This window comes from Temnothorax longispinosus, chromosome 1, assembly GCF_030848805.1.
Source record: "Temnothorax longispinosus isolate EJ_2023e chromosome 1, Tlon_JGU_v1, whole genome shotgun sequence".
In the NCBI taxonomy this organism is placed as follows: domain Eukaryota; kingdom Metazoa; phylum Arthropoda; class Insecta; order Hymenoptera; family Formicidae; genus Temnothorax; species Temnothorax longispinosus.
In genome coordinates, this window is record NC_092358.1 from 16,884,949 (window position 1) to 17,029,127 (window position 144,179).

The following is a 144,179-nucleotide window of genomic DNA, read 5'->3' on the forward strand; positions in this document are numbered from 1 at the left end:
AAACGGTACAAGAGGCGATTATCCTTTTGGCTTCACGACGGCCGCGTAATATCCAGAATTGTTTTCGTAGCTTGTTCAACTGCACTCCCGCATGACAAAACCGAAGATGGATAGAACGTATTAAGCAGCTCACTATTGGATGACCTCCAGGCAACAGGATTGGAAAACGGAGGCCCACCGAATCGTCGCGATAAACCAGTTTAGTCTTGACTCGTACCAGTTTATCTTCCCCAAGTAATATCTCCAGACCATGAAAACTCGCTCCCACCGTTTCAAACGATTCGTGCTGAACTAACCACATTAATCTTAGCTCCGCTTTCTTGAGCTCCTCAGTTCGTCACTTAAGCGAAGCTTGGAGTTCTTTGGTGCTTTGCACCAAGCCGCAATCCGCAGGATATAAGCTAAGGCTCGGACATTCTTCTCAAAAGTACTCAACCTTACTCCGAACATAGGCTCTTTAGGAACGTTGATCATTGATGCAGACGTAGCTTTCTTTTTCTCCGAAGCCACCACTTCTTCATTAGGCTTCTTTTCTACGAACTGCCAATCCTGCGGTCCATTTCTCAACCAAGCTGGGCCCATCCACCATCTAGAAACCCTGAGTTGTTTCGCCGTACAGCCCCGTGACGGCAGATCCGCCGGGTTAAGATTTCCAGGAACATGGCGCCAGTTTTCAACATTAGAGCAGGACAGGATCTCCTTCACTCGATTGCCGACCAGCGTACCCCACTGGTCGTTACGACGAATCCACGCTAGGGCTGTTGCGGAATCAGTCCAGTAAAACGTCGGTACTTCTTCGAGTTCCAAAGATATCTTCACGTTTGTAGCCTGTCTGACCGCGATGACACACCCAAATAATTCCAAACGATGAATACAAACTTTTTTGATCGGAGCTACTCTAACTTTGGCTTGAATCAGCTGCACTGAAACACCATCAATCCCCTGGATTTGCAGATAAACGACCGCCAAATGGCCGTCGTTTAAGATGCATAAGCATCTTGACTAGCATCAGAAAATACATGTAACTGCCAGCTTTCACAATCAATATTGCCTCCGGTAACGTTCCGAGGGATGCGAATAGCTGAGAGGTAAGATAGCTCCTCGTACCAGGTCTTAAACTCGGAAATTAATTCCTCTTCCAAAGCTTCATCCCAAGATCTCTTTGCCAACCACGCTCGTTGCAGCATTTTCTTAGGCTTCAGAAGGACAGGACACAAAACCCCGATTGGATCGTAGACTCGACTGACCACCGACAAAATTGTACGCTTGGAGACAACCGCAAAAGATTCCTGATTCTTCCACTCCAACCACATCTCATCTTCTCTTCGATCCCACATCATGCCGAGCACTGGAGTCAGATGAGCTCTTTCTTTTTCATAAAACTCGCTGGACAGGTCCACGTCGTTTGTCCCTGTCACCAGAATTCCTTCACCGGTTAATTCCCCGGCAGACCAGGCCCATTGTCGTAGTTCCATCTTCGCCTCAGTCATTAAGCGGGTGGCGTCGTTTTTGAAGCGCCTCAACTCTTCCACTGAGTTGACAGCTGTCAAGGCGTTGTCTACATACATAGACTTTAATAACTTCTCTGCTACCTTTCGGTCTTCAGGACCCACCCTAGACAGATGAAATTGGATTACGGCTGCAAGCAAAAAAGGACTACAATTGACGCCAAATACAACCCGTGTGTGTCGCAGTATTATCAAATGGCCTTCACATCCTCCCTCCCACCATAGAAACCGAAGGGAGTCTCGGTCCTCAGTAGCCACCTCGATCATCAGAAACGCCTTTCGTATGTCAGCTGAGACACCAATATTACCACAACGAAATCGATTCAATACAGTCGGTAGGAGCTCAGTCAAATTGGGCCCTTTAGCTAAGCACTCGTTTAACGACGGTGCACGCCCATCTTTGCAAGAGGCGTCAAATACAGGACGGATTGGAGTTGTCAGACTTTCAGGCTTTACTACTGGTCGATGGGGCAGATAATGCCCGCGATTGTTTCGTTCTTCATCTGGCACCACTTCAACAATTCCTTCCAAAATCCAATCCTGGAATATCCTGTCATACTGCTCCACCATACTCATTGACTGTAACTTTCTCCAGGTACCATCAAGCCTCTTCTTTGCAACTTCAAAATTGTCCGGCACCTGCTTCGACTCATCAATCCAAGGCAGCCTAACACAGTATCTTCCATCTGGATTCCTATTGACGGTCCCCAAAAAATGTTGCCGTACTTCCGCATCTCTTTCTGTTTGTGGTTTGTGAAGATCTGGTTCTCGAATGCCTATAAGCTCCAAATCCCACAAATTAATTATGTCACTCTCCGCCATCATGGAAGTCACCATTAGCGACGCACTGTTGGACTCATACTCCTCTAACTTTCCTGTCAGTGTCCATCCATACGCCGTCTCGAGCGCAATCAGACCACATCTCAAGTTCACTTTTCTCCCTGTCAACAACGACGCGAAGTTGTCGGCTCCAATCAAGACTTCGATTTCGGGTGAACCTTCTCCAATGTCATTCACGAATATCTTCTTGTCCCTGAGGTCCTCAATCACTCTGTGCTTGTTAGCCCTTGGTAACAATCCGCAGATTTTTTCTTGGTCTAATAACGTCAACGTTGTCTGGACGGAACCATCCAGGCTTTCAATACTGACTCGGTACACTTGGTGTTGCCTGACCTCACGGGAACATCCAAATAGAATGTGACACATGTTCAAGGTTCCGACTGTTTTCAAGCCAAGTTTGATTGCAGTGCTCTTAAGCAAGTAAGATCTGTGACAACCGCCATCAAATACAAGTCGAACTCTCCGACGCATGCCATTGTTCTCCAAATTCACGTACACCGTCTGTAATATAACATCTCCGGAACACTGCAGATTAGACATCGCAGGCGTGGTTTGAGTAGGCGTCTGCTCCGGGGTAGATTCGGGTAGTGATCGAGTCTTTTCTACTTCTGGGCACAGCAACACACAATGCTTCCTTTGACAGAAGACACATTTTACAACAGCTCTGCAACTTCGTGACCCGTGGCCGGTCTTCAAACAAACATAGCACGCTTTCTTCTTTGTCACGACCTTTTTCCGGTTCTCCAGATTCATGGAAGCTGCCTTCGCACAAAGTTGGCTGTCATGAGGCTTGTCACAGAAGAGACATTTATTCGTCGAACCAGCAAACAGTCCGGAAGCTGTAGGGCCATCTTCCTTTTGAAACGCGACATCCTTGGTTAGCTTCTTTTGTGGTTTCTTGTGCGTTTGAAATCCCGTCCGTACTAGTTTACGTTGATCCTCACACTGGACCTCTAATTTTATAAAATCGATCAATAACTGTAAATCGGTTTGGGGGGGATTCATTGCCGATCCATCCTTGCCCCAGTTCGGACTCCTTTGCCATGCTGTCAACACTTCTTCCGGTAATGTTGACTCGACGATCGGATACAGAAACGTCGACATTTGGTCGCTATTGACTCCCAGTGTCTCGAGTGCTTGTAAATGTGCCGAGAGCTTATCAAACATACTGGAAAGATTCACACTTTGATTACTTCCATTAGCCATAACCATTTTTATTAGTTCACGGATATATACTTGCTTGAGTACTTTTTCGTTACCAAATCGCTCCTGAAGGGCCTTTGCTGCTTTATCGCAGTTCTCACCGGATTGAGGGAAGGTTGCCACGAGATCCGCCGCTTTCGTTTCCTCGACCATACATTGCACGAGGTACTGAAACTTGTCCGCATTATCTAAGTCTTCGTCTTCGTGGATTTTTTTAAACTGAGACCAGAAAGGAAACCATTCCTTCATATCTCCATTGAATTTGCGCGGTTCATACTTCGGGAGCTTGTATGTCTTCATTCTTCTCAACTCTAAATTCGCATTCGACCTGTTATCCATTACGGAATTTACGGACGTTTTCGAACTCTCTCCATCGTTGGTTATGTTACGCACACTCTTTCGAGTCTTGATATATCGTTTCTCGTAATTATCAATTCCAGTCTGCTCTGTATCCAATGCTGCCTCGTCAATCGGGACTGTTTCCAAGATATGCTGCTTAACAGTCAAATCATAACCACGAATTTCTTCCAACAACTGTTCCAGTCGGGTCAAAGAATCTTGTAATTCACCACAGTCCGGTTCCTCTGCCGACAACAGATCGTCAATATCATTTGCAGTCCTAGTAAATAACCGACGGGCAGACTTTCGAGCCGCTTTTGCTGCATCCATCTCGACTTCTCCGTCAATCGTCGTAACGAAACTTTTGAGACTTCACACGGCTTAACCTAACCGCTGAACAGTTAATCGCCACAGATCACGTCGGGGTCACCAAAAATGTAGAAACGCTCAACCAACTACCCGTCAGTATCTCTTTTCTACGGTATAAGGGCGGCGAATAATCAGCGTAAATAATTTCGACAGTAGCTACTGATAAAAGACGTTTATTATATTCGTAACAAAACGTGGCAGAGAGATCGACTCGACTAATCAAAGACCAGAGAGACGCGCGCGCTCACGCGAGAACCAGGCGCTGCACAATCATAGATCAGTAAAATAAAAGAACGGCCATCCGGCCTGATGGTTTTAGGAACACAGTAACTAAAATCCCCCAGGAATTAGATTCAATTCTCAACACTCACCGTCATCGATGTGTTGAGCAAGTACGCGTGGGCCGTGCCGCTCAAGGGTAAAGGTGGCCGCGAGACAGCTGACGCTATCGCTGAGATAATTCGAGATAGCGGGAGGTGCCCTAGTAATCTACAAACCGACATGGGGAAGGAATTTTACAACACCGACGTGCAACGTCTCGTGAAAAAACACGGCATCAATCATTACTCCACGTATTCGGTGATGAAGGCGTCGGTCGTCGAGCGATTCAATCGCACGTTAAAAAACAACATGTGGAAGATGTTTACGCTCAATGGAACTTACAAGTGGGTCGACGTGTTATCGCGACTCGTGTCGGATTACAACGCGCGCAAGCATCGAACGATCGGCATGCGACCCGTCGACGTTACCCCCGCGATCGCCGAAAGACTCTTGGCTACGGTGTGCAGCGCGATAAAGATCGCGGGTCCGGCAAAATTTAAAATGGGCGACGTCAGGTACGCGTCCTCGGTACGCGTATTGGCTGACCTCGGTACGCGTCAGCAAATACAAGACAATTTTTGAAAAGAGTTACACACCGAATTGGACCACCGAGGTGTTTAAGATCGTTAAAGTGCAGCATACCAATCCCGTAACCTACCTACTCGAGGACTATCGTGGAAAATCCGTCGCTGGAGCGTTCTACGAGTACGAGTTGCATCGCGCGACTTATCCGGACGTGTATCTCGTGGAGAAAGTACTGCGCAGGAGGGGCGACGAGGTTTACGTGAAATGGCTGGGATTCGATAGATCGCACAACTCATAGATACACAAGGACAATGTGATTTAATTTGTGCAAACTGTATTTTATTCTTAATATAAAAATGATACATGTAAAGTGTTTGAAATATGTAATACATATAAAGTATATAATAAAAAATATTAAATACTAAATACATGTGCGATATCTTTATTAATATCCTTTCTCATATATAATACGATATTTACTCGAGGACTATTGTGACTTTCGTGCTTCGTGGCGCCATATAGGGGGGGGGGGTGTCGTCACAGCACTCTGAGAGAGGGCCCCGGAAAACGCACTGTTCCCTCCGGGACCACGTTATACATACATATATACATTATATACATTATATACATTATATACATTATATACATTACGTTATATTCGGTAATGTCCCCACGGCAACGTATCGGTCGAATTTGGCACGATATATCAGTTATCGTCGTAGGGACTCTGAGCGATTTTCGTCTCGCTAATAGTGTACACTTCGTGCATTTTCGATCTTATGCACGACTGCGGTCGAGTCATTTCGATCTCATCGTTCAAACACCGCGTGTAGTCATCGAATGTGATGGTGCGCGCGATAAACTTTTGACACCTTTCGCTTTTTTAGTGTCTTTCTTACCATCGACTCGCAAAGCGTACATTTTCGCCCTAAGTCCAACGAATTCGGTCATAATGGCCCCGTTGTTTTCGTCCTTCATCAAGCCCGGCACTTTTTTATTGACGAGTGGTATATCATAAGCGTTATCTACCGCGTAATCACTTGTGTCGAACCGGGCTATATACCGCCGTATAGTTAGCAGACAAATTGAATATTTTGGAATTATTTTTTTTCATATAATTTGGGAATCATTGGGGAAAGTTTGGGAAAATTGTTTAAACATTTGGGAAAGAATAGATTTTTTGTTATTAACAAAATTTATCGAGCGTCAAGTTAGCAGATAGCGACTATGTTTAATGTTTATTATAAATGGAATCGATTGGAAATCATTTGGGGATGACATCTTTATTGTAATTTTTATTTGGGAAAAGTCGCTTTTTTTGTAATTTAAATAAATCTTTGTATTAAATGTTCTTTTTCGCTGCACTTCTGCACTAGTACAACAAATGAACTTACTGCACTAGTTCAGAAGTGTAGCGAAAAAGAACAGACTATTATCGGCAGTAGTGTAAAAATTACATATTTTTCGGAGGAGCTGAGAAGCAGCGAGTTGCTTACGTCGAGACCGTTGAGTAGACCTCGACATGACAATATACTCCGAAAAGAAAATTTGTAGATGTTATTTTCTTCAGATATACTTTATATATACTGTTGCGCCCGAGCCGAGACGCCCGGTAGAAACCCGGAAGGCAGGCGCAAAGCGCTGCCTGACGACGTGCTTGACGACGGGCCTGTCGTTGTTTTGTTGACAGATGTCGGCATTCAGATTCTCCGCCGGGTCTTTGAGCCGAACAGACGTGTTCACGAGCTGACTGTATATTATCTCATTTCCGCATTAAACGAGTTCCTTTCTTACTGAGAGTCTTTATTCCCGGCAACGGGATCGCGCGCCGCGTTCGCGAGTGTGTCTGTGTGTTGTGAGTGCAGCGAACGCGCGGTTGAGCGCAACAATACATTATTTATATCTTATAAACAGAGTAATTTCTTTATTTCCTTTTCCATAATCGTAGTACACGATTTTTCGCTACACTTCTGAACTAGTGCAATAAGTTCACTTGTTGTACTAGTGCAGAAGTGCAGCGAAAAAGAACATTTAATACAAAGATTTATTTAAATTACGAAAAAAGCGATTTTTCCCAAATAAAAACTACAATGAAGATGTCATCCCCAAATGATTTCCAATCGATTCTATTTATAATAAACATTAAACATAGTCGCTATCTGCTAACTCTACGCTCGATAAATTATGTTAATAACAAAAAATCTATTTTTTCCCAAATGTTTAAACAATTTTCCCAAACTTTCCCAAATGATTCCCAAATTATATGAAAAAGAATAATTCCAAAATATTCAATTTGTCTGCTAACTCTACGGCGGTGGGCTATATCATGTTTCATGTTCTCGTACGCGTCGTCGCACTTGATATGATAAATCAAACTATCCGTGTCGGTATGATTCTACACGAGTCGCGGTACAGGGGAGACATGTACTCGTGGTGAAATTCGTATAGGCACACCTTCGACAAGTCGAGGATGCACATGCTGACGTAGATCGGTTTGTCGAATTTCACCTCGAGTTTGCGCAGTTCGATGGCTACCAGATTTTCCGAAAACACGCTCCTGCTGTGGAAATTCGGTCGCGCGATCATTGCCTCCGCGCCGTATCTACCCTCCCACGTCGTCACTAATTTTACATCGACGTGGTTGCGTACATTCTCCATTGTTTTCCCAAAATCAGCGTTATTCATTAATTTATATAATGTTTTTTCGAACTCATTTTTGGCCTGTGTCCTGAATTTTGTATTGAGTTTGATGTAAGAGCGGAGCCACTCAGATTAAGCAAATTGCAATACGCGATGTGTTTTAGTGACGCGAATGCCATGGCACGTGCACTGTTGCAGATTGCGATAATGGATGACATAACGCTCCTTATCATGCAGCGTGGCGAGAAGTTTGTCCTGCCGTTTGCCGGGCAGTTTATCGCGCATCGGACAGAACGGTAGGTCAGCGTGCGCGTCGTGTTTATCCTGCGGATACTCGAGATCGACCTCGAGAATATAGCCTGTAGGCGAATCTAAAGCGATCGCGTTAAAGTCGAAATTTGACGCGTCTTCGACCCATCGAAGCTCCGCGTAGGGCAGTGGCTTACACATCGCCCAGCCGTACAAGTTGTTGACATCGAAGTACATTATAGGTACGACGACGGTTTCGATGAATCGTACGACTCCATATACTTGTTGTTGGCTTTCGCGTATCTGCCGGAACATTGACTCAGCCCGCCACGAATACCACGTTCGATAAACATGACCATGTCAATGTCGGTCAGCAGTTCAAAATTGAAACACGTATGTTTCAACATGGCGTCCCATGTAAAGCCTGGTAAAGTGTAGTAGTACGCGGGATCAAGTCCGTAACTCGCGACGCAGCTGTCACGGAAATTTTCAAACACGTCGGCCAACAGCAAGACATCGGTTTTCAGGTATAGATCGTTGTATTCGCCCAGGGTTCGAACGGAAAATCGCTGCCATACGTTCGCGGCGTGCGCGTAATCGCTCTCGGATACGGTGTCACCGGTCAAGGAACTGTAAAATGAATCGCGCGGTGGTAAACACGTATCCTCCAGCTTTTCGACGCTGTTCACGTATTCGTATGGAAAGACACCTTTTCGCGTCAATAATTTGAAATCGTCGTCGGATAACGCGGAAAATTTTGAACGTATAATTTTCAATTTATTATTATCTAGGAAGGATGCCAATTTTGCGACACTCGCGCTCAGAAATTTGTACGAGTCAATGAATTTTAATTTTATATCGCTTCGCGAATCAGATCTTTCCGCGGTGTCTTTCACGTGTTTATAAATGAGATGTACTTTTTCTTTGTTATAGGCAATACAACGATTGAGCCTTCGAACGCGGCAGCTATATCCTTGATAATAAAGTGCGCGTCATAGCCCGACAGATTGTGGAATATTACTGGGATGAAGTAAGAATCCTTATAATTCAGATTGCACGTCGAGTGTGCTGGATCTCTGTACCGCCCGGTCAGGTGGCAATGATCGCGTACACGATTATCATCAGGTGCGAACTGTTGTTCGCATATGTGACATTTCGTCGCGCTGTGAAATGTCTCCCACTCGTCTCGCGTTAGGTTTACCATGCATACAATGTCGGACAAGATGTTCTTTACGCGATGCGCCAATCCGTTGAGTTCCTCGATGAACCACTCGACGCAGTCGTTATCGCGATGAAATCGATACGTCGATAACGTTTCGTCGTACGAGCACTGTACGTAGTATGCTATACTACATACCCGATGATGTTGATAGGCGTATGACGCGTGTTCCGTCTCCGGTTGTGTCTTCTGCAGCACGCACTCCAGATCGGCGTACACTACGAAGGGAAGTCGTTCTTTCCTGCTGTGGTTCTTGAAGTTGAGCCACTTGTTGTTCTCGCTCGGTAGTCGGATTGCGCATTTGTTTACCTCTCGGCAGTCCACGGTGTGGGCTTCCAATTTCATGCTCGTGTAGAAATAGTGCAGACATCTACAAAAAAGAAACACAAATATTATAAATTTTTGTACAAAAAAAATATAAAATGATCTATATACAGGGTGACCGAAAAATCGCCTACTCCACTTCGGGAGGTGATTTGGGACCCAAAAACAAGCAAAAAAGTTCATACAAACATAGGTCCGGAAATGAGCCGTTTCCGAGTTATAGCCACTTTTATGTTCCAAAATCGTAAATTTTTATTTTCAATTTTTTTTAATTACAATTACCAAATTCTCTCAAGTTTTTGTCTACATTTCGAAAAGACGCTATTCCCGGTACATCTCGATTTGGAAAAGACTGGATGTATAATCTTCTTCTCGGCAGCATTACTTTGAGTAAGACCATACATAAGATGCATATCAGCTAATTCATTAAAACTTAAACGATCCATTGATGAATACGGAAAGATTAGATACAACCTAAAAGTAAGGTGTTGTTAAATAATAATTTGAAACTTATTGAAAAGCCGTGATTTACTTACTGATTTTGAATAGCCGTGAAAACAACTGATTTTGAATAGCCGTGAAAACAACTGATTTTAAGTAGCCGTGAAAACAACTGATTTCAAGTAGCCGTGAAAACAACTGATTTCTTTTAAAAATAATGTACTCGTATCTACAAATATTGAAAAATTAAAAAAAAATAAAAAAATTAAAATTAGAAAAATTAAAAATATTTAAAAACAAAAATTTTTAATTTAAGAAATAATTAAGAAAGAGGGATGCCAAGCAAATTCTAAATTACGATTTTTGAATATAAAAGTGGCTATAACTCGGAAACGGCTCATTTCCGGACCTATGTTTGTATGAACTTTTTTGCTTGTTTTTGGGTCCCGAATCACCTCCCGAAGTGGAGTAGGCAATTTTTCGGACACCCTGTATATATTATTAAGAGGAGTATAAGTACCCTATCGATAAGTATACACTTACCGATCAAAAATGTACTTTGTGTGTCCATGTTTATTAATTTGTAAGCTCACGAGGCAGGATAGATCCTTAATCCACGCGAAATGTCCAACATTGTCGTCTCATGGGTCCTGCACGTACAGCAGATTTACATGTTTTTTATCACTCGTGCGGTCGGTAAGCCGTATCGGGAGAACGTTTGAAGTCTTCTGTCTCTCGATGGTATAGACATTGACGGATATGTCGTTGAGTCGTTCGAACTGTTTAATTTGACTCAACGTCATTGGAAACTCAATGTCTTGTAAATTCAGTACCCTTAAATAATGCGGGTATGAAGATCGGACGGTTCTGGATGTCTTTCGGTTGGATGCAGAGCAGCCGTCACGGCCGGCCGGCCGTGGGCCGCGGCCCACGCAAAACACGCATTGTCCATAGACAGCACATTGATCACCGCTCTCTTCACTTTAATGTCTTTAGGCAATTCCAAGTGACACCCCGCGCGCAAAGGATTGTACTTTTTGACGCTCATCGTCAAATTGAGGATTCGAGTTAACGCTCACCCACTGTCGCGTTCCTGGAACTCCTTGAGTTTCGCTAATGTGGGCTCTATAACATGCAGCTTGTACCAATCACGCAAGTGCAATGTACCACAGAGTTCTATGTTATTTGTACATATACTCTTATTGGCACGTTTATCACCCGCCACAAACTCCCCGTTGAACGCGGTGTTCACTTTGACAAAATTATGTATATTTTTATAATGTCTCGCACTCACTTGCACACGACGCTGCAGGCGTCTTCCAAAAACTGTCGCGGTTCTATATAGTCTGTATTAATTACCGCACCGGTCATTATTCGCGTTTTGAACCCGGCGTCGATTTCTCGCCATACGAGTTCTGCCGCGCGCGTGTCGCCACTGGTACCGGCGTTCGCATAATCACCACCGCTATGGATAAATTGTCTTTCCAATCGCGACTTCACACCCTCGAGTCGCGCGATTCGGGCAACCAACGATTGTCTCTGCCCGATCGTTGGATTGTCGGAGAGCCGCTGACGTTTGGCACTACAGCGTGTCTCGAGCTGCTCGACGAATTCCGCGCATTGCAGCGTCCATGTGAAAAATTCACCCAAGGTAGCTACTTGGTCGTACAGCTCCAATAGATCGCGTTCGGTTTGCTCGAATTGATCCATGTTTGATCACTTTTGCACCATTTCTTTTATTATATCACTTCACAGCACTTGCATGTGATAACGTGTTAATCACACAATAAATCTCGATACTTTTTAACCGATGTATCGCTCTCAAATCTTACTACTGCGGCTTGATGCGCTTCATCCCTCGTTATATACCCTTTGCCCTCTCTCTCGCTCCAATTGAATCTTGAAAGATCATTTCTTCCTTTGTTTTACGTACTGCGTCGTAAAAAATAGCGTGAAATTGTTTAGTCTACGCGATAACACCCCCTTTTCCTAGAAAACATTTGCTTACGACGAACGTGTCCCGACAGATTCGATGCGTTATCGGGTCGATCATCGTCCCGATGACGTCATTTCTTCCTTTGTTTTTTACGTACTACGTAGATAGATCAGTTCTCCGATATCGCGTCCACCGTGACGGATCCCAGGGAAGCGTCGAATGTAATATATGCTAGCGATGCGTTCAATACGAATCAGCTCACCTAAACGTATGACGTATAACGCGATGTATAGAAAGTGCCTTAGAATCTCTAAATCCACTTAATTTTGAGAACGTCGAACGTGTCCCGACAGGTTCGATTGTTTAGTCTACGAGATAATCGATTGTTTAGTCTACGCGATAACACCCCCCTTTTCCTAGAAATATGTTGTTTACGACGAACATGTTCCGACAGGTTCGATGCGTTATCGGGTCGATCATCGTCCCAATGACGTCATTTTTTCCTTTGTCTTTTACGTACTGCGTAGATAGATTGTTTAGCGAATTTGTTTAGTCTACGCGATAACCGCCCCCTTTTTCCTAAAAAAATGTTGTTTACGACGAACGTGTCCCGACAGGTTCGATGAACACGCTCCTACGCAGTGCGCTATCGAGTTAGTCTTACCCATTGTGCGCCGCCTAGCGACGTTGTTGCGAACGAGGCTCCCGCGGCCCCCGCGGACCCACACGCGGACCCTCGCGGCGCGACTGCGACCGCGAACGCGGACTTCCCCTACCGCGGCGCGGGTGAGTCATCTCGGTGACTCATCCCAATGAGTCATCACGGTGAGTCATCATGGTGAGTCATCACGGTGGTATGCCAAGGTCAACCCTCTCCCCCCCTTGCGGCGTAACCCGATATCTTTGAAATCTGATATTCTTGAAAGCCGATATTCTTGTGTAACCCGATACCCCGCCCCTCCCCCCTCCCCCTCACCCCCGCGTTATCTCCTTGTAATCCGATACCCCTGTGTAACCCGATACCTTGCCCCTCCCCTTTCCCCCTCACCGCCCCGCGAAATCCGATACCCCCCCTCTCTCACTCCTTCTCGGAGCCCCCGGGATAGAATCGGCATAGCCTAACTACTCTTAAATCAACGGTTACGGCCTCTATAAATCAGCCTTTAGAGTTTTATATTAGTAGAGAGACGCAAACTTTACCCCCACTTTGCTGCCGTCGCCATCTTGTGCTCGTATACCCGTACGATATTAATCTACTATGACTAGAGTCCTATATTAGTAGAGAAACGTAAACTTTACCCCCACTTTGCCGCCGCCGCCATCTTATGATCGTACTCCCTGTTGTCTATTGGTCTACAACCGACCAATCAGAAAGAGGAACATGTTTGCGTCTCTCTACTAATATAGGACTCTAGCCACCATAAGCCGCATTTACAATATTAATGGCAAGTTCACACAACATACAGATTTCGAGATAATTGCAATGACGACTCCGCCCCGGTGACGACTTCGCCCCGGTCTTCCCTACATGTAATTTTATATAGAGTATCATTAAAGAAAGGTTGTTTTGAATTTTGCGAGAATCGATGAAGGAGTTACCGATTTTTGCTTAAAAAGTTACATATGTATAAGTTATACAAGTAATTTTATATAGAGTATTATTAAAAGAAGGTTGGTATTGAATTTGGCGATAATCGGTGAAAGGGTTCTTTCTTTATAAAATTTTGAATTTTTTGAGAAATGTTCGTGGTTGCTTTAACTTCCGCCAATTTTGAGTTATCGGGTTATTTATAATTCTATTATATTCTTCAGTCTTTTCTACCTCAATTTCATATATAATTCTTTAAGATTTGGTTGATTAGACCTAACTTTATATGCGATTAAAGGTCTATATGCGAAGTCCTTATATGGACCATGTAACCTGAACTCCCAAAGTCAACATCGATTTGACATTGCGTCAATTGTAAAACTTCACTTCTGCTACTAATTTGTGTGTATGTATGTAATGTATGTGCCAAATTTACCGAAATTTTTATAACTCAAGAACTGATTAACCTAATCTTAAAGAATTATACATGAAATAGGGATAGAAAAGACTGAAGAATATAATAGAATTAGAAAAATTGCCAATATTATAAAATTTCCACTTTTAAAGATTATACCTCAAGTCTCAACCGCTTGAGACTTTTAAAAATTGATGTTTTTGGACAATTTAGTATTAATCATTTTAATTCTGTTATATATTCTTCAGTATTTTTTACCCCTATTGCATATATAATTGTTTAAAATTTAGTTAATTAGACTCAACTTTATAAGGCTAATATTCATGTGACATATGTTACAAACATATTTGATAGCACAAAAAAGGGCACGCCAAGTGTTTATTGTTTAGAGGAGACCGGTGGCGAAGTCATCGGGGCAGAGTCATCACTACAATTATCTCGAAATTTTTATATGTTGTGTGAATTCGCCATTAATATTGTAAACGCTACTTATGATGCCCAATGGAGTTTAGTGAGATTATGTGCCATGTTGTGATTTTCATTAAGGCAAACGTGTTTTTGGTAGTCAAAAGTGAAATTTTTTGCGCGTCGAAAAAATTTTTTTTTTAATTTTATTTTTTCTCCGAATCTCGAAATAAGTGATTCTGAAGAGTATATAATGTATGCTGTGTGTGTGAACACGAATCCAGTAAAGTTTTTTTAATTTTCATTGATTTCTAATATTTCATGAGCGATCAAATTTAAAATCTGAGTCGTGAGACAGATTAGTTTTACCCTACTGATAACCAGTCATTGCGATAGTAATCCTGCTCAGTACGAGAGGAACCGCAGATTCGGACATTTGGTTCACGCACTCGGTCGAGCGGCCGGTGGTGCGAAGCTATCATCCGTGGGATTATGCCTGAACACCTCTAAGGCCGTATCCTCTCTAGTCAAAGGTGGCAATGATATCTCTAGAAGTCTCGTGAGTCGAAAGGCTCAAAACAATGTGACACACTACTAGGCGACCGGTCCTCGCGGGCCGGTCGTCGCACGAGCCCGGTTTGCCGTACGGGCGAAGTCGTTACCAAGCCACCGGGGCGGACTCGTTACTGTTACGACTTTATCCCTGTAGTTTCATTCTATTTTCCGTTGCAAATGCGTCATTGTATTTCTCAATTGCAAGAAAATGATACGCATGTACGTACCATCGCAAAACGACTCCCGTCGACAAGAAGCAACTCAGGAAGGCAGTTCTTGCGGTGAAAAAAAATAAAATTAAGACAAAAGTAGCCGCAAAATAATTAGGAGTCCGAAGAACTACGTTGAACGACTGGCTGAAGACAAATAATAAAAGAAGAATAAAATAGCACACTTGGATGACGTGGCCGTACGATATCATGGAGGCTTCGGGCAAAAATCAAAGTTAAGGAAGCAGCAATGGTCGGATTCCGACGAAAACTTGGATAAGCAGTAATAGTTTTGGAGACTGTAGTCGCATTATCTTACATATACGTATGATGCGTGAGTGTGTCATATATACGTACGTTTGTGCTTGTGCTATCGAGCACTTTTAATTGTATACAACATTTTTAAGTAATTATTATATTCTAAAACTTGCATATTAATGATAAGAACTTAATTATCTATATGTGCTGTAAATAGGTAGCTAGTGATTCAAGATCTATTTTTCGACCTATATAAGAGAGAGATTTGCAGAAGAAAAGAAATATACCAATAAAGCATTAAGGATCGAACATATTCTTGATGTACTCGGGCCGCGAGGCTGAGCAATATTCTAAGAAAAGTATTGTACAAGATACAAAGATTGGACAATATCTCCCCTTATCTTCCATTGATAATTTGAAGATATGCTAAAAACTGATCAAGAAGCTTTCATGCAAGTTGTAAGTAAAGCTGCTTATCACAATTATAATTAATTCTATAAACATTTACAAATAACATTTCCGGTTAGTAGTTACATAATCGTAGTAGATATAAATTTACACAATAAAAATAGACTGAAAATTTAAGAATTAAGAGAAAAGACTGTAAGAGATATCTCCTCTCCCTCCCTATCTCTCTCCCTCTTTCTCCCTTTCTCTCCAAGAGTACTAAATATAATATTTGCAATTTAGAGTCGACAAAGAGATCACCAGGACTTGTAATTTTTATCGATTTTTTGGTATTATTTTCAATGTAGTGCCTATAGCAAAGATAGTAATTGCGGATTATCTGTATCTACTATGTTTATAGTTATTTTGATTGTGGCGTAACATATGCATATATTTTTTGTTTATGACAATTTATTAGATGAAAAAATAGATGAAAAACTCTAAAAGTATCAGTAACATACAGACAAAATCATCCAAACGTTATATCAAATAAGTACTAACACATTCACACTACATTGTTCAAGTCTTTTATGCATATAGATCTTCTATATATAAATGTGTGTTGCTTTGTTTTATCATATTTAGCAGAAAGCTTAAGTATTTATATATAAAAATCTTTTTGCAAACTTTTCGTATATTTTTAAGCTTTTAAATTTAATGGAAATGGTACAGTAATATTTTTTTACAATTTCCTTTAACGGAGCAGACATACTGATAATATATAAAAGTTGTACAATTTTTGTAACAGATAAATATTTACACTGACAGCTCGAGATCTTTACTTTGAAATTTTTTAATCATTTTTGTGATATATTAAGCAAATGCTCTAATTAATTTACACCTATTTTTATTATTGTACAATATATAAAAGCATTTATAATTCTATATGCAACCAATACGATATATGTATGTAAACTTTCTAAAAGAAGGTAGAATTTTGTCGGTAAAGTTTTTAAATATGGTATGTCCTTCAAAAATCAAAATGTATTTGTATTAATCTCTATAATGTATTCAACTGTATGTTTTATGTATAAAACGATCAAATAGAATCTTGAGGAGGAGCACCCAATGCGTCCAAAATCAAAAATGGTTACTCTGACTTTTAATCTTACAAACTTATATCTATAATATATGTCCTTTAATATGTTCTATACTATCCTATAATATGTGTTATTATATTTTAAAAGTCTTCTGAATTATTTTCCTTGCAATTTATAATAATAAACTGCATTATATAGAATTACAAGTATAAATTTTTCAGGTGAACAAGGTTATGTTAATTGGAGGGAAACATGAAAAGGATTTTATTAGAAGAAGTTTGAGTGCTACATTTTCTGATGACTTAGCCTCCATGTGTTCATGGACTGGCCAAAAAAATAATTATAAAATTGGAGATACGCACACACACAATTCTGAGCATTAAAAGTAAGTAATTTTTTAAGAGATGTATATTACTTGCAGTATTAAATGCTATGTTTTATGTCTCAGAATGTATTAAAATTGTCTCCTATTTTTTTGTGGCAATCATCGTTAAAAAGCAGGACACACATACACGTTAAAAATTCTTACGAAATAAAAGAAAAATATTTATCTATAAACTAAACTTTATCTATAAACTAATACTTTTGATCGATTTAGTATATATGTAAACTATTTCGGAAACTTTTGTGTTATTTCAATAATTATCATAAGTTTTAATTGCTGTTAAATTAACATTATTTATTTCTTTCATCTAACAATGAATAAACTGTATTGAATTTTTCTTATTCCAGAAGCTTTTAGAGCAATATTCCCTCGGAATACAGAAAAAGATTTTCAACACTTTGTAATAGAGTGGTTCAGATTCGCAAACGTCCGTAAGGAAAGAAAAAAGCATTAAAAAGGTAATGTAATGTATTTCGGTATATACTCTCTATAAAATAAAATCATTATAGTTTGCCGCGTTATAATTTATAAGTAACTTTTTCACTAATTTAATTCTACTTTTATTTTTCAGGAAGTGATAAATATATTATCTTACTTGCGTGGCTCCGCGCGAATGATTATTATAGTAACAAAAGGGTCTTAGGTTTGATCTCGACTCAGTCTGCATCTACAGTCCCGCATATACAGTCCTCGTTTAACTTGTTTCCCTGTAAAGGGTTGATTAAGAGAAAGTAAATGGTTTAAGGATTCGTGGTTTATAAATCCAAAAGTTTAAGGATTAAAAAACCTGTATGTGGTTTAATAATCCGTTTTAGAAAGTTTGTAGAATGAAAAAAAAAATACATAGTTCTAGGCGATAGTAAAAAGAAAGTTTTTATACATTAGAAATAGTAATTTGTACTATATGATCTAAAAGGATAAGGTCGAAGGCACTAACACCCTCATTCGAGGGGACACATTTCAAATATGTTTGAAACGCACAAGTTCGCACAGGAACCTGAGCTCTAGAAATTATAGAATAGGGAACGATACTTTTCTCGTTGTTATGTCGGTAAAGAGATTGTGTATTTTCGTGGCAGTTAGATTATAATCAGCAAATTTATCGGAATAACTGTTTTACCAAGAACATATAGCATAAACACAAATCAGAGAATGTTGAATTATTCTTGCATAATCCTTTCTCATATGTAACGACAAGAATTTAATCTCTCATCAAGATTAAGTTTGAGAACACAAAAGTCTGTTATTTTTGCATCTAAATCAGAGAAAACAATCAAATGATTTCAATCTGTGTTTCTGTTTCAAGAAAGGATCCTGTAAGTCAAACATATGATTCAAAACGCATGTTACATAATTAGAGCAATATTATACAAAGCATATATAAATTGAAGTACTGTGTCAATTGAGAAGTCGTAGATCATAATTCGTATATATATATCTCACTTAAAATATAAGCAAATTAACATATGCAAAGTAAAGCATTCGAGAGAAGGTTTAGGCTCTTATAAATATTGAGTGAGATTCGGTAACTGCAATATATTGTTCTTTCTAGCTATCAATTGACACAGTAACTTATATGGTAATTCAGGTTATAAGTATTTCGAGTAATAATATATAGATATGTTAATAACTGAAGAACGAACTAAATTAAACGATAAGTAACTTTTCATAAGTAATATAGTGCTTCGTACACTTTAATAATTGGCAAATAGCCACAGGATAAATCGCAATATTCGGTAAGATAATAGCAATTATACGTGAAGATTCGATTCACATTTGCATCGAGAACGTAAGTTAAACAATTGCATATTGAAGATCAATGACTTTATCCGCGGGTTGCAACCATGTAGACTTGACTTTAATTCGACTGAGCTCAGACCGATAATTAGTTCCATAAGATTTAGCTACGTATCCTTTACGCGAGGATACAATCCATTGTCCCGTGTTTTATGCAAGGACGATATCCTTCGCTCCGTGCCAAATGCGAGGACGATATCCTTCGCTCCGTGCCAAATGCGAGGACGATATCCAACGCTCCGTGCCTTATGCGAGGACGATATCCAACGCTCCGTGCCTTTTATGAGAACCTTGCGTTCATCATAATCCGATTGATAGATGCCGATTAATCCCGCACGTGATCTTTAAGTTACACGAATTTTATATTTTACCTGATTGCTTCCGCCGGCGATAATTGTAATGATGGTCATCGACCAAAACCGTAAGTTACCTGATTGCATCCGCTTTCGTTATTTATGGATAAGATGCTCATTGACCAAAACCGTGAAGGCCTGTGCAAAGGGCAAAATGGCCGCTTCTTTCCGTTTTTCCGAGTCCTTGTCGCAATGGCTAAGTTCGTCCTTCCTTCAGTCGTATATATCGGGAGAGGTGCTTGTAATCGCCTCTGATCCGGATTGCAATGTCTCCTCTGATGTTACGGAGACGTCCTTGTAATAGTCCTGGTCAGTCTCAGACTCAATAGTCTGGCGGATTGCACTCGCGTAGCAATTGAATAAATATACGACGCCGGGTGAAGGAACGCAACTCTACGCCTCGCTAGCCGGAAGAAGAATACCTTCCCGGCGGGCTTCACGTTCATCTCGATACGTTTTACGCTTGCGCAGTATCGTCGATCCGAGTCGTTTTCCGGCGCTGGGGCGCAACGTCGCCGTCGCAGCGCGCGCGAAACTCTTAATGCTAAAGATAACTAGGGAACTGTAACGCCGATGCCATCTATGATCATTCTATCGAATCGACACTTATAAATCCACTATGCTCACAGATGTCTACACCTACACAATCTCTTCACGATTTTTATTGCCCGTTTCTAACAAAATAAAAAAGGAAGATTTTGATAAAATTATTTGGTTCGATATTTTTTTGTCAGTATCACGTTTAGTTTTTATTCAAGGATCAACGACGAAGATGTGAGACCACATCTGATCTTGCCTTAAAATGCATTTTTTCCTGGATTTAAGACAGAAATCTGATTTTTTTATTTGAAAGATGAGTTTTATCCCAAAACCTTCCGCTAGGATCAGTGATCTTCACCAAAGATATTATTGTAATAAACTGGAAACTGTAATATATGGTATATATTATTTTTATATAAATAAAACTTTTTTTATGATAATTAGTGAATTATTCCCCGATGCAGATTAGTATACATATAACAGGCCTGGGCAACTTGGAGCTCCGGAGCCACGACACTCCCCTACTTTCTGTGGATAAAAAAGAAATGTCGTGGTTCTGGAGCTCAAAGTTGTCTAAGCCTGGTAGTCCAGTCAAAATACGGAAAAAAGGGGGGGTACCTAGAAAAAATTGCAACACAAGGTTTTATTACGTCATTGTGTTCAGAAAAATATACTGAACAACATATTCAAATTCCGCCATTTTCCGCTATCCCTAAGTATGTTTTTTATTAACAATTTATAAACAAATTCGTTTTTCTCCACAAATACGATGAATTTTGAAATTTTTGTAGAGATCAAAGTTGTAGAGCAGACAAATATCTACAAAAAATGTTCTTATGAATTTTTTGAAATATTTTATATTATATGAGATATTTGCAACAAGAGCTACTAGGCTACGCGCGGAGCGGAGCGGAGAGTTCTAACAAGCACACGGCAGTCCCTACCGGTCGCTGCTAGTTCTCTAGGTTCTACAAGGAACTTGAGTGGCGGTTCTCGATACTAGTATATGTGTCTGTGTATACACACACAATATATATATATATATATATATACATATATGGGACAATCCACGTCACTTTTACCCCCGCTCTGTCCAAAATTGGTATGGACAAATTTTAATGACTAAGGGCGGAAAATGTTCGTCTTGAAAAGAGCTTTCGAAAGGCGTGTGGCATATATGCGCAATTCAACATGGCGTCATGTTGAATCTGAAATTTTGAATTTATCTTTTTAAGCAGCCATAACTATGACGCCATGTTGAATTGCGCATATATGCCACACGCTTTTCGAAAGCTCTTTTCAAGACGAACATTTTCCGCCCTTAGTCATTAAAATCCGTCCATACCAATTTTGGACAAAGGGGAGGTAAAAGTGACGTGGATTGTCCCATATATGTATACACTACCCTCCATAAGTTTGGAAACACTCTATAAAATGCAATATACAGAAAATAGTACATATGTTATCCAACAGGCTTTTAAAATAAAGAATTTCCATTAATTTTTACATTTCTCAAAGTAACCACACCTTTTGCTTTAATGACTGCCTTGCATATTCTCGACATACGGTGGATCAACTTTTGGAGTTCAGTCGGGATACGTTTCCATTCTTGCTGGAGAACTTCCCAAAGGTGCACCTGTGACTTGTGATTCGCTGTTCAACAAATTCAACACTCCGAGCACTTCGGTGTCGCGAAATAATCATCCGACATATTTTCGGCATGTACAAGTGTTGCAAGTGTCCCAGGTGGAAATATATATGATTATTTGAACGTCTTACGATATATTTATACCAAAAATCTGCACAGATCGCTGCCGTGCGACTATTTATCTGTAAATAGTCGCACGTACAGCATCTGTCATAGAGTGTTTCCCAAACTTATGGAGGGTAGTGTATATATATAGTGTATATATATATATATATGTGTGTGTATACATAAACACATATACTAGTATCGAGAACCAACTCAAGTTCCTTGTAGAACCTAGAGAACTAGCAGCGACCGGTAGAGACTGCCGTGTGCTTGTTAGAACTCCCCGCTCCGCTCCGCGCGTAGCCTAGTAGCTCTTGTTGCAAATATCTCAAATAATATGAGATATTTCAAAAAATTTATAAGAACATTTTTTGTAGATATTTGTTTGTTCTACAACTTTGATCTCTACAAAAATTTCAAAATTCATTGTATTTGTGGAGAAAAACGAATTTGTTTATAAATTGTTAATAAAAAACATACTTAGGGATAGCAGAAAATGGCGGAATTTGAATATGTTGTTCAGTATATTTTTCTGAACACAATGACGTAATAAAACCTTGTGTAGCAATTTTTTCTAGGTCTAATCGTATTTTGACTGGACTATGGTCTATAAAAGCAATCTAAATATTAATTAGACAATAAATATTGAGATATTTTATTACTATTGCATATTTATTGAAAACATGTTGCCTGTAATAGAAATAAAACATCAATAAGAACTTTAAATAAATGTTGGAATTAATATTACGGTAATCTTAATATAATATTGTAATAAAGTTGACAGTACGTTTAAATTTTTATCTCAAAAACATTACAGGAATGATAGAAAAACCTTTAGACCAGTCAAATTAAACATTCTGGTATGAAAGTGATGTGAACTTTTTTATTCCTTTTTAGGCGTGTTGGGGGTGTTTAGAAAAGCTTATTTTTGAGTTGTCGTATCATAAGACCCAGAGCTTTTTGAGGGGGAGGGAGAGGAAACCAATTTTTGACGAATTGGAACGAGTCACCGTTCATTTTCTGCGTTTTTTCAAGCCCTACAACTTTCTCAGGAGCGAAAAAGTGCTATCTATTAATCGAAACGAGATAAATGCAAAAAACCGCTAAAATTTTATTTTTTGGGGAACCAAAATTTTTGTTTTTTTGCAATAACTCGGCGAATGTTGATAAAAAATGAATGATTAACCCCTCAGCTACAAAATGAGGGGTTAGTCATTCATTCTTTATTAACATTCGCCGAGTTATTGCGAAAAAAACAAAAATTTTGGTTCCCCCAAAAAATAAAATTTTCGCGGTTTTTTGCATTTATTTCGTTTCGATTAATAGATAGCACTTTTTCGCTCCTGAAAAAGTTGTAGGGCTTAAAAAAACGAAGAAAATGAGCAGTGACTCGTTCCGATTCGTCAAAAATTAGTTTCCCCTCCCCCCTCCCTCAAAAAGCTCTGGGTCTCATGATACGACAACTCAAAAATAAGGTTTTCTAAACACCCCCAACACGCCTAAAAAGGAATAAAAAAGTTCGGATCACTTTCATACCAGAAGCCTTTTTTGGTCTAATTTGACTGGCCTACTTAGCGCAATGTTATTTGCAACGTTATGGCACTCCCATTTCAACATTACTGAAATTTCGGAATCGTGGTCAAAGTATGTTCATAATGATGTTCTATACAACATTAAGAACTACATATTTAACAACATTACAAGTTGTAGAATATTGTTGCAATAACATTGTAATAATGATTTTTTGCTTACTGGGATCTTTTTTCGTAAGACGTCTAAAAGATGCCTAAAGATGTCTTTTAGACGTTTTATGTCCCGTTTTTGGACATGCGTACTGTCTGAGTAAAGATAAGCAAATCGCAGTGTGCATTCGCGCGATTCGATGAGAAGGAGCAGTCCAGCGTTTACGTTGCTGTGTACTCACGTGGCAAAATATTGGAGGAACGTTTTATAAACAATAATAGCTATACACGAATGTCACTCATGTAGAGTTTTTATTATTAATATAGCACTCTTCCCAATGCCTCGCCGCGCACGCCTAGCAACATAAACATATTGGGCTGCTCCTTCTCGCCGAATCGCACAGACGCGTCCTGATTCGTGTATTTATATTAATTAATTTCTCATATTATTGAGAAACTTACAAAACAATTAAATTAATTAATAGTAGACCCTCGAAATTCAAGAATAAGAGAAGAAAGGGCTATCAGGGTCGACCGCAGATTTTGGTGCGTGATGTCAATCATTAGATTTATTCTTCTAAATACAGTAGTTCGTTCGTACGTTTCGGCTCCATTCAAGCCATCCTCAGCAATAACAATAATGTGTCACACGTTCTAAATCCCAAATAGCAAGTTTACCGATTAGAATTGTCGGAAACACCGACCAAATGATCGATATCTGAAAAATATCTTTGTTAGAGTCATGTAATAAAACAGAAACCTCAGCAACTCACCAAAAGGCCGAAAAACATTGGGACATAAAACGGTGTAGAGACAGAATAATTCGCGGTCTTATCGACACGCCAAACAGCGATGAAATGACAATTATTCAGAGGAGAAGCGTGTCACAAGTCAAAACAACAGTGCGGATAATACATAGTGTGTAAAGTCGTTGAGACAAATATTAGATTAAATGTAACCAATAGCAGGGCAGGATCTGGCCGCGTCACCAGTTTAATACGAATGGTAAAACGTTCATGGGTGTGGATTATAATTTATTTAAGACATCTATATATGCGTGGTGTAAAAATTCAGTATCATTTTGTGAATTAATTCCGTTTTTTTGTAGTTTAATGTGAGACATTTCGGAAACAAGTCTTCTGGAGAGATATCTTTCACTGTCCAAAATTTCGACGTTCTCCCAGTCAAAGTCATGATCAAAATTCAGTCTGTGTTCTGTAATCACCGATTGAGTCGTGGTGTTCTTGTGAATGTGGTTACGGTGTTCTGAGACTCTCGTTCTCAATTGTCTCTTCGTCTGGCATACATACGACGCGTCACAGTTATTACAAGATATTTTGTAAACCACATTCTTATTAGATTGAATTGGGAGAACGTCTTTTTGTACTTTGATAAATTTCTGAAGTTTATTTAGACTGTAAAAGGACAAGTTAACATTTTGGTCCTTGACGACTCTTTTAAATTCTTCAGAAATACCCGGAACATATGGGACAGTAAACCAATTACGACATTCCTCTTCGATCGTGGATGGAGGTTCATTTTATTTACGAGTACATTTGTAAAGTAATGATTTTATTCGAGTGTTAATGGTATCAAAAATAAATGCCAATGGATAGTCATTCTCAAGAAGAACGTCTATTATGAACTTAATGTTCCTAACGTGAAATTTTGGATGAGAGAGTAAAAAGGCCCTATCCACCATGCCCATAATCGTGCCTCTTTTTTGAGAGACAGGGTGCTGCGACAAGAAGTTAAGGTAACGACCTGAAAAAGTGTGAAACCAGTCAAATTCTAAAATGTTTTCATTTTTGATAATTGTCAAATCTAAAAAATTCAACTTATCGCCACCGACTTCAATTGTGAACTGAAGTCTGGGGTGATAGGAATTAAAAAGTTTCAAGAGCATAAAAAGGTACAGCCATGGCTATGTCATCTACGTATCTAAAATAAAAAGGTAAAGTGAAGGTGAGTTGTCGCAACACACTGTCTTCCAGATCTTGCATTACTATATCCGCTGCGATGGGAGAAAACGGAGAGCCCATGGGAGAACCAAATTTTTGTTTGTAAATAATCTTGTTAAAACAAAAATAAGTAGAATTTAATATTAGTTCGACTGCTTTAATGAAATCATCCTTAGGTATCTTGCAGTTTTTTGAGATATGTGACCATCTATTTGAAATGCTTTCCAAAACTAAATCTGTCGGGATGTTCGTGAAGAGGGAGATCACGTCTAAAGAGATCAATATGTAATCGTTATTCAATTGAGTTCCATTTAGTTTCTTGGTAAGTTCAAAACTGTTATCAATATGGCTATCAGGTTTCGGAATACTTTCGGAAATGATCTTATGTAGAAAAAATGCTAATGCGTATGTAGGACTGTCAATCGAGGAGACTATGATTCTGAAGGAATTACCTATTTTATGAATTTTTGGTAATCCATAAGCTCTCGGGAGAACTCCATCGGTACACAATAATTGTTTGTATTTCTGGTCAGAGATATATTTCTGATTTTTCCATCTCACGATAGTCTCCCTAATTTTTCTTGTGAGTGTTTGAGTAGAATCTTTATTGATTACAGAATATGTGGTTGTGTCCGATAACAAATTTGTGATACTTTGAATGTAATGTTCTCTGTCCAGTGCTACCGTGCTGTTGCCTTTATCGGCACGAGTAAAAATAATATTAGGATTATTAATCATAAATAATTTTGTGGCTTTGACGAGGTTAGACAGTTCGGAATGGAGAGGGAATTTCGGAAAAAAAGAAAGAAGGTTATTGATAACAGGAATAGAAAGGTTTCTGATGCTCAGAATCCTATCTATTTGTAAGCCTCTCTCGTGTTCCCTTCTGTGCATTTTATGAATTCGATAACAGTATTTTTTATATTGTTAATGGGTAAGGAGAAGTTCTCGCCTAACTGTAAGAGGCATTGAACTTTCTCAGGAATTGTTGTGGAAGTTAAATTAATGAACCATTTGTCTTTGATATGGGTGAAAGAGGATTTGGAAGTGTTAGAGCAAACAGAGGGATCAATGTGAACTACAAAAGTGTTCAAACAGTTATTGTGGTCAATTGTTGGATCAGCGCGAGCGAAAACAGTTGCTATTTTAGTGACATAATGAATCGGTTTAATATTGTTGGTTTTCGCTAGATTATGTTTGCGGAACAACCACTCAAGTTTTTTATCGAGATTATTATTTTCTAGTTGAGTAAAACAATTTAATCCTATGTCCTGCAATCTGAAAAACTTATTACATATATACAGAGGTATGTTCTGAGAAATACGTCTCGCAAGCTGGAAAATCTGTTTCTGCGATTGGTTAACCGATCTATACGCATCATTAAGTTCGATTTTGATCAGTCTCTATTTCATCAGTCTCTATCAGTCGAAATTTTGGACAGTGAAAGATTCTCTCCAGAAGACTTGTTTCCGAAATGTCTCACATTAAACTACAAAAAAACGGGATTAATTCACAAAATGATACTGAATTTTTACACCACGCATATATAGATGTCTTAAATAAATTATAATCCACACCCATGAACGTTTTACCATTCGTATTAAACTGGTGTTGCTAATAAATACGAATGTGTTTCATGTATTCTGTTAGATTTATAAGGTTTTGTAATTGGCGCCAGCGGCCATTTTTGTTCTTGATATATTCGATGTAAATCGATAAGGTCGACGATATGCGATTGTCGATCTCCGCGCGCGCCTTCCTCTCTCTGCCAAGTCACGCCACGTTTTACGGCTGTGTTTTTCTTTATCCGAATAAATCTTTTGCATCCAAAGCCAAGAGTGCAATATTTATATCCTACCCAACAGATTATGGGCCCAGGCAACGTGTGGCTAAAAGTATTTATCGGATAGGAGTGTTCTTTGAAGAAGGATCCTTGATTCGTAAAAACGATTCTCTTTTGAGGTTAGCCCGGCCGTGTGCAAAAGCGGGTATAGTCGAAGATGGATTTCGAAGTATCAAGGATCACAAAGTTGAAGAATGCAGAGAACTGGGCAGAATGGAAATTCCAAGTGTCAGTCTTGTTAAGAGAGAGGGATGCCCTGAAAATAGTGAACGGTGATTTTGCTAAACCCACGCCAGTCGAAGAAGCTACAGCGGCACAGAGACAACAGCTAACCGAGTGGTTGAAGGCCGACAGTATCGCTCAGAAAATAATTGCAACGAGTGTAGCAGACTCACAGCTCGTATATATCATGAATTGCAGTTGCTCCCAGGACATGTGGAACGCGCTACATAACCTTTACGAGCAGAAATCTGAGACGAGTATCCATATGCTTCAACAAATGTGGTACAAGGTTTCAAAGGATCCCAAGGACAGCATGGCATCTTACATCGCAAAGTTAAAGGATCTAGCGCATCGCCTAGAGGCTAACAGGCGTTAGGTGAGCCAATCGCAGATTCAATGATAATAACTAAGATCCTTATTATGACGCTAACCCCAGCTTACAATCATTTTGTCACTGCATGGGAGTCGACCCCTTAAAACCAGCGCACGCTACCGAATCTGGTCGAGAGACTTCTCGCAGAGGAAACTAGATGTTCAGCTCAAGAAAAAGGTCTAAACCGCACTGTTTTGACTCGTGTATGGAATCGGCCATCCGTCGCACAGATGACGCGCGCGCAATAATGGGCCGCTTTCCACGCACTTTGTAATATAAAATAGGGTGTGTAACACGTGCGGGATGAGAATTGGACACGAGTGCGGAGTGGACGCACGAGCGAAGCGCGAGTGCGACCATCACACTCATTTGGGCTCGACCACTCTTCCCACGAGTTGTTCATACTATTTTTTCTAACAAGAGCGTGAAACAGGCCGCTTTTCGCGCTTGTTTTACAATTTTATTTCTCCACTAGTTGAGAAATGGCTCCATGTTTCAACGCTTACGTCATCATTGCGAAATGGATCGTTTTGATCACTCAAAACAAGCGCGAAAAGCGGCCTATTTCACGCTCGCGTTAGGAAAAGACTTTATTATTATATGGAAACTGGTGAAACATATCTCAAACATTTGTTAAAATAAATTTTTCTATAAATTGCGAATTTTTAGACTTTAATATCTAACATCAATAAAACTTCCAAATATGATTTTTCGAAACATACTTGCTCAAATTAAAAAAGTAAAAGATATAGTTGTAAAAGGCTGTAAAAAATCTTCAAAATGATATGTTACTTGCCTCCTATTGCTATTTAAAATTTTTGAAAAATTACATTAATAAAGGAAATAAAGTAATATCGTAATATAATTTACCATAATTATAGAGGAGACCGGGGCAAGTCGTCACTATTTTTTTGGTGCCAATTTTTACAACAAAACAAATAATTTTAGTAAAATGTGATATACCATTGTAAAGAGTGAATCCTTGGCTACAAAATTTATACGGACATTTTTGGTTACTTTGTTCAACTGGTATAGAGTGAAAACGACAAAGGTGCAAAAATTGAAATGTCAAAATTGCCGGGGCGGAGTTGTCGCCCCATTCTCGAACTGAATTTTAAATGAAAATTTATAATTCCGATCATGAAAAATGATAGGATACATTTTATTAATTATATTTTAATAGAAAAATGAAAATATTAATTAAAAACACGATGGCAGAAAAGAAAAGCGCACACACTTATGTGCCCTACGCTCGCACGTTTCTCGTCAGCTTTATTTTGTCATCTCTGAGCACACGCAGCACATATTATCCAAGTCCTCGCAGAATCCGACCACTGCTGCTTCTTTGACTTTGATTTTCGCCGGAAGCCTCCATGATATGGCTTGGTGACGACTTCGCCCCGGACACAAGTTTCAAGTTTGGTCGCTCATAAAATATTAGAAATCAATGAAAAAATAAAAAAAAACTTTACTGGATTCGTGTTCAGCATGCATTACTTTTTAGAATCACTTACTTTGAGATTCGGAGACATAACAATATTTAAGATATTACAAAATTTTTGACGCGCAAAAAATTTTACTTTTGACCTCCGAAAACACGTTTGCCGATAAGAATCACAACATGGCACATAACCTCATTAAACTCCGTTGGTCACGTGGGCACCAAAAGCCGCGTTTACAGTATTAATGGTGAGTTCGTACAACATACAGATTTCGAGATAATTGCAAGGACGACTCCGTCCCGGTGACGACTTCGCCCCGGTCTCCCCTATATTTCTTAATAACTTATATAATAACAAATGATATTATATTTTATACAAATCATAATAAAATAATTAAGGACTCTCGATAATAATAATAATAAGAATATAAAAGAAAAATTAGCAATAAGAGAGTCGACGCGGTCGTTAGTGCGTATAGTCCAGTCATTTTAGACGAAAATATGGCTTTTGTGCAAGAAAATTAGATTCTACTTTTTTTAATCGCTTTATTTTGTTGTTTTAAATAACATATTAAAAATAGAGAACGATATCGGCAGGGCTAAAAATGTTATTCAAGATCAAAGGTCACGAAAATCAGTTTCTTGCAAAAATCTCGTTTTGTATGGCTCGGAGGTCAATTAAGATGGTTACAAAAAAGAAAGAGCATGAAATTCTCTACAAAAATGGTTCTATTCACTTTTCACGTACGATGAACCGTTTGCGAAATACAAAGTGACGAATGTGTATGTCGAGCGTTGTATCCATTTCCGCACCACTTTTGAGATAAGATACAAGGCGCGTACAAGGCGATACAGCTAACTTTACACTAAAATTTATTTTGCTAATAATAATTACATTAATGACCAACATTTCGGAGCTAACATGATTGTTGTGTTTGATGGGTATAACGACAATAATAAGAACGTGAAGGTAATGGAACAGTCACGAAGAACCGCCGCAATTTTTGAATCTCTCAAAGTTCTTTTCGATGAACATATGCAAGTGCCAATTTCTCAAGAAAAATTCCTATCAAACCGCTCTAATAAAAAAAAATTGATTTCAATGCTCATGGACACATTCAAAAACATCAACATCACAACAAAACAAGCTTGTGATAATGTAGATGTGTTAATTATTGAAACAGCAATGGAGGAATCAATCATTAACACCACTGTCGTAGTAGGCGAGGACATTAATCTTTTGGTTCTTCTCATAGGGCATAGTCATTCACAGCAACAATTATTTTTCATGAAACCAGGCAAGGGAAAGGTCAAGACGCAATTTTATAATTCTTCAAACTTTGACAAATATCCTCATTGTAAGCAACATATTTTATTGCTACGTGCAATAACCGGATGTGTACCACTTCTGCTCTATTTAATAAAGGAAAACTTAAAACAATAAAAATCTTTGAAAATCGTCCTGATTTATATCAAGCTGCGGAAGTTTTTCAGCAAGAAAATTGCTCTCAACAACTTATATTTGAGAATGGAGTACGGATAATTTTGGCGATGTATGGAGTTCCTAAGTCACATCTCTTGATAATTATCGGTACTTGAGTTTTGCGAAATCGACTACATTCAATATTGCTGTAAAATTACAATCGCTTTCACCTACAACTGCAGCAGCTCAAGAACACCTGTACCGTGTATATTACCAGGTCCAAACATGGCTGGGAAAAGATATAGATTCACAACAGTGGGGCTGGATCTTAAATAACAATATTTTGGAGCCCGTTACAACGTTAATTGTTACCACCTGCGCCGGAGAGTATTCTTAACCCTTAAATGACCAGTGGGGTCCAGCAAACCCCAGACCCTTTAGAATGAAATGTTTTCAAATGTTCTTGCCAAAAATGGAGCTCATGCTCCCATTGATGATAGTTGAGTGATTGACCTATTCGTGTGTACACTTAGCAGTACTCAGTTTACTTAATTTTTTATACTATGTCGAAATTGAAATTTGAACAATATTAGCATTTTATACTCTTCTCTAGACCTTGAACAACATTGAAAAAAATTGTTATAACTAAAGATAAAAAAATCAATGAGTAAGGAGACATTTTTCATGCTGGGGTCTTTTAGACCTTTCAGTGAACTTACGAGATTCTGGAGAGGTGTGGCATTTAAGGGTTAATACTACTTTTTGCAATTGTACAAAAGAATGCGGTGCAAACTGCGGATGCAGGAAAATCGGATTATCTTGCTCCATTGTATGCGGCAACTGTCATGGACAATCATGTCTTAATGCCATGCCTGAAGCTTTTGCTGCTAATACGTCCGATAATTATTCCACTGAGTATGATGAGATTGATCCTACTGGTCTTTTATTAACAAACACGAGTGAAGATGATAAAGATAACGAAGATGTAGATGTAGAACTAGAGGAACCTATTGATGAAATAGAAATACATGACATTCATGAAGAAGATGATGAAACGTAATTTTTTTAAATAATAAAGATAAAGATTAAATTAAAAAAATAAAATAAAAATAGAAAAAATTAAAAAATGAAAATTAATAATTAATTTTTTTAAATGATAAAGATAACGAAGATGATAAAACGTAATTTTTTTACATTTGACATGGATTAGGCCTATTGGGGACACCATGTAAAAAAAACGCTCCTTGTATCTTACCTCAAAGGTGGTGCGGAAATGGATACAACGCTCGACGTATACATTCGTCACTTTGTATTTCGCAAACGGTTTATTGTACGTGAGAAATGAATAGAACCATTTTTGTAGAGAATTTCATGATCTTTACATGTATTCTTATATATCATCATTAAAGGAAAGTTGGTATTGAATTTTGCTAAGATCGTTGAAGGGGTAACCGATATTTAACAATTATATAAGAAAATTTTATTAACCGATTTACTTTGGCAAGAATCGGAAAAGGGGTTACCGATTTCTGCAAGAAATTTATACTTAACATTAGGAGGATTCTGTAGTATATTAAATTTGGCGTCAATCATTGAAAAATTACTAATTTGCACATTTTATTTATTATATTAACAAATTTTTTATAGTTTTAAATGCAGAAATCGGTAACCTTTTTTCAGATCATCAGAAAATTCAATACCAACCTTCCTTTAATGATGATATATAAGATTACATATATAGCATATATAAGAGGGTGTTCTCAAAAGAAAAGACGTATGCGGTGGTAACTCGGATCGTAACATCTATGTAAATGAGTTGTTATCAAAGAGCACTTATGACATATTACAACGGGCTAAGAGAATTGCTAAAGAGAGGTCGTATAGGTATGTCTGGGTAAGTAATGGCCAGATATATGTTAGGCATTCCGATGGTGGACCCGTTATCCGAACTGATTCCGACTTTGATCTCGCTGAGCTCGTCTGATGAGTCTGACCTGCTCATCCCTTGTCTTCGGTCAATCGGCAAAATAACATGCAATTTTTCTCTGATCCGTATTGCTCTCTGTAATGCAAATTCCCTTCATGACATATCAACTTGCTTGCACGCGAAATTGGATAATATTGTTTCTGGCATTGAGCTTCTAGTGCTTTTTTTCCTCGTATTAGTTTATAAATTGCGCTGCGCCTTAATTCTGAGTTTTATATTCACTATTTGGTTCTCTTACTTGCTCCTTATCATATTCTATTTTCATTATACACATTATTATTTAAGTTGAGTTAGTTCTTAGTTTTACAGTGTATATTATCCAAATCGACTACATGTTATTACGTTATGCTTTTCATCCTATTAATCGTTTTTATGCGGGATCATTGGTTGCTCGCCTTATGAGAGAGAGCATGCACATACTTTCGGTCGCTGCCATATGCATATCACCTGCTTGCTATTATTTTCTAATTTTATTTACTGCTAATTGCATATCGATAGCGATTACACTGCGTCTCGCATTTTGTTAAACATTTAAAGTTAAAAAAAGTAAAATTAATAACGTACTTTTAACCGGCTATGAAGAAAAATCGTATACACTACGCGGGCCAAAAATTGAAATCTCGGTCCTGCTCGTCATGATGCCCTCGGCTTCGCCTCGGGGCATCATGACGCGCAGGGTCGAAAATTCAACTTTCGGCCCTTGTAGTGTAATATACTATTGTTTATATCTTGTTTATACATTTATATATTTGTTAATTCACTAATAGCCTAAAGTCTTGACTATGGCTTAAATAAAACCAATCAATCAATCAATCTCTCTCTCTCTTTTTCTTTCTCTCTCTCTCTCTCCCTCTCTTCCCCTCCCTCCCTCTCTCTCTCTCTCTCTCTCTTGTTTTATCATAAATGGAACTTCTTAAGCTTTAAATATGAGATGTCAATGATTACTCTAAGATTATTAGTTTCGAAGATATAAACGTTCAAAGTGTGACATGTTTTCGTTGCATCATCGCGTTCCATTGTTTCATCCGTGGGTACCCCCCCCCCTTCCGCGGAGAAAAACGTAGTTCTACGTCAAAACGCGTTAATAATATATATATATAGTAGCTCATAGGTGACGTGAAAAGTTATTAAAAATATGTGTTTATAAATCATATATTGGTGGATAAAAGATTAGCTAGAACACAAATGTAATAACACAAATAAAGTCGTTTAAAAACAAGACGCCCGGGCGAAGCCCCGGGTAACCAGCTAGTGATTATATATAATCATATATAAACTTTAAATTCGGATTATCCAATAAATGGCATTCGATAGAATTCGTTTCTCGTATTTAAAATTTGACGAACAGTGGTATAAAAACGGTATCAAGAGACACGGCACTGTCTCACGTTAAGCAGTGCCAAGTTATAATATATGGAATAAGTCATTTCACTTTCGATTCTACAGCTTTTGAAAAAATATACATCTTAATTTATCAATGCTTTATTATCGAAATTAACAGTTCTTTTTTGATATATATTGACTATATATTGTCATATATGATTATATATATTTACATATATATAATATCATTATATATGTTTATATATAATTATATATAATTATATAGAGACAAAATTCATATATAATTGCATTATATATAATCATATATATTCATATATGATTACATATAATTATATATAATTATATATGATCATATAGAGACAAAATTCATATGTAATTGCATTATATATAATCATATATATTTATATATCTATATATATAAAACAAAGTCGGGTTAGTTACACCATTTATAACTCAAGAACGGCTGGGCCGAATTTTTACCACAAGTATATGAAATAGGGGTAGAATTTTCCGGAATAGCAGAATAACTAATAAAATATCGGAAAAATTTATGTAAAAAAAAAAAATTAATTTAGAAAGATATCCAAATGCATAGAGGGAGGGAAAGAGGGAGAGAGGGAGGGGGAAGAGAGAGAGAAAGAGAGGGGGGGAGAGAGAGGGAGAGAAAGAGAGAAAGAGAGGGGGAAAAAGAGAGGGAGAGAGGGGAGAGAAAGAAGGAGGGGGAGAGAAAGAAAAAGAGAGGGGGAGAGAGATGGAGAGAGGGAGAGAGGAGAGAGAGAGAGAGAGAGAGAGAGAGAGAGAGAGAGAGAGAGAGAGAGAGAGAGAGAGAGAGAGAGAGAGAGAGGAAAGAGGGAAAGGGGGGAGGGGGAGAGGGGGGACTATTTGCGTGTCTTATCACTACATTCATTACTGTTAGGCGGTACGAAGTTCGCCGGGGCAGCTAGTAATTATATATAATCTTTTTTTCCCGGGGGAAGCTAGGGTTAATGTCTATTTCTATATCAATAATTTTGCATAATTTTAATTTCGATTTAACTTATTTTTTATCCTTTTCTAATTCTTAAAATTGAAAATGATAAATAGTAACAACAATATGAACTTATCTTCGCCAGTAAATAATTCAAAGAAAAAATTTTGTAAGTTAACCTGACTGGCCATTTATTAGTTACAAGAAAACGACGTTTCGACCATTATTTTTGATCCTTTTCAAGTATAAATCTAGGTTACATCGATAAAAGTCACATGTCAAAAGATAAAATAAGTGAGTCGTAAAGCCTTCCTTATTTAATGTAATGAGTTGCCGACTGCCATGGTGGACGTCACATATTTCAGCACTTAAGCAAGGTAGCAAGCCACCGGTGATTCCAAAAGAGCAATTAGCGAACGGAGAGATTAGTTATCGAGACAACGGTGCACGGTAAACCGTAGGTTCTTTCGATAAAAAGTAAATTAAACCGAGATTAAAGTTATAATCTACATTGATAGAAATGGACATAAGTCGCGTAAATAAATAATGCATATCTCTGTTAATTAAGTATTTTAATCCACTTGCTAATTGTTATTTTAGGGTTTCAGCATTTTTTGCTTATAAGTTTTATAAAAATGTTAATGCAATAAACATGAAAATACATATAGTATTTTTACATATGCTAGAAAAGCGTCTATTATAACAAAAATCGATTAAAGTATATATTAAAAGCCAGAAATAAACATAATAAACACGTGTATCGGACTAGAATTAATTGTTGTGAACGAATCCTTAAGCTCTAATAAAATTGAGAGTTACCGTTTATTGTTTATAAATCCAACTTGACATGCGATCCAAACATCATCGATCAGTATTGATGGAAACTGCTCAGTCAAAATACGATTGCATCAATGTCGTATATTAGGCGCAGTCAAAGCTCAATATATATACTTTAATCAAAATTTTTTCAGCTTTACTGCTGATATATCCCTCTCTCTGTTCACTTCTTTCGCAAATAAAGCAGTCTTTTCGTTAACGTTAGATGCCAACAGATGCAATCTCGAAGAATTACGATGAGGAGCATTGGAACGTGAAAATTCTAAGCTGCTGAAAGATGGAAAGACGAATCCGCGTGTCCGATTTGAACACGATTTAAATGTCAGAAAATTTGATTTTTAAAACAAACTTCTGTAAACTCGTCTCAACTATTTCTTTTTTTTTCTAAATACAACGCGCTTCCTTAATATACTTCTCCAACGCCTCAAATTCCAATTTTTAAAAAATCATCGCGGACATGTGGCGTCCATCCCCAGTGAAAATTCTGAGCAGCAAGATGGTAAGCGGCGTGGTTCCCGCGCCACTTCCCGCACATCCTCCCGTCATTTAGGATGCTCCCCTCTGCGGTGCCTAATGCCATCAAGCAATCACGCCGCGTGACACACAAAACATATTGTTATTTTTTCAAAATATTACTGGCCCGAGCATGGAGTGACCAAAACAAAACAAGGAATTAGACTCGGAGAGAGAGTGACGCGAGCAAATTTACTCGATCCACCACATTGCGTAACTTCGTAGTGCCGATCAAGCTCTACTGTACCGATCGACTTTAAAAGCTTAAATGGATGAGGACAGGGGAAAAAAGGATAAGGACGACGGACAACGACGGGATTAATCGTGAAATTTATGATTTGCGACTTTGACATCGCGAGCCGAAAAAGCTTCGCTCGGAACGCTGACGAGCGTGAGTTTTACGGCACTGCGTTATCAATCCGGAGCTCTCCTCATGACCTATACAACGAACTGTACCCAGAACGGATGCGGGGATGGATCGGTGTCACGTGAACCCTCCGGATATACCAGCTTCCTAGTCTTGCTCACCTACTTTATAGCCATTTCGTTTCATCGGAAACGTTCGGAACATTCGCCATTTTGTTCCGTGCACCAATATTTTTTTACATTAACTGAATCCCTCATAAGTCGCAAACCTATAAGCCAAACTCCGCAAAATTAAAAAGCAATGTAAGTTAACGAAGTAATGGACCAATAGACTCTGGTACTAAAATTAAGGAACTTAGAAAAAGTTGGCTACTTTTAGTTGCGCTACGTTATAGTTTGTAACACTTAAAACAAAACAGGTGAATAATAAGATATCAGAAAAAAGAAGGAAAATCCGAAGAACTTTAGGCTTATTCTTTGCGGCTGAACTTTTGTATTTTTTATCTTCTTTTTTCTTCTCCAACGTTTAATTATATGTTACTACTTTATTTTATTATTTTATTTTAAATACAAGAAGTGTAATGCACTCGGTAATGTAGCTACGAGGTATGTATGTACAAATAATTTGTTTATCTTAATCATTTGCGATTCATTTCACTTCCGATTGCACGTGACTTTATTTCGATTCAAATCGACATATTTATTGAAATTTTATGTATTAAGTTATAAACCTTTATGCAGAAAGCATGCTATGGATTATTTATTGCAGAAAAGAACGAGATAATTATTCTGCTATAATGTAAAGTTTTATACTTTCTCTACGCGCGAAACTATACAAAATAAGTGTTATTACAATGTAATTAGATTATGCAAGTTGTCACAATTTTTGCTTCTTTCTGAAGATAAAGAAAATGTGAATTACTAGTATTTTATGTAGTATTCCAGCAAATTTAATTTATTTAACTGGACAGAAGAATGTAAAAAAAATTTCTTTTTCTATAAAGATTTCTTATTTTCGCTTTGATAAATAAATAGTGATGATGTATATGTAACACATATTTTTATTTTGAATCTTGGTCTCTGGTTTTTTAAATCATAAATACCGTCTTGTATATAAGTAAGATCATTTGAAGGCATCTTTTTCATCGTCATGCATGCGATATTGAAAATTTTTAATCTTTCACAAGATCACAGTACGTGATTCACGTATCGAATAGTATTATTTAATAAGATGCATTATTTCTTTTTTTCTCCTGAAACATTCAATTGATAAGTATATACATATAAGTGATAAATATTAAATTAATAAATACGTGTATTTTTAACTAGCAGCCTTAATTGTACGCGATCGCGTATTAATTTGACGGAGACATGGGTCAATAGTGCAAAATGGAAAAGAATTGTGCTGTAATTGCGTAATAAGCGCGCGTCGTTTTATTTCCGCATTGATAGCGCCTAATTTAAGTTGATGGCTCTTAGAAGTCTGGATGCTCTTTTCGCTGATCGCGCAATGAAGAAATGAAATTACAATATTCTGCCTGAAAAAGAATCTCGGAATTTGTGCTAATAAACATTAGGTGTTTATAAATTAATTTTTCCTAACGCGAGCGTAAAATGGGCCGCTTTTCGCGCTTGTTTTGAGTGAGCAAAACGATCCATTTCTCCACTAGTTGAAAAATGGAGCCATTTCTCAACTAGTGGAGAATAGTTATTTGTGTAACAAGTGCGGGAAGTTGAGAATTGGACACGAGTGCGGAGTGGACGCACGAGCCGAAGGCGAGTCAACCCGCACCCTATTTTATATTACAAAGTGCGTGGAAAGTGGCCTATTGCGCGCGCGTCATCTGTGCGACGGATGGCCGATTCCGCACGCGCGAGAGATTTCTCACTCGAGGTCGTGCGGGAATGAGATATTATGCAACACGTGCATGGAAAGTGCCCCATTACGCACGCTACGCGTGCGTGATAGACCATTTTCCAGGCACTTGCAACATAAAATAGGGAGTGTAAGCCGTGTGTAAAGATGAAAATTCCCGGGTGCGGTTACCGCACTCGCCTTCGGCTCGTGCGTAAACTCCACACCCGGGAATTTTCATCTTACCTCACTTGTTACACAAATAACTATTCCCGCACGCTGTGTGATATAAATAAAATTGTAAAACAAGCGCGAAAAGCGGCCTGTTTCACGATCTTGTTAGGAAAAATAGTATGAACAACTCGTGGGAAGAGTGGTCGAGCCCAAATGAGTGTGATGGTCGCACTCGCGCTTCGCTCGTGCGACCAACTTCACACTCGTTCAGAATCGACCACTTTTTCCACTAGTTGTACAATATACTATTATATCGGAAACGTATCATTTCTGTAAATAATTGTACAATTAAAGCTGTTAATTAAAAAATACACAATCAGATTTAATTATTTAATATCTGTAACTTATCAAAACACTTATCAATTGAATGTTTCAGGAAAGAAAAATAATAATAATGCATTTTTACCAATTCCTGTAAATTTCTGTAAAATTCGTCATTTATTGCATATCCCCGTAGGGTTTGCAATCTAGTATCCTGTGGCGTTTTTCAAAGGGACGTACCCAACCCTATCCAACTCCTCCATTACCATTACCATTTCCTTTTGGACCAACGGTTTATCGTCTCTTCCGAAAGACGGAGCCTAGTTTTCCATCTAGGGATACCTTTCTCCGCTAAATGGAGGGGGGCGGCGTTTTTGCTGAGAAATTCTCAGTGGCCTAGCGGAATTCGAAATTCGAACCCGGTTACTGCAACCTGCTCCGGATTACAAATCTGGTGCTCTACCCACCAGACCAGCCGTCACCCCTAATGCATTTTTACTAAATAATACTATTACATTTGAGTATTTTTTCAAAACAACTCAATAAACAAAGGCAACTTTGTTTTTTCTTTCTGTCAAATAAATAAAACAAGCTCGAATCTAATATTATTCAACTTTAATAATCGTTTCAGGAATTGAAATGCAAAACGGAGCAAGAAGAATGCAAGAAAATCAAGCAATGATCTCATATATTCCTTAGCTTAGCAAATACATTTAACGGTTGTTAAATGAGGATTATCCGGGAGAAGTGATAATGGAGGACCGCGACACGCACGCGTCTGCAATTGAGGCTCTTGAGAGACGTAATTATTATGTCATACGTGGCATCGAAAAAAAGGGAGTCCGGAACATAAGTGTCAAATGGAATAGAAATTTATTTAACTTACCAAAGATGATAATTAAAAAAATAAAAACGTCTTTGTTATGTTGTTCAAAGATAAGTTGTTTTGTATGGATTATTTAATTTTGAGCCAAACTTGAAACTTTTTGAAATATAATTTACACATATATATTACACACACACACACACACACAAGCGTTATTGAGTAAAAATAAGTTTTAAAAAAAGTACAGTTTGCAATGCTCTAAATTAAATACAAAATATAAATATTTTGTCTCCTTTTTTAATATTTGATTCTATAAATAAATTATAAGTGCAGTAAATCTCTTTTGCTTTTCTGTCAAAAACATCCATTTTAATTTGATAATCGACAACTACGTTATTGATTATTAAAATTATTATTATTTGTTTTATTATAAATGAGAAAACGTTTGAGATATGGTAATTTTATTTTTCTCATATTCGGAATAATAATTAACTATTTCTCTGAAATTGAGAAATGTAATCGCCATTATTCTGTTTTGTATTAAAGAAAGATATAAATATTTCTACGCATAAGGTATACTCTTATTTAAAAATCCTACTCTTATTTTTACAACAGTCATTTTAGATCCTCCAAATCCCGAAAGTGTAATTTATCCTATTGATACGGCTAGACTTGCGAAGAAGAGAGTAGTACATGTACGCAGGAAGATCCGGGCGAGATGAGATGGCCTGGTAGCCAAGAAAATCCATAAGGTGCAAGACTTTATGGAAAGCAAAAAAGCGAAATTAGGGAAGCAAGAGAAAAAATGCATGCAGTTGCGAGCACGCGGAAGAGAGTGAGAGAAAATTAGAAGGATAGGGAGGTAGAAATCAACTCGATGATGATATACTGTTGCGATCTTGGCGTAACCCCCTTTTTTCTCCTCTGTCACCTTCTATTTCTTTCTCCCATACGCTCCTCCTCTCTTGCTCTTCGGCAGAGACTATCGGCAGATAACGTTCCACAATGTTGACGGGGGCGGCGGAGAACGTAAGGGCGCGCGGTAGGTAGGCATGAATCACGGGCAGGGGAAGAGGAAAAAGGGGGTACCCCCGGATTTTCTTCCTGTACGACCAATTTCAGTCACTGCCGGCTGGCGCGACGTGCGTGGAAGATCTGAGACTGAAGACTGATCGCAGACCAATTGCACACAGTATTCCGCGGGTGACACTCGCGCTCGCAACGTAGAGAGTCATTCTTTACTCTCTCCCCGTGGTACCCGCGTCGTGTTTCCCAAGCCAGTACACCCACGGCAGGCGAACGCGAGCGATCGCGACCCGCGCGGATCGCACCTCGAGATTATCTCCCCGAGAGATCAGTGGTGTACTCCGGAGGAGTAGATGAGATTTCGCGGCCGGCAGATCGACTGCAATTTCAAGATCGAGATCGGGAGAAACGCTCGTTGAAGAGAAACTGAAGATCGGCTGAGAGATTTGATCAGTTTTCAAGTTCCATCGATTACCGAAGATTTTCATCGCCGAGATTGAGCGTGAACAATCATCGCAAACACAACTCCGGCAACGAGCGCGAGATTATACATTTTGCGCGCCCATTAAGAGTGCTCAGAAAGTGCAGTGTGCAAAAACAAATCAGACCGGGGCCGGAGATTTCCATATAAAGTTTCATTGCCGGATTTAAGTAAGGTTCGTAGACCGCTTGGGAATCAGTATAACCAAGATGTTAAGCTTAAATAACGGCAAATTTATTGCGCAATTAGTAAACAATTAGTGACAATTGATTTGATTTGCAGAACGTTATTCTTCAGTCGTGTAAAAATCAAATCTGATAAAGAAGCATGTGTGCCATGCGCGTGCGTAAAGAATAACGAAAAATAACGATCATGTAGAGCGGCGCGGGCGGCCTTAACGTAACTGACGTGGATTAATTAAACGAAATTGATATATTAGACTAAATTATCGTATTAATTTATGTGTATAGACGTAAGCGTAGGTATTGTCTAAATTAATTGTACCTGGTCTAAATTAAGGTTTTAAATCTGACATCTTGATATTGCCTGGCTTAAAAAATTTGATTGTCAAGTATAGCATTTCAAAGGCTTGTGCTTTATGGTACTTGAAATTGTCAAGTCCAACACCACGTGCGCACGATTACTTTGTTTTCCTGGAAAAAAAAAACATTCGTAACGTTTCGAGCAGAGAGAAAATTCACGACACTTCAGCTTTTCGCCGAGACAATATTCGTGACGGATGACGACGACGGTGAAAATCCCGGTGCAAATCGCTCGCAATAACACGCGGAACGACACATCCTCGGCTAATTAGAATATAGCTGTTTTTTATGAGCGTGGAAGAGGAAGAGGGAGCCGAGATGGGTGGCGGTGGTGGGAGGGGAGAAGCAAGGAAACACGTACCATCGCGATATTTATTATACGGACCCCCTGCCGGACATTCGTATTTAACGGGCCGCAACCAATGGCCATCATCCACCCTCCTTCTTCTACGTATACCTCGGAGAATACCTTGCTGCTTTTCTTGCAGGAGCCTTCGCATGTCTCTGTTAATTCGATGAAATTTTCGTTTGATTGACTGAAATTAAATCCAATATTTTATTAACTTACTGTCAGTTTGATAGAAGGTGTCCGATAAGCGCGGATTGCTGGAAATAATTTTGAAAATACAGTTTTAGCAACTTGAGAAGCGCAAGTGATTAATAATTGAGAGATGAAATTAAAGACAGTTAATGCAAACTAATATTTTCCTAATATTGATATAGATTTTTTATTTATCTTTAAATACATTTTACAGACACATGTGGGATTAATAAACATAACTAAGGTTTTCTTAATTTTTTAGAACAATTTCAACTGAGCATTGACAATAATAATTATTGCGATTATTCTTTCAAATTCTTCTTTATTGCAGATAGAATTTTATATAAAAATACATAAATAAAATCATATAGCACTACATAGATATTAACAGGTAAATTTGTATGGATATACGTTGAATTAATTTAAATTTTAAATTAGGCAATCTCTTCAAATATTTAAACATTACTATATTTATTTTTGATAGCTTTATTTATCTTTTATATGTATTATCTATTACCTTTTGATATGCGTTAAAAAATTATGATACGTATGCATTATAATTGGTCATAAAATATATTTGATTCACGCTATTAATTAATTATTTTCGCGCAATCACAAATTCGATTTCAGTATCTGAACGCATTGCGATGCAAACGGAGTCCTTTAATATTCGATGATTATTGAGACACAATGCGAGCACAGCTTAATTTAATAGGAGAACTCATACTCTAAGCCGTTGCTCTCTCAACAATCGTATAATGCTCACTATTATCGGTTTCCGCAGATTTTCCGGGTGACAGAAGCCAAAAGAACATCCGTAGCATACAAAGAATGAGAACTCGGTCAAAACTTTTACAATAGAAAAAGATAAAAATTCTTTTTACGATAGAAAAGGATAAAAATTTCGATGTTGCAAGCACACAGAAAAAAATTAATCTTTAATCAAAACGAATATATTCAAATCAACACAATCATATTGTTTAATATATAAGCAAGAATATATAATTTTTTTAAAAGAGTTTTATATTCTTATATTTCAAGAATATTATAATTTAATTTGAATATTATAATTATTACATAAAGAGTTGGTACAATGTGATTATTTTTATGATAATAATAATCTTCTTCTTTTTTCCAATTTCTTCTGCTTCATTGTAACATAATAAAATTGAATCAACATTATTTGTGTTCACGTAGAAAATATTGAATTTTAAAATAAGATTAAAAAACTGTTTTTATCGTTATAATATGAAAATTTTTGGTTTGAAAGTACTGTTATCCTCTATTCAATATTTTTGGCTTTTCATTAATAAAAATTATTTTTGAATAATAAAAATATATTTTTCCTTATTAAACTAGATACATATAATGCTTTAATGTAAGTAATTTATCTCTGTTTAACGTATAATCTCAGTTTAAGATTTACATGTCAAAAATAAAGATATCCTTTAAGAATGTTATTTTTTTCTGTGTATTTTTCTAAACACTGATGTAACAGCAGTTTAGGTGTTACAATTATTTAGCATCTTCCACAAGTTGTAAGAGCTTGCGTTAATTTCTATCATTTAAAAGTAAAAAGAAAAAAGTGCGTTTACTTGAGAAAAGCTTCTGCGGATTTAAAGTGAACAATTCTTTGAATTTTTTGACACGCAACGCATGTCTATTACAGTTCTTCATTCGAGATTCGCTTCGCGTTATGTCTTCGAGTAAGCAACTTGTGAAATATTCGCTTGGCAGATACCGTGTTATGTCTTGTTATCATCTTCGCGTTTGAAACGACACTGGTCGATAATCAGCCGGACTGCGTACACGACCGGAAAATATCGAGAGAACACCGAGTGGGCCCACCACGAAAGCCTACAATCATGACAGAGGCATCGCGGGATCCTGAGGTGGCTGATTCAGAAAACACTGACAACGGCACGACAACGTTAAATCTGACTTGTTCGACGACCAACAAGAAACCTCTTCCGGATCGTGGAACATGGAGCACCAAACTGGACTTTATTCTCAGTGTGGTAATGGCATTATCATGTCGCCAAATCTTATTCAATGCATTATTGTTCTTAAGGGGATGCTGGAGTGGCAAGAATTACCGACATTTTTTTGAACAGACTAAACTTTGAATTGGCTTTACGGAATTGAAAAAACTTTTTTACAGAATTAAAGTACGCACAAAAACGGAGTGCGCTGCAGTCGATTTTACATAAAAACGAAAAAGAAAAATATAAAAATTATAGTTTTGTTATCGATTTTTGCAGTCGACTCGTGACAACATTTGCTGCACATAAAAATTTCGACTTTGTACGTATAAAATAAGCATGCAACGCACTCGGGATTACAAAAAAGAACAATGTTGTGCTTTCAAAAATGAGCCTAGAAGCTTTAGTATAAGAGAAAATTTTGTCTAAAAATCTCATAGTATGTATGCGTGCGGAGTAGTACTGCGTGTAGCGAGAGATGGCGCAGCAATTGAACAAAGGACAGATGTCATTTCGTTAGACAAAGACAGATATAGAGAAAACAAAATTAGAAATGTTGACATTATTGACACCGAGAAAGTTCGACCGTCACTCCAGCATCCCCTTAAGCATATCGTCCGTTACGTTAATATTGCCAACTATAATTATTGATCAAATGCGTGAGGGCAAAGCGATATTACAAACAAAATGTTTCGCCAATTGTCAAAGATATTTCTAATATAAACATCAAATTGAAAGAGATTACCCAGACAGCACCATGTCTAAAATCGGGACATAAATTGGGCCTTAAAGACGTCATTAAGACGTCTTTTAGACATCATATCATAAGACGTTTTAAAAAATGTACAGTTATTCATAAAAATATCTTCATTATTAACATAACATATTAGCACTGTGCTTCGACGTTCACCATTTCTTCACCGTTTCTTTAAGGTCGGCCTGGCAATCGGTCTTGGCAATGTTTGGCGATTTCCATACCTATGCTATAAGAACGGCGGTGGCGCTTTCCTAATTCCCTACTTCTTGACGCTGTTTCTGGCCGGTATACCCATGTTCTTTATGGAGCTGGCTCTCGGGCAAATGCTCACGGTGGGCGGCCTCGGAGTCTTCAAGATAGCGCCACTCTTCAAAGGCATCGGTTACGCCGCCGCCGTTATGTCCTGCTGGATGAATGTCTATTATATCGTTATCCTGGCCTGGGCGATCTTTTATTTTTTTATGTCAATGCGCAGTGGTAAGCACACATTTAATTACGTTAAAAAATTCTCTTTTACATAATCTCTTATCGGGTATGTTTCATTTAATGATGAAAACAAGGACAAAGAGCTTGAGCGTTATTCATTACAACTGTCTCATGCAATCCGTTATAGAATTGCCTTGGGGAAGCTGCAACAATGACTGGAACACCAAGTATTGCGTGAATCCTTATGACAGAAGCTCGTTGCTTTGCTGGAGCCAGATCTCGCCGAGGAATGGTAGCGTCGTCAAGATGTGCACGCTCAATCATGTTAATGTGACAATGACGGAACTTACGGACCCTGTGAAGGAGTTTTGGGAGTCAGTATAAATACAATTTTTCATTTACTTTCGAGTACGTGACGCGCGTAATTTACGGATTTCTATATCACCGGACTTATATCAAGTGGACACCTCTAAAGTGTTACTATCTTCGCATTATTTAGTCTTGATAATTTCGCAATTTTATTTTTCAGACGTCGAGCGTTGCAGATCAGCGATGGTATCGAGTCCGTGGGCAATATCCGATGGGAATTAGCAGGTACATTATTATTAGTGTGGATAATCTGCTATTTTTGCATCTGGAAAGGTGTCAAGTGGACCGGCAAAGTCGTCTATTTCACGTCTCTCTTTCCATACGTGTTGCTCACTGTCCTTCTGATTCGCGGAATTACGCTGCCTGGCGCCATGGAAGGGATTCGATTTTATATCAGTCCAAATTTGTCTAAGCTTCGGGAATCCGAGGTAAGTTACTTTCTTTCATTTATTAGCTCTTGAAACTTATTTTATTTCTAAAACAATTCTGTAAACATCAACTCACTTGAACTGACTTTATCGAAACGATTTTATTTTACATAATAAACAATAACATATAACTATAATAGTAAGATTTATATTTCCGTAATATATCAATTATGTTTTCGCTTAAGTTTTTTTAGATTTTAACTTTATTTTATAGACACAACAGTGCAAAGTAAAGATATTCTGTTAAAAAAAAATATTTTTTAAATAGTATCCTAATAATATTATTTGAGATAAAGTATTCTGTAGACATTTTAGAGTATTCCGGGTTTTCCTTTTTATGATGCATTCACACAAAATGGAATTTGTAGGTATGGATCGATGCGGTGACACAGATCTTCTTCTCGTACGGTCTCGGACTCGGCACCCTCGTGGCCCTCGGCAGTTACAACAAATTCACCAACAATGTTTACAAGGACGCTCTGATCGTTTGTTCGGTTAACTCGTCCACCAGCATGTTCGCGGGCTTTGTGATATTCTCGGTGGTGGGTTTCATGGCGCACGAACAGCAGAAACCGGTCGCCGAAGTGGCCGCTTCCGGGCCAGGATTGGCCTTTTTGGCTTATCCGTCGGCGGTTCTTCAATTACCGGGCGCGCCGCTTTGGTCGTGCCTATTCTTCTTCATGCTGCTGCTCATCGGACTCGACTCCCAGTTCTGCACGATGGAAGGCTTCGTCACGGCTATAGTATTTGTTTTTCAAACTTAACTTCTAACTTTTCTCACTAACTTCTCTCACTCTAATCCTCAATAAAAAGTTATCAAGTCTCAGAAAGTTGTACTTTTAAACTAGAAAAAATTGGAAATTTAATTACCTTTTTTCTTAGCTTATACTCTTTGAGATTTGAAATATTTGACTTGGTTCGACTCTAACTTCAAGAAATTCCTTTTTTTTTAGTGAGAAAAAAATATTCGCGTTTTAAGTTGTTAATTGATCGATTCTTCTTCAGGTGGACGAGTGGCCTCAGAAATTACGTCGTCGCAAGGAGTTGTTTATCGCCCTCGTGTGCGCCCTATCCTATGTCATCGGATTGTCGTGTATTTCTCAAGGTGGCATGTACGTTTTCCAAATCCTCGATTCGTACGCCGTTTCCGGCTTCTGTTTACTCTTCCTCATCTTCTTCGAGTGCATATCAATCAGTTGGGCGTTTGGCGTAACCCGATTCTACGATGGTCTGCGCGATATGATTGGATACTATCCTCTTATGTGGTGGAAATTTTGCTGGACAGTGACTACGCCGATGATTTGTGTTGTGAGTACGATAAGTTTATTATCTTATCGCATATATCTGAGAAGAGTAAACTAACATGAACTGATTGCTTTCGTTTTTATTGTCTTAATTTAATTTTGAAGGTACTTTAATTGTGCTAAAAATAAATAGGTTTTTCTTAAAATAATGAGTAACACAATATAAGAACAAGAATTTTATAAATCTATATAAAAGATATGTATGTATATGTATATATATATACATATATATATATATATATATATATATATATATATATATATATATATGTAGGTCCGGAAGTATGTTCCGGGACTTTTATTTTTTTACATCGGTATATTCCAGGACATTTGGCAGTTTCCAGGACTGTCCTGGAAAAAATTCATGTCCTACGGCACGTTTCGGGACAATTTTTTGAATCTGATTACATATATATGCGTTATATTCCAGGACTGTACATTTCAAAAAACGTAAACAGTCCCGGAACATACCTCTAGACCTACATATATATATATATATATACTATATATATATATATATATATATATATATATACTATATATATACTATACTATATATACTAGCTGGTTTATATATATATGTGATATATAGGGACGTTTCACGTCAACCGGATCACTTGTCTGCCCAAAATTTGAAGCGACCTACGAAGACGTTCGATGTTCGATAGCTCAAAAAATTAGTCTTTACTAGTACTTTCGAAAGTCATGTGCCCCGTTTTGAAATCCAAGATAGCTGATCCAATATGGCGGCTGAAAGCCTGAAAATTGGAGAAAAATCTACATAATTTAACGTAATCATGTTTTTAAATATTGATTCGGTTTTGAAATGGTTTGGTAAAGAGTTTTCAGTGTCTGTGATGTTGAATCTGGGAGCTAGTTGAAGTTTGGAACGTTCCTGGAGCGATTGAAATTTGGAACGTTCCTGGATTTTTAAAAAATGATTTGTCCCATTTTTCCTTTGGCACAGAGACATTTCTGAGTGATAAATACGAAATACATAAGAGACCGAACCGATCCCCCCTGCGGAAGACACCCTTATACTCAAAAAACCTACTCCCCGACCACTTTAAATATTCTGGCTACGCTTAAAACGATTTGTCCCATTTCTCCTTCGGCACAGAGCAACTACTAAATGCCACACACAAAATACATAAGAGACTGAACCAATATACCCTGCGGAAGACACTCTTATACTCAAAAAACCTACCCCCGGACCACTTTAAATATTCTGGCTACGCTGAAAACGATTTGTCCCATTGCTCTTGTGCGGAGAAAACTGGGCTCCGTCTTTCGGAAAGAGACGTTAAGCCGTTGGTCCAAAGGGTTAAAGTGAGAGGAGAAGGATAGTATTGGTAGTAGGTTGCAAACCCTATGAGGATATGCAATAAATTATGAATTTTACGGGAAATTTATAAGTTGCTTTGTGCCAAAGAAGAAATGGGACAAATCGTTTTCAGCGTAGCCAGAATATTTAAAGTGGTCCGGGGGTAGGTTTTTTGAGTATAAGGGTGTTTTCCGCAGGGTGTATCGGTTCGGTCTTTTATGTATTTTGTGTGTGGCATTTAGTAGTTGCTCTGTGCCGAAGGAGAAATGGGACAAATTGTTTTAAGCGTAGCCAGAATATTTAAAGTGGTCGGGGGGTAGGTTTTTTGAGTATAAGGGTGTCTTCCGCAGGGTGTATCGGTTCGGTCTCTTATGTATTTCGTATTTATCACTCAGAAATGTCTCTGTGCCAAAGGAGAAATGGGACAAATCATTTTTAAAAAATCCAGAAACGTTCCAAACTTCAATCGCTCCAGGAACGTTCCAAACTTTAACTAGCTCCCAGATTCAACATCACAGACATTGAAAACTCCTTACCAAACCATTTCAAAACCAAATCAATATTTAAAAACATGATTACGTTAAATTATGTAGATTTTTCTTCTATTTTCAGGCTTTTAGCCGCCATATTGGATCAGCCATCTTGGATTTCAAAACGGGGCACATGACTTTCGAAAGTACTAGTATATATATATACATACATCTTATCTTATCTTATCATCATACTATTATATAAGTACCGTCTGTATGTATGTATGTATGTATTTCTGACCGCGGACTACTCATTCGTTAGTGGACCTAATTTTTACCAAAAGTATATGAAGTAGGGGTAGAATTTCCCGGTGAGTGCCATAAAGTGTATAGTTTTTGTTACCGATTTTCTGGAAACCGGTTTTTTTAATTTTTTCAATTTTTCGGGAATTAATTGACCGAATCTCAAAGAATTGTATATGAAGTAGGGGTAGAATATTTCCCGGGGAGTGTATAATTTTTCGTTACCGATCTTTTTGGAAACCGGTTACGAAATTTAAGACCAAATCTTAAAGAATTATACATGAAATAGGGGTAGAATTTCCCGGGGAATGTATAATTTTTCGTTACCGATCTTTTTGGAAACCGGTTCAGAAATTTAAGACCGAATCTTAAAGAATTATACATGAAATAGGGGTAGAAAGAACTTAAGAATTTAATAGAATTAAAAAATTGATAATAATAAAGGGATTTCCGATTTTTGTTTAAAACAATGTACGTGATTGTTCTAATTTTCGCAAATTGTAATTGACCGAATCTGAAAGAATTATATAGATAGGGGTAGAAAAAACTAAAGAATGTAATAGAATTAGAAAAATTGCTAATAAAAAAGGGCTAAGATGATGTGTATAAAATTATATTAATTTTGGACGAGCCTTAACTACGCACTGCGATAGCTAACGATATTAATATTTTGATCTCAGAAGATTGGATGAAGGAAATGGAAGATTACAAAAATTGTGATTATAAATATTAATTAATAATTAATTGAGTTTTATTCAATATTGCAAAACGTATATTTCGTGGGTGTAAAATAAAATTCCTTTTAATAATATTTATATTTTTTAAATAAATATTATATCTAAATAATTATAATAATAATTATAATTTCCTCAAATTTTGAGATATTAGCTGAATTTTTTTAGAGATAATTTTTCGTTACTTTTTTAAAAACAATGCCCAAATTTTTCTAATTTTTTGGAGATGGCAAAGATGTGTATAATTTTTCATAATCGATTTTTTTTCAAAATTTTCTAATTTTTTGAGGATGGCTATGATGAGTTTATAGAAAAATTGCTAATAATAAAGGGGTTTCGGATTTCTGCTCCAATTTCCGTAAATTTTGAGATATCAAGCTGAATTTTTTTTATGGATAATTTTTATAGATAATTTTTCGTTACTGATTTTTGTGGAAACCGGTTACAAAATTTTTCAAATTTCTCGGGAGTTAATTAATCGAATTTCAAAGAATTGTATATGAAATAAAGGTAGAATTTCCTGGGGTTTGCTCTAAAAAGTGTATAATTTTTCGTTACCGATCTTTTGGGAAACCGGTTACGAAATTTTTTCAATTTTTCGGGAATTAATTGACCAAATCTTAAAGAATTACATGTAAAATAGAGGTAAAATTTCCCGGAGATTGCTATAAAGTGTATAATTTTTCGTTACCGATTTTTTTGGGAACCGGTTACAAAATTTTTTCAATTTTTCGGGAATTAATTGACCAAATCTTAAAGAATTATATATGAAATAGGAGTCAAGTGTGTCAAAAATTTTTTAATTTTTGGAGGATAAGTTTAATTTTTTATTAATGGGTAGTTTTTCATTAATAAATTAATTTTCTTGAAACCGGTGCCAAAATTTTTCTAATTTTTTGATTATTTTGAAAAGAGAAAATAAAATAAAAGAAAATAAAAGAGAGTTAATAATGGCGGGTCAACGGAGAGTGAAAACGCGCGAGGCGCAAGCAAAAATAAAATTTAAAGACTTTAATATAAGAGATTACATTTTTGTAATATTTGACAATATGCTAATCTCTGCATCTATAATATTATCTATTATTTTTTATTTTTTAAAAAAGAATTCGAAGATATAGGTTAGAGATTGAGGAGAAAGAATATCAAAGGTGCTCCTAATTAATGAGTGAGTTTGGGGAGAGGGGAATAGAATTTAAGCCCGCGCGAAGCGCGGGCGAAAAATCTAGTCTTATCATTACTATTATATAAAACGCGACTGTTTGTCTGTCCGTCCGTCCGTCCGTCCGTCTGTCCGCGAACTACTCATTCGTTAGTGGACCGAATTTTTACCACGAGTACATGAAATAGGGGTAGAATTTCCCGGGGAGTGCCATAAAGTATATAGTTTTTCGTTACCGATTTTCTGGAAACCGATTTTTTTTATTTTTTTAATTTTTCTGTCCAAATTTTTACCACGAGTACATGAAATAGGGGTAGAATTTCCCGGGGAGTGCCATAAAGTTTTCTGGAAACCGATTTTTTTTATTTTTTTAATTTTTCTGTCCAAATTTTTACCACGAGTACATGAAATAGGGGTAGAATTTCCCGGGGAGTGCCATAAAGTATATAGTTTTTCGTTACCGATTTTCTGGAAACCGATTTTTCTAATTTTTCTAATTTTTCGGGAAATAATCGACCGAATTTAAAAGAATTATATATGAAACAGAGGTAGAATTTTCCGGGGAGTGCTATAAAGTGTATAATTTTTCGTTACCGATCTTTTTGGAAATCGGTTACAAAATTTTTCCAATTTTTCGGAAATTAATTGACCGAATCTTAAAAAATTATATAATTTTTAATTTTTTTTCAATATTATTCTTTATCTATATGTATTTTATGTGTATTACTATTATATAAAACGCGACTGTTTGTCTGTCCGTCCGTCCGTCCGTCCGTCCGTCCGTCCGTCCGTCTGTCCGCGAACTACTCATTCGTTAGTGGACCGAATTTTTACCACGAGTACATGAAATAGGGGTAGAATTTCCCGGGGAGTGCCATAAAGTATATAGTTTTTCGTTACCGATTTTCTGGAAACCGATTTTTTTTATTTTTTTAATTTTTCTGTCCAAATTTTTACCACGAGTACATGAAATAGGGGTAGAATTTCCCGGGGAGTGCCATAAAGTATATAGTTTTTCGTTACCGATTTTCTGGAAACCGATTTTTCTAATTTTTCTAATTTTTCGGGAAATAATCGACCGAATTTAAAAGAATTATATATGAAACAGAGGTAGAATTTTCCGGGGAGTGCTATAAAGTGTATAATTTTTCGTTACCGATCTTTTTGGAAATCGGTTACAAAATTTTTCCAATTTTTCGGAAATTAATTGACCGAATCTTAAAAAATTATATAATTTTTAATTTTTTTTCAATATTATTCTTTATCTATATGTATTTTATGTGTATACAGTTGGGTTTTATATTATAGTAGTTTTCATAACCGATTTTTATGAAACCGGTTTCCAAAAATCGGTAACGAAAAACTATACACTTTATGGCACTCCCCGGGAAATTCTAATAATGATAATAATGTGTTTGATATACTTATAATACGAGCATCATTTTTTACCGTAGCTAAACAAATCTATATATATAAGTCACGTCTGTCTGTCTGTTTGTCTGTCTGTCTGTCTGTACGCGAACTACTCATTCGTTAGTGGACCGAATTTTTACCAAAAATATATGAAACGGGTAGAATTTCCCGGGGATGAAAATGTTGTGGCCATTTTTTTGCTACCGATTTTCTGGAAACCGATTTTTTTAATTCTTCTAATTTTTCGGGAAATAATTTACTGAATTTAAAAGAATTATATATGAAACGGGTAGAATTTTCCGGGGAGTGCTATAAAGTGTATAATTTTTTGGTACCGATTTTTTTGAAAGCCGGTTACAAAATTATTTCAATTTTTGGGGAAATAATTGACCGAATCTAAAAAAATTGTGTATGAAGTAGGGGTAGAATTTCCCGGGGATTGCCATAAAGTGTATAATTTTTCGTTACCGATTTTTAGGGAAATTGGTATCAGAAAATTTTCCAATTTTTCGGAAATTAATTGACCGAATTTCAAACAATTGTATATGAAATAGAGGTAGAATTTTCTGGGGAGTGATATAAAGTGTATTATTTTTTGTTACCGATCTTTTTGGAAACCGGTTACAAAATTTTTCCAATTTCTCGGAAAATAATTGAATCTTAAAGAATTACATATGAAATAAAGGTAGAATTTCCCCGGGATTGCTATAAAATGTATAATTTTTTGTTACCGATTTTTTTTTTGGAAAACGGTTACAAATTTTTTGAAATTTTTCGGGAATTAATTGACCAAATTTTAAAGAATTATATATGAAATAGCAGTCGTGTCAAAATTTTTTTAATTGTTGGAGGATGTTATTTTTTATTAATGGATAATTTTTCATTAATGAATTGATTTTCTTGAAACCGGTTACGAAGTTTTTCAAATTTTTCTAAAAAGGTTTTCGATTTTTGTTTAAAAAAATGTAGGTACGTGATTGTTCTAATTTCCTCAAATTTTGAGATATTAGCTAAATTTTTTTAAAGATAATTTTTCGTTACTTTTTTAAAAACAATGCCCAAATTTTTCTAATTTTTCGGGGATGGCGAAGATGTGTATAATTTTTCATAATCAATTTTTTGGAAACCGGTTTCAAAATTTTCTAATTTTTTTAGGATGGCTACGATGAGTTTATAGAAAAATTGCTAATAATAAAAAGGTTTCCGATTTTTGCTCCAATTTTCGTAAATTTTGAGATATCAAGCTAAATTTTTTTTATGGATAATTTTTATAGATAATTTTTTGTTACCGATTTTTGTGAAAACCGGTTACAAAATTTTTCAAATTTCTCGGGAGTTAATTGATCGAATTTCAAAGAATTGTATATGAAATAAAGGTAGAATTTCCTGGGGTTTGTTATAAAGTGTATAATTTTTTGTTACCGATTTATTTGGGAACCGGTTACAAAATTTTTCCAATTTTTCGGGAATTAATTAACCAAATCTTAAAGAATTATATATGAAATAGGAGTCAAAATTTTGTACGAAGAATATCAAAGGTGCTCCTAATTAATGAGTGAGTTTGGGGAAAGGGGAATAGATTTTGAGCCCGCGCGAAGCGCGGGCGAAAAATCTAGTATATATATAAATAAATGTATGTTTGTTTGTATGTTTGTCCGCTATGCAAATCTACAGTTTTCAACCGAATCTTAAAGAATTATATATGAAATAGTGGTAGAATTTCCCGGCGAGTGCTATAGAGTGTATAGTTTTTCGTTACCGATCTTTTTGGAAACCGGTATCCGATATTTTTCCAATTTTTTGGCAAATAATTGACCGAATCTTAAATAATTGTATATAAAACAGGGGTAGAATTTCCCGGGGAGTTCCATAAAGTGTATAATTTTTCATTACCGATCTTTTTGGAAACCGGTATCAGAAATTTTTCGAATTTTTCGGAAAATAATTGATCGAATCTTAAAGAATCTTCTCTCTATATATAAGATATATATGGGACGTTCCATGTCAACCGGGACAGGGCCGTCTCCAAAATTCTATTGAACCGATTAAAATGATTAAGGGCTTAAAATCTTTGTTTTTGTGTGCTTTATCAAATACAGTGTGGTACTTTTGAAAATTCAATATGGCGGTCAAAATATGGCGCTTCTTATGAGTTAAAAACATAAATCATATGATTAAATTGTTGTTTCTAATGGAAAAAAGAGGATACATAGCTTGTGAGTAGATAGCACTAAGATTTAGACGTCTCTCAAAAAAATAAAAATGGCGGATCCAATATGGCGGACAAAAAAAAACTTTTACCAAAATCTATGAAACTCAGTATTTGGAGGTTTTTGAGGTCGCTGATTACAAATCCGTTTATGATTTTTTAAAATTCAAAATGGCGGATCCAATATGGCGGACAAATTTTTCTTAAATTTATCAGATTCACTTGAAACTCGTTACTCGGGGGTTTTTGGAGTCGTTGATTACGAAATTAAAGTCAGTTTAGAGAATTTCAAAATGGCGGATCCAATATAGCGGACTGATTTTTTAAAATTCATCGAATTTACTTGAAATACGTTACTCGGGGGTTTTTGGGGTCGCTGATTACGAAATTAAAGTCAGTTTAGAAAAATTCAAAATGGCGGATCCTATATATCCAACAAAGGCAAGATGTAATGCATAATCCAGCCAGCAAAAACAAGATGTAATGCATAATCCAGCCAGCAAAGGCAAGATGTAATCGACAATCCAGCCAGCAAAGGCAAGATGTAATAATCCAACCAACGAAGGCAAGATGTAATGCATAATCAGTCTGCCATATTGGATCCGCCATTTTGAATTTCTCTAAACTGACTTCAATTTCGTAATCAACGACCCCAAAAACCCCCGAGTAACGAGTTTCAAGTAAATCTGATAAATTTAAAAAAAATTCGTCCGCCATATTAAATCCACCATTTTGAATTTTAAAAAATCATGAACAGATTCGTAATCAGCGACCTCAAAAACCCCCAAATACTGAGTTTCATAAATTTTGGTAAAAGTTGTTTTTTTTGTCCGCCATATTGGATCCGCCATTTTTTTAGAGAGACATCCAAATCTTAGTGCTATCTACTCACAAGCTATGTATCCTCTTTTTTCCATTAGAAACAATTTAATCATATGATTTGTGTTTTTAACTCATATAAAGCGCCATATTTTAACCGTCATATTGAATTTTCAAAAGTACCACACTGTATTTGATAAAGCACACAAAAACAAAGATTTTAAGCTCTTAATTATTTTAATCGGTTCAATAGAATTTTGGAGACGGCCCTGTCCCGGTTGACATGGAACGTCCTATATATACTTAAACCGTGGGCGTATTTTCAGAAACGCATCATTACCAATTTTTTGGAAAACTGGTTCCAAAATTTTTTTCATTTGTTAATGGACCGAATCTTAAAGAATTATACATGAAACAGAGGTAGAATTTTCTGGGGATGGCAATGATGTGTATTATGTTTTATTACCGATTTTTTGGAAATCGTACCGAAATTGAATTATATACGAAACAGGGTAAATATATGTTTAAAAAGATATCCCGCGTTTATGAAAATAATGGAGAAGGTAGAATTTTTTGGAGATGGCAATGATGTGTATTATTTTTTATTACCGATTTTTTGGAAATCAGTTCCAAAATTGAATTATATATGAAACAGGGTAAATATATGTTTAAAAAGATATCCCGCGCTCATGAAAATAATGGAGAGGCGACGTTACTCTGGCGCATGATTGTTGCCAATTTCATGGGAATGCTTTCTGGCGCGAAGTTATTCATGACCACGTGGCCAGCGCATGATCATGTGACGTATTTCTTCTTGCACGTGCGTTCTCTAAAAAAAAAAAAAACGATTATCGTTCTGTTTGAACCTTCAGAATGAGCATTTTTCTGTTCCTGATATCTTTCCTTTCTACGCAATGCTGATCGTTCTTCGGGTATCGAATTTTCGTGATTACGAATACGAAAAACAGCTTATTTCATCAATTAAGGAGGTCAGATAATAATAGAGATAGCATTAAAATTATATACCTTGAATTAAAGTATTTTTGACAGATTGAAAAAGTTTATTTCATTAATCTAGGAGGTCAGATAATATGCTTGAGCCTTCACGTTGAGAATCTTCCTGTTCCTGATATCTTTTCTTTCTACGCAATGCTGATCGTTCTCCGGTTATCGAATTTCCGTGATTACCGATATGAAAAATAGTTTATTTCATCAATTTAGGAGGTCAGATAATAATAGATGTAGCATTAAAATTATATATCTTGAATGATATCTTTCCTTTCTACGTAATGCTGATTGTTCTCCGGGTATCGAATTTCCGTTATATACCCAACAAAGTCTTTACAAAAGAAAAAAATACGCCAAGTACATAACAAATATATACAAATATACATAACAAATATACTTGGCGTATTTTTTTTCTTTTGTAAAAACTTTTTGTTGGGATTTCACTACTTTTTGTAGAAATTAATAATATACAAATTTGTATTATTTTCTATACTTGGCATATGTTTCTTCTTACATTGGTAATGTCCTTTTATTTAATATTGGAATTTTATTGTCTTTTGTGGAAATTATTTATGTTTTGTAATGTTATAGAAATTAATATTAAATCTTATTACACTTTTTCAGCAAAGAAAATATATGCGTTTTTGATAGTTTGCTTCAATATTATCATATGTAAAAAACAACTGTATTGTTATATGTGTAACAATAAACAAGGTAGTTTATTTTAATGAATTCGTTCAAATTTCAAAAATTGTAAGTTTAAGAAGAAAAGTTTTCAGGCAAAAGTTGTTCAATCCTGAGAGAGTAATTTGAGGACCTTTTGTTTGACCTTGGGTCAACGTTAAAGCACTATTTCAAGGTCGAATTTATTTTTCCATATATAGAACCTCCTATTCTTTATCACATATTTTTGTAGCTTGTAGCTGATGTCGAAACGTTTTCAAAACGCTATAATAAAGCTCTCTTTCGTTAAGAATTTTCTGAGATATTTTAAATTGTCATATTTTTTATTATAAAATATAAAAGATCTTATAAAGGATTCACTTTTCGATGACTTTAACTTGATACTTTTAAGGGCTGCACACAATGAAAGGAATAGGGAACAGAGAACAGGAAATAGGGAAACAGCTTAATATTAATATATGCATTGTGTACATACATGGCATATAATATACAGAATAAAATTTCATTACTGTTTCTTAGCACTATTCTTCTGTTTAACTATTCTGTGTTAATAAATTACACATGTTAATGAATTTCATATATTAATAATTAACTGTTCCCTATTCCCCGTTTTCTGTTCCTTATTCTTTTTATTATGCGCAGTCCTTTATACGTAGAATAATAAGAATCGATTATTATAAATTCAAATTATTATTAGTAATAATTAATGAGAAATTGAATAGTACAAATACACAAATCAGAGGATGCGTCCGTGCGATTTGACGAAGAGGAGCAGCCCAACGTTCACGTTGTTACTCGTATGGAGAAATATTAGAAGGAGCGCTTTATAAATAACAATGGCTACGCACGAATGTCGTTCATGTATAGCCGTTGTTATGCACTCTTTCCAATGCCTTGCCACGCACCTAACAAAACGTGAACGTTGAGCTGTTCCATCTCGTCGAATCGCACAGACGCATCCTGATTCACGTATCTGTGTTAAGTAATTTCTCATTAATTATTAAGGAACTTACAAAATAATAAAGGACTTTTCGATCCAGTTTTGCCCGCTCTGCTCACGAACAGTGCATATTACATGATACTAAAATATATTAAAATATTTTTAAAATATATGTAAATGTACCTTGCTCTGAAGGTCTTTTTTCCTCTCTTTCCTCTTCTTCTCTTATTTGTTTTTTATAATGTTAAGGAAAAGGTATCTAATCTGTAATCGAAATCAAATATATACATACATTCATGAATACTTAAAATACATTTACATATATTTTAAAAATATTTTAATATATTTTAGTATCATGTAATATGCACTGTTCGTGGGCAGAGCGGGCAAAACTGGATCGAAAAGTCTTTTAAATATATACATGTATACATGCATACTTACATAATGCATACATGTATACATAAATATAATATATGTTAGAATATTTTTGGAATATATACTTCTTTTTGAATCCCCCCTTCCGTTCTCTCTCTCTCTCTCTCTCTCTCTCTCTCTCTCTTGAAAAATTCTTTCTTGGAATTCTTTCTGTAATTTCGCACTGTCAAACGCGAAACAAATTTAACCTTTTTTGACACGCATTGACAAGCCGTTGAGATAACAACATCATTTAATATCAATTTCACTCTTATGATAATTTCGAGGTTCGATCTGCACATAAGCGAGATAACCAATCAGCGTCAAGGAATGTGAGCGTGCGAATGCAGTTGCATTGACCAGAGTGGTATGAACGCATTTTGAGGGACAAACTGGTTTTGCGCGTGTGTGTTCGTGTGACTGAAATCTGAACTTTTTCCTGAGATGTCGCCAAAAAAATTCACTTTTTGACATGTGAAATTTCGAGATCTCAGTATTGACTGCACCAATCTTAATCAAACTGGTCGCAATTGAAAGCTCGTATCAACGTTATATTAGAAAACTGTCGTCAGATTTTTGATCGCAGTTTTCTTTCTTGAGATATTTCATTCGGAAAATCGATCGGCCTGAAAACTCCGGATAAGCTGCTTGGTAGCGTCGTCTGCTAACTCTCTTTTTATGTACTTGGCGTCGCGACGCTACCGCGTCGGTTGATATATATAAAAGATATATACGTATATGTATATGTATCAGGGTGTCCCGTAAGTCGAGGTCATCCGCTCGGGAGATGAAAGGGGAACCAAAAACAAGAAAAAAAGTTGGTACAAACATAGGCCCAAAAATGCGTTGTTTTCGAGTTATCGCCATTTTTATGTTAAAATTTGAAATTGCTTTGCCTTCGAATTTTTTTGTCAAAATTGAAACATAAGATGGTTTTTATGAGTTTTAAAACACAACTAAAGTCAAATAAAAGTTGCGGGCTGCTTTAGCACTACCCAGGATGCACCGCGTGGAGGTACAGCCCGCTTAGCATCCCTTGACAGAGATCAGGACCCCACAGTTCGTCACTCCTGTGGTATTTAGTGACTCCAAACCCTCTCTGTCGTGTGTATGTATTCGTGCAGAAGGAGGTCATTTCGAACACCTCATATAATTTTTACATTCACTCACACCCACTCACACACACACACACTCACTCACACACACACACACACACACACACACACACACACACACACACACACACACACACACACACACACACACACACACACATACACACGACAGAGAGGGTTTGGAGTCACTAAATACCACAGGAGTGACGAACTGTGGGGTCCTGATCTCTGTCAAGGGATGCTAAGCGGGCTTGTACCTCCACGCGGTGCATCCTGGGTAGTGCTAAAGCAGCCCGCAACTTTTATTTGACTTTAGTTGTGTTTTAAAACTCATAAAAACTATCTTATGTTTCAATTTTGACAAAAAAATTCGAAGGCATAGGCCCAAAAAAAAAAAAATATATATATATATATATATATATAGGTCCAAAAGTATGTTCCGGGACTTTTATTTTTGATATCGGTATATTCCGGGACATTTGGCAGTTTCCAGGACTGTACATTTCAAAAAACGTAAACAGTTCCGGAACATACCTCTGGACCTACATATATATATCGTACACAGTCAGTCGGAGAGCACAGATGTGTTTATTATTAAGTCTAACATATACAAGTTTCGACTGAAGGTTGCTTTACCGGTCTCGGATTCTCGATTTCTCCTGCTTCCTGTATCTCGCATTTTGGATAGAATGCCAATGTGCGATAAAACGGCCCTGGATAAAAAGACGTGCAAAGGCTGCGGGGCGACAGTGGTCAGGCCGATTGTTTGTGATGATTGTGGCATCGCCTCTCATCCTGGCTATTTAGCCCGAACGGGCCATCCTCACTCCGACGGCAGATTTATCTGCTGCTCCTCTGACCCGACAGACCCTTTGGTCGGAAAAATAAGAGCCATAATTCGTGAAGAGTTCGCTAACTTTCGCGATGAAATTGTGAGTTCATTCCGTGCTGATATAGAGCGGATTTCAGCTGAGATGCTAGGGCTAGCGGGGAGAGTCGCGGAGATTGAGAACAAGTTATTATCCGCCTCCCCTTCCATCGATCAGGAGGAATTAATGGAGGAGATTTCCGAGAGGGAGAGAAGATCTTCGAACTTAATTTTTTATAACCTTAATGAGTCAAATTCTCCATCTTCTGTGAGCGATGACGTCTCGAATGATCTGTCCATTGCTGAGGAAATAATTCGTAAAATACGGCCCCAAAACCCTCCTCGTATCAAGATTCGGAGACTCGGCACTTTTAAACAGGGTCATGCAAGACCTTTGCGAGTCTCACTGCCATCCAGATCTGACGCCATCGACATACTGAGGATGAAGAATAGTTACTCTGGGCCAGTTGCTATCAAACAGGATTTAACCAAGAAACAGCGTGATCATTTTGTTTGTGTTAAGAAGCGGTTTGAATCGCTTAAAGACACTGGTGTTACCGACATGACTTTGAGATTTATTAACGGTGTGCCGAAAATTGTAAAAGCTTCCACTAATAGGCGCCAAAAAAACGCGACTATCACCCTTTAGCGTATTATCAGAATGTGAGAGGTTTGAGGACGAAATTGGCTGATCTACGGTGTTCGATCAATTCTTCCGTGCTGAAAGTTGATTTTATTATTTTTACAGAAACGTGGCTTAATTCTGGTGTTTCTGATGCTGAACTGGGCCTAAGTGATTTTAAAGTTTTCCGGTATGACAGGGATAAACATACTAGCATCTACTCGAGGGGCGGCGGTGTTTTAATTGCTGTCCGTAATTGTTTTCCCAGCCGCTGTATTGAAATATCTCCTTCTAACATTGAACATCTCTTTGTTGAAGTAAGGATCGGCCGTCGCGTATTTATAATTGTCGCTGTCTATATTCCGCCTAATTCTTCGCCTGATGTTTATGAATCTCATTGTCGTTCCGTGCTGGATGTTTGTTTTTCTTATCCTAATGCTAAACTTATTATTCTTGGTGACTTTAACCTGCCAAATATTATCTGGTATCAAAACAATTCATCTCTGAATTATAATGCCAGGGGCGGCTCACAATTAAGACAAGCTGATATTGTCAACGAATATTTTAGTCTTTGCAACTTTCGGCAATACAATAATATAAGCAATGCGCTGGGGAACGAGCTTGATCTGATTTTTTCCTCTCTCGATGGTATTCACGTACATGCTTCCCTCGAGCCTCTCCTTCCTTGCGACACACATCATCCTGCTCTCGAATTTGCCCTGCCACTTCCCACTGCTGCTCGTCCTTCAGGGAATTCTTACTGCAGACCGTGTTTTAAACGTGCCGATTTTTCTGCAATTGATGACTATTTAGGTCAAATTGACTGGGATTCTGCCTTTGCTAATATTCCGGTGGATGAGGCCACTGAGCTACTTTACTCTCACTTGAACTTTGCGATCAATACTTATGTTCCCTCTTATGTTATTTTCGAATCTACTTATCCAGCATGGTTCACCAAGGAATTAATTTCTCTAATCAGGGCCAAGAAGGCGGCACACTTAAGATATAAATGCACTCTCTCATTCTCTGATTATCTATCTTTCTCTCACCTTAGAGCTAGATGTAAATCTCTGTCTGCTGTTTGCTGGTCTGATTTTATTGATAAATCTGAACATGCGCTGTCGAATAATACCAATCTTTTCTGGGGCTTTATCAGAGACATCAGATCTTCCAACCATTGCGCCTCTCAGATTCTGCATAATGATCATTTACTGGAGGATGATGAATCTATTGCGAACTGCTTCGCTGATTATTTCGAATCTGTTTATGTTAGTAGCGATGTAATCGACGAATACCCTGACAGCGGTTTTAACTTAAATCACCCCTTGGATCTTTTATCCCTGGACATATCAATTTCGGATGTGTATAACGAGATTTGTGAGCTTCCATTGAGCTGCTCCGCGGGGTTGGATGGCATTCCACCTTCATTACTAAAATCATGTATCTTTATCGCGTCAAGATTTCTGTGGCTGATCTTTAATAAGTCACTGAGGGATGGTGCCTTCCCATCTCTTTGGAAGCAATGTCTCGTCTCTCCGATTTTTAAAGGTGGCGACCGTCAATCAGTCACTAACTATCGTCCTATATGTAAACAAAATGTTATGCCGAAAATCTTTGATGGCATTGTTGCTCGAAAACTTAGCTCCCTATGTAAAAACATTATTATAAAGGAACAACATGGACTTGTACCGGAACGCTCGACAACGACAAATCTTGTTAATTACTATGATTTTTTAACTTCTGCTGTTGAGAGTGGATCCCAGGTTGACTCAGTTTATACCGATTTTAGAAAAGCGTTTGACTCAGTTAATCATACAATATTTAGTACAGGGAAATTAGGATTTTTCTGCGGAATAATTCGCATGTAGCTAAATTTTTGCATGGACCTTTATTTCGTCGTTAAAAACAATATGTGAAAAGTCCCCATCGATGTGACCCCTGCTAAAAATTTTACAGAGGGTCAAAGGTAAAGAAAAACAGTTTTTCGCGAATATTTTTTTATTCATTAGTCCTACGGCAAAAATAGTTATTACAAAATTTGTAGCTTATAAAATTCTCTACAAAAAATGTTCTATAAGTTTTTTTGTACAAGCAATACTTTTCACGTAATAAATTTTGCAAGATATGCGCTGCGCGGTAAATTTACGGAGCGCGCTGACAGACGTCAAATAAATTGAAGCGTCGCACGCGCGCACAAAAAATGTCATATCTTTTGAACGAATCATCGTACAAAAATGATCGAAGAATCGTTGAAAAGCAGAAACTTTCAGCTTTTTAATGCAATTTGGTTCGTTATTCTATGATAATTTTTGAAAATTCTACGATGGTTTAAACAAATTGTTACATGCATTTTTTGTCTTTTTTCATAAAATCAGCCACAAGTAGGTTCCAAATTGTTTAAAAAAAAAACGCCAGCAGGATATTACAGTATATACTTCATACTTTGACCCTACCAGAGGAAAAAAATTACAAAAATTTTTTGCTTTAAAATCAAGCTATTGACATTTTCAGTAATTTTTAAAATTTTTGATGAAACGTTAAAATTAAAATCGTCATAACTTGGCGAAAAACTGAGCTAGAAAATTTTTTTTAATTTTTTTTATTTTTTTTTTTAATTTTTTAAATTGTTTTTAATTTTTTTAAATTTTTAAAAAAGTTTTTGTTTTAAAATTTTTTTTTATATACTGTGAAAATCCTGCTGGCGTTTTTTTTTTTAAACAATTTGGAACCTATTGTGGCTGATTTTATGAAAAAAGACAAAAAATGCATGTAACAATTTGTTTAAAACCATCGTAGAATTTTCAAAAATTATCATAGAATAACGAACCAAATTGCATTAAAAAGCTGAAAGTTTCTGCTTTTCAACGATTCTTCGATCATTTTTGTACGATGATTCGTTCAAAAGATATGACATTTTTTGTGCGCGCGTGCGACGCTTCAATTTATTTGACGTCTGTCAGCGCGCTCCGTAAATTTACCGCGCAGCGCATATCTTGCAAAATTTATTACGTGAAAAGTATTGCTTGTACAAAAAAACTTATACAACATTTTTTGTAGAGAATTTTATAAGCTACAAATTTTGTAATAACTATTTTTGCCGTAGGACTAATGAATAAAGAAATATTCGCGAAAAACTGTTTTTCTTTACCTTTGACCCTCTGTAAAATTTTTAGCAGGGGTCACATCGATGGGGACTTTTCACATATTGTTTTTAACGACGAAATAAAGGTCCATGCAAAAATTTAGCTACATGTGAATTATTCCGCAGATTTGACATTTTTTTGTTTAATTTCCCTGTACTAATTAATGTGTAAACTTCGATCTCTAGGGTTCGGAGGTTCTCTTTTGCGTTGGATATCCTGCTTCCTATCAAACAGGTCTCAAGTCATAAAGTTTAATAACAGCTTCTCCAGAAGTATAAATGTTTTGTCTGGAGTGCCGCAGGGCTCACATCTTGGCCCTCTTTTATTTGTTTTATTTATTAATGACATAGCTGCTTTTATTAAATTCTGCTTTTTCTTACTGTATGCTGATGACCTTAAATTATACCGCCGGATTAATGGACCTGCTGATGCGCTTTTATTACAACATGACTTATTTGAACTTGAGGCCTGGTGTAGGAGGAACTGTCTTCGGCTTAACGTCTCTAAATGTTTTGTTATTCACTTTTCTCGTAGACGTAACTCATATTTATATAACTATACTCTTGATGGTTTACCTCTCTCAGCAGTGCGCGAAGCTCGAGATCTCGGGGTCTTGTTCAGTGCGGACTTATCATTTAATACACATATACAATCAATAGTTTCATCTGCTTATAGAACGCTTGGATTCATCCTCTGATGGGGTAGATTTTTTAAGAATATAACCACTTTAAAATTATTATACTGTACGTTAGTTCGCCCCAAGTTGGAGTACTGTTCCATAGTTTGGTCTCCGTATTTTGAATGTCATCAGTTATTGATTGAACGTGTGCAGCACAAATTCCTGCGTATGGCTGCTTATCGGCTAGGTAATCCCATGTCAATTACTTGCCATGAATACTGCACTATATTAGATAGATTAAATCTGCTATCGTTAGAAAATAGGAGACTAACCTTTGATCTTACATTTATTTTTAAGCTTCTTAATCACTCTATTGATTGTCCGGATTTGTTGGAACGTATCTATTTTAACATCCCGACTAGAGAATTAAGACAGTACTCCATCTTCCACCTCGAGTATCACCGTACTTTGTATAGCGCAAATTCGTGTGTAAATAGGCTAATAATATCTGCAAGTAATTTCTCCAATAGGGTTGACTTTTTTGGTGGCTCTGTATCAACTTTTAAACAAAAACTTTCTCGTCTACTCTTGTAACCTGAATTTCTCCATATTATGTTGTAAAATTTTTATTTTATCTTATTGTTCTTGTTTTTTCTTTTCTCTTTGTACGCTAAAGGGTTTATTACCCGTTAATAAAGTTTATTATTATTATATATATATATGTAAGATGGATTTCTATTATTGAGGATTTTCCAAGAAAAAAACCAATGGTCTCTCGTTTTGTATTGCCCGGTTTTTCTCTTGATCTCTTTTTATATCATCTATTTTTATTAAATTTACTATTCTCAACAGTTCCTCTTTGTTCTCTTTTGCTTCCAACACTGGGTTTCTGCTCAGACAGTCTGCTTCCAAATTCTTTTTCCCTGGTAAATATGTTATCTTGAAATCATATTGCGATAAATAATAGGTTAGATCACCCAGTTCTTCATCTGTTCTTGGTTTTATATTTAAATTTTCCAAAGGCTTATGGTCTGAGTATACAGTGAAGGATCTTCCTATAAGCCATTGTTGCCAATATTTTACCGCTTCTTTTATTGCCAAACACTCTAGATATATAGCTTTTTTTCTTTTTTGCATTTCATTAAGTTTTTTCGAAAAATATGCAACTGGCTTTTCTTTCTTATCTGGTTGCTCTTGTTTTAGCACTGCGCCAATACCTTCTAATGATGCATCTGTGTAAATTTTTATAGGCAGATCTTTATCAAATATCTCTAATATTGGTTGGGAGCACAGAAGTTCTTTTATTTTCTTAAATGATTTTTCACACTCTTCCGACCATACATACTTTTTATTTTTTCTTAACAGCTTATGTAGCGGATCTAAAATTATTGCGCTTCTTGGTATGTACTCATGATAAAAATTTATTTTCCCCAAAAACCGTCTTATATCATTTTGTGTCTTTGGAGTGGAGAAATCTCTAATTGAAGCTAAGTTGTCTTTAATTGGTCTTACCGAGTTGTTCTGGATTATATTGCCCAAATATTTTACTGAATCCGAGGCGAATGTGCATTTCTTAAACTTCAATCTAAAACCTTCTTTTATTTTGCCTCTAATACCTGTTTTATATGTTCCATGTGTTCCTCAAACGACGGTGAGTATATCAAGATATCATCAATGTAGTTCACTGCAAATCCTGTTAATCGATGTTTTCTTAAGATGCTACTTAGAATCCGTTGAAAAATTGCCGGTGATGTTTTCAAGCCAAATGGTAGGCAGGTCCATTGGAAGTGTCCATCTTGTGTAACAAAACCTGTTTTACTTCTGTCTTCAATTCGGAGTGGAATAGACCAGAAAGCTGAGTTTATATCCAGTGTTGTGAAATATCTGCAGTTTCTCGTTTTTATTATCAAATCATCTATTATCGGAAATGGTTGAGCTTGTGGTACTATTATTTTATTTAGGTCTCTAAAGTCAATGCAAAGTCTAGATTTTTTGTTTTCCTCTTTTTTAAATGCCAATGTTACTGGTGCTGCAAATGGACTGTATGATTTTTCAATGAAGTGTCTCTTTAAAAGATTTACAACTTGTTCTTCAATTTTCTTTCTATCTTCTATTGTGCATCTATATGGCCTCTTGCTGCAATATTTATCAATCAATAGATCTATCCGAGCTTCATAATCTTTTACAGTACCTATGTCGTACTTATCCTTTGCAAACACCGTCTTATATTCTTCTATCAGTCTTTCTATCTTTTTCTTTTTATTTATATCTAAGTGGTTTATTTTTATTTCAAATTAACTTTCTTTTATATATTCAATAAAATTCACTGAATACATCTCTATCTTATTTTGTTTATAATTTGTATTGTTTACAGTTCTTATATTTATATCTTTCGCTTGTTCTATCGCTAAATTTTCATTCTGGACTAGCTTAAACTTTTTTATCATGTCTAGTCCTATAATAAAATCTTCAAAATCATCTCTTTTAACAATTTGTACATCTGTCATTTTTTTAATATTAAAGATTTTTACCTTAATAGTTATTAGACCATTTGTTCTTTTCACACCATTAGCCGTTTTTAAATGTATTTTATTTATATCTTTATCTTCTATAACTCTAACTAATTTTGAATTTATTAGTGAGATCTGAGACCCTGAGTCATAGATCCCTTCTATCTCCAACTTATCTTCTAGTAATACTTTGATTTTGACTAATGATGTTATATCTAGTTTTTTTCTCTGTGTTCAATTCTACCTCTATTACTGAGTTGTTTCCTACAACGCTAGGTTTATTATTTTCTTTCTTCTTAAACCATCATGACTCCTCCGGATGATATCTGATGCCTTTGCTTAAACTTTCACAGTTCTTGCATAGCCTTTTTTCTTCAGTCTTTTTTTTATTTTCAAATTTCTCTTCTTTCTTCTTTGGAAAACTTTTTTTATTCACTAAACTCTCATACCTTCTTATTTCATTAAACAGTTTTGTTGAATCTTCACATTCTTCTCTATCTATTTTATTCATAATGAAGTCTGGCAGTCCTACTGCAATTAAGGTCGTTAATGTTTTTGTATCTATATTTTTATTCATATCTAGCAGAAGTCTTTCCTTTCTCATTGCATAATCAATAAGAGATCCTTCTTTATATCTAAATGACAAAGCATATGTTACCGTGCTCTATCCTTTATCAGCAAAGGTCTCTAGGAATCTATCTTTTCATTCAATCCATTTAGCAGTAACTTTCAACTTCGTTAACGTTGCCCAGTGCCAGTCTAAACAAGATTTATCCAAAAACAATCTTAATATCTCTATTTTTATTTCATCTTCTGTGATATCAAATCTTGTACACTCCTTCTCAAATGTCTCTATCCATTGTTTGGCATTTGAGTGCTTCTTACTAGTGAATTTCTCAATCATATACTTCTCTGCAATCTTTTTTAATTTTTTCTCTCCTTCTTTTTTCTGTGATGTTTCCACCAATTTTTCTAGTATCTTACTCAAATCATCCTTTCTTATATCAGCTCTGTCTTTTTCTTCTATTTCTTGTAAGTATTTACCTGCAAACTGTATATTACCATCCTCATCTATATAAATTTTTCTCAACTCTTCTGTCATAGAGATCCACACTTTTCTTGACTGATGTCTTTTTTTTAAACTATTCTTTGCTTTTAAATAATTCTCTGTTTTCATTAATTCTATATGGTTGGTTAATCCCTGGTCTCCTTGTAAGACATACGTCAATCCATCTTCTGTTCTAATTGAGGTTATGGCTATCGTAGCCGACTTCTCGTCTTTTGGAGAAGTGACTATTGTAAATTCAAATTGTAATTTATCCATTATTTTAATTGACTGAAATTGTCGTTTTGTAAGATGGATTTCTATTATTGAGGATTTTCCAAGAAAAAAACCAATGTGTTGCTCTGTAACAAGAGATTTAAATTTTATTTACTATGTTTTAACAATTTATGTACAATATTTACAATCTTACCTGTAACAAAAGAAACGACAATTAAAGTTTCTTTCTCCGTTACACCTCTAATTACTCTTTATTTAAACCATTTTTTTATCTCAATGATTTTGCAAGATACGCACACGTGCTTATCATTTTCTATCTCTTTCCCTATCTATCTCTCTTGTTCAGTGTTAAGGCCTTCACACATAAAATCGCGTAAGAACGTAAAACGTAAGCGTAAGAAAATCGACCAATCCCAATCAAGTATTGTGCTGTCCGTAACCACTTAAGTAGGGGAAAATACTTGATTGGGATTGATCGATTTTCTTACGCTTACGTTTTACGTCCTTACGACATTTTATGTGTGAAGGCTCTTACCGACTTCGGCCTACTACCAACTACTGTAGCGCGGCGAATTCAAATGAAGAAAGTACCTTACTTTACATATATATATATATATATATATATATATATATATATATATATATATAAGATATATAAAATTCTTGTAAAAAGATTTTTTGCGTTTTCTTCTATCTACAGATTTTCCTTTACAAAAATATCAAGAATTATTATCGTATCAATTTATGCAATCTAGCAAATAAGTTTTAATTTTCATTCAATGTTAAGTGGACTTTACTTTAATAAAATTTTGGCATATAATTTAATAAAAATATATAATGTTTAATGTTAAACTCAGGGCGTGTTCGTCTTCAATCTGGTTCAGTGGACGCCTATAAAATATTTAGATTATGAATACCCGTGGTGGTCGCATGTGTTAGGCTGGTTTACAGCGCTATCCTCCATGCTCTGCATACCCGGATACATGGTCTATGCCTGGATGACTACATCGGGTGACAATAGGACGGTAAGTACGGACAAATCGAAAATATAAGTTTATTGAGAGATATTTACAATTTATTCGATAGTTTATTTAATATAATTATTTCTTCCTTGCAGAAATACAAATTGTTAATTAAGATAGAGGACGACGTCGCGACTCTGCGAACAAAGATGGGTCAACCACCAGTCGAGCTAACGCCCCTATAATTATTGCTTCGGTAGGCAGCGCAAGCTTGCCTAGTTTGATAATACAGTTGTTTCCTGTTATCCTGTAAAATTGGTGAATTACAAGGAATTGATAAGAATTTATTTTGTAGTCATAAATTCCTAATCTTTAAAATCGGGGGAATGATTTAAAAAATGTTTAAATAAAGATTCTAAAAATTGTTTTCTTTTGATTCGTTTGTGAAATAAAAGTAAGGCCACTTGGAAATAGAAATGGATTGAGAAATGATCCAAATGTTTCCTAAAGTAGGTCTTAATTTCGACAATTAGAAACGTAACTTCACAAAATAGGTTCTTGCCAATTTCTCTTAATGCATCCGCTTTTTGTAGGATATCGTGATAACAGTTACCATAAAAGAATGCGCGCGCGACCGCTTGTAGGTCGTCGAGGCTTGGCGTTCTTTCGTTCTCGAAGACACGATTCGACGCGAAGCGGAGAGCCAGCAATTAAATGAACGCCGGAAACGAACGTACCCGACACTGCCCTCGGTTCCCCTCTTCACACCCTCTCGACAAAAAGCTTCGCTGGCTTTGTACATAAATTATTTATTATTTGTCATCGTAACGATCGCATAACTCCCGCAGGGTAGGTGACGCGGAAGTTCGCGAACGCTTGTAACATTCTGGCTAAATTGCCGGGTTCATCTTGGGATCAGACGGAATATGCAGATCTGGTTGCATCATCGTGCACCGAAGCTGTTTAAAATTTACTTTATTGCAAATATAAAAACGGATTAATTTATGTTCTAAAATCTTTTTTGCACGGATACTCTCCTTTGAATATATAGTTTTAAGGACCCAAATTATACATGATTTCTGATGTGATATAGAAAAGTCGCCAAATTTATTGCCAGATTGTCACCGTGTTCGTAAATACACATAATGAGTGACAATTCAGTCAATTGCTATTAGCGATAAGCGAAATCGGTGCAATCGGCTGTTGCTCTCACATAACAAATATCTGATGATATCATTTATCAAACTTATATCGTGATAGCCCTACGTACGTCCGCATTTACACCCGTACTTTCGCATCAATTTAACGCTGCAATTGGCGAACAAAGTGCGGCTACGTCTTTCTTTTCAAGGATTGTAATAAATATTAATTTGCGACGAACGTAAGGCAAAGCGTTTCTTCCATAACATGTAGCGCAATCATCACTAAGTTGTTATAAATGAAAAGTACAACAATGTAGTACTCCTAGACATATTAAATGACGCTGTATCGCCCAAATTCTTTGCCATTTGCGAGTGACTCGTATTAATAATGTATTGACGTCCCAAACCGCCGCCGTCCGGACGTTTACGACGAACGGATGGACAGTACGATTCTAGGATTGCCCTGTGCGCATATTTATGCTGCCATAAATATTATAAATAGGCGCGTTTTATTATCGTATTGCTCTTATTTAATAAACTAGTGTTACCTAATTTATTTCGTGTACTTGTCGTTAGATCTGCAGCGTCCGTAGACCAATAGTATAATAGCGAAATATGTAATTAACATAAAAAGCGACAAAACATTCGCAGACATTGCAATACCATGATGAAATTATAAAGATGATAGACGAATGAAATAAAAAATATAATTTTGATATTGTGTCGCTATGTTGTATGTACACTATATTTATCCGGTAAAAAATGTTGCATATAAAAACATATATAAATGTATATAATTCTACATATGTCTATATATGTTTTTTTTCTTTTATAATCTCTGTTTGTACACAAAAAAAAGTATTTAAAAAAATAAAAAATAATTATAAAAATAATTTTCAAATTTTTTAAATAAAAAATAAAGTTTGACAAAATGAGAAAAAATTACATAATGATATATAAATATAATAATCATAAATATAAAATATGATTATATACAGAATACATATAATCTAATCGTAATTTTACTTTTTGTAAAAAAAAAAAAAAAAAAAAACAATACAAAATTTATTTTTCTCATTATTTTTTAATTATTTAGTTTATTATTTTTCCTGTATATACAGACAGAGATTATACAAATAGAGAATATACAAGAGAAAAAAACATATACATATAGACATATTTTATATATTATTATTATATAAAATTTATATATATTATTATATAAAATTGTATACATATATTATTATATGAAAAATTTTTCATCAGATCTTAAGACATTTGTATGAAGTGTTAAGTGAAGCATATTATATGCAAATAATAATCGTATCAACCGTTCATAAGATTATGAAATTACATCTTTCATTCTACTATCGTCTGTTAAAAATCCGCACGACATGGATTTCGTGCACGAGTACCCACAGTTATACGAGGTTGGTATCGAAAATTTTTCGAACTTACAGTATATAAAAAATTTTAAACTTACCTATCTTATTTACATTTGGTTTCCATCCCTTTCAAAATAGTCGACAGCAATGATTCTTTCACAAATGATTTGTTCAATTTTTCAACATTTTCGAAAGTTGCTGATGCGCGGCTATATGTTCTTTTTTAACTCTACGTTATTCGCGTGACTTTTTAAAATGTAATTTCTCGGATGTATTTAACACACGTTATACATGCATCAATTTTCATTGTCTCTATGATGACCATTAAATAAAGGGTAATAATATTCTATAGATTTTCTAAATAAAGATGAACGTAAAAGTTTCTTTTCAATTGTGAACCTATTTGTGCAGCATTTAATTGATCGATAAAGAAAGTTTTTACTTCAAAAATTTAGTAGATTTCTAAGACTAATTTTTGTACTTTACACCCCGCGCAAGTAACGTACAGTTAAAAATGAATAAATGTCTCAAATGACTCGAAATATGATATAAGTAAGTAAAGCTTCATCACTAAAAGACTGACAAAATATTTTGAGAGTCTCGAAGGGCCGATGTTTCGAGTTTCACGGGGGGACGTTTCGAGACGGTATAGGAGATCGAGGCCAAATCGTAAACAGTGCTTGATGCGCTGCAGAAGAAAAAACTTTCAACGAATGGCTGAAGCATGGTTAAAGCACTGGGATTGCTGTATCAAATCACAAGAAAAATACTTCGAAGAGAGAAGATAGAGACTAAATGTAAATAGAGTAAATAAAAAAATTTTTATAGACTAAAGTCGGAAAATTTTTGATGCCATCTCGTACGTACATACAAATCACAAGAAGACTTTATGATCGAAGTATGCATACGCCCAACTTTGCTCGTTGCATTATAAGTTCGACGCTTTACGCGCGATAATTAGATTCGTAATAGACATTAATATAATGTTGGAATTATTTATTGTTAACGAGTCAGCGATCCCGATTTACTGTATTTTATTTTGTTTTACTGATAGTACAAATAATAAATTTTAAATGTAATAATAACAGTCGGTATTGCATTTTGAGCTTCTGAAATGTAGGATTTTATAAATCTACTTCTTGTAAAAAAGAAGATAACATTTTCTGCATTTGTGTAATTAAGGTTTGTTCTACCGTCAACCGTGTTTCTACCAACACGTTGACGGGCAATTTTGGCTATATAGAGGCAATCGACACATACATGTGTAGATTTAACATATGTCTGCTATGTTAATTGAACTTAACAAATATAAAATGTAAAATTATTAAAATAATTTAAAAAATATGTTGAAGTAACACAATTTGAACGTATTTATTAAATGTGGTAAACAGAAAAAGAGTGTTGATTTTACTCTATAACAGAAGTGGAGATGATTCAACATAAGATTCAATATAAAAGTTATGTTAATTGGACGCACGATTAACTTCAAATTACGATCAAAATTACATTTTTTTTTCTTAAAATATTAACATATAATATCGGTGTTATTATTTAACACATATATCCATATTATTAACACAAAAATTTGAGTGGACCGTTTGGAACATGTGATTTATGTTATATTTAACACAAATTTTCCAATTGTGTAGCATCGTAGTAGCGTCAAATAAATAAAAAGTAAAATAAAAGTTATTGAAAAATGAATATATTTTAAAACAAATAATAATTTTCCTTATAAAATATAATATAATATTGTGAAAAATATAAGGAAAATTAGATTATACTATTGAAAAATGATAAGAAAATTTATTTTATGTTAGGTATTATAAAACTTATGAAATAATAATGAAATGGAGTCAATTGAGAGAGAATTTCAGTAAAATATTTCAGGGATTTTCCTTTGTATCCTATGTTCCATTGGCATATTATATACACAAACGCTTTAATTTCTTCGCACAAAAACAATTTATCAAAAGACTGAATTTATTAATTCGATGAATTTTTCATGTGCGAACGAGCGCTTTGCATCGCTCGATCCATAGCTCCCATCGCACAGTGGGGCCAAAGCGTCCAAAACTTGGCCAAAAGTAAGAAAATTGAAACCGCAAACAAAACATGTTATGTACATACAATTAATAGAAAACATCCATATGTACGTTTCTGATACAGATTTGTCTGTAGGCAATCGGGAATGTCGGCAATCGAAGCTGTAGGCAAAATGTTGTGGGCAAACGAAGCTGGCAATCGGGATTGTAGGCAAACGGGATCCCCCCCATTTATTTGCCTACAATATCGTGAAAGAAAATATTGCGCCTTCGTGTGCCTTTTAAAATTATTTAATATTTTATAAGAGAAAACAGAAGTAGTAATAATTGACACTGACTGGCAATATAAAAATTCTTTAATTATCTCACGACGTTTCGACCGTCACTTTCGGTCCTTATCAAGTGTTCAAATTACATCGCTTGCAAACAATTCAGTCCTGGCATTGTGCCAACAATCCAAAAGTCAAGAACTAAAATAATGAGAGAATATAAAAAGAAAAATATAAAATAAAAATTGACAGAACTAAAATGATAAAAATATATAAAATATAAAATCAAGAGACACGGTAGTGTCTCGCGCCAAGTACACGCGGAGCGAGACCGACCGTGACTCTTTTACGCGACGCGACGGGTTGCGAGTACCCGAGATGTTGAGATCTCGATAACGAGTGAACGGATCAAGTTCTAAGTAGGCTTGATCGATAGCTTGGGGTCCAATTAGGGGGGGGGGGTTTCTCTCATAATATTCCGCTACGTGCCCTACGAGCGGAGATATTGCGACGCAAAGTCCAAATGTGAAAATTTATTTTTAAGATACTTCTACTTCTAACGCCGACGTTCTTGTATGATGACGTCATAATCAGAAACGTTACTTTCACTTTTTCGACGCTGGCGGCGCAGGTATCGCCAGTTTCGATATCGCGCGCGTATTTCGAAATTAGGTCGATAGACTTATCGGTCAGGAGTAAGATTTCTATTTAGGTATTTTAGGTAAATTAGGTATATACTTATATAATATATATTGAGTCAATTCCTTCATGTTTATCTCGAGAGATTTCGTATCCTTACATCGTAATACCACCGCTGCCGGAAAAGAAGGTTCTCTACGCTTGGCAGAAAGTGCCGCTAGGGAATTTTTAAGTCGATTCTTATGAATCAAGCTTGAATTCGATGTTGAAGTATCCCAAGTTGCCGATGACGAGGTCCAGATAGTGCGCTTCATAGTTTTCGGTGTCCAGGTGTAATAATACGTTGAATTCGATGTCTACGTGTCCCAGGTTGCCGATGACGAGGTCCACATAGTGCGCTCCGTAGTTTTCGGTGTCTACGTGTATTAATACCTTGAATTCGATGTCCACATGTCCCAGGTTGCCGATGACAAGATCCAGATAGTGCGCTTCATAGTTTTCGGTGTCCAGGTGTAATCGTACGTTGAATTCGATGTCTAGGTGTCCCAGGTTGCCGATGACGAGGTCCACATAGTGCGCTCCGTAGTTTTCGGTGTCTACGTGTATTAATATCTTGAATTTGATGTCCACGTGTCCCAGGTTGCCGATGACGGGATCCAGATAGTGCGCTTCATAGTTTTCGGTGTCCAGGTGTAATCGTACGTTGAATTCGATGTCTAGGTGTCCCAGGTTGCCGATGACAAGGTCCACATAGTGCGCTTTGTAGTTTTTGGTGTCTACGTGTATTAATAACTTTAAATCTGAATGTAGGACACGTAGATATCGAATTCGAGGTATTAATACACGTAGACACCGAAAACTACGGAGCGCACTATGTGGACCTCGTCATCGAAAACGTGGGACACCTAGACATCGAATTCAACGTATTATTATACCTGGACACCGAAAACTATAGAGCGCACTATCTGGAACCCGACATCAGCAACCTGGAACACGTGGACATCGAATTCAAGGTATTAATACACCTGAATACCAAAAACTATGAAGTGCACTATGTGAACCTCGTCATCGGCAACCTGGGACACCTAGACATCGAATTCAAGCTTGATTCATAAGAATCGACTTAAAAATTCCCTAGCGGCAGAATCAAGAGACACGGTAGTGTACACGCGGAGCGAGACCGACCGTGACTCTTTTACGCCACGCGACGGGTTGCGAATACCCGATATGTTGAGATCTCAATAACGAGTGAACGGATCAAGTTCTAAGTAGGCTTGATCGATAGCTTGGGGTCCAATTAGGGGGGGGGGGGGGTTTCTCTTATAATATCCCGCTCCGTGCCCTACGAGCGGAGATATTGCGACGCAAAGTTCAAATGTGAAAATTTTTTATTAAGATACTTCTTCTTCTATCTACTTCTAACGCCGACGTCTTATATGACACTACAAAAAGGCGTGATATCCGTAAAATTACCTTTTTCAAAAAAAAGGTAAAAAAATGCGCCAAGTACACGCATGGTAGTATATATGTATTATGTTGTTACCTCGAAAAAAACAAAGTGGTAGTATTATACCTCGAAATAACACCCTGTACATATTGTTTATACAATGCGTAATACTACAAAAAGGCGTGATATCTGTACAAAATTACCTTTTTTAAAAAAAAGGTAAAGAAAGGCGCCAAGTACACGCATAGTAGTGTATATGTTGTTACCTCGAAAAAAAAAACAGTGGTAGTATTATACCTTAAAAAAATCTAAGTAACAAGTGGTAGACGAAATCTTTGTATCTTGAAAAATCTCGAAAAAACCTAAACAGTAGTATCTTCACCTCGAAAAAAAAAACAAAGTAGTAGTAGTATTATACCTCGAAATAACACCCTGTACATATTGTTTATACAATGCGTAATACTACAAAAAGGCGTGATATCTGTACAAAATTACCTTTTTTAAAAAAAAGGTAAAGAAAGGCGCCAAGTACACGCATAGTAGTGTATATGTTGTTACCTCGAAAAAAAAAACAGTGGTAGTATTATACCTTAAAAAAATCTAAGTAACAAGTGGTAGACGAAATCTTTGTATCTTGAAAAATCTCGAAAAAACCTAAACAGTAGTATCTTCACCTCGAAAAAAAAAACAAAGTAGTAGTATTATACCTCGAAAAAACCTAAGTAACAAGTGGTGGACGTAATCTTTGTATCTCCAAAAATCTCGAAAAAACCTAAGCAGTATTATTTTTATTTCCAAAAAATTATTACTCAAGTGATACACATCACAAAATTACGTTACCTTATCAAAAAATGAGTCGCGCTTCAAGTGATCTATTATTACAATTACAAAAAAGAAATGATATCTCTTTTTAAATTACAGCGCCAATTACAGAGAACATATATTTTTCGAAATACAAAGATTACGTCTACCACTGTTACTTAGGTTTTTTCGAGGTATAATATTACTACTGCTTTTCTTCGATTAGAATAAAAATTGAATCATGAAGAATTACACAGAGGTAACAGTACAAAATACAAATATTTTATTAAAATATTTAAACCCAACAAGGGAATACAAGGTATTTAAATACAAAGTTTATATATGTATTTTAAAAGATTTAATCGCATCGCAAAGAATTACAGAGGTAACAGTACAAAAAATAAAAATATTTTATTAAAATACATAAATTTTTCTTGTCAAAAAACTTGGCGCTGCTAGAGAGAGAGAGAGAGAGAGAGAGAGAGAGACCTTTTACAAATGTAGATATTACTTATTCTATACTTATTCTATACTTAATTCTAATCGCTTTAAAAATCTAAACTTATCCTAACTTATCCTATACTTAGTAATAAGCCGCATTATTCACCGTCACACACACACACACACACACACACACACACACACACACACACACACACACACACACACACACACACATCGCCCACACCCACTCGCTCGCACATACACACCAGGCTGACCTAATTTTGAGGTCTAGCAGCGCCAAGTTTTTTGACAAGAAAAATTTATGTATTTTAATAAAATATTTTTTTTTTGTACTGTTACCTCTGTAATTCTTTGCGATGCGATTAAATTTTTAAAATACATATATAAACTTTGTATTTAAATACCTTGTATTTCCTTGTTGGGTTTAAATATTTTAATAAAATATTTGTATTTTGTACTGTTACCTCTGTGTAATTCTTCATGATTCAATTTTTTATTCTAATCGAAGAAAAGCAGTAGTAATATTATACCTCGAAAAAACCTAAGTAACAAGTGGTAGACGTAATCTTTGTATCTCGAAAAATATATGTTCTCTGTAATTGGCGCTGTAATTTAAAAAGAGATATCATTTCTTTTTTGTAATTGTAATAATAGATCACTTGAAGCGCGACTCATTTTTTGATAAGGTAACGTAATTTTGTGATGTGTATCACTTGAGTAATAATTTTTTGGAAATAAAAATAATACTGCTTAGGTTTTTTCGAGATTTTTGGAGATACAAAGATTACGTCCACCACTTGTTACTTAGGTTTTTTCGAGGTATAATACTACTACTTTGTTTTTTTTTTCGAGGTGAAGATACTACTGTTTAGATTTTTTCGAGATTTTTCAAGATACAAAGATTTCGTCTACCACTTGTTACTTAGATTTTTTTAAGGTATAATACTACTACTGTTTTTTTTTCGAGGTAACAACATATACACTACTATGCGTGTACTTGGCGCCTTTCTTTACCTTTTTTTTAAAAAAGGTAATTTTGTACAGATATCACGCCTTTTTGTAGTATTACTCATTGTATAAACAATATGTACAGGGTGTTATTTCGAGGTATAATACTACCACTTTGTTTTTTTCGAGGTAACAACATAATACATATATACTACTATGCGTGTACTTGGCGCATTTTTTTACCTTTTTTATGAAAAAGGTAATTTTGTACGGATATCACGTCTTTTTGTAGTGTCATATAAGACGTCGGCGTTGGAAGTAGATAGAAAAAGAAGTATCTTAATAAAAAATTTTCACATTTGGACTTTGCGTCGCAATATCCGCTCGTAGGGCACGGAGCGGGATATTATAAGAGAAACCCCCCCCCTAATTGGACCCCAAGCTATCGATCAAGCCTACTTAGAACTTGATCCGTTCACTCGTTATTGAGATCTCAACATATCGGGTATTCGCAACCCGTCGCGTGGCGTAAAAGAGTCACGGTCGGTCTCGCTCCGCGTGTACACTACCGTGTCTCTTGATTCTGCCGCTAGGGAATTTTTAAGTCGATTCTTATGAATCAAGCTTGAATTCGATGTCTAGGTGTCCCAGGTTGCCGATGACGAGGTTCACACAAGGTATCTATATTCGATTCTCTGAATAAACCTTATGTTCAAGATACAACGATTGTCCGTTCCTTTATACGTAATACCACTGCAAAAGCCTACAGGTTATGGACCCAGAGAAAAAAGTAACGGTCGATCTGATGTAAAACGGAAATTGGAAGCAAAAGTCCGAAGTAAGAAGTAAAAAGGAGAACGGTAAAAAGACCAAAATGTCTAAGGTGTCAATGGAGGAAATAGGCCAGATAGAAAAGCTGAGCGGCGTAGAAAACTTTCAGCTGTGGAAGTTTGAGATTACGATCGTACTTAAAGCCAACGAATTATACGATGTGACAACAAAAGCACCGCCTGCTGAGCGAGACGCGACGTGGTCTGAAATAGACGCAAAAGCACAAAAGGTGATCGTGCTGTCTCTGGGTAAGAAACCACTCACTCATATATTAAATTGCGATACCGCTCAGAACATGTGGACTAAATTATGTGCCATATACGAGAGAGATAGCGAACAAAGAAAATGCACGCTGATGCAGAAATTCTTTAGTTATTCTATGGATAAAAGTTGCGATGTAGCAACACACATCAGTAAATCATATAAATCGTTTGTTACGGCGTGGGAATCGACGGCTACGAGGGATCATCAGACACTGGAAAACCTAACCACAAGAATACTCTCGGAAGAAGCTAGGAATTCTGAACATGATGGTAAAGAAAATGCTGTGGCGTTTAAGGCTAATATCCATAATAATAAGAAGGTGTTTTAAATGCAATTCTACGGGTCATCTGGCAAGAGCGTGCAGAAAGACGTCTCAAAAACAAACGGATACAAAGGAAAAGCAGAAATTCTGCAAGATATGTAAGAAATCCAATCACTTTGAAAAGGATTGCTACTTTCGCGATGATGCCAATAGTAAGAAAAAGGATCCACAATCCGATAAATCAGATAAGCAGACTGATAAAGTGTCGTTTTTCGTGCACAAACAACAAGATACTTCATGGATAATCGATTCTGGTACGACGTCTCATATGATTAATGACACGAAATATCTGAAAAACCTGAGACAAACACAGTCTAGCCAAAGCCGGTGTAGCCAAAGCCAACGAGTCGATGGTAGCAGAAGGAACCGGGATATTAAAAACAAAAAACTGTATTCTGAAGAATGTAATGTACATTCCTGACCTATGTGCGAATCTGATATCGGTGCCAGCTATAACGGAACATGGAGGGAAGGTGATCTTTACGAGAGACAAGGTCGTAGTAGAGAAAAAGTGTTTTGCGGTAAGAAAAAAGAAAACGGACTATACGAGGTAATGCTAAGCACCGAAACCGCGGGAAGATCATATGCCGTACAAAAATTAGAAATGGCGGAGAAATGGCATAAGAAACTAGGACATCTAAGTATTGACGGTATGAAGACTCTAAAAGGAATGTTGAAAGGCTTGGATTTCACCACGGAAGATCTGAAAAAGGTAGAAGAAGCTTGCGAAACCTACATGAAAGCGAAACAGACGAGAGCACCGTTTAAAGGAAGCGGAACGCAAATGAAACGAGCCTTGGAACTAGTACACTCTGATGTCTGCGGTCCTGTGGAAATTCCAACATGGGACGACAAAAGGTACATTCTGACCATGTTAGATGATTACACGCACTTCACTGTTATCTACTTGTTGAAAAATAAAAATGAAGTCGCAGATACAATTAAAGAGTACGTAAAATTTGCTGAAGCTCGGTGGAATCTAAAACTGGCCAAATTGAGATTCGACAATGGTGGCGAGTACGTGAACGAGAATCTTTGGAGCTGGTGCAAGAAAAATGGCACTGAAATGGATCTCACCATACCCTTTTCCCCGCAGTTAAACGGGAAGGCAGAACGCCTGAACCGCACCTTGTTAGAGAAGACCAGAGCGTTACTGGAGGAATCCGGATTGAAGAAAGAAATGTGGGGAGAATGTGGGGAGAGGCAGTGTACACGGCCATGTATTTGCTGAATAGAAGTCCAACAAAACTACTGGATGTAACTCCAGTGAAATGTGGAACGGAAAGGAGCCCGACATGAGTTTTGTAAAACTATTCGGATGTGCAGCACATGCAAAAAACCTAGGGGCACTGAAGATACTCGACAACCGGAGCAGAAAACTCGTCTTTGTTGGATATAGTCCAAAAGGATACAGGCTATGGGATGCCGAAAACAGGAAAATAATCCTCTCAAGAGACGTAAAATTTGAAGAAAAAGTTGAAAATATAACAGAGAAAAGCACAAAAAGTATACTAGGTAAAATAGAAGACACTGAAGAAGAAAAAGAAGAACAGACAGAAGAAGAGGAGGGTGAAGAGCCTGATCCAATGGAAGCAAACAACGAATCAACGTCAGAAGAATATGTAGAAACTGAAGACAGAGAAGATTGTCATGAACAGGAGCAGCAATTGCGCAGATCAACACGAATTACAAGACGTCCAGAAAAATATAATGACTATGTGTTTTTGACTTTTCAACAAGCTGTTACTGGTCCAGAGAAAGAAGAATGGAAAAAGGCAATACAAATGGAAAAAAACTCTCTAGAAGAGAATAATACGTGGAAAGTAGTGGACAGTATAGAGGCAGAAGGAAAGGAGATTTTGAGTAATAAATAGATTTTCAAGACGAAAGAAGACGGAAGGAAGAAAGCCAGACTAGTCGTCAAAGGATTCGAACAAACCTACGGTATAGATTACGAAGATACATTCAGTCCTGTAGTAAACAACTCGTCCTTAAGAATCCTGTTTGCATTATCAGCAAAAGAAGATTATCACATAATTACGTTTGACATAAAAACGGCGTTTTTATACGGGAAACTGGATGAGCCTGTATTTATGTATCCCCCGGAAGGAACTACGGGAAAAGGATCTGCAAACTACTGATGGCCTTATACGGTCTGAAGCAAGCTCCATCAAAATGGAATGAAAGATTCTCAACTTTTTCTCAAACAGCAGGATCTAAAGGCATTAAGGTAGTTGTATCGCGACAGTATTAGTAAAAAATAATGGTCATACTGTATACGATAATGTACGGAAAACTCTACTTACCTGTGTAAAACTTTTAACTAAGCTGTACCGTTTTCAACCAATCCTGTATGGTCTTACCAATCTGGCAACGCTGTATGCTCGCAACTCGCGTCAGTAATGTCAGTATATCATTGAAGTTAGCTCGCGATGCTTGCGTTATTATTGAGATTATGCTATTGAGGTTATTTTGAATTAGAAGAAATATAAGCGAAAATGTCTGTTGTACGTTACAAAGGAAGATTAATGAAAGAAAAAGTATTGAAGAAAAGACTTAAAGCTTTAGCGGCAATGTCTGAAGCGAAGAAAAAGACAAAGTCCTGTCAAGAAGACAATCATTTATGTGTTGGAAGACGCATTGTAGAAGTGTCCGAGCTTGCCAAAAATTTAACTTGCTGTTACTGTGAAAAAGATCTTTCACTTAAAAATGTAATAAAACGAAAGACGCGCGACTTGGTTTAAATTCAATTTTGAAAGTACGTTGTCGGGATTGTTCTACATTTACAGATGTTGCTACAGGAAAAATTCAATCAAAAGATAACTCTAAACACAGTGATGTAAACACAAAAATTGTATTAGGTAAGTTATAGTCAATAAATTATTTCCATTCGCAAACATTGTATCTGTGTAATTTTTATTGATTATTACATAATTTATCAAAATTAATATGTTGATTTAAACTTCTAACTTATAAATGACAGGAGCTGTACACGCTGGAGTTGGGTGCTCGGGTTTAAATAAAATACTGGCTTGTATGAATATACCATCTATAACATCAAATTTATTCAAAAGATATGAACGAGAAGTTGGATCTGCAATAGAAGAAGCTGCTAAAGAGAGTTGCAAGCAGGCTGCAAGAGAGGAACAACTATTAATTGTAGAAAATGTTGAAAAATTCTGTCAAGAACTGTAAGATTTTGTTCTTTCATTTTTATTTTAAATAAAAAAACAGGAAGACAAAAATATGTTTTCTATAAGTGTTTTATACATATGTGTAATAATATGTAATAATATGTGTCTTATGTATATGTTATGTATACGTAATTGATAATTATCAAACTTAATTGATATGTATTAATAATAATAAAATAATTGATAATTATTAAACTGATTTGTATATGTATTAATAATAATAAAATAATGTATTAATAAATCTGATTCTTTTTTTGTCAATAGGCCAGACGAAATAGCTCAGGAAATTTACTCTATCTTGATACCTTTAAAACCTGCATCCAACGATGCAAATCTTTATATTTCAATGCAAGAGAGCTCTACCCAGTTCTACCACCAGTAATATCGTCAGAAAAACACTTTTCCTCTAAACAATCCTTGTACACCTAATTATAACAATGTAAATACTAATTTGGACGTAAATAATTTTGACGCAGCGATAGGTAATATATTATTAACATAATCGTCTCTTACGACATGGGCTGGAGTAAGTGTGGGAACGGAAAAAGCTATGATAGTCTTAAAAAACTTTAAAAGATGTATACTAACTACAAAAAACATTTAAAGAAATGAAAAAACGTGATGTAATTCCTCATTTGAAAAAATGTTTTAACTATGCTGTAGCACAAAACAAAGGAAAAAGTGTAGAATTAGCCAGTACTTTACGTACAATACCTGACCATGTATTCGGCAAACATGAAAACTGCGGCGTATGGTGTCACCGCGATTCCAAGACAGTACTAATACTCAAGAACAGACGATACTATTGAAAGATTCTAAATTATATACAGCATTATGTGTTATTTTTTCAAAATATGCTGATAACTCAGCAAAATTTTCAGTTGCTGCTAGCAGTCAAGCGAACGAAAGTTTAAAAAACATTATGGCACATAAAGCTCCAAAGAATGGTTGTTACAGTTTGAGTGAATCAGCTGATTTTCGTTGGGCGAGTGCTGTTTGCGCCAAAAACGATGGACAACAATATTTGCCTCGTGTTTCAGCTAAATTATGTATTTCGCCCGGTAAACATATGGAATCTTTTGCTATAATGCAAGATAAACAAAGAGCACGTAGAGCTGAGTTAGCAAAATTACAAAGTACAAAAAGTCGTCGTAATTTAATGAAAAAAATGCGAGAAAATTTAAGGAAAAGAACAGAAAGAATTGAAAGAATACAGTACCTGCCAAACTGTGGTCTTGAGATAGATGCTGAAAATTCAGACAGTGTAGATATCAATAATGAAGTAAACAAGACAAATATAGCAATCGATTCCTGTAAAATAGTTTACTTTGATTTAGAGATTAACCTATACAAACTGTGGTATCCTATGTTTCTTATGTGACTGGCTTAAAAGTTATAAATAAAGATCTTTTTTGGCGTAATGTAAAGGTACAAACAATTCCATTAAAAAATGCTCTTGAAAGTTTTAAAGAATTTCTTAATATTTCATCTAAACCGTCAGTCTTAGTTGCTCATAATGTTCAATTCGATGCTAAACACTTGCTTCAAGCAATAATACGTCATTCCATGATGATAAACGATTTTAAATCTATCATTAGTGGATTTTCCGATTCTGAAATTTTGCTACGGAAACCATTTCCTGATCGAAAAGGAAAAGGACAGTTCAAATTATCAAAGCTAGCTGAAGATTTGCTTCCAAAAAAGAATACTAATAATTTTCATGAAGCATTGTTTGACGTAAAAGTGCTAGAAAAACTTGTATGCTTATATATTTCAACAACAGATTTGCTTAACAACAGCAAATCTTATACTGAATCAATAAATAAAATAATAGGAGCTCGAAAAGTAGCAGAAATAACACTAACTTTAAATGTTTTAAAAGAGATAATTTCTGAAGGAATGATTTAAAAAATTGCTCAGGCCAGGATCACGTATAATACTCTACAGGATATTTATAAGCAAAAGGGCGAAATTGGGCTGAAACAATTTTTATTAGAAAAGTCGACCGATAAAAAAGTTCGCGTGACAAATAGATCAAAAATATTAAACAATATTATTAATTATGTAAAAGATCATGTTAATTAATTTGTATCTTATTCTACAATTGTTTCATTTAACATTTATATATGGTGCGTTTTCTACAACAAGCGACACAAATCTCGTTGTTTTTTTTTTTCAATATTTTATAAAAAATTAATAAATACATTGTATTACTTTCAATACGTTATATTCGTCGTTCTGTTTTTTCTTAAATATTTTATAAAAGATTAATAAATACGATGTATATTACTTATAGTATGTTATATTTGTTGTGCTCAACATTAATATAAATAGATTTATAGTTCTACATACAATACCTATTATTTTACCTATTATAAAATAAATTAGTACGGTATAGAATAGGATATAGGCAATCTGAACTACCTTCATATGCAGTCAATACAGTGTTGCCAGATCTTTACAGGTTAGCTGTCGTATGCGTCCATCGCTATAAGAAATTATGTACTTTGCGTAACAATTGCTTCAAAACTAGATAGACAAGGGTCTTGTACTTTTGTAAGAATATTTTTACAAGTCTCTTTTGTTATCTCTTTGTTTTTCATCAAAATCGTATGAGTAGTTTGATCGCTACAATTACAAACGTGATATGGGAAACCGTTTTCGTCCTACGATACATGTAAAAAGTGCTAAGTTTGACTTCCATTATTTCAACTTTAGTATAGTCAACCTTTTTCTACTTGCACGTGTGTGTAGAGCGTGTTTACGTTAATATGCTGTTCAAATTTTAAAAGATTCCTATGAAAATGGGTTTTGCGATACAACTACCTTAAAGTCGGAACAATGCATCTTTGTAAATGAGGAAAGGACACTCATTTTAGGAGTTTACGTGGACGATGGAGTTTTGCTGAGTAAAAACGAACATGAACGCAATCGATTCATCGAGAAATTAAAGAAGGAATTTGAAACGACGGTTAACTGGAATCCAAAAAGCTTCTTGGTCATGGAGATAGAGCGATCTCAAGAAGAGCTAAAATTAACGCAGAAGAATTCTCAGGAAAACTGTTGAGCAGATTCGACATGAACAAGTCTAAATCAGTCGACACTCCGCTGGTTAAATGCAACGAAGAACCAGAGGAATCTGAAACAACAACCTACCGGTACAGAGAAACAATAAGAGGTCTGCTATACTTATCAACTAAAACTCGTCCAGATTTGGCACAAGCAGTTGGACACGGAAGCAGATATGTGAATAACTACACAAAACGAAGAATAACTGAAATAAAGCGAATGTTTCAATATCTTAACGACACACGAAACCAAGGAATACAGTACAACGACCGGCATGACAAAACAAAAATGATAGCATACAGCGACTCCGATTACGCTGGCGATCCAGACACGAGGAAGAGTACGAGCGGGTATATAACATTCTACTGTGGAGGTCCGATCGGATGGTGCTCCAGGAGACAACCAGTGGTAGCGACTTCCAGCACCGAGGCGGAGTACATTGCGGCAGCTGAGTGCACCAAGGAGATAATGTATTTAAAGACTTTAATTGAGGAATTATTCGGTGAATCAGTTAACGTAAGACTAAAAGTAGATAATCAAAGTGCTATTAAGCTTATAAAGAATGGAGTTATTAACCGACGGTCAAAGCACATTGACGTAAAGTACCATTTTGTTCATGAAGAATTAAAGAAAGGGACAATTAGTGTGGAATATTGTCAAAGTGATAAGCAACTTGCGGATTTATTTACTAAACCGTTGGGAAAGATAAAATTTAATACGCATAAGAATGTTTTAGTCGGATAAAGAAATTGAAGTAGTCTTGATTAATCTTTAACTCTATTTGTGTTCACTGATAAGTATTATAGTAATATATATTTGTTCTTAAGATAAGGTAAATAATAGGAAAGAAAGGTTGTAAAAATTTATGTTTAAAGTTGCTTTATTGATATCAAAGGTGATGATTTGAGATTTAAAATATGTGTTGGACTGGTAGAAATTAAGAGAGGGTGTTAGGAATAATTTCTAACAGTCGATAATAATCGATAATGTCGATAAGAGCGATATTGATATGGTTGATGGAGACACACGTTCATCGTCGCAAGGCGCACGTCCGAAAAAGTACTAGAAGAGATTTTTACACACACTGTTGTGTTCAGCTCTCGCACGATCACGACATTTTTTAGTTTCACTCCGTTATTTAGTCCTCGAGCATTGTAAAGATCCAAGGTATCTATATTCGATTCTCTGAGTAAATCTTATGTTCAAGATACAACGATTGTCCGTTCCTTTATACGTAATACCACTGCAAAAGCCTACAGCATAAAGAACATGAAGCCCGCGATCATTAAAGATACGTAAAAATCTCTCGCTGAGACCTTTGATGTAGGGAACTGTTATACAATTTTCTGGAATTTGTCGTATAATGTCGCTTATGTTAGATGTGTTATCACGGTAACTGAGAAGTTTCAATCTATCTTTAATACACTTATCAACTATACACTTGTCAACCATACACTTGTCAACCATATGTGCGATCTTATTATCCGTCGAACGGTTCCACGATAACAATATTGATAAAATCAAAGAAATACTTCTGAACAACTGTATCCTCCACATATGGTTGACAAGTGTATTAAAGATAGATTGAAACTTCTCAGTTACCGTGATAACACATCTAACACAAGCGACATTATACGACGAATTCCAGAAAATTGTATAACAGTTCCCTACATCAAAGGTCTCAGCGAGAGACTTTTACGTATCTTTAATGATCGCGGCCTTCATGTTCTTTATACAGTTCCTAAGTCCCTTGATTGCGTCATAAGGAGGGGGAAAGATAGACTTGATTGTTTCAAGCAGACTAACTTAATTTATAAAATTAACTGCGGAAATTGCGATGCCACGTACATTGGCCAAACCAAAAGACATCTTGAAACACGCATTAAAGAGCATAGAACGGATATCAAGAAGAACGGATTTAAATATTTAGCTTATATCTTGATAAATGCTTGTCGGAGAGGAAAATGATACAAGACTTTTTGACTTGATATGGTCTCAAGAATATGCTATTGCAATAATACCCTAATTTCTTTAAATATTTGTGTATACATTTTCTTGAAGCTTTCATGTGTACACAATTATTTAAAGAAATTAGAATACTATTGCAACAGTATATTCTTGAAACCAAATCAAGTCAAAAAGTCCTGTACCACTTTTCACTCCGACGAACATTTATTAACAAACATCTATTGTAAGCTAAATATTGAAAAAAATACCAAGTTTTCCTTGAACATTTCAAGGAGTATAAGGCAAATAAAAAAATGTTTTAGACAAAAGTTGTTCATATTAATTAGTAGAAAAAGATAATACCATAAAAGGGGGTTTCTATTTAAATAATTTGACTTGGATCCTATTAGGCTTAACACAGGTCCCGGACTCAAAATCTAATAAAATTGTCTATTGGTCCTCCTTGAACTCTCCAACTTTTATCTGAAACATTTTTCCAATAAATCAATACTATCTGAGATAATTATAGCGGAGATAATTGGCACACGAAATAAAAATCACCCTGTTTATTTCATACATAATTACATATTAAAACATAGGAGTACGGGGTTAAATATGACGTGTTCCGATATTCACTGTCTATACTGAGAATCTATGGTTAATGTTATACATACACTTTAGATTTTCAGTACTGGATGTTAAAATATTGGAACGCAGTTTATACCAAGTTTAAATTTTTCTTACTTATGTATCTAATAAATGAAGCTGTCGCTCAGAAGAGTTTGATAGAAATCAAACTGCTTGGTGCTGCTCTGCGTGAACTTCCACTGATGGAAAGCAACGTAACACTGCAACATAATACAATAACAGTAATTATTATTACATCTAATTATATATTTTAAACATAAAAGTAGGTTAAGTATGATTTGTATTGTGATATTCATTATCTATGTATACTGAAAATCTGTAGTTGATGTTACACGTATACTTTGGATTTTCAGTATTGACGATTAATATTGGAAAGTATGGTTTATATCAAATTTAACTTTTTCTTACTTACATATATCTAATAAATAAATATTTTGCTCTTCTATCAAACTACTTGGTGCTGCTCTGGACTGCATGAACATTCACTGATGGAAAGCAATACTGTAACATATAGCATGAGAACAATAATTATATTATAAAAATCATGTAAATGGTTAAATAATTATGGTAAATCATTTTAATTAATGATTAAACTGCTTTTTAGGAGATTTGGGATTGGCATATTTCTATCACGTATCTCCAACTAAGGGCTCCAGTTGGATTAAACTATTAAAAATTTTGAGGTTAAGTTAGCATCAAGATTTAAGTATGAAACCGTTAATAAATAATTTCATTAGAGACTCGTTCAATAGGTTATAAAGGCAAATATATGTATTTTAAGATGGTCATTGAAATGATTTTATGATATTAACGTGGTTTTTGCAGACCATTATGCCACGTAATCTCTATTTTGGATTTAAAGACAAATCGCCAAATATATATGTACAATGTACATATTAGTAATAATTATACAAAATACTTTTAAAAATATTTGTGTGAACAATATTTATTAAATAAAGAAAAATTACCTAAAATTAAAACGATTGTTTCTGTGCGATGTCGTACACGTGATTGCGTGGTCCCACGGAGCCATGCAAGAGACAGCGAAAGAAGACGAGAATGGTGGGGGTCGGTGCTGCGACCAAGCGCATAGCCACACACACTAGCGTTTTTCCCTCCACTTACGCACTCAGAAACGTTCTGTTTATCCGTGTGACAAACTCGTAATTTGAAAAGTTTAATATTGATTATATAAGAAATATAAATTTTAAATTTTATCTATTTATTTTATTATCAATTTACTTACTGACTCTTAATTAAAAATTAATTGTATATATAATTACCTTTTATTATTACAAAACAAATAACAAGTTATAAAATTAAATACCACCACTTATATATAAGATTTATCTTAATCACTTTTATTCCCCAAAAGTACAAGTCAGTCTCTTTTGATTTCATCACACTTTTTGATTTAGATTTTCTTTCTTTCAGTCCAAAATTCTTAACTGGTATATATTATCTGTGCAATACGTATGATTGTGTGATACCTTAATAACGTCTTAATGACGTTGTAACGGCCTGACTTTATCGAACGCGGACGAGTTTACGGGATCGGGAGTTCGATGACAGGCCCAGAAACAGTAATCAATTTGCCATGTGAATATGCACTTTATTCAATATTCAAAACTATACTATAAACTATCATATACAATACTCGGGATTCGGTATTACACACGAACTGAACGCGGGAAATTACCGTGGTCGGTAGTGCCGGTGCACGCGACGCGGTATACGAAATCTCGGGACTCGAGTCTTCGCCTCGAGGTGCGGTACGCAAGGGAGGGATAACGCAGCGCGGTATTTTACAGAACGGAGTTCGTTGCGGTATACAGGGCTACGATAAGGCGGAACGCGGTAGATTACATACGGAACGCGGCTACGAGTAGACGCTAATGGAACGCGGTATATTACATAGTGATTGATACATATATTTAATACATACAAGAAAGATATACGCTGATAACGGAACGCGGTATATTACATACGGAACGCGGGACGTGACATACGGAGCGCGGTATATTACATACGGAACGCGGGACGTGACATACGGAGCGCGGTATATTACACGCGGACGCGGCTACAGCTATCAGAACGCTGTATGCGATGCACGGGTAAGCAAGCGCGGTAGGTTGTACCAGAGGATGGCAGAATCCCGGGATCACGGTTGTGAGAACTCTCGCGGCGAGGCCGAGCACGCTCGACCCCGCGGTACCGTGATCGTCGGGGCAATCAGGGAGTTCGGGAACACTCTGAGAACCCTCAGTCGAGAACCAGAACTCTGGACCTCGTTGTACGTGTTGCCCTAGGATTCGGAAGGTATCGGGAGGTAGCTTCGTCAGGAGAGCCGAGATGAAGACGAAGTGTCTTCCTCGTCGAGCGCGCCGGCTTTTTATACCGCGCGTCGCGGTGAGCGTAGCAGGAGGGAGGTAGAGTCCTAGATAATAGAGAAGCGACATTGAAATCGATAGGTGCGATATATCGATAAAGCCGCCATTTTGTTTCTCCATATGGAATAGGAAAGTACGTATAAGAAACTGTCCATTTTAGAAACGGTGTGCTTGTCGTAAATATATTACAGCGTAATGAAACCTATATCCCATATCTCTTCTAAAGTATTCTGAACATTATTTACACAACACAATAAACCTATGTATGATTTTAATAATCGTAAATATATGTATAATTATATTATGCTATTTTAGAAATTCTTTTGTATCCATAATTTTACAAAATATAAGATTTATTTTTATAGGAATGAAAATGGCTATGGGGAAAGTTGCAACTAAATGAACATATATAGAAAAATTACATCTCTGTTATTTTCAGTCTATTTGATTATTAATTACTGAAAATTTTGTAAGCGTAGCAAATTCAATAATAACGAAAACGAATTATTTATACAAATTAATCGGGCTGAAATTGTAAAAACATGTATTTATATCTTTTTATCTTTTGAAAAGTTGTATCATATATCAAAAAGAGCGTTATTTTTAATTTTAGTTACGCAATTTTATCTTCTATGTATATAGATATGAAAGTTATTTACTTTGAAACATGTCGACAATATACAAGGAAAGTTGTTAGAGAGTCAGAATGCTTGTAAAACATTATATTAATACACAACACACCTGATTGCATATGAATATAGCTTCTTGTTGCCTTAATCAATGTAACATGTACAATCAAGAAAAACGAAAGATATATTAATTCATAAGATTATACTTGCAGATACATATAATAAAGTAAATGAAAACGTACTGTGTATTTTATTGTAAATTATTAATAGTTCTTTGAGGAATAGTGTAAAAAATTTATATATAACTTTACTACGTTTTTTATAGATACATATATCTACGAGACAATAATATTCGATTTATTTGACATCTATAAGAGAAAATTCATTTTAAATTAAATAAAATATGATTTATTTTATATTTGTACTTGGTTTAACTCTCAATTACAATTCGAATAATTGTGCTCTTCAGATTTCAAAATTTTCCTCGGCAGCTGGCAATATTACGATTGTTGCAACCAAAGGTTTTGGATTTGCTTTCTTGCAGAGTAATATTTTAACTTTCCCTGATATTTGACCCTTTAAGTTTGCGCTAACAGGTAATGGCATTGAATATGTATGTTCATTAAATGGCTTCGATGGGAGACTATCGTTAAAAACTGAAGGAATTGCTCCGATTTTCAGTTTCCTCTTACCATCTTCTCTAACACGCTCCCAAGAAAACCTGTCAAAATGCTCCTGAAAAAATATGTATGCTATCAGTAAATGACTTCGCTATATATGTATATATATATATTTGCTACACTGCAGCTTACAGAGCACACAAACAATGGATCCTTAGGCTCCCAAGTAGATCCATTAATATTCCTGATACTGTTAATCCATCTAGCTTTCTGTCCTTCATTTCTAGGAAAACGATGAAACATAAGAGTTTACTCCACAGTACCGGATTGAGTTCCGGTTGCAGAGCGGTGAACACCGTCGTACGATGAATTCCAAAAGACAGGGTGCCGATCACCGCGCACACGATTAGATCGTTCTTCAGTCTGGCGTTCACTGTCGAGCGTAACTTCTCCGGCAAAGGATCCACCAGCTCAGTATCTGACATTTGCTCGCCCACCTTGATCTTTACGTCTTTCTTCCTGCCGGACGTCTTGCTCTTGGTCTCCTTGTAACTCGCGGCCACGTTATCAGGCTGCGACGACGACGTGTTTTCTATGATTTTGGCTTCCTTCTCTTCCGTGTACCTGTCTCCTGTCTCTGGTGGCCACAAATTTGTCTTGAGGATGTCCTATATCACGGTAGGATCCGAAGAATCACGGCCTTTTACAGAACCGTAACAGTAATGTCTCGCGTTGTCTCACGTGCAGCAGGCCTCTAACGTGCATTAACCTCACTTATTTAACTATAAGGGAGAAACAAAATGGCTCTGGATCACGTGATTTAGTTAGCCAATCAGACCATTCCCTTCAATGTCGCTTCTCTATTATCTAGGACTCTAGAGGGAGGCCGATCGTCAAGCGACGGTGCGGTGGTGGGAGCGGCGCGATCTCGCTTCGGCGGGGATCGGCTCGCTTCGGCGCTCGTCGGCGTCGTGCGGGAGGGCACCGGTGCGGCGGATTTCCCGCGCACACGGTGCGTTTTAAGTACTTAAAAAGATGTGGGCGCACCGCGCCCTGTGCTCGCCCGACGGGGAATCGGTCGGGCGGCTCCCGGAGGGTGGTAGCCGGGACGATGCTTTGTCATAAGGGGTGCATCGTTACAACGTCAATAAGATGTCATTAAAATGTCATTTGACATTATTTTGCTACTTAAAGTATTATATTTCAACAATATATTACAGCAATATTACTGTAATATTTCAATATTTTTTAAAAACGTGTAATACATCAGGAATATTTCTGAAATATTTCATTGTAATACGTAATAATTCCACTATATTGCAATATTACTGCAATATTTCTGCAATATTGTGCTGTGTGGGATATTATATATCCAATTCAAAATTTTATTACTCTTTTTAAACTGAATTTGTTTTTTAAGATGATTTTTGAAAAATTATATATTTGCGCTGGTTATGACACATGTAGACTATATAACACTTACTACATTAAATTAAGAAGTAGTCTACCACGTAAGGCAGTTGGCTCACGATCCAGAGGTCCCGAGTTCGAATCCCACCTAGGTAAGTGTTTTTTTCAAATACGAGCGTATACGCGTTCAAATGTATAGTGTATACTATACACTTTTTCTTTATAAATATTATAATATTTAATTATTAAAATAATAATTACATATATTATCACAATCCTACTATTACAATAATATTGTAGTGTTCGAAACCGAAATCGAAACTTGGCCTAGAGTCCGACCAAAACTACAGGTTGTGATAATAGGATTGTAATCAGAGAATTGTGTGATAATGTGTGTAATTATATTTTAATAATTAAATATTATAATATTTATAAAGAAAAAGTGTATAGTATACGTGTAAGCGCGTATACATATAGCTTTTCTAAGGTTTCCATGAAAGTTTCGGTTTCGATTTCGGTTGGACTCTTGTAAAATATTAAATATTAAATAACTAGCCGGGCTTCGCCCGGAAGGTCGTTTTTCTTCAAACTTCATTTGTGTTTCAATATCCTTAATCCAAAAAAATTTCTTTATCAGGCAGTGGCTCATTAGGCAATTGCAAAGAATCCTTTATATTTATTTTTATTCAAATTTTATTATATTTATTTATTATTAATTAAATTATAATATTTAAAATCGCACAATATATTTTTTATTCAATATAATTATATTAAATAATTGTATAATTATTATAAAACTAGCTGGTTACCCGGGCTTCGCCCCGGAGGACATATGTAATAAGACACGCAAATAGATGATAGCATTGTTCGCGATCGAACAAAAACCAGCGTCGGCGAATCTATACCGCGAATCTAAGAAAATCGCTATTTCGAAATAATTTCGAGTTTTTCTGCCTTTCAATGTAAAGTCGGCTAAATTCTATGTTAAGAAGAGACTCCTTCGCAGAAATATCTGTGTATATTTCCCGGTACACTTGAAGGGCAAAAAAACAGCGTTTCATTGTTGCCTATATTGACTCGCTCCTTTGTCTCGGGGACTCGGTGCGCGAGCATGGTGTAAGGATTACATGGTGTGCTCAATTGGTGTCTTTCTTTCTCTAAAATCGTTTCTCTCTCTGCCGCTCACGTCGAATTGTGTAAGCAGTGGTACCACCACTAAAAGTAACTAGGAAATAGGAAATTTGAACGGATTATGTTGCAAACTGCCTCCTAAAAATGTATTGCAACGATGAATGATATTTGAAGATACGTTGTATTTATTAGAAATTATTGAAAAGTATTATTGTTTAGGGTTTCAATGATTTCTCAACAAATGGAAAAGTATTAAAGAAAATTTAAAAAAATAATACTTGTAAAGCCTCATGTACAAAGAATGTAATAGTATTAAAATTGCAATACTTCCTTTTTTCGAATGTTTTAATGCTTCTATTTTTTTTTTGCTGGTTTTGAATGAATTTACGCAAAAAGACAGAATTATTGTCATCGATTAATGGCATGAATAAAGCTTAACCTTCTGCCCGATGATAATGTATATATTAAGTATAAAAGCACTCTAGTATCTTACTGGCTCAAAGGATGTGGCGATAACTTTCGAATGCAGGGGTCATACGTTCGAATCAATTGTTTTTTTTTATTAATTATTTGTTGCCCGTAAAAGTAACATAAAAATTATTAATTTTATATGAAATTGGCGTTTAAAAATATGTATTGGCGAAGTATAATATAACTAATTATAGGTATACATAATCAACGAAAAATTAAATTATTGAAATTTAATATAATTTATTAATTATTCCAATTTCATGTATTTTTTTTATTCATTATTCTTGATTACATTTCTAATTTCTGTTTCAATAATTGTACCTATTTAAAATTAATTTGTTTACAACACAAGGTGGTACATTAATAAACCACAGACCTGCCACAGACCTGCTCAACAGAATAAAAAAGATCATTAAAACTAAAACCTTGCTGAAAAGTAATTTCAGAAATATCACTGTGAGCATACCTTCTTGGTGATGAATTGCATACTCGTCTTTCAGGGCCAGATGCCACCGGTGGACTTTCTTCAATGTCGACATTTGCATCCAACCAGTCACTTCTAAAAGAACATCACTATTAATCACCCCTTTGTGATTTTGTTAAATTAAACCTTCAAATATTTACCTCCTATGTATTCCTTTTGGCGTACTAATATTTACAATGTTGTCTTCTACAACTACATGAGAAGTTGTTGATGAAGTTGTATTTGAAGATCCTATTCTTCTTTCAGAATTGACAACTAGTGGGAATTTTCGTCGGAGGATATTGAATTTGAGATTTGGTTCAGCGGGTTCAGCCACCGCATTCCTTGTGAAAAAGTACATTTATATAATTACATAACACCACATTACAAATACAAATGTGTATGTGTTTTTATATACTTACTTGTTTACATTTGGAGCTTCTGAACAATTCAAAAAATAACGTTGGCACAGCCGATGGTAGTAGGTGACGTTTCTTAACAGGGTCTTTCCGTGCCCGACCTTGATGAAAGGACTCTTGACTAAAATGAACCGAGCATATCCTTGCTGAAAATAATATAATGTATAAATAATAAAACTTAATAGTTAGTTAGTTAGTTTGAGCTTCTTTATTACCCCAAAGGGGTCCAAAAGGGCGTTTTGGAGGGACGTACCCAACCCTGTACATATGTCCCTGCCATGGGCTCATCGGCGTTTTCTCAGGGACGTACCCAACCCTTTACAATCAAAATGCCATTATCAAAAATAAAAATAAAAATAAACTCCAACAAAAAAGAAAAACAATAAACAGTCTTGCTGCGATCGCTATCGGCGTTTTTTCGGGACGTACCCAACCCTGTACATTTTAGTATGTAAACTTTCAAACAAAAATAAAGAAAAACATCATCAGTCTTGCTGTGACTCGCTATCTGGGGAGCCAGGAGCCAGGGGCCGCAACACGTGACGCAGTCCCTCTGCGCGTGATCCATCCGAATCCGAGCCGCCCGTTTTGCGTGTCGCTCCACGGTGCCTCCGCTTCCTCCGTGCGCATGCCACCGCCGCGGACATTATTTTCCGTTAATATCAGCGGCGCGCCGCCGCCGCGGCAACGCACTTGAAAGATGTTCTCACATACTGCGGATACTCGAATATGCACATCCTCTCGCATGTATTCTCCTCAACATTGGTGATATATCTCGCAACTCCGAGAAGAGTGAGCATGATAAAAAAAACGGCACCAGCGAACCATAGATCATTATCCGTTTTACGGACATCATTTTGAGTAACGTGTTGCCTTTGGGTCGTACTTGTTCATGAGATCCAGCATTGCCTGGTGTGAACCGGTATACCAGAAGAGTGCATTCTTCTTATCGCCGTCGCCGCCACAGCACGCATTCGCCTATGCCCGGGCCATGGTGACCGCGCCTCCTCAACCGGGCGGCTCTTCGCTCCTCGGCCCCCCGCTACCCGCTCGCGTCCCGCCGTATTCCCCTGATCTCCTCTTCCTTCTTACTCAGCCTTTGTTTTTTCCTTTTCCTCTTCCGTCTCCATTAGTAGGCTCTTCTCTAGCTCGCTTGCTATCTCATCCTCTTCTGATCCTTTTGTTCTTCCATCATCTTCTCCCCTCCTCTTCTTTCTCCTCTTCTTCTCTTCTCCCTCTCTAATTCTTCTTTCTACAGATTTGTCTTCATCCATTTTGACCTTTAGTCTACTCCCTGCCCTCCTCCTTGCCTCTAATACTCTCCATTTCTCCTCTTCACTTCCCAGCTTCACCAGCATCGTGAGCCATTCTCCTCTCAGCCCTATTACGCTCACTTCCTTCATTTCTACTTTTAACTTCAGTTCCTCCGAGAGCAGTTGCCTCACTTTCTCCCAGTTCGTTCCCTTTCCCATCCATCTGTTCCTCTCTACCCTTATTATTAAGTTTTTCCTCCTTCTCTCGTCTTCATTCCTCTCATCGTCGTCGGACCACCATTTCATTTCTTCTTGCCTGCCCCTGTTCTCTGCGCTTTCGTCCCTCTCCCTTTTACCCGCGCCCATTTCTAGCCTGCGTATTTTTTTTTTCAGGTTCTCTATCTTCTCTCTCTGGTCCTTTAATTCCTCTTTTAGTGCTCTCAGTGTTTCCTTTGCTTGATCCCTTATCATTTTCTCCAGCATCTCTCTCTCTCTACCGTCACCTTCGCTCTGAATTCCATTCCTTCCTTTTGTCCTGTGCTCCCCTTTTCTTTGACCTTATCTGAAATTAAATAAATTTTCTTAGCCATCTATTTCTCAATCTCTTTTCCTTCCTCCCCCCCCACTCCTCATTTCTTCTATCGCTTTCATCCATTCCTCCCCCTCTCCCTTTTCACTCATTATCTTCTCCACCACGTCTTGCCAACTCTCTCCCTCCCAATCTTCCCATCTCGAGCACTCTTCCCAGACATGTTCCCACGTCTCCTCCTTCTTCTCACATATCCTGCATTTTTTGTCTTCTTCTTTTCCCCAGTATAGTCCCTCCCTAATCTCGTTGCCCAATCTGAACCTTGCGATTCTGTTCCATCTTGCCTCCTCCCAGCCCTTCTTTAGATACTCCGGTATCCCATCCTTCCTTATTCGTTTATACCACCTGTTGTATTTCGATTCCATAATCTTTCCCATTCTTTCTTGTCTTTGTTTCGCTTTCTCCTTGTGTTCTATTGCCTCCTCCGTCAGTCCCTCCTCCCCTCCCTTTTCTACCCCGATACCTTCCCAGTAATCCTTTCTCTCCTGCTCCCATCTTCCTATTATCCTTTCCTTCTTCCATCTTTCTTTCATTTCTTCCAAACATTTCTTTGCTATTTTTCCTCCTCTACCTTCTTCCAGTTTTCTTTCGAATTTCCATGCTCTCTTGCTCGCTCTGGCTCCCATTTTTTTCCCTTTCTAGTTCGTCCCTGACCATGTACCCTGGGGTCCTCCAGTTTACACCGAGAGTCCATCTGAGGTATCTCTCGTGTATCCCTTCTACCTCCCTCCTTTCCTTCCACCCCCATATTTCAGCCTCGTATCCCATCACCGTCCATATCAGTGTATCATACAGCCAGATCCTTCTTTTACAGTCCTTTTTCCACATCCTTTTACCTATTCCCCACACTTCCCTCATCACCCTTGCTGCCTTCCTTCTTCTCTCTCTGATATGTGCCTCCTGCCTTCCATTCGCCATCAGCGTGTACCCCAGATATTTGAATTCTTTGACCTCTTCTAATTTCTTTCCCTTCCATCTCCAGTCATATTTCTTCTTCCTCCCTCCTCCTTTTCTGAATCTTATTATCTTCGTCTTCTCCGTACTCAGCGTTAGGCCTTTCCTGTCTAGGTATCCCTCAAGCCTGCTTATCATGGATCTCATGTCCTGTTCCTCCTCCGCTAGTACCGCTATGTCATCTGCGTACATTAGGGTGTATATCTTCTCCCCTTTTACACTCACACCCCCCCATCCGCCCTTCCTCATGTGATCCTCTATGTCTGCAATTAGTAAGTTAAACAGTATCGGGCTTAACGGGCAGCCCTGTTTTAATCCCTTCGCCATCCAGAATGATTTCCCTTTTTCTTCTCCCCTTCTTACATTGTTTTTTGTTTCTCTCAGGACTTCGTCCACCCTATCTATCAGTCCTTGCCTTACTCCTTTCTCTTTCATTGCCTTAATTAGAACTTCCTTATCTACAGAGTCAAACGCCGCCTTGAGATCTACGAATAGAACTGTCATCTTCCCTTTCTCCTTTCCTAGATGTCTGTTTATCAAATAGTTTAGCGTAAATATCTGGTCCATCGTCCCCATTCCTTTTCTAAATTCTGCTTGGTTATCGGGAATCAAGTTCTTCATTTCTACTTCATTCCTTATCCTTTCTGCTAATACCGCCGTGTATATCTTATACATTGAGGGCATAATCGTTATCCCTCTGTAGTCTTTTACCTCTTTTCCTTCTCCTTTCTTCACTAAAGGTATTATTTCACCCTCCTTCCACTGTTCAGGCCAGCCTTCTCCCCTCCATACTCGTTTACATATTTCCCAGGCCCACCTCACCATCTCTTCTCCTCCATATTTCCATACTTCATTCGGGATTCCGTCCTTACCTATTGCCTTTCCTGTTTTTAGTTTCTTTATTACATTTCTCACCTCCTCTAACTCTATCTCTTCCTCGTCTTGTCTGTCCCTCCCTCCTTCTCCTTTCACTACCCTGTTCTCCACGCCTCCCATTAGCTCCATGAAGTATTTTTTCCACTCTTCCAGCCCTATGTCTTCGTTTATCCTTTTCCTTCTTTTCCTTACTCTACCTATCAGTTCCCATACCTTACTTTCCGATCTCGCTTCTCCTATCTCTGTAATCATCCTTTCCTTCTCTTCCTTTTTCTTTCTTTCACATACTTCTCTGTATTTCCTCCTCCTTTCTCTATATCTTTCTACCTCCTCTTTCCCCTTTCTCCACTTTCTTAGTTCTGCCCTCGCTTCTTTCTTTTTCTCCTTGCATTCTTCATCCCATCCTCTTCTGTTCTTATTGGCACCCCTGACCTCCCCCTTTTTATTCTCCTTTAGTATTCCTCTTATCTTTGACACCCCTTCCTCTATCTCCTCCTGCAATTTTCTGTTTCCTCCTATCTTTCCTATCTTCTCAACGAAGTGTTTTCTTCCTTCTTCGCTCCATATTCTTCTTCTTCTTGTCCTTTCTATCTTTTCCCCTCTCTGTGTTCTCTTCGCTCCGCCACTTATCCACAGTATTAGCGGGTGATGGTCTGATTCTACTCTATCCCCTATTTCTAGTCTTTCTATTTTTTCTCTGCTATCCTCATCACCTATAATATAGTCTATAACTGTTTCACCCTTTCCTCCCGTGTATGTGTATTCTCCTTCTTTGTCTCCCTTCGTGCCACCATTTAAAATCATCAATCCTCTTTCTTCTATAAATTCTAGTAGCGTCCTACCATCCTTGTTCACCTTCTTATCTTTAGAATTTCTCCCTTTTTCTTTCTCACTTTCTTCATCTTCCTCTTCCCTTCCTCCCTCCTCTCCCGTTCTCGCATTAAAATCACCTCCTATTATGGTCCTTACTCCTACTTTTCCCTCCTCTATGCAATCATTCAACCCTTCTAACTTCTTATCAATGTCTTTGTTTACATATATTCCTATTATTTTCCATATTTCCTCCCTTATTCTTAGCTTGACTTCGACCCTGTTTTCCTCTTCTTCCCTCCCTCTACCCTCCTTTATTTCTTCTATCCCTTTTCTTATACTTACTAGCATTCCTCCGCATGCTCTACCTTTCTTATTCCTCCTATTCGCTATTTGTACTCTCCAGCCAAATTCCTTTGGTAGTTTCTCTTTTATCTTCTCCCATCCTTTCTTATCCATCCATGTCTCCATCATAATAATCACATTCCATTTCTTTACCCCATCCCAAAAGTCTCTATCTTTATTTATTATTCCCGCTACATTCCAGAATACCACCTTCGTCTCTTCCCTCCCCCCTCTTTCTTTCTCCCCTTTCTTTATATCTACGTCTTCCTCAACTCTGGATTCACTTCCTGCCGCTCTCCCTCCCTCCTCCCATTTACCTTCCCCATCCTCCTCGCATTCTTTGTTTTCATTCTCTTCGTTGTGACCTATGAAAGTCTTCCCTCTCCTCCAGTCTGCCTTTGCTTTCGTTCCATCTCCATTCCTTGTTGTCCTCCCACATCTTTTGATAACCAATTGTCACTCTTTTTCCTTTCTCTCTCTTCTTTCTTGCTATCTTTCTTATCTCTGTTTGTATTTGTCTTTCCTGTTTGGTGAGATCGTCATCCAGAAAGCTTCCATATTTCCTTCCTAGTTCCTTCTTTTTCTTCATGATGTCTCTTTTAGCTTCCCAGTTTTTGCATTTCAAGAGTCTCATTTTGTATTCCCCGTGTCCTATTTCTTGTATTTCTTCTATGCTTCCTTCTGTATTATTTAGTTCTTCCATCAATTTTTCGAAACTTTCTTTTCTCTCTTTAACGTTTCTTAACATCTCCTCCTTTACGATTATGTTATTTTTTCTCCTTCTTCTTTCCGTCATCTCCACACTTTTTTCTATTTCCTTCATTTTTTCTATCAACTCCCTGCCTTTATTCTCCTCTGCGCCCTTCATCTCTAATTTTTCTATCTTCTCCTCCATCGTTTTTATCTTTTCTTCTAGTGCCTTTCTCTGCCTTTCCCATATTTCCTCCCTTCTCTTCCATTCCTCCCTTACTCCCTTTATTTCGTTTTTTATTTCTTCTTTGTCTTTTTTCCTCTCCTCCTCCTGTTCTTCCATTTTCCTCAGTATCTCTTTTAATAGATCCTCTGTCGCCATCCTTCCTTTACCCTCTTCTCCTTTTTTTATCTTCGCTGGCGGTGATCTGTTGGTTTTTCTCGTTTCATTAAATTTGTCGAGAATTTCTTTCTCTGCTGCCCTGGCCGCTTCTTCCTCTAACTCTTTTCTTTTCCTTTTCAAAATGAGATCTTTGACCGATCCTAGGCTGTCCGCCCTTCCTCTTTGTTTAGCAAGCTCCTCCGTCTTTGTAGGCCTGCCTCTTGCTTTCCTCTCCCCTTCGTCTTTCCTCTTCTTTCCTATCCTTCCGTGCTGGTCAATCTCTATTCCTAATTCCTTCTCTGCCTCCATCCGCCGCTTTTCCCTTAGCCTTTCCCTCCTATTGGTTATCTTTCCTATGCCTATGGTTGAAAGCACTTATAGCATTTATCCCCTCTATATCCGCGTTAGTCTATGCCCGCTTTCGACCCCGCCTTTCTGTCAGTCGCCCCTCTATACTATCTGTATTCTATGCCACCCGGTCACCTTCACCCGTCCCTTTCCTTACCTTTTTCCTCTTAACTGCTTCCTCCCGTTCTTAACCCTTTCGCCTCCGCCCTCTCGCTCCTCCACGCCTCCCTGTTCCGCCGCTCTTGACCTCTCTAACTTTCTCCAATCCTTTTTCCGCCTCGAAATTGCTCTCTGCCACACGCACACCTGTTGCTATCTACTCGCCGGAACCCTAATAAAACTTAATACATTGTATTAAATACGGCTTTATAATTTTTATTTCAAATTAAAGATTTTCATATTTTGAATTGTAAAATATTTTTACTTATATACATGAACAAAGTGCTAATTTGTTTTTATTATTTTCTGTTCATATTAATAACATTTCATGACATTTTTACTCCATTTGTAAATACAAAATTTGAGGTTATGTTAGTAACTAAAAAATATTATTTTTTATTCATTTTTATGTTTCAATTAATATACTTTTGCACGTTTATGTACAATATCAAACTTACCAAATTCAACTTTTGGTGGTAAAACATAGCCTCCTATTTTTTTCAGCCATCCTTCCCGCATCACTTCATTTTTCGGTAGCTGAAAAAAATTCACAGTTTCCTCACGAACCCCCGTTGTTTTATTCCTACAACTTTTAACAATACACCGCACCATTTTTATTTTAAATTTATATATTGTCGCAACGCAAACAGACCCACTGTTTAACACAAAACAATGTACCGTACTTCTGAGTGGCATAAGCGGCATGAGTGTGACGATGCATGAACATGTGCCAATATTACAACACCAAAAATGTTTTACTTCTAGACGTTGGCTACTCTGTTTACACAATTCGACACGAGTGACGTCATTACCCGAATCCCCCCAGGCAATTGAGCACACCATGTAATCCTTACACCATGTGCGCGAGGCATACCCCGGGGCAAAGCGAGCAAACGATATTTCAAAACAGCTGATCGGTGGCCGGCCTCGAGTTCAGCGTGACGTGCGTCAATACGAATTTCTCGAGACGCCGACAGCTGATTGGCTCAGCTGAATTTTCGGCTCGTTACCGAGGGTCCGGAGGATTCGAGAAAATTTGGAAGTCGTGGTGATAAAACCCCGGACCTTCGCGCGCGAGCTCGCAATCGACGAAAGTTTCTCTGAGAACGCGTATAGAAATTCAAGTCACTCGAGTATACGTTGCTTGCGATTATCGTGTGCTTATTTTCACGCGCGGGAATAGCCGTCGTTCGCGAAACCTTATGTCCGTAGCTCGCGGCATAGCGACTCTGTACATAATTGTATATAATGTACATTATTGTATTATAGACATTTTTCTACTAAATATAAGACTTGAACATTCAATTCTAAATTTCTTCCGACCCGCGACTCCTTCGACCATTCGCGCACAGCATATATTTATATTTAACGCCAATAGATCAAAATCGGTCCAATACTTTTCGAGATATAAAAGCAAACATACATATACACCTATTTATTTCGAGTATCATGTAAGTGAGGTTGAGATTGAATTTGACAATGTTCGTTAAAGCGGTTCTTTTTTAAGAAAATTTGTATTTTTTGTAAAAATGTTTGTGGTTGCTCTAACTTCCGCAAATTTTTTTATATCAGTCTATTTTTAATTTTATTATATTCTTCAGTATTTGTGAAAAAAAATAATAACGACTTATATATATATATATATATATATATATATATATATATTTGGTGGAGAGTATTTTTGGTAATTATGCAGTATAGGGGACCACCCTCCAATGACCTTGACCTTGACATATGTTGTCAAGGTCACCCTTCTGAGTGACCTTCAGAAGGTTTTAGCCCTCGGTCATTGTTTGTTAAAAAGTTATTAACAAAAAAAAAAAGTTTGGCGACCTCACTGATTTCAATGACCTTGATATATGTTGTCAAGGTCATGACCCCGAGTGACCTTCAGAAGGTTTTAGCCGTCGCTCGCTATTCGTTAAAAAGTTATTAACAAAAAAAATTTGCAAAATATAACATATATAGGTGCATATATAGGTTAGTTGACGCGCTTTAAACACTTAAATACTTTTAAAGCGCGTCAACTAACCTATGTAGGTTAGTGATCAACGATTTACTGCTTTAAATGTGTTTTGGTAAAGCAGCGACTTTTTCGCAAAATAAAGTATTCTCTGCTTTAACAAAAAGACTTCAATTTATCAACAATTTACTGGTTTAAATATTGTGTTTTGGTAAAGCAGCGATTTTTTCGCAAAATAAAGTATCATCTGCTTTAACAAAAAGACTTCAATTTATCAACAATTTACTGCTTTAAATGTTGTGTTTTGGTAAAGCAGCGACTTTCTCGCGAAATAAAGTATTCTCTGCTTTAAAGAAAAACGTAATATTAGTCGTTTATGCCTCTCAGTACTTAAAATAACTGCTATATTTTCGAAACTTTTTTTGTTTATAACTTTTTAACGAACAATGACCGAGGGCTAAAACCTTCTGAAGGTCACTCAGAAGGGTGACCTTGACAACATATGTCAAGGTCAAGGTCATTGGAGGGTGGTCCCCTATACTGCATAATTACCGTATTTTTTTACATGGCCAAACAACAGATAATAAACTTTTAGAATATTTATCTTGCTCTGCATCTCTTAGTATCGTGCGCAAATACTTTATCATAATAGTAAAAAAATCGGAAAGCTATGGTTTAAAAATGTCAAACTACAAGAATGTAATAATGCAGCCCCAATGATCGTGTGAACAGTTTTCTTCTCACTGTTGCAAAGCATGCAAAGGACGACGAAATCTTAGAATATGAAAAAAAATTTAATAGAAATAAAGCCAAAGTAACATTAGTGTTTTTTGTATAACATATTTTGTTTGTTTATAAAAATATCGTAAATATTTATTATATTTAATGAGAAACTTGTTGTTTTAATTTAATAAAGAACTCGATATGCACATGCAATGTAGCATATATTAATTAATATTATTAACCATCTGCAGTTTGAGCATCAACTCAATAAGATAAATTTTATCATTATTCGAAATTTGTTATAGGTACTATTTTATTTGTACTTTAATACAAAACTTATTTAACATATAATATTTATTATTTTGGTCCGTAATTACTGAAAATAATGTTGCGTTTTCAAAACTTTATGAAATACTCACTCTTTCAAAATATTATAACGTCAATTATTTATTATAATAATAAATTTTACTAATTCATTTCTAGGCTGAACTAATCCATTTCTAGGTACTTACATTCATGCATGAAAGATTATAAAAAGAGAATAAGAGAAATTATTATGTTTAATTTTAAACTCGATGATATACACGAATGATATGGAGATTTTATGAACTCACAAGATATTTATATGTATTTTTTTTATGTTTCTAGATATTTATCTTTATATATGACACGTATAAATAACATTTAATTTTAATTACTCTATTATAATAAAATTCTATTTCGTTAGATTTAGTAGTCTGAATAATTCATTATTGCAATATTTATTGTTGGTGAACATCAGAATAATTTGTTTTAAGTAAATGAAGCTATTAAAAGATTTAACCACTGTATTAATGAGCTAACATAACTTATTGAATAAAAAATATATGCACGTTTATCGGAAATCACAAATCAGCTTGAGAATTATTTTTAGAATTTTATTCAGATTTTAATATTGATATATATCTTTTTATTACAGATAATATTTTATACAATTAATTTTTCTTGTTTAAACAAACATTCAGTGTAAGGGTTATTTCTAAATATTATTTTAAGACTTTTTTTAAATTATATGTTGTACGTAACTTTTAATATAGAATACATGAAATTTCGCGAAAAGTTAAATTATTATGCTAGTTTCAAAAGTAAAGCAATTTAAAGAGTACGTCTGTTTAATGCATCGCATTTGTATATGTATTCAACTTATAGCCGTTATCTTTGCTTTTTTTCGTTATATCTTTGCTCTTTGAATAGATTGTTGCTAAAATAGATGAGTGCATATAGTTTGTAGATGATTTAATATATATAGTTTAATTTACTAATATATTCCTAGTAAAACATCGGTGGATCGCGAGGCAGTATCGATCGATAACTGTAGACTCATAATCTCACCGACCGGTGCCGCCCTCGACGATCCCCGATAGCAATCAATACATCAATACATTACTCGCCCACGTGCTTTTTGGCAGCTTACGCGAAGCCGCAAGTGCGCGGAAATCACTTCCGGGACGTCCTCGTGTAAACACTATTCTCTTTCGGGCTCTCGGCAATACACGCCAGTACACACGTTAGACCGGCTAGACCTACAGATACCTTTGCATGGACATTCTATTGCTTGGACGTCTACCTGGCTTGCCTAATTTCACCTACGCTTGCCTGGACACATCTACTGGTTTGGTTATACGCTTTATTCTAAAAAAACGTGCATTGTTGAGATACCGAGGCGCGTAACATGGGGTGAGTCACTTCCTAGTTATCGTTCGCATTTATTCGCTAAAGGAGCCTATACCCTCCTTATTACGGTCCTTCGACCGTTATGTTTAATTTTAAACTCGGTGATAAACACGAATGATATGAAAATTTTATGAACTCACAAGATATTTTATATTTTCTTATTTTTCTAGATATTTATTTTCATATATGACACATAAATAGCATTTAATTTTAATTACTCTATATATAATTTCTTTTATTTTCTTTTTATCTTATTCTCTTTAATCTTTAATGAATGCAAGCACCTAGAAATGGATTAATTCAACATTAAATTTATTATTATAATAAATAATTGACGTTATAATATTTTGAAAGGGTGAATATTTCATAAAGTTTTGATGCAACTCTAGTTTGCGTTTTCAACAATTACTCGGAACCGAGCAAAGTCCGCAATGTGATAATAGTCGTTGACATTGCCATCGCTGGATGGGCAGTGTTAACTTTGCCTACATCAAACCGGGCAATGTCCACTAATAAACTACTTTGCCCAGTCGCGTTGTGCAATGCTGACATTGCCCAGGCAATGCTGACACTGCACACTATGCGGACTTTGCCCGTAACATATATAATGATTAGATCATATATCACGTCATGTATGGTACATTGTTATACAAAGTGTCAATTTGAAAACTTTTAATCAAAATATCTCGGGAATTAGTAATGATATCAAAACACGGTTTGGAGAGAATGTAGGGGAGTAAGGGGGACATACTTTGATTTAAAAAAATTTGACCTTGGGTGGAGGCGTCAAGGTCAAATAAAGGTCAACTTAATTTTTTTTAATAAATACATGATTTTTTAAATATCTACGTTTGTAGCCCTTCTTATTACGAGCTCAACGCGCTATGATCCAAAGTCGCCGAAGGTCAAATGACCAAATGCAGGCTCATAGTATTATTGTCTTTGTACATGTTATGAGACACCTTTTGCAGCTGCAGCTTGCGAATCGACAATGTTAAATTTATTGCAAAATGACTTAACACTTCAAGTTGAGTTGCTTTATTCACTAATCTTTGTACGGTTCTGTTTTTCTTTGCTATTAATCCTGTTTCTTCACATTTTAATATTAATTCGAATAAGTAACATTTACTTCGCCAGTCAATAATTAACACAATTGAGAATTTAATTGACTATACTGGCAATTATTATAATCGTGGTAACGATTATAATTGTCGTGACAAATCGTCACCAAGTTTCGACCAAGGATTCTGGTTATTCTAAAGTCGATGTAATTTTAGATGCTTATAATATAAGCATCTTAATTAAATAATTAAATGTATTGCAAAAAATATTACCTCACCCAGGGTTCGAACCTGGAATCTCCCTCATTCCGTGACGAGTGTCGTACCAATTCGACCACTGAGGCACGTGGTAATATTTATCGCAATAACATGTATTAAGATGACAAACGATAATAAGATGAAAACACCGATTTTCAGTCAAAGGTGTATATTCAAACCGAATAAGTAACATTTACTTCGCCAGTCAATAATTAACACAATTGAGAATTTAATTGACTTCTTTTCTTCTCTTCATCTTAATACATGTTATTGCGATAAATATTACCACATGCCTCAGTGGTCGAATTGGTTGAGTTCGTAATGAGAAGGATTACAAACGTAGATGTTTAAAAAATTATGTATGCATTAAAAAAAATTAAGTTGACCTTTATTTGACCATGACGCCTCCACCCAAGATAAAATTTTTTAAAATAAAGGTATGTCCCCCTTGCTCCCCTACATCTCTCCAAACCGTGTTTTGATATCATTTCTAATTCCCGAGATATTTCGACTAAAGTTTTTAAATTGACACCCTGTATAACAATGTCCAATACATGGCGTGATATATGATCTAATCATTGTATATCTGTATATGATCATATAAAAGTACATTCGACTAGATCTGCTTTCATATATAAGACCAAACCAAATATGATTATACATATAAAGATAAGATCATATTGCGTCAAATTTCGGATTTTATTATATATGATAATGATAATATAAATTACATCCCATACAGCATGAAATATTCCATGAATGTTCTATAAATATTCTTTAGAATATTCATGAATTTTCTATGAATGATCTATAAATGTACAAAGAAAGTGTAATGTCCCGCTTTGAATGTCCTTAGAAATTTCTGTAAATATTCTCGAATAATCTACAAATGTTTTATAAATATTTCCGCATAATCCATAATTTTTTTATATATGCAAAATATATTTATAGAACATGTATATAGATTATTTTAGGAACATTAAAAATGGGGTATCGCATATTCTGTATACATTTATAAAACAATATAGGATATTTGTGAATATTTGTGAATTTATTAAAACAATCTTGGAATATATACATTTTTCTTAATATATTCGGGAATATTCACAAACATTTGTAGATTACCCGAGAATATTTATAGAACATTTAAAGCGGAATCGTTCACATTCAAATGTTCTATGCACATTCTTAGAACAATTACAGATTATTCACAAATATTTTAAAAAATGTTTATAGGATATATATATATTCTATACTATATTTGGAAATATATTATTAAAGGCCTAAAAAAGAACGTGAAATTTAATAACAAAAGTTGTACCCTTATGAAAAAGTACACTCAACTTTGATGGTTAACACCCAAATTGAGAGTTAACACTCAAAGTTGGGCCACAGTAGCGCAACTCTCTGTCGGCGCCTTTGATGTAAGTGTTGTCCAAAATGGAGTGCGCATGCGCGAAATAAGTATAAGCGCCCACTAACACCATCTGAACGGCCACGTTCAGCAGACACAACTGTTGAGTGTCGTCTTATCGACACGCTACGCTGATTCGTTGGGTCTGAAAGTATAAGAGCCAATCACGTGCTACTGAGCGGTTTTGCTGAACGTCTTTCTCTGAACTTCTTTCTCAATTGCTCTTTCTTTCTCCGCTCTCACTCCACTTTTACATGAAATTAATCTGAATTTAATAAAAATAATAAAGATAAATATTTATGTATTAAAAATAAAAAATATATAAAAATGAGAAAAAATAAAATTATATAAATGTGATTGCAGATTGAATAATATAAATGTATTGAGGTAAATTATTAGAAAATATAATGTTATATAACATATATTGAACAACCGAAAAGAAAAATATAATATTTTATACATTATACTTATAAGAAAACAATTATAATTATAAAATATGTAATATAAAATATTTAATATAAAATAGTTTTATTACATTAAATGAAATAAATGAATGATTTAATTATGCATCCAAAATGAAAATGAGATATATATTCATGCTTAATTTAAATGAAATTTTAATTTTAATACGACGATATGTTAATATTACATTTTAAAATCATTTTATGTATACCTATACAAAAAGAATATACCTGTAATAAATATAACTGCAATATATTAAAAGTACATGTTTCATTAATAAATATAATAAAGAATATAATAAATATAATAAAAAAACTACATTTTTTATGTAAAATAAAATTGTATCTTTATTACAATACATAAGAAATTACATATTATATGTATTACTAAATTGTAGTCGAGGAAATGGAGGAGAGAGCAGTGGACGGTTTGGCTCGGAGTGGAGAGGAGTAAGAAAAGGATTTTCGAAAGGAGGTGAAGTAAGGAAGGATAAAGTGGGGTGGTGGAGCCTGTGGAGGAGGATCGGAGGAGGTCGGGAAAGTGGAGAAGAGGTCGAGGATAGTGTGATTGAGGAGCAGTGAGGAGAGAAAGTAAGGGAACACCTGAGAGGTTAGGGTGTGAAGCAGGAAGATAAAGGGCCCAGGTTACACGATGAGAGAGATGAGCGAGTTGGCAGCATGGAGTTTCGAGCGACCGATCGATCGACCTGTCGAGAGACAGAGGAATGTGATGGTGGCGCGGCAGATGCGGAACGAAGCGGGGAGTCTTCGCGACGGGTCGAGGGATCGAGCAATCGAACGTCTGGCTTGGCGGCACGAGGCGGAGTAAGGCCCGGCGCACGTGTAGTTGAGCAGAAAATTCGGTTGCGGAAGGGAGAATAAGACGAGGAGAAAGGTAAGCGATGATTAGTGCAAGGACAGGTTGCGGAAGGATCAAAGGTAAATGTAGAGGTAAAAGAGATAAGCGTGATAGGACAGAGAGAAAAAGAGGAGTGCGGAAGAGAAAGCGGAATAAGGGAGAGGAAAGTAATAACGCACTTGTTACAGATTCCAGGATGGAGCGCGAGGGGAGAACAACAGCAGAGGCGGTCGAAAGGATTGTGGAGGAGAAAGTAAGAAAGATGATGAGGGAGAGGAAAAAGGACGAGAGAATGGAGGAGCTGGAGGAGAAAGTAAGGAGCTTGGAGAAAAAGGTAGAAAGAATGGAGCAAAGTGGAGGCAAAAGAAAGAGAGAGGAATACGAGGAGAGTGGGACTGAGAAGAAGAAATGGTGGGCGGGGGTAGGTGAAAGAAACGAGGACGAACTAAGGAAAAGGAATGTAATTTTAAGGGTCGAGAAGGAGAAATGGGGAGGCAAGGAGTCGAAGTGGGAGAAAGTAAAGGAGTTATTCGCGGAAGGGCTAAAGGTAAGAGTGACGGTGAGAGAGGTGATTGTGGTGCGGCAGAGAGGAATATGGATGACCATATTGGTGAAGCTGGGAAACGAAGAGGAGAAGTGGCGGGTGTTGGAGGCGAGGAGAAAGGCAGGGAACAGCATAGGGGTGAAGATCCATGAGGACAAGTCTGTGGAAAAGAGAGATAGAGATAGAGAGAGAGAGAGAGAGAGAGAGAGAGAGAGGAGAGAGAGGAGAAAATGGAAGGGAGGATACGCAGGAGTACAGGGAGATCGGAGGATGAGGAGATATCAAAAGATATGGAGGAAAAACTTCTAGTGGAGTCGGATGAGGATAAGAAGGATGGAGGAAAGAGAGACTGGGCCAAATAAGGAGAAGACGAGATGGAAGGGATGGAGAATCAAGGGCGGGGCCGGTGCAGAAGCGGAAGAAGAAGAAGAGGAAGATGTCCACGGGGAGCTGGTGTTGTTTTATATGTCACTTTTGAATGTTTGAATGTTAGGTAATTGTAAGAGGTTTGGGTACGTTTCTCATAAAAAAAACGCCTTGTAAACCCTACGGGGAGAGACAATAAATGGAATACAATACTAAATTGTAGTCTTTTTTTCTTTTAATTTATTCACTGCTCCATGCTTCAGCTACTCGATCCACCTCAACACAGACCAGAGAAAAAAAACAAAAAAATACATTAAATACACTTTATTGTACAATTCTTTCATTGATCTGTATCTCAGCTACTCGATCCACCTCGATACAACCCAAAAAAAAGAAAAGGGCAATAAAAGTGCAAGCTACAATAATTATTGTACAATAATGTAAAACAGAAAATACTTAAAATATAAACAAGGAATCTATAAAATGTAATATTAATAAGCTTCATTTCTTCTCCAAGTTTTTCATTCGTATAACCTTTTGATTATTCATCCTTGAGGCATGTAAGAACTTAAAAAAAAAAAAAATTAATTAATTAAATGTATCACTAACAGTATTCATGCCTTTACAAATACACATGCACCATCGCACATACATACATACATACATACATACATACATATACATACATACATACATATATATATTTAACACACACGAATACATAAATTTATGTAACATACACAATATTAAATTTAAGTAACGTAATGTATAAAAGTCTATTAATGCATATTAATACATATATAGTAACGCATAATTTCAACGCACAATATAAACGCATAATATTAAAACATAATATCAATATTAACGCAACTGAAAAAATTGCACATACATGTTGCCATTAATTAAAAGTAAAATGTAAAACGCAACAGTACAATCAATACATTATTAAATATGATATAAGTTAAACAATATAATTTGAAAATAAACAAAATGCAATAAAGAAACACGCAAAGTTATATATAATGTTATTTGCAAGCAAAAAAAACATGCAATAAATGAACACACAATACTGGGTAAGTAAGAAATAAAATTAAGAGATAGATTAAGAAATTAAAGCAATTAAAGAATACATCACAATCCATTATAAGAATAAGAATCAATGAAACAGTAGCCTCAATAATTAAAATATGTCCGTAAAACATAACTCAACATGACAATTAAACATTATAAGAAGAAGACTGCGTAGATAAGAAGAAGTGTAAGAATTACAAACAAAATTTATAAATGTGAAACGTTTAAAAGTTTCCTATTTTTTGTGGTAACCCGTTTGCATGATTTATTATGCAGCGATAATGTGTAATATATATCTACGCATTCAAAGATACAATTTTATCAAAAATAAAGTAGGAAAATTTGGACATGGCGGTTCAAAAGTTATATTTTGTGCTAATTGGAATAAATAATTGCCAATATTTTTCTGAAAACAATTCTTTTCAAAATTTTTTACAAATACTTCTTCTAATTTATGAATATAATAACAAAAATCATTACTTGGTATGTTTAACTTTCCAAACAAATTTCCTTCTTCGTTTTCATAGGCTCGAAAAAAACAATGTAATGTTGTATCATCTAAGACAGCCATATTATCATTCATATATTTTGTACATATGTCACAAGAATGTATTGCTGTACATCTTTTAATTAAAAATCCGCAAACATATTTAAATGCGTTTTCTTCTGGCAGATCCATTGAACGATATTCATGAGTCGGAATATTTAAAATGTTATGCGCCGATGATGAAGCAGTAAATTCCGAAACAATGGACTCTTTGGTATTATCTAACGTTCCAATAAGATTTAACATTTCATCATAATCAGAAGCACAATTTTGCGTATCCGAATGTTTTAAAAATGTTGTACTAAAAAGTTTTTTAAAGGCGCTCTTAAATTGTATAGGTGTCGGATTAAGACAATTACCGCCTTGTTGCCGAACGGAACCAAAATTTGACACAATCTTGATTCAATCTACGTGTTCGGAGATATGGAAAATTATGATTTTTTAATGTTTCCCAAAGCTGAATGATGCTATTAATTGTTATCTGCCAGCATTTAAAGCATTTAACTTTTACATATTTACCATTATTATTATTATTATTATTATTAACTACTTTAATACTTTTTATAAGATCTGACGTTTCTTGCAAAAACTGCGTTTGTTTTTCACTTCCGGTAAAAACTTTTTCATGTTGTTTAGGATTATTTACGGCGGACGAATTTAACATATCGAACAATTTATCAAAATGATCAATTAAATCTATAGTTCCAACGACTTCAGTCGGAAGAAGACCGACAGACATCTGTGTACACATTCCTGCACATACATGGTTACTAAGTACTGGTACGGCATATTTAACTTTCATTCTCATAAATTTATTTGGGTCCATATGAATCTTTGATAATTTAGGAGCTGCTCTTATCCATTGTTTGACGTCTTGCATATAAAACTGTTTAATATGATCCCACGAAGCTACTTTATTATTAAATTCAAAATTATGTTTTAACAAATTATTTCGGGTTGCTTTTATTAAATGTGGAGTGTCAAAAATGTAAACTAAATTTTCTCCGTTAACTGAAAAAATTGAATTTTGTGTAGATATTCCTAAATCACGGGACAGTTGTATAAAATTAGAACCCATGTCCGTAACCAATGCATGCACCATAGCACCTGTATTGCTTAATTTAATTATTGTATTAAATATCAGATCCTTTCTAAAAAAAAGGCATGTTAAGTCGATACTCGCATATCTCAAAGTTTTTTGTTGCCGCTTTTCCGCGATGCCAATTGGTCCTCTTGCTGCGGTTACTTCATTTGCAGTTGTCATCGTATATTTTGACAGTTGTGTGTATCAAGAAGTTAATACTGTAACAGTAATTGCATAATGTTAAAGCTAAATAGCGCGCGCGAAGCGCGCGTCTGTGGTGTCTAGTTTTTTAAAAAGTTCATATGGCATGTAGTCTCTTCAAAACAAAAAACAATAGGCACCTTCCTGCAATACTACGTGCCATAATAACTAAAGCGCTTCTTGCAGGTTTAGATGATTTTTTATCACCAATGTCTTCGAAACCAATTATTTCATCCCGTGATACATTATAAAATAAATGAGCTTTTAAGCTCATTCCCGATAAAAACAGTACGTGGATCCACGTTATTGCTACGTGGATTCGACGTGGATTCGACGAAATTACGTGGATTCGACGTGGATGTGACGTGACTGTTTTTATCGGGTTTTGTCTGCACATATTATGCAATGACGTTCTATGAGAGGCAACGTATTTAATTTCAATTTAAGTGCTTCAAAAATTTTATCATTTATATCAGGCTCAATATTCCATTTTTGTGTAAATAATTGTAGAGAACGTACAGAAGGCAATTGAATCTTTCAATTCCCGGTAATTTCGTGGACTTAAAAAAAATAATGATAAAGCAAATTTCTTAAATTCGGGATCATATCTTCTGCCACGTTTACATTTTAATTGTGCGTCGACTTGTGCCGCTAATATTCTATTAAATTTTTCCGGTAATAAACTTATGGCCTAGTTTTTTCAGTTGATCGAATTCGTTTTCTTCTTCAACTTTTGTAGCTTTCTTTTTCTTTTCCATACGAAGCCGTCGGATTGTTTCACGCATTACTTTATTTTGCGCCTTTAATTTTTGAAACTTCTCTCGCAATTTCCTTTTTCTCGGACTATCATCGGACGATTTATTCCTAACTGCAGGCTTCTTATTGATAGTGGATGTGCTCCTATAATATATTCCAAACGTTAGATCCATAGTACAAAGATTATTTTTAAATATAATATATGTAATTATGTAACTATAAATTTGCTATAAGAGACAAAAACAGCAAAATAATATTAAACAAAATCTAAAGTTAAAAGAAATTTAAATATAATGTGTTAATAAATAAATTACATATATCCTGACAATTAGATTTTATAAGAAAACTTTTATTACATAACAAATAAAGAAGATAAAAATACATGTTTGACTGGAAATTAGTAAAGAAAAACTTACGGTTGAGTTATTTCTACGTCACTGACAATAATTGGGACGATTGTTTGTGAAGTTTCTGCTTTGCTAAAAATATACAATTTTTTTTCTTTTAGCCATTATTGTTAATAAACGTAAACAAGTTCTTTATTAATATAAATTACCTATTATTTTCTTGCACTTGCATTTCTGCAACAGTTGCCTCAGCACATGTATTTCTGCAACAAAAATATGTATTATAATATCTACTATAAAATATAATATTATAAAAAATAGAAAATTTATATTTAGCATCTACTTTCTCTACCTATCTACTTTCTCTTTAACCACATTTTCTTTATTTTGTTGTGTTGTTTGTTCGGGTGCTGTGTTGTCCCTAAAAGATTTTAATTATTTTGTTTTTATATGTTACTTTCGCGTAATACATAAAAAATAATGTAAATATTGTTAGATATTGTTGCTATTAATTATATTGTTACAAAAATTATTTTTTATGTACTACTACCTTATACCAGTATTATTCAATTTTATACTTTTTTATGAAACAAAACTAATTTAATTAAATTAAAATATGTAAAATTAATAATTATTTGTTAGTAAAAACTCACTGTTGTTGAAAACCTGGTCCAAAAAATATAGTGGGTACAGCATCTGGGTGAAGACGAGCCCTAACTTTATTAATTTTGTACCATTTGTTTTCAAAATGCAAACGGCACAAACGACAATTCTGGTGGGCATATTCTGGACTTTTAATTAGGTTCTAGATCCAGCCTTCCACATGCTCGTACCCATTGCAGCCATCTGTAAATGTTGTACCATTTTACCAATGACAAAGTAATGCACACATTACGATTAAAAATACAATTTATATAAAAAATAATAATTATATAAAACAATGTGTTATACCTGTCTTGTTCCTTTGGAAATTTAAAAAAATGTCGTTGCACATCAATGAACTTTTTAACGCACTCTGGTACTGCACAGCTTGACTTTCTTATCGCATTCATTTTTAATTATTATGCAGCAACACCTGAAACAAAGCTAAGATCAAAGTGTTTCCAAGAGAATTGAAAACTTATATAATATTTATATAGGTTAACTATTTCCTTAGAAAAGAATTTCTCTTTTATGTTTCCTTCACTTTTATCACTTATTTCACTTTTATCACTTTCTTCACTTTTTTTCACTTTATTCTTTCACTGTCTTTACTTTGTAAACTCTTTTCACTTTCATCACATAAACGTATTCAGAGTCTGTCAAACACTTCTAACAGCTCTCAATAGCATTCAGTGGCTAATTGAGCTAATTCCCTCCAAATTTCTGTTCCAATACAGATAAGCATTTACTTAACGGACTATTTAAATTTTAAGAAGGAGCGGAGCAGAACGGAGAAAGGAAGAGCAATTGAGAAAGAAGTTCAGAGAACGACGTTCAGATGGTGTTAGTGAGCGCTTACTTATTTCGCGCATGCGCACTCCATTTTGGACAACAAGAAATCAGGAGAGTTGCGCTACTGTATATACTGTGGCGTAAGTTTAGTGTTTGTCATCAAAGTTAAGTGTCAACAATTAAATTTAGGTGTAGATTGAGTGTTGACCATTAAGGTTTAGGTAAATTGTGGGTTTAATCCTCAATGATGAGTGTTCATTGGGAGTTTATTCTCAATGATAAGTGTAGGTTGGGGATTAAAGTGAGCACATGAATCGTGTTGAATCCGCATCAATCGTAAAATTTTAATACAACACCGAAATCGGATTTAATGTGATATTTCCGGATTCATCTGAATCCGACTGAATTGGTTTCAATCGTATTAATGCCAATCCATTTTAATCAGGTGAATAAAGTGACCACATGAATCGTATTGAATCCGCATCAATCGTAAAATTTTAATACAACACCGAAATCGGATTTAATGCGATATTTCCGGATTCATCTGAATCCGACTGAATCGGTTTCAATCGTATTAATCCTAATCCATTTTAATCGGGTAAATAAAATGACCACATGAATCGTATTGAATCCGCATCAATCGTGAAATTTGAATACAACACCGGAATCGGATTTAATGCGATATTTCCGGATTCATCTAAATTCTACTCAATCGATTTCAATCGTATCTGCGCTTAATCCATTTAAATTGGGTAGTGAAAGTAGCTATGTGACTCGGATTAAATCCGCTTTAATCATTAAAATTGTATATAACACATAATTTTTACGTAATAGAGTTCTTACTATATACAGGATTTCCTTTTGGTAAAGTCATGAATTCTATATTTGCAAAACTGTAAAATGTTTTTATTTAATTCTTCGAGAACACACAGGGTTAATTTGACCCTTTTTTTGCCAGAAAAATTTTTAGCCAAAAATTAAACAAAAAAATTAAATTTTTTTCGTAAAAAACATTTTTTTTTTTTTAACAATTTGACCCTACACACACTTTGATCGTCCACTATTTTAAATTGACAAGTGCGATCAGCTTGAAAAAATTCCCAGATGTACTTGGAATATTGTTAAATTAATTGATATAAATAAAAAATGCCGTTAAAATTATTTACATAATTTAAAAAATTAAAAAAAAAATTTTTTTTTTGAATTTTTTTGAATTTTTTAAAATATGTAAATAATTCCAATGGCACTTTTTATTTATATCAATTGATTTAACAATGTTCCAAGTACATCTGGGAATTTTTTAAAGCTAATCGCACTCGTCAATTTAAAATGGTAGACGATCAAAGTGTGTGTAGGGTCAGATTGACCCAGTGTTCTCCGTGAATGAAAAAAAAGGTGTGTTTTCGAAGGGTTAAATAAATACTGCACATTGTAATAAATTTGTAGTAAAAAGAAAGGAATTATAATAAAGTAGTAAATAATCCTGTTTATATATCCGGAATTCACGGATTCTATCAGTTTGAATCGGTCAGTCAATCCGTTTAAATCATTATAATTTCGTGATTTCGGGGTTCACGAAATCATAACAATTTAGACTGATTCAAACCGATAGAAAACGAGTGAAATTACATCTTTGAGTACGAATCCGTTTCAATCGTTTCCAATCGGTATAATCGTTATGAAATCATACACGCAGAAAATTTTTCTCGAAAAATGTAGAATACTCATAATAAAATTTACTAGATTTGCATCGCACCGGTAGGATATACGCGTATTCAACCCGGAAATTAATATATGACAATAGAAAAGTAATAGTTTGATCAGATACATCTTGTGACCTAAAGGTAAATAAGTTTGCCATACTAATAGTCCGGGAGCCATACTAATAGCGACACAAAAGTGTCAGCGATTTGATTAGTCTTGGAACAAAGTAATTTCTCTTGTTTTAATAGTGTTGTTGATGAAATGCAGAGTCTGGCTGCGCTGTCTCGCTGGAATGGGCGTTGCGGCGCCTTTGATCTTGTCGAAAAAACACTTATGTTGGAAGAATTTGATTAGTGCTGAGCTTTTATATATTTATTGTTTTTTGTATAAAGAAATGTTTTAGAAGAGTCTGGCATGCAACTGACACTGGAAAATGAGTCTGACATCCTCCCAAAGTCGTTGTAAAAAGTCGATTTGTAGAATCATTTGATTAGAGCTGTAACTTGTCAAGATGGTAGTTTAAATATATAAAATTATAAAAAAATAAGTCTGGCTACTTGTACTGGCTGGAAAATTGGTCTGGCACCCCCTTTAAAGTCGTCTGCACGAGCGCGCCGGTAGCTCGTTGCCCGCCGTATTTGTAATATTATTAACGCATTACTCATTGAAAAAGATTTTACTTGTCCAAAAGGAGAAACGTAAACGATTTCGTGCTTATTAGTAGTGGAATAATGTGTAATTAATTATGTAATAATCAGAAATAAAGTAATTTAAAAATAAAACTATATTTTAAAGTAGTCAACATTATGAAAGTATACGCTTATAAAAAATTAATTAACTTTATTTATTAAAATTATTAATTTATTCATCTGGATAATTTGTAATCAAACTTTCAATTTCTGATGAACTTTTATTTTCATCATCGGTGAGCTCGGTATTGTCGGTATCGTCATCGGATTTTTCTTCGATTTCCTTTGATTGAGTACGTTCATGATCTGAAAATGATTCAAAGTTGAATTTATTATTAAAATTACACGATTTTAATAAGCTGCGATAAAAACAAAACTTTTACGAACTAAACTAATTAACTCGTTTTATTTGCAAAAAAATAATTATTATCTTAAAATCATATTTCTAAAGTCATGATTAAAGATTTATTAACAGTATTTAAACCAAAATTCTTTATATTTTTATAAACTAAAATATTATAATATTATACAATAAATAAATAATTAGTTATTATAATAATAAGTATCTTTATTAATTTCAAATTATTTGTTGCATCATTATTATAACTTTATTACTAGTTTATTTATTCAAAATTAATTTTGCATTCATTTAAAATAAAATTAATTTATGAAATATACCTTCATTTTCTTCCTCATTCGATTCAAGTAATATACTATATCGCTCACGAACGGGCAGTTGCACTTCTTCGAACCAAGTAAACTCGTACTTTTCGTCAACTTCTTTCCAGCCATTCTCAATCGGAGACTTTGTCATATGCTGCAAATAAGCGTTTCTCCAAATGGTTGCGATGCATGACGCTCTCAAAAGTTGTTGCTTTAATTCGGATTGACATGGAGGTATAGATGACGCATCAAGTACAACTTTTGAGAGCGTCACACATCGCAACCATTTGGAGAAATGCTTATTTGCAGCATATGACAAATTTGTCTCCGATTGAGAATGGCTGGAAAGAAGTTGACGAAAAGTACGAGTTTACTTGGTTCGAAGGAGTGCAACTGCCCGTTCGTGAGCGATATAGTATATTACTTGAATCGAATGAGGAAGCAAATGAAGGTATATTTCATAAATTCATTTTATTTTAAATGAATGCAAAATTAATTTTGAATAAATAAACTAGTAATAAAGTTATAATAATGATGCAACAAATGATTTAAAATTAATAAAGATATTTATTATTATAATAACTAATTATTTATTTATTGTATAATATTATAATATTTTAGTTTATAAAAATATAAAGAATTTTGGTTTAAATACTGTTAATAATTCTTTAATCATGACTTTAGAAATATGATTTTAATTAAATAATAATTATTTTTTTGCAAATAAAACGAGTTAATTAGTTTAGTTTGTAAAAGTTTTGTTTTTATCGCAGCTTATTAAAATCGTGTAATTTTAATAATAAATTCAACTTTGAATCATTTTCAGATCATGAACGTACTCAATCAAAGGAAATCGAAGAAGAATCCGATGACGATACCGACAATACCGAGCTCACCGATGATGAAAATGAAAGTTCATCAGAAATTGAAAGTTTGATTACAGATTATCCAGATGAATAAATTAATAATTTTAATAAATAAAGTTAATTGATTTTTTATAAGCGTATACTTTCATAATGTTGACTACTTTAAAATATAGTTTTATTTTTAAATTACTTTATTTCTGATTATTACATAATTAATTACACATTATTCCACTATTAATAAGCACGAAATCGTTTACGTTTCTCCTTTTGGACAAGTAAAATTTTTTTCAATGAGTAATGCGTTAATAATATTACAAATACGGCGGGCAACGAGCTACCGGTGCGCTCGTGCAGACGACTTTAAAGGGGGTGCCAGACCAATTTTCCAGCCAGTACAAGTAGCCAGACTTATTTTTTAATAATTTTATATATTTAAACTACCATCTTGACAAGTTACAGCTCTAATCAAATAATTCTACAAATCGACTTTTTATAACGACTTTGGGAGGATGTCAGACTCATTTTCCAGTGTCAGTTGCATGCCAGACTCTTCTAAAACATTTCTTTATACAAAAAACAATAAATATATAAAAGCTCAGCACTAATCAAATTCTTCCAACATAAGTGTTTTTTCGACAAGATCAAAGGCGCCGCAACGCCCATTCCAGCGAGACAGCGCAGCCAGACTCTGTATTTCATCAACAACACTATTAGAACAAGAGAAATTACTTTGTTCCAAGACTAATCAAATCGCTGACACTTTTGTGTCGCTACCTCTCGGACTATAACAAGAAAATATGAGAAAAGTAAAAAAAGTCCTATACTAATATGTATATAGACGACGGAAGGCGCGCGGCGCGAGCGGCAACGCGGGCTCGCGCGGCGAAAGGGTTCGGTTCGCGCCCGCTACGCGGCGCATCGCCGGTATATTCTCGCGTGATTAAGATTCAACATCGACCCCTATATCTAGGGCAACTCGGCAGGGTTTCTACAGCGTTCTCAAGTTTGCTCGTGGCGGACAGCTGACCGCCACAGCCTATAACAGCAAACAGCAACTTATGTTTTTTGCCATGACTGCAACAGACGTCTCGTTTTTTGTCCATCAGCCATATTTTTATTCTTTGCTCTCTAAATTTCCTATACTTTCTTGAAATCTTTTGCATATTATGACTATATTCTAGCCGTGCAAGATTAGTATGGTATTTACTTTGTTCGTGTATACTTGTATTTTCGAGAAAAATTTTCTGCGTGTAACGATTCAAACCGATAGAAACTGATTGAAATTACATCTTTGAATACCAATCCGTTTCAATCGTTTTCAATCAGTGTAATCGTTATAAAATCATAACAATTCAAATCGATAGAATCCGATTGAAATTACATCCTTGAATACCAATCCGTTTCAATCGTTTTCAGTCGGTGTAATCGTTACAAATCCGTGATTTCCGGATCAAGAATCCAGATTCATGCGGATTCAAAATTTTTAATCGGATTCAATCGGTCATTTTTAGCAGGGTATAAACGCTCAAAAAACGTGCCTACGCATACAGTAAATTAATGCGAACATTTAGAACGCAAGAAAACACGTATTCACCATCTAATAACAAATATATTACAAGTTAAAGCGATCGAAATTAGACTGAAATAGCAGTTGATAGTTCGCGAGTAGGTAGATGTGGCAACGCAGCGTCGCCCGCGTTTTGGCTGTACCCGAATCCTGTCGGTATGTGCACATTTTTGTGGTTCTCTTCCGTGCTATGTCCACGATTTTTTGATTCTCTTTGGAAATAAAACCAAAAAATCATGAATCTAACGGAAGAAAACCAAAAAATTGTGAACATAACATAAAAGAGAACCCTAAAATCGTTGACATTACTACAAAATAGTAGACACAGCACGGAAGAGAACCAAAAACGTGCACATACCGACAGGATTTGGGTATAGCCAAAACGCGGGCACCTAACCTCTTATCCAGAATGACAGAAAATTCACCGGCATGTTTACGTTTAGCAACTGCCGTTACGTGGCTCAACACAGAGGCGAGTACTGCTACCAACCCCGTAAAAGTGAAACGTTGCCAAGTTTCAATCGTATTTAATATAATCGACGGAAAGTTATTAAAAAATCGATAGCTTATATAATTGTCAAGGGAGCTACCAGTAAGAATCATTATTTTATTCTATCAACGGCAAAACATATATTCATGCCATTTTTATATTGAAATAATTAGCAATACTACAAGTTTTCAAGTTGGCATTGGCAAAAAAGTGTTTCGTTTTTAGCTAATTAAAATATAAAGATGCATAATATGATACTTTTACTATACGTTTTATGCGATAGCAGCGTATGGAGAATAAAATGATACCTAATACAGATTTTTTAATGACCTAATAAAAAACTTTTTTCTAAACCGTCAATTGACTCAACTGGATCGCTTCAACCTCCTTAAGCCTCAATGTTTAGTGTAGGTTGGAGATTGATCCTCATCGTTGGATGTTGGTTTGGTGTTAACAGAGTGTTAACCTTTAATGTTCTATGTCGATTTAATCAGTGTCGCCATGATCCCTTTATCGTTGGGTGTCGTTTAAATGTTATTGTGTTAATTTTTGTTAAGTGTCAATTGACGGCTTGGTTTATTGGAAAAATGTTTCAGATAAAAGTTGAAAGGTTTGAAGGGTGCCAATAGACGATCTTATTAGATTTTGGATCCAAGGCTTGTATTGAGCCCAATAGGGCCTTTTTTTTTTAAATGTGGAAATCTTCTACCACTGGGGCGGTCGGGGAGAGCCGCTACGCGGCAACCAGTCACGCACCCAGTGGCTCCCCGTTTGACAGGGGGAAAGACCCCCTCACCCTCCGGGGAGAGGAGTGAGGGGAGTGCCGGATTCCATGCATGTACATCGCCCACGATACTACATGCATGGCCTACCGGCTAAAACCACACGGTCGTCCCTCTCGGCACATCGAGAGGGGGCCCCGGGAAACGTAATGATACCATCCGGGATCAGCCTAATAGGGCCTAAGTCAAATTTTTTAAATAAAAACCTCTATTTTTTATTGTATCATTTTTCTAGATAATACTTTTATATAATATATAATACTTTTTGAGATATTCAAGGAAAACTTGGTAACTTTCTCAATATATATTTAGCTTGTAATATCTGGATGATTGTTTGCCAGAGAAAAAAGTGGTACAGAGGACTTTTTAACTTAATTTTATTTCAAAAATGTGCTGTTGCAATAGTATACTCCAATTTTTTTTAAATATATGTGTATGCATCTTCTTGGAGTGTTTACAAATATTTAAAAAAATTGGAGTGCTATTGCAACAGCATATTCTTAAGACAAAATCAAGTAAAAAAATCCTTTATACCACTTTTTCCTCCGGCAAACAATTATCAAGATATCATAACCTAAATATTGCAAAAGTTAACAAGTTTTCCTTGAATATCTCAAAAAGTATTAGGCAAATAAAAAAATGTTTCAAACAAAAGTTGTTCAAATTAATGAATAGAGAAAGATAACACAATAAAAAACAGGGGTTTTTATTTAAAAAATTTGACTTAGGCCCTACCCAGCGAGAAATGACCCATCGAATCGACGTCTAATTGACGTCAAAATCATCGATATTACATCATATCGAAATAATGCTCGAAATTTGAAGCTTATTTCAATGTTTATGCTATATGACATTTAAAAAAAAAAAAGATTATTTGTGACATACATTCATCGCGCCAGACTGTAAACAGGCAAATTATGTATTTTCTGTTAAGACATCGATATTTCATCATTTCGATATCAATTCGAAGCTATTTTGATTTGCCTGTCAAATATATAATAACATTGCCATTATATAGAATGCAATATGAATAAAAAATTATATTATATTGGCAGACATGGATAATGTAAATATTTTATGATTTGAGCATTATAATAATTGCGTTACAATATTAATTTTTTTAGGCTTCCATTTCCATGAAATAATTACTTTATAACTGTAAAAGTCACAACAAAATTCCTGTTTGTAATTTGACAATTTTGAAAATAAAAATATTATATAATAGGTACATTTTCAGTACTATACATCCGCTCATTTATTAAACAAGAAGTTAAATTATAATAAAATTATTAATATTAAATATTAATACAATAAGATATTTATATTTACAATTATCAAAATAAAAAATAAGTTCAATTATGAAAATAAATATTAATAATTAAACTTATTAAAAATTAAATAATTTGTTCAGATATTGCGCTCAAATTCTTTTCGCGTTTTACAACGCCCGATCGTTTCACATTAGATGACGCGACGCGCGATTCGCCACTCTCAAAGAGCCCCCACTCGTTAGGTGTCATGGCCGCACTTGCTTGCGTTTCTTCGAAAGTGTCGAGTCCGTTACCTCTTTCTTGACGGATTGATCGTTGCGGCGCGTGTTTCGGAGACCAACCGAGCGAGAGTCGGATCACCAGGGCGAGCTCACCGCCAGGAAAGGGAGAGCTGAGGCAGCTAGCGTCCGAGAAGGAGGATCGAGGCGAGGAGTCCGGTTCAGCGAGCGGAGTCCTTAAGAGATTTTCATTGGGACGCCATATTTGTTACTTTTATTTGAGGGTTCATATTTTTAGGGTTTATACCGTCATTTTTAAGGATTAACCATTAATTGAAGGTTAACTATTACTTGAAGGTTAACCATTATAAAAAAAAACCTTAAAGTTGGGTGTGATTTCGGACCGCCAATTGAAGATTAACCTTCAAATGATGGTTAACCTTCAATTGGCGGTCCAAAATCACACCCAACTTTAAGGGTTTTTTTATGGTGTTTTTTTAACGGTTAACATAAAAAGTTGAGTGTATTTTTCTATAAGGGTAAGACTATATATTTATATTTATTTGGAGCTATAATAAGTTTCTTATATTATTTTTTTAAAGAAAACTTTTACATATTTTTTAAATACAAAATACATCAAATCGTATTTATTTTGATAAATGTTAAGATCTTCGATAAATATATAAGTAAAACGAAATAATCTTGATATGCAGGATACTGTTTGAAGTTGAAAGAGAAAAAGAGAGAGAGATTGTGTTATTCTTTTTTGCGGCCATCTGTGGCGGTTGTAATACAATAGGTTGCCGCGCATTCTACGTAGTTCTTGGAAAAAGCGCGCGAGCGGCGCCGACAACGTTGCGTCCCAGGCGGCGAGGCACACGTGTGCCGCGCATGCTCGAGCATGTTAGGAGGGGCGCGCAGCCCGGCCGAGCGAGCATTTGTTTCGCAGATTTCGTGCACGATACATCGTGCGTTGTAGCTCAGTTCGATATATAATTGCGTCATCCTTTAAGAATCGAGTCGTTAAATTGTGATCTGCCACTACTTGTATCGTAGTAAATTAATTACTTCGAATATCTTAATCAACGAAAGATACGTTAAACTGCGATCGTCACCGAGAGGAATCCAGGGATATCCGGACCGGCGAGCCATGCCGGCACGTGGAACGAAGGAAGGCAGCCATTTGCTGCAACGTTCGAGAGAGCCCTTTCGACAGGAATCACGAGCCCTTTCGAAGGCTGAAGGAAGGAAGCCATTTTCTGGAACGTTCAAGGAATCCTGCTCAGGCTGAATACGAGCAGCTACTTATACATCGAGAGGAAATTTATCTCTTGCGCGGTCTGTAAGACTAGCTATAAGTTTTCATCTGTTTTTCTCACAAGGTAACCAATTATCTCATAATTCTGAGGAGGGACGTTAGAATTTCATCTAACGTTACAATGAGGATCCTGATCAAAGGATCCTAATCTCATCTGAGGGTTATCCTTGTTAGTTTGAGGAGATATAATAAGTTTCGCGTGTTGAGAGGAAAACATCCTCTCTTATTTCAGGTTTGTGCACAATTAATTTCGAGTCATTTGTATAACACTGAGCTCAGTATAAAAGTCCATTCATTAATTAATTCTTTGATTTCAAATCATTTTATTTCAATGCAAAACTTTACTTCTTTCTTTTGTGCGATCAATTCGATATAATCAATTCTACAATCTCGTTTATCGTTCATTGCGTTACTTTGCGAACATACTGTACATTCACTTGTAATACGTATTCAATGAAACTGCGGTCCTTGCTAACTATATAAATCGTCTCTTGCGTGATTATAAAACTACCGAGTATTCGGTTCCGTGCGTTGTTATAAAAGTTATTTCTCATTGATTTGATAATTATTCTACTAAGTATTTTGCGAATTCTGAATTATTGAATTTTATATTCTGATTGATTTACTTGACTAATTGAACAGTCCTTTCTTGATATTACGTGATCTGTTTTATTTTGACTACGTTAATAGAAATTATGAGATTACATACTATAAATATTTCCTTGATAATGAACCTGATTACATAACAAAGAAACGCATCAGTGAATGCAATTTATTTTGTCATCAATATAAGGAAAGGACTGTACTAAAATAATTATTGATTTGTTTCTTTTGTGTGTTTTATGCATTTATTGTATTTTCATTATATATTGTATAATCTATGTAATAATTTGTTCACGAATACTGGGAAGGTTTTCGGGCAGTTTCCCTTCTCCTATGCAACAAATGTTGGTATTCTTTGTCTAGTTCTGCCAATTCGAGTCATTTCAAATTACTTAAATTTATTAAATGCAATCTCTCTCTCAATAAACGGATTCTTATGATTTGTTCCTTCCTCATCTAATTCTAGAGTTCAGGCTTGTGCGCGAGCTTGTGCAAACAGATACACTCACGCATTTTAAAATTTTTCTTTGCAAAAATATTTTTTTCAAACATGTCAGAATTAATTTTATACGTGGAAAACGTTTTTAATTATTTTATTATAAATAAAAATTATCATTATTATAGAAAACGTGAATTATGTTATAGCATACGATTTCTCAAAAGTCCCCATATTAGTACGACCAATAGCCGTCCTCCCTAGTACGGCATCGCGACATCTCTCTCTCTCTCTCTCTCTCTCTCTCGCTCTCTCTCTCTCTCTCTCGCTCTCTCTCTCTCTCTCTCTCTCTCTCTCTCTCTCTCTCTCTCTCTCTCTCTCTCTCTCTCTCTCTCTCTCCTCTCTCTCTATCTCTCTCTCTCTCTCTCTCTCCTCTCTCTCTCTCTCTCTCTCGTCTCTCTCTCTCTCTCTCTCTCTCTCTCTCTCTCGCTCTCTCTCTCTATCTCTCTCTCTCTCTCTCTCTCTCTCTCTCTCTCTCTCTCTCTGAGTGTGAGTATTGGTGGTGGTCAGATTTTCTCGCTCCTGTTTCAAGCTAACATTTCTGCTGCCGTTAATTGCCTTTGGGCTATTTTTTTGCAGATTCTTGCAAGTCTTTCGTTGCTTGACGCGTGTGATACTCATTTTCTATGAGATTGCCTCCCAGTTCCTAGCATTTTTGGGTCAAATCTTTTTGGTCATCCTAACCTCACTTCTGGTATCGTTGTGGAATCTTGGTCTTGCCCGAGCCGGGGCGTCCGCCCGTTGCGCATGTGCCTGCTTCCTGGTCTGCTCTTTCTGCACCTCACTGCTTTTGGGTTGCCTGTCTGCTCTCTATTCGGTGCGTCTGTGCGGTGTGTGCCTGCCCTGGCTAGCGTGGACTGCTTTGCCCGCGCCTGATTGGTTGCTTCGTGATACCGACTGTGAACTTGCAGTATAGCGTGTTGTGTGTCTCCGCCGCGATCCTTGTTGACGTGGACTGCCTTGCCCTCGCCTGATTGGTCGCTTCTTATTGCCAACTGTGAGATGTTGTGTGCCATGCAGCGCGACCGAACATGCAACAGATGCTCGAAGTCAATTGCTGGGCAGTTCGTCTCTTGCAGTGAATGCACCAGGGAATTTCACCCTGGTTGCGTTAAGGCGTATCTTAATACGAAATCAGCCAGTGCGTGCTGCTTGGCTCGATTACCGACCATACCGCCGCTGCCCATCGACTCTCATGCGCCTCGTGTCGGCGATTGCAAGAATGCTGTCTCGTCGCCGCTTGCGGATGGAGTTCCTCCCCCTGGCGCCTAATCTCTTACTACCGATGCGATGCTCCGATCTATTTTAGCCAGGATCGATGAGTTGGACAAGAGGTTTGCTGACAGGCTTGACGCCGCGTTCGAGAAGTCGGACAAGAAAATCTCCACATTTATAACTCGTCAGGAGGTGGTAAATGCTGATTTTGCGGATAAGCTTAACCAGTTTCCTGACGTCATCAAACTCGTCGCGGGTCATGGTGATAGGATCGCTGTGTTGGAGGCTCGGAGCTCCGTGCTCCTCGGCTCTCAGGGTGTTGACGCCGCCCTGACTGCTGCGTCGCGTGTCCCCCGAATATCCGACATTATCGTCTCGGGCATTCCTCACTCTCTAGCCTTAACGGCTGACGAATTAGTAGCTGGTGTTTTTCACGCGCTCGGGGTGTCTGGCTTGATCTCGGATGTTTTGGAGACGCGTGACGTGGCTGGGCGTGGAGTGTCTGTGTCGCTGGGTGATGCGTCGGGATCGTGTCTGGCCCTTGAGCAGAACCGTCCTGCTAATCGGACGCGATCCTTAATTGTAGCGCTTAAGTCGCGCGAGATCCGCGACCACATCATCCGGGTCGCCCGTGGCAAGCGCCGGCTTGCGGTGGGCGATGTGTTCTCGGGGGGCTTTCCCGGTAGCATTTACATAAATGAACTGCTTCCAACACAAACGTACAACTTGTTGCGTCGGGCGCGAGCCAGGGCTAAGCAATTCTCTTATAAGCATGTCTGGACCAGAGATGGTCGCATCTTTGTCCGTAAGGCTCAAGGTCAACCCCCTATTTTTATTGATTCTGAGGCCGATCTTGCGGAGCTTCAGTGATCTGTTGCGGCAGATGTGGATCTTCTTGCTTCGCGTGGTCGCCTCAGCATTGCTTGCTTTAACGCCTGCTCCCTTCCTGCCCACTTGGAGTCAATCCAGGCCTTCATTGCACTGAACTTCTTTCATATTATCTCGATTACTGAAACCTGGCTTCACTCTCACATCTCCGATGATCTAGTTCGTATTCCTGGATATTATTTGTTGCGTGCTGATAGGGATGGCAGGGAGGGAGGGGGTGTCGCTTGCTACATCCACGACTCGCTGCGAGCGCGTGTTCTCGCGTCGTCTCCTCTCGTCTTCTCGAATGAGCCTGAATTTCTTGTTCTGGACATTCGGGGCGATGATTGTGAGCCTCTCTTGTTCACGTCAATGTACCGTAGACCTAAGGGAAAAAACTTCTGTAAATATGTTGATGCTCTAACTACATTCATGCATAACTATAAAAATATTATCATTTCAGGTGATCTTAACTGTAATCTTCTCGCTTCATCTTACGATTCTGATCACCTTAGAGACATGGTCTCACAGTTGTCGCTCAGCATTGTCGATTCGCAATCGACTTTTCACACTCGCTCTTCTGACTCGTGGTTGGACGTTTTTATAGTCGATAACCTTGATAAAGTTTTATCGTTTCGTAAATCGGATGCGCCTTTCATTAACGGTCACGACCTGATTGAGCTGAAGTACACGTTTGTGGTTCCATCTGCTTCGAATCGTACTTTAATTCGACGCAGCTACAGGGATTTCGATGGGTCAGGATTCGTCGAGACTCTCACCTCTACGTGTCCTTATCTTTCGCCGAGGACTTCAGCCATAAGAGTCTTAATGGGCCTGACTTGGATGACATCTTAAATACCTTGACTGACGACTTCACGTCCTGTCTTAATCAGTATGCGCCCATCCGCACTTTTCGTGTTACTCGCCCAGCTGCGCCTTGGCTTACTGACCAACTTGCTCGCAGAATTCAACATCGCAACCGTCTCTATAATACTGCCCGAAGATCGCGAGACATTCTCGATTTTCATATCTATAGGCAATATAGAAATGATCTCACAGACGACTTGAGAAGGGCCAGGGAGCGCTATCACATGGAGAGATTGACTGCTATTTCTGATCCATCCAGGTTATGGCGTGAGCTTGCCAGTCTTGGGCTCATTGAGTCTCCTCTATCTTCTCCGCTCAACTTTTTTTCTCGTGATATTTTAAATGCCCATTATGCCTCCATCTCCAACTGCTTTCCTTCTTGTACACTTTCTCAATTTTCCGACATCATCTCTTCCATAGTACCTGACGCACCACTTTTCAGTTTTTCTCAGATCACCTTTGAGGACCTTAGCTCCTTTGTCTCCGCTTCTTCTGTTTCCCTTGCCTCGGGTTATGATCAATTACCTCTATACGCCATAGCCTTAGCCTTGCCCCGGATTGGTAATCTCCTTACCACATTTTTTAATTGTTGTCTGAATTTCAGTCACTTCCCGTCTTTGTGGAAGCGAGCCATACTTTGACCGCTCTCCAAAGTTAAATCTCCCGCTTCTCCTTCGGACACGAGGCCTATTGCTAATCTGTGCGAACTCTCTAAGTTGTTCGAAAAAATTCTACACCGCCAGATTTCGGACTTTATAGCTACTCATAATATTCTCGATGATCGGCAATCCGGTTACCGGAAAGGCTATTCCACTCAGTCCGCTTTGCTGCGGTTGCTCCATGACATAAGTGTGGCGTCGACGTGGGCGAGGTGTTGATTCTCGTCCTCTTCGACTTCAGCAAAGCCTTTGACACGGTCAGTCATTTTCTACTGTTGACCAAACTCAGACAACTAGGGTTTTCTGATTCCGCCCTCAAGTTAATTTTTTCGTATCTAACTGTTCGATGTCAGGCTGTCGTTGACTTGGAGGGCGTGTTCTCTGACTGGCTGTCTGTCACTTCAGGTGTTCCACAAGGATCCGTCCTAGGTCCTCTCCTTTTCTCCTTATTTATTAACGACATTGGTGCCTTCCTGAGATATACTGAGCGCATTATATTTGCCGATGATACACAGATCTTTCGCAGAAGTCCCCTTAGTCAACTGAGCGTTGCTTTACACCTCGTCGCACATGACGTGGGTGTCATCTCACAATTTGCTGCAACCAACGAATTGACTCTCAATCTTAAGAAATCAAAAGTCTTGATTTTTGGCAGCAGGAGTCACGTTAGACACTTAAATTTAAATGACCTACCTCTCGTTTCAGTTAGCGGTACCTCCATCCCATTTGTTACGGAGACCCGAAACCTCGGGGTCATCATGCGCTCCGACCTTTCTTGGGAGGGTCACGTTTCACACATTTCTAGAAGGGTACACTTTACACTGCACAAACTGAAATTTCACAAGAATTCATTATCAATTAATCTACGTGTTAAACTTGTGACCACCTTGATTTTGCCTTTGTTGGACTACTGCTCTCTTGTATACAACGACGTGACCGAGGAGCTAAATACCAGGCTTCAGAGACTCTTAAATTGTGCTATTCGTTTCATTTTCAATTTAAGGCGTGACGAACGCATCACACCTTACCGGCATCGATTGGGGTGGTTATCGGTCAAATACCGCCGTCTTTACTTTCTTGGTATCGAAATGTTTAAGGTGTCCCATGACTTATCTCCTGATTACCTCTCTGAAATCTTCGTTGATCACGACCCCTCAGTCAGGCGATCGTCACGACTGGCGCTACCGCACTCTTTTCATGTTCCAAATCACAGAACTGAAACCTATCGCAGGTCCTTTCATCTCGCGGGCATCTACTTTTGGAACTCGCTTCCTTATGATGTTGTTTCAGCAACGTCTGTCGCCGTTTTTAAGGGTAAGCTATACGACTATCTTTTCTCGCTTGAGCGTAACTCTATCTAGAGCCTTATTAGTCTCTGCCTTATGCATGATCTGATTGAGAGTGTCAACCTATCGCTTATACGTCGATTAGTTTAAGTAACTTTTAGTGTTCATTAATTGTTCTTGCGTTTCTTGCGAGTTGAATCTGAGACTTTTTCCATTGCTCTGTGCATCTTTTGCGTACTATTGGCGGTGTGCTTCAACCCTTTTCTTCACTCTACCAATTCCTCCGCCTAGGTTGCAGTTCCACTGCTGGTTGCTGCTTGATGCACATCTGTCGCTTTTATATTATACTATTTTATACTGTTCCTCTTATGTAGATGTATTACTTCTGTTCTTATTTACAACTTTTTGTTTTTTTTTCCGATTGTTCTACCTTTGTAATGCATTACTTGTCTAAAGTCATTGACTATGGCATAAAATAAACCAATCAATCAATCAATCAATCAATCAATCAATCAATCAATCAATCAATCAATCAATCAATTAATCAATCAATCTCTCTCTCTCTCTCTCTCTCTCTCTCTCTCTCTCTCTCTGTTTTACCGCTGTATGTCCGTTACGCTGTAAACATCGCTAAATTTGTGTACGCTAAAATATAAGCTTTGTCACGGATATTATCGTCTCTGCACTCATCCAGCCGATCCCATCCTAACAGAATATGGGCCCAGGGACGCCCAAAGATAGTACAGAACAGTAAAAGAGGAAAGAGCTGAAGTGAATCGTTTTCAGTCTTTGCGAAAGTTTTAGGTTAAGTAACACGACTGCCGTTACTGACCGAAAGGATGAGCGTAACCGGACTAGCGCACATCGAAGCGCTGAATAAAGATAATTACGGTACCTGGAAGCTGCAGGCATTGCTGGTAAAAAACGATGCATGGGTATACGTAAGCGGTGAGTCTGTGAAACCGGCCCTCGTAGCCAACGATCCCGTCGCGGCGAATGTGGTAAGGCAATGGAAAATAAACTATGACAAAGCCAAATCGGACATTGTTCTCTCGATCAATCCTAGCGAACTGAAGCAAATAAAAGGATGCGAGACATCGAGGGACGTCTGGTTAAAGCTCGAGAACATCTACCAATCTAAAGGACCAGCCAGGAAAGCTACATTGTTGAAGCAGCTGACCCTCTAGCGCATGTAAAACTGCGGCGAAGTGCGCGAACACATACGCAAGTTTTTTGACGCGGTTGACAAACTTGGTGAGATGGAAGTAGACATTAATCTCGATTTGTTATTGATTATGTTGCTTTACAGTTTACCATCAAGCTTCGAGAACTTTCGTTGCGCCATAGAGTCTCGCGACGAACTACCAGCACCAGAAACGCTACGAATAAAAATTTATCGAAAAAAGCGACGCAAGAGCAAACGACGCTGCACGCGCACCCATACAAAATGCATTATACGCAAACAAAAGCGGAAAAAAATGCGAAAACCAAAGCGACCCGTTGCTAAGAAAAACGACGCAAATACTGGCGGCGAGTTCAAATACCGCTGTCATCGATGCGGTACGATAGGACATAAAGCAGCGGAATGCACCAAGAAGCAAGACAGCGATCGCGAAAGCGCAAAAAAAGAGCGAGGAAACGAGCTTGTGTGTATCAGTCGACTAGCGCAAAGAACACTGTGCGTTTCGTGCGACCGGCACGAATCACGGCGGCCGATGGTGCTTGGATAGTGGCGCGACCTCGCACTTGAGTAACTCAGCTCGTGAATTCGTCGTGATCGAAGATGTTAACAACATCGAACTAAGCTTAGCAAACAACAGCTTGACTGACATACTCGCGAAGGGTGAAGTTTTGTTTAGCGCGGACGTTTTTGGTAAAATTAAAAACTTTCGTTTAAAGAACGCTTTACATGTTCCGGATTTGCGTACAAACCTATTGTCTGTTGGAAAAATTACTGAGAAAGGTTTTAGGGTAATTTTCGACAAAGATAAAGCCACGGTCAACGATAGCGAAGGCGTCGTCAGATTGATCGCCGATCGTATTAACGGGTTGTATTATGTACGCGAAACATCGAGTCATCGAAACGGTAGTACTCGCGAAGCAGCATGTAATTCCACAGAAGTTGAGTCCTTAGAAACATGGCATCGACGTCTGGGACACTTAAACGAGAGATATCTTCTAAAGGCAGTCAAGAATCAAACAGTTTGCGGCATCGAGCTCAAAACACCGAAGGAGAAACTAAACTGCGATATCTGTGTGAGAGGCAAAATGACGAGAACCCCTTTTGTCAAGAAAACTGAGCAGAATACACAGCTACTGGAAATCGTTTATTCCGACGTGTGTGGCCCCATGCGCGTCGAATCTCACGAACGAGCTAAATATTTCGTCACTTTCATTGACGACTGCTCTAAGTGGTGCGAGGTACGTTTTCTGAAGACTAAAGGCGAAGTGCTCAACGCATTCAAGGAGTACAAGACCTTGGTTGAAAACTTGAGAGATAAGAAAATCAAATACCTCCAATCGGACAACGGAGGGGAATACAAAAATCTCGAATTTGGTGCCTTCATTGCCGAGCACGGGATTGCAAGAAGATTTTCGATACCGTATCATCCAGAACAGAACGGCACCGCTGAGCGAAAGAAAGGACCGTACTGGATACTGCGAGGTGCCTTCTGCTGCAATCAGGGCTGCCAACATCTTTTTGGGCCAAAGCAGTCTCGACCGCGAACTACATAAAAAATAGAACTCCAAGCTCTAGTCTGGATGGAAGAACGCCCTACGAACTATGGACAGGGAAGAAGCCTAACATATCACATTCTCGAGAATTTGGATGTACGGCATTCTGCTTAGATACGGAACCAGGCAAAGGAAAATTCGACCCTCGCGGTAAACCGGCAATTTTCATAGGATACTCGGAATCTTCAAAAGGTTACAAGATGTGGTTAACCGAAGAAAGAAAGATTGCATTATCGCGAGACGTGACTTTCATGAACTCCCCCATATGTACCTCCTCGACAACTCTTGAAGATTTCATCCCAGAAGATCTATATCGAAGCGAAGAAACAACGGAATCTCCCTCTGAGAACCGAATCGTGGAAATCGAGATAACTCCGCTAGATGCTGAAGAACAAGAGCATGAACGCGACAACGACGCAGTCGAGTGCGAACAAGATCCCGATAGAAATATACATCGAGATCAACCGAGGAGAGGACCAGGTAGACCTCGGATAATTCGCACGGGACAGAGAGGGCGGCCTCGACTCCAATATCAGCCAATCCGAGAAGAGATAATAAACGAAGAGCCGTTGTTTGTAGGCTTGACTGAAATACTGCTTAGGCTATGTCCAGTGAAGATGCAGAAGATTGGCGTCACGCCATAAGTTTAGAAGTGAAATCCATCCTCAATCACGACACATGGCAGTTGATAGATCGTCCGAAAAATAAAGAAGTTATTGGAAGTTGTTTCGTACTCCGCAACAAATACAACTCCGATGGAACTCTGGAGAAGAGAAAGGCTCGCTTGGTGGCGAAAGACTTCGCACAGCGTCCTGGATTTCATTACAACGACCTTTGCTCCCGTAGCGCGGATGAGTTCACTTCGCCTATTGGTGGCACTAGCGGCTCAGGAAAACATGTGTATTTGACACTTGGACATAACCACAGCCTATCTCAACGGAGACATCGAAGAAGAACTGCTCATGGAGCCTCCACAATTTTTGGAAGAAGCCCTAGAATCCATCGTGGAAGACCGGTCTTGCAATGAGGCCTTGAAGAAGAAATCTGATATCATACTGAGAGAACTGTAAGTCGGGAATAAAGTATGCCTATTGAAGAAGGCGTTGTACGGACTTCGTCAAGCCGGAAGAAACTGGTATAAAAAAAAATTGGAGCGGAACCAACAAATGCCGATCCTTGTGTATACCGCATAAAAGAGAAAGAAGGATTTTCGTACATCCTTATTTATGTTGACAACAATGTGATCCTATCGAGGAACAAGAAAAAGTTTGAAGAAATTAAATTGAAACTAGCTCGTGACTTTGATGTAAAGGACTCGGGCGATGTCAAATATTGTCTGGGAATAGAGTTCTCACGAAGAGAAGACAAGATATTCATGAATCAACGAGGATACATCAAGGACGTGTTGAGAAGATTTGGAATGGAGGATTCTAAGACGGTTAGCACGCCAATGGATGTAAATTTGAGACTGAACAGACCAAACCACAAAGTAGATGACAAAGTGCGAAAGTTACCGTATCGAGAGCTAGTGGGCTCGTTAATGTATCCGGCCGTATCCACGAGGCCCGATATCGCACACGTCGTGAGCTATCTCAGTCAATTTAACGAAGACTTTGACAAGGAACATTGGGCGGCTTGGAAGCGTGTCCTAAAGTATCTGAAAGGTACTATTTACATCGGAATTGTTTTTGAACGGAGTTCAGCCCTTCTAACGGGATTTGTCGATTCTGACTGGGGGAATTGCCCCATGGACAGACGTTCATATACCGGATACGCGTTTCTCTTCAGTAGCGGGCCAATCTCATGGGACACCAAGAAGCAGAAGACGGTGGCCTTATCGTCAACGGAAGCTGAATACATAGCGTTGGCCGAAGCTACTAAAGAAGCAATTTATTTAAACGAGTTTCTTTTTGAATTAGGTTTCAAAGACTTGGCCGGTGGAGCATTGTTTAACGACAACATCTCGACAACATGCAGGTAACATATAGCAACAGTTTGTAAAACATCTTCGCTTTATCATTTTTGTTTTTCTTTTTTCAGTTCTTTTTGCAGTTTTTCAATTCAGCCAGCTGCCTTTTTTTCTCTTCTCGTTCCAGTTTTTTTTGTTCTTGCGCTCGCTTCTTCTCTTCTTGCACACGTTTCTTCTCTTCTTGCATTTCCTTCCTTCTTTTTATCCTATCTTTTTTTCACGTAGAATGTTTCTTTTTTTCTCTTCTTTAGATTTTTCGTATTCCACCTACTTATCGGAAGTAGCCACAGTGGGAGGCTTGGGACCGTTGAGGGGTCCTTCTTTTTTTGTTTGGAAGATCCGGAGGCCAAAATAGGGCATCTTTGAACGGATCTGGAGTACCTTCGGGGGCTCTGATGTCGAGTCTCACGTCTGCTGCAAATTAAGGGGAGATATACACCTAGGAGGCCGGAAAAAAGGTCATTTTTGTGAATTTTTTTAAGGAAAACTATTTGAAATTTCGGATTGGGAGTTTTTCTATCTAAAAGTATACACATTCAGGAATATGTCCAATTTTTTTTATTAAAAAAAATCAAAAATTGACGAGGTTGTGGTATAATCTTTGGAGCGCCGTAAAAAAATCCGGGTAAACGGTACCCACTGGCGTTTCTTCAAAAATCATCTGAAACAAAAAAACCAAAAAGATTATTAAATTAGATACTATAATCTAGTACTTGTCATAGCCGATTTTGAAAATATCGATTTATGACAAAATGGCGGACGTTTGAACATAACATAGCGATTTTTCGACCAAAAATTAGTTATTATTTTGCCTATAAAACAAAAATTAAGCAACGAAAAAAAAAATCCTATGACAAGTACTAGATAATGATGTATAGAATAACCACAAAAAAATTCAAGGCAATCGGTTCATTGGTTTTCGAGAAATTTTGGGTACCGATTTGAAAAACGTGGTTTTGAGAAAAACGCGTTTGAAAATTTGGGAATGAATAAATCATGAAATTTGTCAACTTACATGGAATCATCGATACCAGCTCCATAGTGTAAGTCTTCTGCGGTCAACGGAATGTTCATATTTTCTAAATTTTGTTGTCAACGCCGTATTCGACCTTCTTTAGTCTGTTCTTGCGCTTGCAGCTCGGCTTTCGCTATGCGAGTTTCGTCTTCTTGCGCAGCGTACAAGTGCGCGCCCGATCCGACCGATATTCCTAACACGTTCATGATTTTTAACAATGACGTAACACCATTGTTGAACGTGCATGTTGCAAGAAATGCAGCAATGTTAACGATTTTGGCCCCGCTGTGCATCGTTTTTAGAGCTATCTTCCAAATAAGTTGGTTGAAGCTCTCATTGCTGTTTTGTGTGTATCCGTAGCCATTCGAAGAAACAGTAACTCCAAGGATGACATGAAAAAAGCGATATGGGCAACATTCTACCATTACGGCTCAACAGACAGCAAGCCTGAACATCATTTTTGTCCCGAAGGCCCCGCGCGCTCTCGGAGACGGTTCACTCTCTCGGCTGTAACTTCGTTATTTATCGAGATATTGACTTGCAGTTTTAACCAGATATTCTTGAGACCTCAAGCTTCAAAAAAATGCAAAGAAAAAAAAATCGATTTTTTCGACCATGCTAGGTGTATATCTCCCCTTAAAAGACGCCAAATACAGGAAAAATTCAAACATTTTTGTATTTTTGTATTTTTGTACAAACCTGCGCCTGGTTCATTTTCCGAAATAAATTGTTCGGTCTCCAAGGGGTCAGTTGCGCATTCGATTTCGATTGCGTCGCCGAATTATTGACCAGCGCCGCTATTTTCGTCGAGATTGATCGTTGCCAGAGTCCCATCGTGTTCGACTGCCAGCACAACAATGCTTTATCTGCCCCCAAACTCAGACTCTCATTCGCTCGGTACCGCTGCATCGTCGATTGTGCCCGAATCTACACTCATTTTATCGTAACCTATATATACAAACACAAAAATATCTAAAACATAAACTAAATAAAGTTAAAAAAAAATAAACTTCGCGGAACCACGACAAAAAAAGAGCAGTCAAAAAACAGTTTTCCTAAATTGTCTTTTTATACCAGTGACTCCCTTCATTTGCAATCAAAACGCAAAAAGGCTTCGATTTTCTACCGCGCCACTCCAAAAACCAATACGCTCCGATTCGATAAACTCTGGTAGCAGACCGGCTGGTAGCCGCTCTTCGAAGAATTTCAGAAATTTGGTGTCCTCAGCCTGACTCTCGACTTCGTTGTCTTCCTTGGATTTTCGTTCCTTTAAACCTTTTCTAAGGACATCAAAATCGACGGCATTTGCCGAAAACGGGAACAATCCACAAGACGCGAAGCCTCGAATAATTGTTCCCGTGAGATCCATGCTGTCGATTGCAGTTTTCAGCACTGGCGCAAATTTGTCTTTTGTTAGACGATCTCCGTCGTGGTCAAGTCTCCACTTGTTGACTGTTATTTTCCATGACGATTTCAGCGGGTGAAATACCGCGACATCCAGGGGCTGCAAAATATGCGTAGCATTCGGGTACAATGCGATCAGTTCGATTTGATGATCCCTGCAGAACTCGCTCAGAGGCATCGTACAATGCGAAGAATGGCCGTCGACATAAAGAACGACGGGAAACTCGTCGTTATTTTCTTTCAACCATGGATAAAAAACGTTTGCGATATATTCGTAAAACGTCTCGGCGGTCATCCACCCCCTTTCCGATGTACCGATGCTCTAACCTTTAGGGACGTTTCGAGCTACGCTCGCCGGAATTCTCTGGTACCAATACATCACCATTGGTGGGGCCATTACACCCGCCGCGTTAACCATAAAGAGAACGGTGAGACACTCCTTCTCATTCCCATTGACGACTTTATAAACCGATCTCGCACCTTTTCTTGCAATCATATTCTCGGCCTTCGGACATAGGAAGAATGCACTCTCGTCGCAATTGTAAACTCTCGAGGGATCAATATTCAACAAGTTCTGCGTTGTTAAGTAGCTCTCGATCTCGGCGAACCAATTTCTGAATCTTTCTTCCGTCACCGAAGCGCGACTATAACTCAGATTTGGAGCTATTCTTCGGCTAAGTTCCGGGTAACGACGGAGAAACGGAGTGACGGCCGGGACGATTCTCTTTGAACGGCGTTGGTCGTTTGAGTCTCACAACCAATCGTACAACACTGTCATAAAGCTGATCCTTGGATATCGGAAAACCTTTTTCACTGACATGAAAGATCCACTGGACAAGCTGGTTTTCTTCTTCCGCAGACAGAATACTAGGCGGTCCCTTCTTGACGAGATGTGAAACACCTTGTTTGTGCTTGTTATAGAGAGTGCTTCTCGGAACGTTGTGCATTTTACTCGCGGTCCTCAGAGGCACGCCCATTTTTACTGCATCGAGAGCAGTTTTTATCGACGATTCTGCATACTTTTCTGTTTTCGACATGATGCCAGCGTCTATAGTAACATAAATAGATACATTCTTGAAATATGCGTAGAAAGACTTTTTGCATAATGTTTGATTAACCTAAATTCGCGATTCGAGAGGTTACGTTAAGACTTTTCCAATGTAAACAATCTGCTGACTACATAATAGCAATAACGAACTCGTTCGACGAAGCCAAATTTGTAAAATGTTAGATATCATACTTACTGCGAATAATCGCCTCAGTTTAGCATAATTTTAACACACTTTAAGCACACTAGTAAACAATGCCGCGTGTCAATGCTGATCGTTCGTGTTAATTTCCATCAAGATTATGGTCGTTGAGTTTGTTGCGTCCGGCAATTGGGACATCACCCGATCGCCTGGTTGTACCAGTATACAGCCACTTGGTTCGCTATTGGTACACCATACGGTTGAAACGTCCGAGTATCCAACCATGCAAATTAACAATTTATCGGCAATTCTAACTAAATTTCGACCCTAGATTTGCATTCTCTACATCTTCCTTAATATAAAGAGCTATAACTTGTTCAATATATATAAAAAATGAAGGCGACATAGTTACAATTAAACTTCGTCAATTCTTAACAAACTGGCTTACAGATGCGCTTCGTTTCCCGGGGCAGCGCGTGCACTCTCAAGAAACTCGAAAAAATTACTACAAAAAGCGCAAAGATTATTTTAACTGTTGTCCTATGCATAGATTATAAATCGTAGAACTCAATTAAGTGGTTATTTATTTATTTTTATCAAAAAATCTCTTAATTAGGTGGAATATTCCCCTTAGTGGTTGGGAACTGGGACATGGTTGGCTATTGGGACGTTTACCTTAATATATATATATATATATATATATATATATATATATATATATATATATATAATAAGGTTTTATTTCGTGTGCCAATTATTTCCATCAATTATCTCAGAAAGTATTGGTTTATTGGAAAAGTGTTTTAGATAAAAGTTGAAGGGTTTGAAGGAGACCGCAGTAGACAATTTTATTAGATTTTGGATCCGGGGTCTGTATTGAGCCCAAGTCAAATTTTTAAAATAAAAATCCTTATTTTTTATTGTATCATCTTTTTCTACTAATAAATTTGAACAACTTTTGTCTGAAACATTGTTTTATTTGCCCAATACTTTTTGAGATATTCAAGGAAAACTTGGTAACTTTTTCAATATTTAGCTTATGATATCTTGATAATTGTTTGAAGTGAGAAAAAGTGGTATAGAGGACTTTTTGACTTGATTTTGTCTTAAGAATAAGCTGTTGCAATAGCACTCCAATTTTTTTAAATATTTGTAAACACTGCAAGAAGATGCATACACAAATATTTAAAAAAAATTGGAGTATACTATTGCAACAGCACAATTTTGAAATAAAATTAAGTTAAAAAGTCCTCTGTACCACTTTCTTCTCTGGCAAACAATCATAAAGATATCACAAGCTAAATATTGAAAAAGTTACCAAGTTTTCCTTGATTATCTCAAAAAGTATTAAGCAAATAAAAGAATTTTTCAAACAAAAGTTGTTCAAATTAATTAATAGAGAAAGATGGTACAATAAAAAATAGGGGTTTTTATTTAAAAAAAATTTGACTTAGACCCTATTTGGCTCAATAGAGGTCCTGGATTCAAAATCCAATAAGATCGTCTATTGGCCCCCTTCGAACCTTTCAACTTTTATCTGAAACACTTTTCCAATAAACCAAGCCGTCAATTGACACTTAATAAAGATTAACACAATAACATTTAAACGACATTTAAACGACACGGCCAACGATAAAAAGATCATGACAACACTGATTAAATCGACATAGAATTAAAGGTTAACACCCTGTTAACACCAAACCAACATCCAACGATGAGGATCAATCTCCAACCTACACTAAACATTGAGGCTTAATCCCCAACCTACACTTACCATTGCGAATAAACTCCCAATATACACTCATCATTGAGGATTAAACCCACAACTTACCTAAACCTTAATGGTCAACACTCAATCTACATCTAAATTTAAGTGCTGACACTTAACTTTGATGACAA

At 36.6% G+C, this 144,179-nt stretch overlaps 3 protein-coding genes, 3 long non-coding RNA genes and 1 pseudogene across 11 annotated transcripts; 3 read left to right on the forward strand and 4 right to left on the reverse strand.

The window, feature by feature from the left end:
* The first annotated feature begins 27,062 nt into the window (after nucleotides 1-27,062).
* On the forward strand, nucleotides 27,063-72,106 carry Gat-a (GABA neurotransmitter transporter-1A). 3 transcript variants are annotated; one of them, XM_071777132.1, is made up of 9 exons: nucleotides 27,063-27,743; nucleotides 44,122-44,402; nucleotides 45,300-45,600; nucleotides 45,737-45,923; nucleotides 46,079-46,346; nucleotides 46,715-47,089; nucleotides 47,352-47,654; nucleotides 70,144-70,311; nucleotides 70,404-72,106. In XM_071777132.1, exons 2-9 carry the CDS (start codon nucleotides 44,250-44,252, stop codon nucleotides 70,491-70,493), a joined length of 1,845 nt encoding a protein of 614 aa, XP_071633233.1. In that variant the 5' UTR covers nucleotides 27,063-27,743; nucleotides 44,122-44,249; the 3' UTR covers nucleotides 70,494-72,106. The 3 variants fall into 3 exon arrangements, with proteins under 3 accessions (XP_071633233.1, XP_071633225.1, XP_071633217.1); XM_071777124.1 differs by lacking the exon at nucleotides 27,063-27,743 and adding an exon at nucleotides 40,522-41,476 and having other exon boundaries at nucleotides 44,054-44,402; XM_071777116.1 differs by lacking the exon at nucleotides 27,063-27,743 and adding an exon at nucleotides 40,523-41,476.
* A 14,972-nt stretch (nucleotides 72,107-87,078) lies between these two features.
* LOC139811331 (uncharacterized) lies at nucleotides 87,079-87,813 on the forward strand. Its single transcript, XM_071775597.1, has one exon. The coding sequence runs from the start codon at nucleotides 87,079-87,081 to the stop codon at nucleotides 87,811-87,813; it is 735 nt and encodes a 244-aa protein (XP_071631698.1).
* Nucleotides 87,814-87,931: 118 nt separating this feature from the next.
* On the reverse strand, nucleotides 87,932-90,719 carry LOC139812416 (uncharacterized). Of its 3 annotated transcripts, XR_011731869.1 has the most exons (5): nucleotides 90,633-90,719; nucleotides 90,077-90,165; nucleotides 89,761-89,864; nucleotides 89,380-89,499; nucleotides 87,932-88,322 (listed from the first exon to the last, which is right to left on the reverse strand). It is a non-coding gene; the product is annotated as an uncharacterized lncRNA (long non-coding RNA). The 3 variants fall into 3 exon arrangements; XR_011731868.1 differs by having other exon boundaries at nucleotides 87,932-89,499; XR_011731867.1 differs by lacking the exons at nucleotides 87,932-88,322; nucleotides 89,380-89,499 and having other exon boundaries at nucleotides 89,568-89,864.
* Nucleotides 90,720-91,742: 1,023 nt separating this feature from the next.
* Nucleotides 91,743-94,124, reverse strand: LOC139812424 (uncharacterized). The gene is made up of 3 exons (XM_071777232.1): nucleotides 93,496-94,124; nucleotides 93,376-93,418; nucleotides 91,743-92,101 (listed from the first exon to the last, which is right to left on the reverse strand). The coding sequence occupies exons 1-3, from the start codon at nucleotides 93,786-93,788 to the stop codon at nucleotides 92,057-92,059; spliced, it is 381 nt and encodes a 126-aa protein (XP_071633333.1). The 5' UTR covers nucleotides 93,789-94,124; the 3' UTR covers nucleotides 91,743-92,056.
* A 3,244-nt stretch (nucleotides 94,125-97,368) lies between these two features.
* Nucleotides 97,369-104,763, reverse strand: LOC139809652 (uncharacterized). Of its 2 annotated transcripts, none has more exons than XR_011731154.1 (3): nucleotides 104,062-104,763; nucleotides 103,602-103,784; nucleotides 97,369-99,012 (listed from the first exon to the last, which is right to left on the reverse strand). It is a non-coding gene; the product is annotated as an uncharacterized lncRNA (long non-coding RNA). The 2 variants fall into 2 exon arrangements; XR_011731155.1 differs by having other exon boundaries at nucleotides 97,370-99,012; nucleotides 103,602-103,775; nucleotides 104,062-104,759.
* A 2,944-nt stretch (nucleotides 104,764-107,707) lies between these two features.
* LOC139812438 (uncharacterized) lies at nucleotides 107,708-122,516 on the forward strand. Its single transcript, XR_011731870.1, has 2 exons — nucleotides 107,708-108,005; nucleotides 122,288-122,516. It is a non-coding gene; the product is annotated as an uncharacterized lncRNA (long non-coding RNA).
* A 17,292-nt stretch (nucleotides 122,517-139,808) lies between these two features.
* Nucleotides 139,809-142,638, reverse strand: LOC139812431 (uncharacterized; annotated as a pseudogene).
* Between the last annotated feature and the right edge of the window lie 1,541 nt (nucleotides 142,639-144,179).

What these genes read in the sequence shown, in the direction of transcription:
- Gat-a (XM_071777132.1), top strand. Translation starts at nt 44,250, where the DNA reads ATGACAGAGGCATCGCGGGATCCTGAGGTGGCTGATTCAGAAAACACT. An exon ending in TGGACTTTATTCTCAGTGTG is followed by an intron (nt 44,403 to 45,299) that starts GTAATGGCATTA and finishes CGTTTCTTTAAG; the next exon opens with GTCGGCCTGGCAATCGGTCT. An exon ending in CATCGGGTGACAATAGGACG is followed by an intron (nt 70,312 to 70,403) that starts GTAAGTACGGAC and finishes TCTTCCTTGCAG; the next exon opens with AAATACAAATTGTTAATTAA.
- LOC139811331 (XM_071775597.1), top strand. Translation starts at nt 87,079, where the DNA reads ATGAACAAGTCTAAATCAGTCGACACTCCGCTGGTTAAATGCAACGAA.
- LOC139812424 (XM_071777232.1), bottom strand. Translation starts at nt 93,788, where the DNA reads ATGTCAGATACTGAGCTGGTGGATCCTTTGCCGGAGAAGTTACGCTCG. An exon ending in ATCCATTGTTTGTGTGCTCT is followed by an intron (nt 93,419 to 93,495) that starts GTAAGCTGCAGT and finishes ATATTTTTTCAG; the next exon opens with GAGCATTTTGACAGGTTTTC. An exon ending in GGAGCGTGTTAGAGAAGATG is followed by an intron (nt 92,102 to 93,375) that starts GTAAGAGGAAAC and finishes TCTATTATCTAG; the next exon opens with GACTCTACCTCCCTCCTGCT.